This window comes from Mobula birostris, chromosome 21 (assembly GCF_030028105.1).
Source record: "Mobula birostris isolate sMobBir1 chromosome 21, sMobBir1.hap1, whole genome shotgun sequence".
In the NCBI taxonomy this organism is placed as follows: domain Eukaryota; kingdom Metazoa; phylum Chordata; class Chondrichthyes; order Myliobatiformes; family Myliobatidae; genus Mobula; species Mobula birostris.
In genome coordinates, this window is record NC_092390.1 from 20,637,255 (window position 1) to 20,760,932 (window position 123,678).

The 123,678-nt window shown below is 43.5% G+C and overlaps 1 protein-coding gene across 2 annotated transcripts; it reads right to left on the bottom strand.

Moving 5' to 3' along the window:
• Positions 1 to 1,839: 1,839 nt before the first annotated feature.
• LOC140185663 (hexokinase HKDC1-like) lies at positions 1,840 to 111,673 on the bottom strand. Of its 2 annotated transcripts, XM_072239132.1 has the most exons (18): positions 111,611 to 111,673; positions 104,040 to 104,196; positions 101,611 to 101,759; positions 101,394 to 101,513; positions 87,404 to 87,499; positions 83,526 to 83,625; positions 83,252 to 83,435; positions 75,378 to 75,533; positions 68,260 to 68,493; positions 61,092 to 61,396; positions 37,895 to 38,043; positions 37,003 to 37,122; positions 21,783 to 21,878; positions 16,587 to 16,686; positions 10,158 to 10,341; positions 8,732 to 8,887; positions 8,286 to 8,519; positions 1,840 to 1,992 (listed from the first exon to the last, which is right to left on the bottom strand). In XM_072239132.1, exons 1-18 carry the CDS (start codon positions 111,671 to 111,673, stop codon positions 1,863 to 1,865), a joined length of 2,733 nt encoding a protein of 910 aa, XP_072095233.1. In that variant the 3' UTR covers positions 1,840 to 1,862. The 2 variants fall into 2 exon arrangements, with proteins under 2 accessions (XP_072095233.1, XP_072095234.1); XM_072239133.1 differs by lacking the exon at positions 87,404 to 87,499.
• Between the last annotated feature and the right edge of the window lie 12,005 nt (positions 111,674 to 123,678).

A 123,678-nucleotide genomic window follows, 5' to 3' on the forward strand; every position in this document is an offset into this window, starting at 1 on the left:
TTGGACACCAAGAGGGAACTGATACTCCACTGTATAGATTTTCTTACAGAGGACGTTGGAGTTGAACTCTGAACTCTGACACCGCAAGCTGTAATAGCATCGCGCTAACTGCTATGCTGCTGTGGCGCCCCATCTACCTCCTACATTCATATTGTAATTGTTAATGTACAGGGCAAATAGCAAGGGTCTCAGTACAAATCCCTGTAATTAACCACTGGTCACAGGCCTCCAATCTCAAAAGGAGCCTCCCACCATTGCCAAGTCAATTTTGGTTCCAATTCTGATGCTTTGACTCCTACGTGCTGTGACACCACTTTGAGTGAACTATTTCCCAAGTATTCCAAGATCCCTCTGTTCCACAACACTCCTATTTGAAGGCTTCAAATTAATACATTACCCTTAGTGGGAGACCGATTCGTGGGTCCCAATCATCCGTGGGATATGGGGCAAATTGGCAGATTAGTCCTGAAACTGACTTGGTGGCAGGAGGTGGAGGGCTGCTTTGTGATTGGAAGCCCAGGACTGATGAGGTACCACAGCATTCGGTGCTGGGACCCTATAGTTTATTATGTATATTAGTCTTCTTCTTTTGCCCGTTATGCCGCTGGTGTTTAGGGGAGCAATGAAGTCCTCCATCTCTGGCAGCGTTCACAGCTTCCTTCATCATGTCAGTAGTTTCCTCTCAGTTTACCATCAGTCATGCAAATCCCGGCTGGAGACTCAGGAATACCGTCACACTCAGATGTAGAAGGATTCTTCATTGCTGCTTCTGTAACTGTTTTGTTTTACCAGTCAGGGTTGTTAGCCCTGAGCTGAACCCCTGAACCTGGAGGACCATTTGGCCTCTACCCTTTGACCTATTTGTCATGAGTGACCCTGCCAAGGGCCAAAGCATAAAGCCCTAATTCCAGCCCTCCGGGTCACTGAGGCACACAAGTCCCAAAGGGCATGACAAGGTATTGCATGTTAATGACTCCGATGTAAATGTTAAAAGAATAAGGTTGCTAAGTTGTCTGACAACACAAAAAAAATAACAGTGTTGTCTAAAGAATGATATTGGTGAGTTGGTAAGCGGTGCAATGTCAAATGAGATGGAAATTGATCCTAAAAAATGAGAAGTGATGCACTTTGGGCGATCTAATATGTCTGATATCCACCCACTGAATGGTAGGATCTTTGGAAGTACTGACAGACACTTGCCTGGTTAATGCTATTTAAACAATATTTAGGCTTGATATCATCCAGGACAAAATAATTCACGCGATTGACTCCCCAACCTCCATTGCAAACACTTGGCATGTTGTGGCAGAGCTGCATACCAGCCACAATATGCACTATAGTTACTTGCCCAGTCCCAAATCTAGAACCACTCGCACAGAGAAACTTCAATCTTTCTCACTCAGGATGTACAGCCTTACCCTGCTCCAGTGCGAGTCTGATGGAAGCATTTCACTGAATGTGAAAAGCAATTCTCATTTTAGTTTTCTCATAAAGCCACTCTGCTTTAGCTGGTGAGGCTTATTTCAACTAGAAATAATGAGTCATTACAGACCTACAGAAATATTTGTTTGTTCAGTTTTGTGCACAAGCAGTTTTTATTAATCAGAACTTCTGATAGCTAAATTTTAAACTAAAATTGATTATCATAACATAGTCTTTAATGGAATTTCCCCACAATGGTCACTTTGTAAGCAAGGACATTGAAGTGAGCTCTGAAATTATTACTTAAACAGTTTTGTACCTTAAAGATCAATTTTGAGGAATGAATTTATATTGAGAAAACTGGTAACCGATAACAATGTCACAACCAGCTGCACTGGCATTTGTAATGAGCCCTGTTTGCTGTTTTGTTGGTGACACTGTTAATTAGATCGTTTCACTGCTGCTGTAACGAGAGCTGCACCTTTTCCACTGCCATCTTCAGAAAGCATGAAAGTCACGTCGCAGTTGGGAGCCAGATCCTTTACTGTCTCCTGCATGATGGTGGAAAAACTGAAAGATAAGTAAATAATTGTGAGTAAAACTTAAACTTCCTCACAAACAAGTATCAACAGGGTAAAAGGTGGAGTGCATTGAAATTCTAGTGTGAGCTTTTTTAATGTGATCAGGTTTAAAAACTTTCAAAAACTAGAACGTACATCTATGGAGGTTATGTACCCAATCTTAAATACTTTACGTGACACAACAGATTTCCACAGCTGCATCTTTCTGTGCTGTACAAAACAAATATAAATGACTGGTAACAGTGAATCATTTCTCTAATTTATTCGCTCAGCAGAAAAAGCTCTGTTTAATATAAACCAATGTTTCATCTTTATAAATATAATAAATCAATAATTATATTTGCTCCAATCAAATTGGCTATTATATTTTAATGGATAAATTCACCCTCTTCTAAGGAGTTCTTCAAGACGACTGAGACTGAATGAAAATCAGTAGAACTCTAAATGGCTAAAAATGTGGAGAAAAAAAAACTTAATATGCTGGAAAAAACTCGTTAGACCAGACGGCATTTGTGGGTCAAATAAGATGGTTGTGGAGAGGATGTTTCCTCTGCTGGGGCTATCCATCTCTAAATGGCTCTTCGTGCCCCAAAGTTGAGCAGCGACCTTTTAGAACAGAAGTAAGGAGGATTTTTTTTTTCGTCAAAAAGTGGTGAATCTGTGGAATGCTCTGCCACAGGCTGCGGTGGAGACCAAGTCCATGGGTATATTCAAAGTGGAAGCTGATAGTTTCATGATTGGTTGGGGCTTCAAGGGATGTGGTGAGAGGGCAGGTGTATGGGGTTGAAAGGGATCCAGGATCAGCCATAATGAAATGGCAGAGCGGACTTGATGGGCTGAATGGCCTAATTGGAGGGGGGAGAGGAGGAAAAATTGAGTTTCTCCGATAATGTGAAATCCCGGGGAGGTTTAGAAATTACTGTAATAAACTTCTTTCTGTATTACATTGGTTTTATAGTTTGATGTTGTAAGGTTGGACTATATAAAAAAAACAAGCAAAAATAGTTAATTCTTATACAAAGAGCAAGTTATCTAAAGTTGGAGAATAGTCTCCTGTGGGCTGCAACATGCCCAGATGGAAGATCGGCTGTTGTTCCTCTAGCTCACACTGGGCTTCACTGCAGCTTTGCAGGAGGCCAAGTTAGAAAACCCAGAGGTGGGGAGTGAGACGGTGAATTACAGTGACAGGTGACTGCAAGCTCACTATGCAGGTGCTCCACAAAGTATCCATCACAACCTGCGTTTGGTTTCTCCAATGTAGAGGGGGCCACGTTATGGACAACTGAATACTAGATTGGATGGAGCGAAAGTGAATCACTGCTTGGGTCCCTGAGTAGTGGGAATGGAAAAAGTGAATGGACCAGTACTACGTCTACTACATGGCGCAATGCTATACACAGAGAGTAGTCGATAAGGATGGAAGAACAGACCAGAGGCTCTTGGCAGAGAATATGTGTCTGGTGATAGAGTCATGTTGGAGCTGGCAGAAATGGTCAGGGAAGGTCCATTGAATGCGGAGGCTTGCGGGCTGGAAGGTGAAAAGCACACAAGCTGCTTTTTCTACATACAGAAGGAGAAGGTGTGAGAGTAGAGGTGTAAGAAAGAGTCCACAATGGCAGAAAGGAAGCCACGGTTAAGGAGGGAGGAGACATCATAGGGACATCTGTGCAGAATATCTCATCATTGGAGCAAATACAGCAGGGCTGAAGGCCCAAGAATTCTCCATACCACTCTGAACACTTCTTTTGTATTTTGCACGATTATGGGTCAGAGAGTCCCACGAGTGAGTGCAGGTTTATTCAGGTGGCTTTCATTCACTACATCCTTGAATCTTTCCCGCTGTCTCCTCACGGTAATCTCTTCCGAGCTGAAGCAAAATCTATGAATTGTACGTTGGTTAGCTCGCCTGTTGTCAGGAAATGCTTCAATCAGCAATGCAGTGATTGAAGATGTTGAAAAGAAGCTGCTAAAAAAGCCCTTTTACCTCTTCCCTTCCCACCACCCAGGGATCTAAATAAACCTTTCAGGTGTAGCAGCAATTCACCTGCATTTCCTTGGTACCCATGATGTTTTTGACTCTTCATGCAGAAAGAAAAATCAAATTAGGCGGTGGTTTTCCAGAACACTTCGTCTCAGATCATGAGGGTAGCCCCCAGCTTTCCACTTCCCTGTCACTTTATCTTTCTTCCCTACTCCCACTGTGATCTCCCTTTCTTTGGCCCTCCGTTCCAAAGAATCTCAACGTTAGCTTGAGAAACTGCACCTCATCTCCTTTGGGAATCTATAATGAACTCATCATTTTCCAGATAACTAGTTCTGATACAGTACAAGGTTTTCCACCGGTAACAAGAGCAGAATTTTCCCTTCTCCACAGTTTCAGCCTGACCTGCTGCATCAGTCTAGCATTGTTTCTATTTACTGCTGTGCTCTGCTCCCCCTGCAACCCAGCTATCTTCCTCAGTTCATAATCCTGCAGAGAGAATTTCTGTGATAACAGGTGTTCAACATCTTCTCTCAGATGACAAACTAACAGGTAAGAAAAGTGTTAAAAGTGAAAAGTGCTGTCCTAAGAAAAGAAGAAAAAGGAGCAGGTGTAGGCCAATTGGCCCCTTAATGATCCACCATTAAATATGGCTGATGTAATCCTGGCTTCTACAGTACTTTCCCACACTCTCCCCACACTCAGGTGCTTCAGTGCTCTTGCGTGTTTTCCAAATGCTGACAGAATTGTCAAGCTAAGGTACCGGTGATCACTGTTTCCATCCAGGGGGTCACTGTGGACATGGTGGAGGATGACAAATACCTGGGGATACGAATTGACAATAAACTGGACTGGTCAAAGAACACTGAGGCTGTCTACAAGAAGGGTCAGAGCCGTCTCTATTTCCTGAGGAGACTGAGGTCCTTTAACATCTGCCAGACGATGCTGAGGATGTTCTACGAGTCTGTGGTGGCCAGTGCTATCATGTTTGCTGTTGTGTGCTGGGGCAGCAGGCTGAGGGTAGCAGACACCAACAGAATCAACAAACTCATTCGTAAGGCCAGTGATGTTGTGGGGATGGAACTGGACTCTCTGACTGTGGCGTCCGAAAAGAGGATGCTGTCCAAGTTGCATGCCATCTTGGATAATGTCTCCCATCCACCGCATAATGTACTGGTTAGGTACAGGAGTACGTTCAGCCAGAGACTCATTCCACCGAGATGCAACACAGAGCGTCACAGGAAGTCATTCCTGCCTGTGGCCATCAAATTTTACAACTCCTCCCTTGGAGGGTCAGACACCCTGAGCCAATAGGCTGGTCCTGGACTTATTTCCTGGCATAATTTACATATTATTATTTAACTATTTATGGTTTTATTGCTATTTATTATTTATGGTGCAACTGTAATGAAAACCAATTTCCCCCAGGGTCAATAAAGTATGACTATGACTATGACTATGACACAATCTGATATCGTTGTAGTTCAAATGTCTATCAATTTTCACCCTGAATTCAATAATTCCATCTCCATAACAGTCTTGGTACAGAATTCCAAAGTTTCATGTTCTCCTGAGAGAAAGAAAATCCTCTTTATTAAATGACAAACCCATTATTCTGAAAGAATGCACTCTAGTTCTAGATATTCCTACTAAGGGAAACGTCCACTCAGAATTCACCCTTTCATCCCTATCAGAAGTTGTCCATCTGGATAATATTCCAATAACAATTACTCCAGTGGCAATCCTAGAGGTATTCCGCTGGCTACGTTCTGCCTGTATATTTTCCAGCGAGTGAAGTCTCAGACTTCAGGTGCTTCAGTGCTCTTGCATGTTTTCCAAATGCTGACAAAATTGTCGAGCTAAGAATCCAAGACGAGGATGGTGTAGCTGAGCATCACTGCAGTTTCAAGCATCCTAAAAGCTGGCTGAAAGGACCCAATGGGATTGAAGTTTGAACTTACCTCCGCTTTCAGATATTATTGTCAATGAAATGATTTCCCAGTCTCGTTATAAAATTGGTTTCAGTTTGCAACCACTAGGAATTATACCGTTGCTGCCCTGCCTCTTTACACACAAGTCCTGACTTAGCAAGTGGTTAAATTTCTGCACCAACCATTCTGTTTCAGATACTTAAGTACCTGACAATGCTTAGAAGCATATCCATAGCAGCAATAAGCTTAGCCCAAATTGATCTATTGATAACTATCATATCAGTTTCTCTTCTTGTACACGAAGGATCTAAGTTACAATGAGGTGCAAGTGTCTGGTCTACTAGAAACATATGCAATATTGAACTTCTTAATTATATGAATAATAAATAATGGATAATCATCTGGAAATGGGAGAGGAATAAATAGGGAATTTGGAAATAGAGGGAAGTTCCCCTTCCATTACTTTGGAGTTTGGGAAACAGAACAAATGTTTGGAATGTCTATGATTTCACTCAGAGAAATCTAAATTAGAAGTAGCCATGCAAGGTATGGCTCATGTTTTCAAGAGCGGATGCAGAACGATTTGAAATAAATATTAATAATCAAGAATTGGAAAACAATGAAGACAATACCATTTCAGATATAGAAGTCATGAGCAGAATATTTAAGGTCAGTCAAAATGTATGTTAACATGGATGGGACAACAAGAAGGATGCGATTGCACTGGAGTGGATGAAGAGAAGATCATTGACCTTTTCATCGCCAGAGCAAAGAGCTGAAAAGTTTATTGCAGACTCCATCCATTCTGGCAGTCACTTATTCACCAAATTACCATCAGGGAGATGTACAAGTCCATCATTACCAGGATCACACGTCATCTCTGAAACTTCTTTCCTGTAGCTATCAAGGTTCTCAACAAAACTTGTTCGGATGTAATACCCTAATTATTCCTGCACATCATCCGTTAAATGGTCTTTCCTCCTTGTTCTGTTGATAATTATTTAATCTGTTCATATGTTCACATTTATTTAAGTTTGATTATTGACGTTTATGTACTGCTAATTGTTGACTGCTCATGGCTGTTTGCGCTATTATCCTGCAAATCGTTGGTTGCTATTGTGTGATCTGTTGTGGTATGTCCTGTGTTTTATGCTTGTCTTTGAACTGCAATCAATTCTGGCACATTGCACATTCTGGCAATGTAGTGATTCCGATTCTGATTTACCAGGATGTGGTGGAAGGAGAAAAGATTGAGTGAGGCTGAGGTGGGACTTGATTGCAGTATATAGAATTATTAGTGACATTTCCCCGTCGTGGAGACATCCAAGACCGGAGGACATGAGTTTATATTTTTTAGTTTTACTTATAGATGTAGCATGGTTGTAGCTCTTTCCAGTCCCACAGGACCACACTGCCAGTTACACCCTTGTGACCAATTAACCTACTAACCAGTACGTCTTTGGAATGTGGGAGGAAACCAGAGCACCCGGAAGAAACCCATGTAGTCACAGGGAGAACATACAAACCTTTTACACAACCCCGGAATTGAACTCTAGCTGTAGTAGTGTTACACTGACTGCTACACTACCGTGCTGCCCTATGGTGAAGAGCAAGCGGGTTAGAGGTAATCTGAGGAACATAATTTTCACCAAGAGGGTGGATGTAATCTAGAGTGCACTGTGGTGGAAGCAGCTACCCTCAGACTATTTGAAACGTATCTCGACAATCACTTGAACCATCGTGGCACCAAAGGCTGTGGACCAAGTGCTGGTAAATGCGATAAGGTACTTGACAATTGGCATTGACACGGTGGGCAGAACAGCTTGTTTCTGTGCCCTGTGCTTCTGTCACTCCATACATAAAGAAATGCTTCTCAATCTTGCTCGCTTTGTCACTCAGTTGCAGGCCGTGTGCATTCATTTAAGATGAGCTTGCGGACAACAAGGGCACCTCCCCATTCCAGCTGTCCAGGCACAATGCTCTAGGGAACACTCAGGGTCACAGCAGAGGCTCTTCTGAATCAACAGAAGGTGAAATGGAAGATGGGCAAATGGAAACCTATACCAGTTTGTCTTTCTTCCAGTAATAAATGGCGGTCAGCGGGCAAGCCATCACAAGGTCTGTCCCAGTACTGAAATAATGGTACCAAACTCTGGGGGAAGTGCAGAGAGGGCAGCTGGAGAACTTCATCGGGTTGTGCTCCACCCAGAGACACATTTCGGGCCCTCCATATTGTCCTATAATTTTAAACAAAATATTGTTCTACGTGTGTTCTTTGATGCAACATTACACTCTGCTGCACAAAGCTGTTGCTTGATTTTACCTGATCTGAATGACTTTTTGTAACAATGGGACCGGTCATTCACTTACTGTGGATGAAGCTTGTAGAGAGTTCCATCAATGCCGACGGTGATCTCCAGGTGGGCCAAGCCCCGGTTCTCCCTTATTTTGTCAACGACCGCAGCCGTCCCTGCGCCACAGAGCTGGGCAGCTCTCTTAGAAACAACACCACACACCTCCTTCACGATGATACTGTCGTCACAAGTGCTGTCGAGGCCGAGGTTCTGGAGGATTGCACGGACCTGCAGCAGAGCCAGGCGGTCACTGTGTTCAGATTATTTAAAAGAAAAATTGCCTGCTTAGTAACAGTAATCAGAGCCCAAGCGTAATCATTAAATGAATCATTTGGAGATGTCTGAGGACATAAAATGCTTTAATTACATGTAGTATCTAATTTACTTTATTGAATAAAAAGCAAGCACGCTGTGAAAATGTCAAAAGCTTAAGAGAAACTGCTTATTGGCTTCTTTTCATACCTCTCTATCTGGGACACATAGCTGGTTTCAAAAATGCCAGCGGTCTTCAGTACAGGTGAAACAAAGCCTCTGAATAAAAGTCCATGCTTTGTGAAGTTTATCAATATGTTGCGCACAATCTCCCCCAAATACATTCCACTGATCATTTTCTCGTATCTGGTGAAAGAGAGGGAGGTAATGCAGTAACTGTTTTGTTATAAAAGAAACCTTATTTCCAAATCTTCTGGCCTAGGAATCTCTTCAGGGGCTTGTGAGGCTGCAGAGGAGATTTACCAAGTTGGGGAAAATGCGTAGTGTTGAGAGCAAACAGGGAATTAAGAGAGGAGCCTGAAATCATGAAGTGCTTTGACTTAGACAGAGAGAAACAGTTTCCACTAACTGAAGAGCCAGTCACCATGAAGAAGGTCTTCGTATGAAGCAAGACGAGAAGAAACGTTGTAAGCAAGTAAATGTTACAAACATTATTAAACCAATACAAATGTTGGCGAGGCGAGGCCACTTATGGAACTTGTCACGTCAATGTAGAAAAGGACATGATTGGACTGGGGAGAATACAGGGGAGATTCACCACAGTGTCACCTGGATGGAGTGTGTCAGAGGCTTAGTTGATTGAGTAGCTGGGGTCTGCATTCCTTGGAGTGAAGAAAGCTAGCAGAGTTGTCCTAGTTTACGTTGGGCATAGACAGGGCAGACCTCCCCGTTGCAGAGGGCATAGATTTAAGGTGTAAGAGGTTTAGAGGGGCCTTCAGCAAGAACTTTCTCCCCTCAGCATGTGGTTAAAGCTTAGAATGCTGTGCCTGAAAGGCTGGGGTGGTGGAAGCAAAAATTCTCACAATTTTAAGGAGTATCTATACGAGCACTTGAATTATCAACGCACAGAGAAGACAGCAGTCGAAGTGCTAGTAAGTGGGATTAGTATAGGAAGGCCGACATGGACACGATGGGCTGAAAGGCATATTTCAGTGCTTGTAATGATTTGGGTTGTGCTGCCTTCATGGTTAGTGGTAACTGTGTCATTGTTAATCTTCAAAATAAATTTGATACATTATTGAAGGAGACATAAAGGCAGATGTATTGAGGGAAACTGGAGAGTGTTGGAAAGCTGAACTTGTTCGACAGCTCTTACAAAACAATCTCCACTTGCACTTAATGATTCTGAATTTCGATGCATTGTATTACTGTCGGGCAGACTGAGCTTCACTAAAAAGCAGCATGACGACATAGTCTCCAGCAAACAGAGCTCAAAGTGAACCTGCCATGATTAGGACAACAATTCAGAAAGCTTCTGGAAGAGGAGAGCAGAAAACAGACATGAAAACTCCTGTTACTTTGTCAACAGGAGATTAATGCAAGCATAATCATCACAATTCACACTGCCAAAAAGTATACAAAAATGTGGCATTTGTTATATTAAATATTAACTTACTTCTGTTTCCCGGGATTTAATGAGTTGATATCTACAAGCCTGTCAAAGGTTGTCCGGATATCATCTAAGCATCCATTGTCACCAAATGCTCCCCACTCTGTGTTGATGCACATCCTGCCTTCAACTCCGTCCACTATTTCGATGTTCTTCATTTCCTCCATGTAGCAGGCATTGGTGCCAGTTCCTGTGGTACGACAAGTAAACACAAGAGGTTGGAAACACAGATACAAAATTCTCCTCTCCTCTCTCTCTGTCACTCCTCCATCCAGCTTTCCCTGCAGGAGACGCGCCATCCACTGTAATATTAGGACAGCAGACTGGCATCTTCGGGGACTGTGCATCAGCAGAAAGAAAACTAGCAGTCATGAAATAGAACCAATCACCAAAATGTAAAAGAGTTTCCTATCTTCATGTCCAAAAGGCTTGGTTCTTGAGATATCCTAATCTGTGCAAATAGTTCCCCTCACACCACGGTGATTATGGGCCTAATTTTTACCCTCTTGCCTCATGATTTAACCATTAGAAAAATGGACTGTTTTGGTAAATATATAATGCAATCGTTCCAAGATCATAATACTCTTTATGTTATGATACACACCCAACCATGCCAGCTTCTGGAATTTTGACATTCTAACTCTCTGGAGTATGGATAGCTGCTGTGTCCCCTTTAAGGATTCAGCAACATCCCGCTAATTGGCTGCCGTGTTTTGGTGCCAGGATTTAAGTATTTAAAAAGCACCCAGACAGAGGTTCAGTGCTCAGTCATGAGCTCAACATAGGTTATTGTCTAGCGTTTTGTTCAGTGCTCAGTTCTCATTTGTCTCGTGCCGTGTCTCGATCCTGGCCTCGGACACTCCAGCACTTGGGTCCTTAACATCCTCGCCAAGGTCTCTCGTCACTCTTTGAGCTGCTGTGCCTTCAGCAGCCATTCAATTACTGCTGGGTTTTCTTCCAATGAACCAAGACAATATTGCATAATGCATGTTGGAGTTCCCTTTGACAGGACAGTTCCACTGGTACTGAACTCCTTTCTGTTGGGCATATATTCCATACCCTCTTTTAAACTTTCTTAATATCACTGATACAAAAGTCTTACAAGGGTTGATGAGCTAGATAACAGGCAGGATGTTTTCCCTGGCTAAGAATTCTGGAACCAGAAGTCACAATCACAGAGTAATGGGTAGGTTGTTTAAGGTCTCAATGATGATAGATTTCTTCATTTAGACACGATGATTCTTCGGATTTTTTAATCCTGATGGCCTTTGGGGGACTCAGTTCAGTTACTGAGTTTATTTAAAGCAGGATTAACGGATTTCTAAAAATTAAGGGAATCAAAACATGGGGATAGTTCAGATAATTAGCACTGATCAGCCATGGATATAACGAACTGTGAACCAAGCATATACCTGCTCCTGATTATCACTGATGTCAGGTCTCCCTCAGCTCAACCTGAGAAAGAGAAATAGGGTTAACGTATCAGGTTGAAGATTCTTTGTCGGAACTGCGCTAGAGAAGGTTTATGGGGATGTTGCCGGATCTGAATTGAGTTATAGAGGGAAGTTGAACAAGTTGGGACTTTAGTCATTGGAGCACCAGAGAATGACAGGTTCATAAAAGTATAAGGGCATAGACAGTAGATGCAACGAGCTGCCGGAGGAAGCCATTGAGGCAGGTACGTTAACAATATTTAAAAGGTAATTGGACAGGCACATGGACAGGAAAGATCTAGATTAGATTAGATTAGATTCAACTTTATTGTCATTGTGCCGAGAACAGACACAAAGCCAATGAAATGCAGTTAGCATCTGAGCAGAAATGCAAAGAATAGAGTCATTTACAAAATAACTGCGAATAAAATGTAAGTGCTACAGCACACAAATATACAAGTACTGAGACAGTACAACATGGGTACAATACTGCTTAGCGCTGTGATGTGAGGTTCAGCAGGGTCGCAGCCTCAGGGAAAAAGCTCGTCCTGTGCCTGGTGGTGCGGGAGCGGAGGCTCCTGTAAAACCTACCAGATGGGAGGACAGTAAAAAGTCCATGGTTAGGGTGAGATGCATCCTTGATAATGCTTTTCTGGCCAGAAGATCCATTTTATTGAACTGGAAGGAGACCAATCCTCCTACCACATTTCAATGGTTTTCCCAAACTATATCATGTTTAAATTTAGAAAAAATTAGAAGTGACATTTTTGATCCTTCGGTTAAATTTGAAGAGACTTGGAAACCATTTATTCAACATTTTCATATGATGTAATTTGACCTTTCCGAATCCTTCTTATTAACTTCAAATATATGAATAGAGGAGCGGAGTTGACAACATTATTGAATGTATTCGATTAAAGATATTGGTCTAGCCTTGTTTTGTTCTTTTTTGCTTTCTTTTCGGGTTTAGTATTCAGTTTTATTTTTGGGGGGTTTTTTGGGGGGTTTTTCTTTGCATTATTTTTTTTCTTTTTATTTCTTTTTTTCTCTATGATTAAATATATTAAGAGTTTGGGAGTCTATTACACCTGTATTATTTGAAGTCTTTTTTGTTCATGTTTATCAACAATAAGATTATTCTAATCTCTCTATGTCAATACTGTTATTCTGTTTATAATTTTGGAAAATTAATAAAAAGATTTTTAAAAAAAGAAAAAGATAATGCTTTTCACCCTGCCCAGGTAGTGTTTATGGTAGATGTTCTCAATGGTGGGCAATTGGGTGCTGATGATCCACTGGGCAGTTTTCAGCACACGCTGGAGTGCTTTGCAGTCCAATATGGGACAATTGCCATACCACACTGAGTTGCAGTTGGTGAATATGCTCTCAATGGTACAGCGGTAAAAGTCCATCAGTATCCTGGGACAGAGGTGAGCTTTCTTCATGCTCCACAGGAAATAAAGGCGCTGTTGCGCCTTTTTGATCAGGATGGAGGAGTTCAGGGACCAGGTGAGATCCTTGGAAATGTGAACACCAAGGAATTTGAAGCTTGATACACGCTCCACTACAGCTCCGTTGATGTAGATGGGGACGTGAGTGTGGCTCCTAGCATGCCAAAAGTCCACAATGATCTCCTTGGTCGTTTGGGTGTTAACGGCCAGGTTGTTGTTGGCACGCCACAGGGCCAGGTGCTGGACCTCGTCCCTGTAGGCCATCTCGTCATCCCCTCTGATCAGGGCAACCACCGTGGTGTCATCTGTGAACTTGATTATGGAATTAGAACCATGTACAGGAACGCAGTCATAGGTGAAAAGAGAGTACAGAAGAGGGCTCAGCACACTGCCTTGAGGCACACCGGTGTTCAGGGTGAGAGTGGAGGAGGAGAGGTTGTCTAACTTAACTGATTGGGGTCTGTTAGTCAGAAAGTCCAAGGTCCATTTGCAGAGGGATGAGCTGATACCAAGCTGGCGAAGTTTGGCGATCAGCTTGGAGAGGATCACAGTATTGAATGCTGAACTAAAGTCAATGAACAGCATTCTGATGTAAGGGATATGGGCCAAAGGATTCTGTGACACCAAAACTGAAGCTCCATCAATCCTGGGTCAAAGGCATTAATGTCCTCATGATCCATCATTTCCCCTAAGTCATGAGGCCTTGGTTCATCAGCTTAATTCCCCATACATATAGTCTCTGAGGGGCCAATCGCCAGTACATAGAATTTGAGGTTACACAAATGCCTCTCCCCATACTTCCATTTGCTCTCCTGATCTCCTAATCAGCATGAAGCCCTGTGAGGGCCACATCATGAAATATAATGTTTCAGTGTTTAGATGCAATGAACCATTATTCCTCAAATCCTTAAACCCCTCTCTCAAATTTCAAGGGACTTCCATTGTGGGCCAAAGGGCCTGTTCCTGGGCTGTGCTGAAACCTACACTGAACGGTTTCTGGTGCCTTTCTCCTCCAGGTGGGCAATGCTGTGGGTGTAGCCAATGGCACACTGCCGAAATCACACTGCTTCAGTGCGGAGAGAAATTCATGTCTGGACATTGCCTGAGTGGTGTCCTGCTTCCTCAGTGGTGCATTGTTGAAAATGCACACCAAACAACCTTCCATTTCTGGAAACGTCCATCACAGGAATTTGTTGACATTGGTGCGATTCCATCACATTGTAACGTGTGCTTTGCCATTGGCTGGGAGTCAGAGAATGAGCCTCTCACTGCAGGATAGCTGCTCCTGACCTGCTGCAGTCACTACAATATTTCTGTGCTGGTCCAGCCGAGATCTGGAATGTTAATAATGGGGATCTGGTCGTGCCAGTGCAAAGGGAAGTTGTTGGATGTTGTCATGTTAGAGATGGTTATTTCCTGGCACCTGCCACTCATGCCCGAATGTTGAGCAGGTTTTGCAACAGGCCTGGTTTCTGATGGGTTGCAGATTGAATCATTAGCAAAGATTTCCATTTCTGAATTTGTAATGAAAGAACACAATGAGAAAACCATAACACAACAACAGGGTAACAGGAAGAGATTACATTGTTAGATGTCTTGGTCAATGTCTCCCATCCACTACATAATGTACTGGTTGGGCACAGGAGTACATTCAGCCAGAGACTCATTCCACCGAGATGCAGCACAGAGCGTCATAGGAAGTCATTCCTGCCTGTGGCCATCAAACTTCACAACTCCTCCCTTGGAGGGTCAGACACCCTGAGCCAATAGGCTGGTCCTGGACTTATTTCATAATTTACTGGCATAATTTACGTATTACTATTTAACTATTTATGGTTCTATTACTATCTATTATTTATGGTGCAACTGTAACGAAAACCAATTTGCCCTGGGACCAATAAAGTATGACTATGACTATGGCTATGAGAAGTTCCAAACTGTAGCCACAGCAACAGTTGTGACCATTGTTTAATCATTGGTTTGGTGCTGGAATCTCCAAGTGTACATAACATTTGTTATGTATACAAGATCATAAGACATAGGAGCAGAATTAGGCATTCAAACCATCGAGTCTGCTCTGCCAATCAGTCACAACTGATTTACACTCAGTAGCCACTTTATTAGGTACCACCTGTACATAATAAAGAGGCCACTGAATGTATGTTTGTGGTATTCTGCTGTGGTAGCCCATCCACTTCAAAGTTCAACTGCACATCATGTTGTAACGTTGGTTATTTGAGCTATCATCTTCCTGTCAGCTTGAACCAGTCTGGCCATTCTCCTCTGACCTCTCTCAGTTTTCACCCACTGAATTACCACTCACTGTATGTTTCTTTTGTACCATTCTCTGTAAATGCTAGAGACTGTTGTGTGTGAAAAACACAGGAAATCAGCAGTTTCTGAGGTTCTCAAATCACTCCTTCTGGCACCAACAATCAGTTCATGGCAAAGTCACTTTCATCACATTTCTTCCCCATTCTGATGTTTGGTCTGAACAGCAACTGAACCTCTTGACCATGTCTGCTTGCTTTTATGTATTGAGTTGTTGCCACTGATTGGCTGATTAGATAGTTGCATTAATGAACAGGAGTACCGGTGTACCTCATAAAGTGGCCACTGAGTGTGTTTTTCCTTTCAATCCCATTCTCTCTCCAGAGGAGATGGAAAGCCCAGGAAACTCATTGCCTATGAGTCAAAAATCTTAAGAAGTGGTGCAGTGCATGTGGTGAATGCAATTTCAGCCAGGGTTTGGATCTGAATATATCATCGGGAAGTTTACATAAAAACCAATGCTGTTTTTGATATGAGATTTATAGTTTTAGCTGCAGGAGGATAAGAGGGGCAGAACAATGGCAAGTTGAAGGTCATGGTGATGTGCATTGGGAGGACTAATAAGGGTAGGATATATACAATGAATGGTGGGGCCCTGTGGATTATTGAGAAAAGAGCACCCTGATGAACAAGGCCAAAGACCTTGAAAGTGGCATCACAGGTAGATAAGGTGGTGAAGATGGGGTAGAAAATATAAAACCATGAAGATTATGGGATCGATTTATAAAACATCAGCAGAGTGACTGTGCGTACCTTAAGTTATCATATTATAGAATGCACTGGAGAGGGTGCAGAGGAGATTCACCAGGAGGTTCCAATTTTGAGACAAGGCTGGATAAGCCAGGTCTGTTTTCCTTAGACAGGAGAAGACAGAAGGGGGACTTGACAGATATCTACAAAATTATGAGGGGCATTGATAGTTAGATAAAATGAATCTTTTCCTCAAAGCAGAGGTATCTAAAGCCATTAGACACAGGATTGGGACAAGCAGCAAGAGATTCAGAGGGGCTTTGAGGGGGGATTTTCTCATCCAGAGTGTGGGTTCAATATGGAACATGCCCCCTGACTGGGTGGCAGAGGCAGGTACAGTCACAATAGTTCAACCACCAAGGTGTGGAAAGGTTTGGACTAAAAGCTGGTGGATGGGATTGTTTAGATATCTGAATGATGGCTGGCAGTGACATGGTGGTCTGAAAGAAACAAAGTCAAATAAATCATACCTGCAATCAGTCCAACTTCACAATTAGGGTTCTCAAAAGCACAGGTCATCATGGTCCCGACTGTGTCATTCAGAAGTGCCACGATATCCAGACTCAGCTCCTGGAAGCAGCATAACAACAATATAAAAAAGCACTAAAAGTTTTCCTATTTACAATGCAAGAGGAGGGAGAAAGGGAAACACAAAATATGGAAGTTCTCACTGAACTGGATAACATCAATTTGAATCATAGAATTATATGGCATAGAAACAGGGCTTCATCCATGCCAACAAAGTTGCCTACCTGAGCTAGTTCCATCCGCCCGTGTTTGGTCCATATTCCTCAAAACGTTTCTTACCTAATCCTATCTAAATGTCTTGTGAACATTGTAATTGTATCCACTTCTACCACTTCCTCCACTGGCTCATTCCATATATTCAACACCACCTGGGTGGAAAATGTCGCCCCTCAGGTCCCTCTCTCAATTTAAACCTCTGGGTTTAGACTCCCCTGCCCGAGGAAAAAATGGCCATTCACTTTATCCAGGCCCCTCATGATTTTATATACTTTTGTATACTTTTCAGTCTCTCCTTATAACTCAAACCCTCTAGTCCAGCTAGTAACAGCTCTGTGAATCTTTTCTGTACTCCTTCCAAGTAAATGACACCCTTCCTGGAGTTACACAACCAGGACTATACACAATACTCCAAGTAGGGTCTCACCAACATCTAGTCCAGTTGTAACTTAACATTTCAGCTCTTGTACTCAATGTCTGGACTGTTGAAGGGAAGCATGCCAAATGCCTTCTTTACCATCCTGTCTACCTGTCATGGTCCAGTCCATGAAGTCCGTATTCCGGTTCACGGTCCGGTCCATCGACCCTTGCTCCAGGTTTACCTGTCTACCCTGTTTCTGTTCTTGTTGAGCTCTAATTGAGGCAGCTGATGCTCGTTGGGGCTGGCTGCAGAAATACCTTCAGAGACCAGGGCGTGGCTGCTGGATTGTTCTTGTCCTTACTCCTCGTATTCCTTCCTCTGCCTTCTGTTTCCTTGCCTGAAGCCCTGCCTTGTCTTGCCGGTAACTCTCACCTCACCTGAAGTTCTGGTCTCACCTTGCTTTGCCAGAAGCCTTGCCTTGTCTTGCCGGTAACTCTCGCCTCACCTGAAGTTCTCGTCTCGCCTTGCATTGCCTGAAGCCTTGCCTTGTCTTGCTGATAACTTTCGCCTCCTCTCGCCTGCAGTCTTGTCCTGGAGCCACCCTGCACCTAGCTCCCTTCCTGTCCCTTGCCTCCGCCCAGGTAAGCCAGGCCGTCTTGCTGTTACCTGCGGTTGGTTCTGTCCCTTCCTGTCCCTTGCCTCAATCGGGTAAGCCAGGCCGTATTGTTGTTACCTACGGTTGGTTCTGTCCCTTCCTAACCCTTGCCTCCGGCGGGTTATCCAGGCTGTCTTGCCGTTACCTGAGGTTGGTTCTGTCCCTTCCTGTCCCTTGCCTCCGTCGGGTAAGCCAGGCCGTCTTGCCGTTACCTGCGGTTGGTTCTGTCCCTTCCTGTCCCATGCCTCCAATGGGTGGTGATCCGCGCCCTGCCCAGGAGGAGTAGCCTCAAGCCTGAAGACTCCAGCCTCCTGCCTCCTGCCAAGTCTCGCCTCAAGTCTGTAGCCTCTAGCCTCAAGCCTGGAGATCCCAGCCTCCTGCCTTCTGCCAAGCCTCGTCGCTAGCCTCTAGCCTCAAGCCTGAAGACTCCAGACTCCAGCCTCCTGCCAAGCCTCGTCTCTAGCCTCTAGCCTGAAGATTCCTGCCTCCTGCCGAGCCTCGCCTCACGTCTCTAGCCTTTAGCCTCCTGCCAAACCTCACCTCAAGCCTCTAGCCCTAGCCTCAAGCCTGAAGACCCCAGCCTCCTGCCTCCTGCCAAGCCTCGTCTCTAGCCTCTAGCCTCAAGCCTGAAGACTCCAGCCTCATCCTGCCTGCCTGCCAGGCCTCGTCCTTGCCTAGTTCTGGGGTCCAAGCCAGAAGCAAGACCCAGGTACTGGGCCCTTGTCCAGTCTCTGGCTCGGGGTCCAAGCTCGGGCTCCTAGCTCTCTTGTCCAGTCCTGTTCCGGGTTCCCGGTTTTCATGTCCATGTCCTTGCTCTCACCCTCTATCCTAGTCCTGTCCCTAGTACTTCAGTGTCTGTGTCTTGCACTTGGGTCCGTTCCCAGCCACCTCCTTATGACACTACCAGTGTTGCCACTTTTAAGGAACTATGTATCCATACCCCTCGGTCTCTCTGGTCTATAAAACTTTCCAGGACCCTGCCACTTACTGCACAAATCCTGCCCTGGAGAGTATTATAGGCACTCAACTCTCAAGCCCTAACTTGTTCAATCTATCCTCTTATAACTTCTTCCTGATGAAGGGTCTCAGCCCAAACTTCTCTATAGATGCTGACTGACCTTCTGAGTTATCAATGTCATGGGAAAGCAGCCAATATAATCAAGGACCCCTCCCTCCCTGGGCATCCTCTCTTCTTTCACCTTCCATTAAGCAGGCAATACAAAAGTTTCAGAACACTTACCACCAGGAGAACTTTGATCCCACTGTTACAAGACCTTGAATGGACGTAGATGATAAAGATGAACTCTTAATCTCTCAATCTACCTCATCATGGCCGTTGCATTTTATTTGTCTACCTACAATGTACTTTCTCTGTAACTATAACACTATATTCTGCATTTTGCTTCTTTTTTTTTAGATCTTGTTTATACCTTAATTAGGGTAGCAGAGTGGAGAAATGTCTCTACCAAAGGAGGTGTAAGGTGCTCCTTCTTTCCATTAGCCTACAGGTCCTCCTTGGGCAAGGTGTAGCACCAGATTGGAACCCACCTTCCCCCCCCCCAAAAAAAAAACAGGATCCAGTGAAGCCATGGGAGCAGGTGGTGGTTGGTCGTTCGAGCAGCCAATGCATAGCACAAGTCCTGGTTAAGCGACCACTGACGCCAGGCAGACAACCTCTGAAGAGTATTGATAATGGCTCATATCACCCCTCTTGTAAAGACACTGCCCAGAAGAAGACAATAGCAAACTACTTCTGTAGAAAAATTTGCCAAATACAGTCACGGTCATGGATAAACTATGATTGCCTATGTCATACGACACAGCACATAACAAACGTACTAAACGATAACTTAATTACCTCTGTACAGATTGATCTGTCTGGACATCATACAAACAAAAGTTTTTCTCTGCGTTTTGATACATGTGATAATAACAAACCAAGTACTAATTTGCACACAGGATAGAGCAGGAAGTCAGATTTGAACCTGGGCCATTGGAGCTTTGAGGCAGTGGTTCTACTCATTTTATCACTGTGCTGCCCCTCAGAACCTCAGGAAAACAAAAGTTGGGATAAAGAAATAGAGTTGCTTAATGTCTAGTATAATCCAAGCAATAGAAACAATGACAGCTATATGGTATTGTCAATTACAAACACGAGAACTTCCACAAGACCCTTCTTCAGACTGAAACGTCGACTGTACTCTTTTCCATAGACACTGCCAGTCTGCGGGGCTCCTCCAGCATTCTGTGTGTGTTGCTTTATGGTTAAAGAGAGTTGGATGACATTGAAGCCCAGCAGACTTCAGAACAATATAGACAGAAGGTAAAAATTGGAGAAACATGACAACATTGGTTAAGGAAACAATTAGAGCTATTAGCAGGGATGAAACATGAGAAAGTTTGACAAATGGGCTGAACTGAGGAACAGAAAAGCAACAACGCTGATGGTAGTGTAATGTGGCTGGAAGTCTCTGACAAGTGGTGTGCAAACAGACCGTACTGCGATGTCTGCTCTTTGTGATACATATAGATAACTGGAATGAAAATGAGGATGGGTGGGTTAGCAGCTTCAAAGGTGATACAAAGATTGCTGGCATTGTGGATAATGTAGGGGTTCACCAAAGGATGCAGAGTAGATCAGTTGTAGATACGAGCAGAGATATGGCAGATGGAGTTTCATTTGGCCGAACATGAGATGCTTCAAATTGGGAGATCAAATAGAAAAGGAAAGCACAGACTTAACCATAGGACCCTTAATAGCATTGATATACAGGGAGATCTTGGGTTCCAAGTCCATAACTCTAGAAAATGGCAGTACAAGTTGATAAGGTGGCAAAGATGGCGTATGGCAGGCTTGCCTTTATTAGTCCAGGCACGCAGTCAAGAGTCAGGAGGTTACGATGCAGCTTTAGAAAGCTCATTTTAGGCCACATCTGGAATACTGCATTCAAAACTGGATGCCTGTTTTAGGAAGGATGTGGAGGTTTTGGAGAGGGACCAGAAGATGTTCAATAGGAAGCTGCATGGATGTGGGCTGGGTGTGGGTTGTTTTCTGTGGAGCAGCAGAGGCTGAGAGGAGGTCTGATAGAAGTTAATAAAATTATGAGAAGCATAGGTAGATAGGCAACCAGTATCTTTTTCCTAGGGTTGAAATACCAGAGGCCATGAGAAGGGAAAGTTCAAAGGAGGTGTGCAGGGCAAATCTACAAAGAATAGTGGCTGCCTGGAATGTGCTGACCGGTGTGGTGGGGAGGCGAATACAATAGAAGTGTTTAAGAGGCACTTAGAGGGCACATGAATGGTTGGGGGTGGGGCGGGATATGCACTTTGTGCAGGCAAAAGGGATTAGTTTAATTTGGCTTTATGAGTTTAAATAGTTCAACATTACATCATGGATGAAAGGGCCTGTCCTTGTGCTGTATTGTTCTATGTTCTATAAATTCTCCAGACTAGGTGGATGAGTTTTTGATTAGGGCAAAAACAACAGGCTGTTAAGTGAAACAAGAACCTATGAGTTTGGATAAATTATAATCAATAGGAATAAACTCATTGTTTGGAAAAATGGGAGTAATCTTATTGACAAATGAAGGACTGAAGGAGAATGACCGTATCAATTCTTCTTGGTGGAAAACCCAGGTCCAGGGGCATACCTCAGGGAAGGGGATATTTCTTTCTACAGAAAACTGAGTCTTCTGGAATCCTCTACTTCAGGGGCAGTCCTTGAATACATTCAAAACAATGACCAGTGGTTTCTTGATTTGGTGATCAGGCAGGAAAATAAACAAGGTGAGGAACAGCCGTGAAAAAGTGAATGAAATACTGGCTCAATGGGGTCATACAACCTGCTCCTGCTTCCCTTGCTTATGTTGTTAAAATCGTAGCAAGGATTTTTTCATTCATACTCACTCCTTGTCTTTTAATGGCTTCTTTTAGTAGAGCAACAACATCATCTCCTTCGACATCAGTGGCCTTAAAGCCTTTGGTCCAGTTAACAAGAAAGCCCTAAAACCATAAAACATCCACTTATCACAAATCTGAGAATAATTGCGGTTAAAATACTTGGCAGGGTAAAGTAAAAATTATTTTGTACCACTTTGGACAAACAACCCAATTTGCAGACTGAGAGTTAAATCTCAGCATCGTATTTCCACAGTGAGTTGTGCTCAGTGCAGGGCAGTTGTCTGTAAAGTCTGGGTGGTGACATAACAGAGGAACGTCAGGATGGAGGATCCAGTCAGATTCTTCTAATTACTCTTAGACAGGAAACGATGTCAAAGGTCAGGATGATTATTTCAGCTTGTTAATATAAGGTGAGATGAATAAACCCAACAAATTTTTTTAAAAAGTCATCTCAACATCAACAGTTGCAAAAATGGCCCAAAATGCCCACCTGTCCATTTTCGCAGCTTATCTTCCACTGGCAACAGTGGATCTTCAGATGGGAATTTCCTTAGTCGAGTCAGTAGCAACCTCACCAGCAAGGCCCTGTATAGTGAAGGACCTTCCCGAGATACTGGTGGGCCACTGAGGAGGGAGGAGGGAGGCGGTGAGACAAATAATCCCCAACCACAGAATGTTGACCACTGATTGACAGCTTGTAAAGCCATGCATCCAGGATTATCTGACTGTCAATATCTTTAACATACATCAACATCTTTGATAGCCAGAAGCAGAAATAATGAAACAAGAAAAATAGGCAGAAAATGTAAGGTTCAAAATTAAGTGTTCTGTGCTTGAGGAGCGTAACTGTGTGCATATGGAACTGGTTAAGGGGTAGAAAGCAGAGAGCAGAGTATTTATTTCATGAAGCAGGAGTGGCCCCCAGGTCCATTGCATGGTAAGTAGTCTGGATTAATGTGTACAAGATCTCATTTCAATGTTCACAGACACACAAAACATTGAGAACAGACTTTCAAGAGGACCTGGAACAATGAAATTGGCAGACACATGGCAGAGGAAAGTCAACATAAAGTTTGCAGCAATTTAGTTTTGTGTGACCAGATAGTAGAAATCAGGAGATGCTGTATAAATGGGCTCTCATAATGAGGAGATCTTAATATAGGACATCTTTTTAGGAGATTTTATTCAGTAAACCTTGAAGGTTGCAGAATGACCTTACTAGGGAGCCTTAGCATTATAAATAAAGGCAGAGTACACAAAGGCAATTTTACTTGTCATAGATTAGGCCACAGTTGGATTATCAAAAATAACACAGTGGATTTTTACAGGATTTAAAAGAAGGCAGATAAAATTGACAACAATGGATCAGTCATGAGGATCTCCAGTTACGTTCAGAGATAGGAATTTGTTTGGGGACATTTCACAGAGATCTTGAAATCAGTTTGATAGAAGTGGACAGGAAAAATTATTGCAGATACTACCCACCCAGCAAATTGTCTTTTCTAAAAACTCTATAGGGCTATTAAAACAAAAATAATAACACCATATTAAAGTTTCTACCTCCAGGCAGTTAATGTGATCAACCATTCAAGTTAGCCCTTCCCCACCCCTTCTATCTATTACCCTATCACTGCACTGTAAACACTTTAAACCACTTTTTATACATTGTAAATACGTGCAGGTATTTATGCACATTTTACTTCATATCAGTACTTTAACTTCTAAATTTATCTTCTATTATAATTCCTTGAGGCCCTCCACTGGTCAGGGTTGACTATGAATGTTGCGTCCCAGCTGTCTGTGTGATACACAGGCCAGGCAGTCCAATATGGAGAGCGAGCTGTTTCCCATGTAGCTGCTCCTCTCCTCACAGCTGATCAATCCAAAGGAACAGCAGAAACCAATACAGTTCAGTACCAGTGGCATTGCAGGAGTTGCCAGTCAGCATTGAACTCAACTTGGACTGCCTCAGGGACTTTTCCTCAGGATTTTTCCTCAGGGTTTACTCCCAATGCCTTCCCCATGAGTGGGTATAGCAGCAAGGCGGTGGAGGTTGGAGATCAGAGTTTTCCTTCTCCTAGATGAACTACCAACCACGGCAGATGAGCCCCATCTGCCCGGTAACCCACCTTTGCCTCATGTCAGTAGAAACAATTTCGCTGGGCTTAGGAGCCAAGCCACATGTGAATGCCAGGAGGTGGACTTGGTTGTCAGAGGCTATTTGAGACATATACCATTGAGAGCATTTAATGGGTAGTGGGAGCTTATCGCCACTAACTTCCTCAGTTACAGCAAACTTAAAGAATCTATTCTTTATAAAATTCGTCATTCTTATATATTCAAATTCAAGATTGTTTAACGTAATTTCCAGTACACCAGTGTAAAGAAGAATGAAGTAATTGTTGCTCTAGCTCTGATGCAGCACAAAATAAAGGATAGAGAACACAATAATAAAAACAACACCGTCAATATAAATACATAAGCTTGCTTATATGCATAGATTGGTTGTATGTCCATAAAGTGACACTAGGCACTGCAGTGTCAGTACATAAGGTGGCTGAAAGGAAATGATGAAGTGTTGGTGGTGGGGGGCTGGGATGGAGGGGTAGGGTTTTGGCTGGAGGTGTTGACCAGCCTTACTGCTTGGGGAAAGTACTGTTTTTGAGTCTGGTGGTGCTGACAGTGGTGCTGACAGAGGTGCTACATAGTCTCCTCCCTGACTGGGAGTGGGGACAAACAGGCCATGAGCAGGATGGTGGAGTCCTTCGTGACGTTACTGGACCTTTTCTGTATATATGGCAGGTAGGCTGGTGCCATTGATACATTGAGCAGTTTTGACTACCCATTGTGAAGCCTTCTCACAACACGCTGGAGGAACTCAGCAGGTCGGGCAGCATCCGTGGAAAAGATCGGTCGATGTTTCGGGCTGGAACCCTTCATCAGGACTGTAGAGGGAAGGGGCAGAGGCCCTATAAAGAAGGTGGGGGGAGGGTGGGAAGGAGAAGGCTGGAAGGTTCCAGGTGAGAAACCAGTAAGGGGAAAGATAAAGGGGTGGGGGAGGGGAAGCAGGGAGGGGATAGGCAGGAAAGGTGAAGAAGGAATAGGGGAAAATACAATGGGTAGTAGAAGGAGGTGGAACCATCAGGGAGGTGATAGGCAGCTGGGGGAGGGGGCAGAGTGACATAGGGATAGAGGAAGGGAGGGGGAGGGAATGACCAGAAGTTGGAGAATTCTATGTTCATACCAAGGGGCTGGAGACTACCTAGACGGTATATGAAGTGTTCCTCCTCCAATCTGAGTTTAGCCTCATCATGGCAGCAGAGGAGGCCATGTATGGACATATCCGAATGGGAGAGGGAAGCAGAGTTGAAGTGGGTGGCTACTGGGAGATCCTGTCTGTTGTGGCGGATGGAGTGGAGGTGCTCGATGAAGCGGTCCCCCAATCTGCGTCAGGTTTCACCGATGTAGAGGAGGCCGCACCAGGAACACCGGATGCAATAGATGACCCCAACAGACTCACAAGTGGAGTGTTGCCTCACTTGGAAGGACTATTTGGGGCCCTGAATGGTGCTCCCGGTGCGACTTCCTCACCATTCAGGGCCCCAAACAGTCCTTCCAAGTAAGGTAACACTTCACTTCATCCGGTGCTCCCGGTGCGGCCTCCTCTACATCGGTGAGACCCGACGCAGATTGGGGGACCGCTTCATCAAGCACCTCCACTCCATCTGCCACAACAGACAGAATCTCCTGGTAGCCACCCACTTCAACTCTGCTTCCCTCTCCCATTCAGATATGTCCAAACATGGCCTCCTCTACTGCCATGATGAGGCTAAACTCAGATTGGAGGAGCAACACCTCATATACCGTCTAGGTAGTCTCCAGCCCCTTGGTATCAACATAGAATTCTCCAACTTCCGGTAATTCCCTTCCCCCTCCCTTCCCCTGTCCCTATGTCACTCTGCCCCCTCCCCCAGCTGCCTATCACCTCCCTCATGGTTCCACCTCCTTCTACTACCCATTGTGTTTTCCCCTATTCCTTCTTCACCTTTCCTGCCTATCACCTCCCTGCCTCCCCTCCCCCACCACTTTATCTTTCCCCTGACTGGTTTTTCACCTGGAACCTACCAGCCTTCTCCTTCCCACCCTCCCCCCACCTTCTTTATAGGGCCTCTGCCCCTTCCCTCTACAGTCCTGACGAAGGGTTCCAGCCCGAAACATCGACTCATCATTTCCACAGATGCTGCCTGACCTGCTGAGTTCCTCCAGCGTGTTGTGAGCGTTGCTTTGACCCCAGCATCTGCAGATTATCTTGCATTGTGAAGCCTTCCTGTCCGCCGCAGTGAATATAGATGTGTATACTCCAGCTCACTTCAGGCCTATCAGAAAGCAGAGGTGTTGGTGAGCTTTCCTGATTGTGCGGAATGTGTTCCTGAACCATGATGTAAAGAGGGGTGTGAGTGGTGTGAATTCTTCTGAAGTTGAAAACCATCTCCTTTGTCTTGTTGACATTGAGGACGAGGTTATTTGCCTGGCACCAAGCCTTAAGCTCTTCCACCTCCTCCCTGTAGGCTGTCTCATCATTGTTGGTGATGAGCCCCACCACTATTCTGTCACTGGAGAACTTAACAATGTGATTACTTGGGTGTTTGACCGTGCAATCTTGTGTGCGCAGTGTACAGCAATGGGCTCAGCACACAGTCCGTGTTGAGGATAATGGGGAGGGAGGAGTGGTTGTGCATTCTGTCTGAGGTCTATTGGTCGCAAAATCCTGAATGTTCTCTCTCCAGTTTAGGCAGTCATGGGGCAGCAATTTCCATAAGGCAATTGGATGACATCCATTGTCAGCGAGACTTTCAGAAGGATCTGTCTACCTGATAATATCTCAGAATCAGGTGTCTGATGTGCTGGTGATCTTTACTGTTAGTGATATCTCTCCAAGGTGCAGATGGTCCTTGTCTCGGAAGTAATAGGAAACATCATTCCTGCTCAGTGGGCCAAGAGCTCTGTACCAACTCTGAGCGCTTGAAGACCTTCCAGCAATTGGTATTCTCCAATAAATGTATTATTACATTCTGTGATGCTGAATTGTATTAATTGCTGCATCCTCTGACTCTCCAGTATATCTAATATTATATTCTATAACTGTCTAACGTGTCCGTTATTACACTCTCCATTACATGCCTGGCTACACTGCGTACCTCTTCAGTGTAGCCATTAACTGTAATTCTGCTTTCCATCGTTACATTTTGTAACTTCCAAATGTATCCGTTATACATTATGTATGTCTCCAATACACTATCTGTTATTACACTCTGTAACTTTCCTGTGTATCTATCCATTATTTAACCTGTATCACTCTTTCTGTACATCTCCACTATCACTTCTAATATTCTGTGACTGTAAATAATTCTGTCATTTAACAGATTATGGATTATTACATTCTATAACTCAGCTTCCCATTCATTATTACTCTCTGGAACTACATATTCATTTGTACATATATCAAAAGCAAGAAAATAATTAGGGAGAGGGTAGGACCACTCAAGGATAAAGGGGAAGAGGGCAGAATATGTGCTTGGAAGCACAGGATGTTGGCAAAGTCCTAAATGAGGATTTAGTGCCGGTATTCATCAAGAAGGAAATGGAGAATTAGAGAGATCAGTTTGGAGTGTGTTAGTATACTAGAGCATTTTTGAGATAAAAAAAAAAGTGGTGTTGGGTCATTTGAAGAACATTAAGATGGATAACTCTGCAGGGTCTCAGGGATATACCACAGATTATTGAGGGAGGCAAGAGATGAGATTACCAGGGCCTTGACCAATATCTTTGTATCTACTCTAACTACAGTTGAGGTCTGTGAGCACTGGTGATTATCTAATGCTCCTTTGTTCAGGAAGAAATATTTCTGGAAATTATAGAGCAGCGAGTATCAGGTCAGAGTTAATGAAGCTGCTGGAGAGGGTTCTCAGGGACAGAATTATGAGCATTTGGAAAACCATGGTATAATTAGGGATAGGTCACTTCTGATGTATTGCATTCATTTTTGGTCACCTATTGTAGGAAGGATGGAGAGGCTTTGCAGAGGGTGCAGAAGAAGATACTGCCTGGATTAGAGGGTATGTATTATAAGGAGAGATTTGTCGAAGTAAGGTTGAGCAACACACACAAAATGCTGGAGGAACTCGGATCGCATCTACAGAGAGGAATAAACAGTGTATGTTTTGGGCCATGACTTTTCATCAATGGGATTGTTTTCCTGGAGCAGCAGAGGTTAAGGGGTGACCTGATAGAAGTTTATAAAATAATGAGTGGCAAAAATAGACAGCCAGCATCTTTATCCCAGAGTCAAATCATCTAATACCGGAGAGCATACATTTAAGCTGAGAGCGGTATGAGAGACAGAGGACATTTTTGGGCAACACACATCAAAGTTGCTGGTGAACGCAGCAGGCCAGGCAGCATCTCTAGGAAGAGGTACAGTCGACGTTTCAGGCCGAGACCCTTCGTCAGGACTAACTGAAGGAAGAGTGAGTAAGGAATTTGAAAGTTGGAGGGGGAGGGGGAGATCCAAAATGATAGGAGAAGACAGGAAGGGGAGGGATGGAGCCAAGAGCTGGACAGGTGATAGGCAAAAGGGATACGAGAGGATCATGGGACAGGAGGCCCAGGGAGAAAGACGGTGGGGGGAACCCAGAGGATGGGCAAGGGGTATATTCAGAGGGACAGAGGAAGAAAAAGGAGAGTGAGAGAAAGAATGTGTGTATATAAATAAATAACGGATGGGGTACGAGGGGGAGGTGGGACATTAGTGGAAGTTAGAGAAGTCGATGTTCATGCCATCAGGTTGGAGGCTACCCAGACGGAATATAAGGTGTTGTTCCTCCAACCTGAGCGTGGCTTCATCTTTACAGTAGAGGAGGCCGTGGATAGACATGTCAGAATGGGAATGGGATGTGGAATTAAAATGTGTGGCCACTGGGAGATCCTGCTTTCTCTGGCGGACAGAGCGTAGGTGTTCAGCAAAGCGGTCTCCCAGTCTGTGTCGGGTCTCACCAATATATAAAAGGCCACATCGGGAGCACCGGACGCAGTATACCACCCCAGCCGACTCACAGGTGAAGTGTCGCCTCACCTGGAAGGACTGTTTGGGGCCCTGAATGGTGGACACTTTTGTGGTAAGTTTTCTTTTAAATAGAGATCTCATACTCCATCTGAGTAGCATGAACCTCAATTTCTCTAAATTATGGTAATTGCACTCCCTCCCCTTCTATCTTCATCCATTCCCCATTCTCACTCCCCTCTTACCCCTTTCTCTTCTCCTTACCTACCCATCACCTCCATCTAATACCTCTCCTTCCACTCTTTTCCACCATGGTCCAGTGTCCTCTCCTAACAGATTCCTTCTTCTTTGGCCCTTTAGTTTGTACACCTATCACTTCCCAGTTCTTATTTCACCTCCCCCCCCCACCACCACCCCCATCTTCCCCTCACTTGGTCTCACCTATCACCTGCCATCTTGTACTCTTTCCTATCCCCCCCCCCCACCTTCTTATTCTGGCTACTTACCCCTTCCTTTCCAATCGTGAAGAAGGTTTTCGGCCTAAAATATTGACTATTTATTTCTCTCCACAGATGCTGCCTGAGCTGCTGAGTTCCTCCAGCATTTTGCGTTGAAGGACATTTTGTTGGTTTCAGACTTTGTTTGGAATCAATCAAGGCTTTAGTGATCACATAACCCTTTTCCTGGTCCAAGGGAGCAGCAGTGGTGTAGAATAGCTGTTTATCCATTTTTTTTAAGAACAGAGATGTCAAGTGCAAAACATTGTTTGGGACCTGAGCTCAGTGTGGCTGAGATCAATGGTGAAGCCAAAGAATTATGATGCTCCAGAAAATATGTCAACAATTACTTGAAGATTATATGTGGATCATCAAGCTGTAATCTCCTCCAAAATATTAAAGATTAGCTTTATTTGCCACATATTCATCAAAATGTTGAAACATACAGAGAAATGTGCTGTTTGCTTCAATGACCAACACAGTCCGAGAACGTGCAGGGGGCAGCCACCAAGTGTCAACACATTTCTGGCGCCAACATAGCCTGTCAATGTGGAGGATAAATGGTCCCAATGCAGACAAATAGGGTTTGTGTAAATGGGCAAAGGGATCAGCATTTTGACATGGTTTCTGTGCTATACGGCTCCATAAACCTCTGTAAATATGAACACACTCTTGTCCCACCCAAAGCTGCCTCATCACTACTGAGCAGCAATTGGAGTCAACAGGTAACCCCCAGAGTGCTTTGCTGTAGATTGCAGGAATAAGGTCAAATGTCATGACCTTATAGAGATGTATAACGCCAAGTCTTTTCCCTAGCATAGGGGAACCAGAGAACATATTTAAGGTGAGAAATGAAAGTTGTAAAAGTTACATGAGGAGCAACTCCTTCAGGATGATACTGGTGTATATATGGAATGAGCTGCCTGAGATAGGAGTTGAGGCAGGTACAATAACAATATTCAAAAATACATTTGGATAAGTGCACAGATAGGAGTAGTTTAGAAGGATATTGACCAAATATGAAAAAATGGGATCAGCTTGGATGAGGCATCTTGGTTGGCATGGGTCAGTTGGGCCCATGCTCTATGACGAGCAGACCTTCAAATAGTACAGCTGCAGTTGTAACACTAAAACCCTTGCTCTGATTTTTCTAATGGACAGAAAGGTGACCTGATTTCTGCTGTTAATTGCTCCAAATAAAGGCTTCAAGACAGCTGACGTGACTCAGTCTGATTCCCATGCATAGCGTCTGCTTTGATCAGAAATCCAGGTCCCACTTTGCAAGCAGCACAGAATGGCGATGTTTTGACAATTTTCCCCCATGTGTGGTGGTGTTCATCAGCACTGCACTAAAAAACACAGAATTGTGGGATTCCATTTCCAACAGGTAGCAAGAGGGCTGCTCATGCTTGCTAAGTACAACTCAGAAGGTGGCTCTTTGATCCACTAGGCCCAGGCTTCTTCTGAGTGGACCAATCACATCAGGGTCTCCCCTCACCCCTATTTATTGGTGCATCAACTCTCATCTGATTCTGTTGTTTGTTACCTACACTCAGAGTAATTTATAGCAACCAATTAATTATTAGCACATCTTTGGGATGTGGAAGTAAACCAGAATACCTGAGGAACATGGACCATAATTGGAGCCAGGTAGCTGGAGCTGTACGACAGCTAAGTGAACTGTTTCTCTATCCTGCTGCCTTTGTGATACACGTAGAAGGGAGAGGTGAAATATATGTGAGGGGGGAGGGCAGATTGGCTCACTGTGTACCATCACCCACAATCAGCTCCGACTTTCCATGGATCATCGTGCCTATGGTGGTCACGCCAATGATCCCTCCTCTTCTAATCAGTAACTTACTATGTGGCTATTTCAAAGTTTCAAAACTACATTTATTATCAAAGAATGTATAAATTCTACAACCTTGGGATTTGTTTGCTTACAGGCAGCCACAAAACAATAACTTAAAGAACCCAATTAAAAGAAATAAAATAAGGACCAACACCTGAAGCGCAGATAAAGGGAAAAATAACTCAAATCATGCAAACGATAGAAGCGAGCAATGCCTTTCTGAAGAGTCCTTAGAACCAAACCCCAGGACAGCCTGGAGAAGGCCCAAAGCCTCAGTATCAATTCATCATATTAGCGGGTACAGAGCACAGCAGCCGGGACAGTCTTCGCAGCCTCAGCTGTCAAACCAGGGGACTGTTTCTTGACACTAGTGACTAGTGGGAACACCACCAGAGAAAGTACTTGAGACAGGTACAATAATAACAGTTGGACATGCTTGCATTAAAAGGTTTCAAGGATACAGGATAAATGCAGGCAAATGAGTTTAGTGTAGGTGGGCACCTTGGACAGCATGGAGAGGTTGGACTGTTTCCATGCAGTTTTACTCAATAACTCCATGACCAGTGAGCAGCCTGTGGATTCTACATTGGTTCCAGCAATTACCTTGCAGAACTGGAGTGGAAGCAAGTAAATCACCCCCAATACTGAGAGAATGGCTAAAAAGACAGCGCATTAATGGATGCAGCAGTTACAGAGTGCAATATGGAGGAAGTTAGTTATAGACGTGGAAGACAACTGCAGAATGTAATGATAGATGTGTTGGAAAGTTACAGAGTGCGGTGGTGGATGCTGAAGCAAGTTAAGGAATAGAAATCGTTACAAAGCATTATAATGAGCAACTCCACCATGGTCGGTCCCAAGCCCCGCTGTGAAAGGAGTGGGGCTGGGCATGGGGCTAGAAACCCCATCCCATAAAAAAATCCCAGAGCTACAAAAACACCATCAGAAGCTCTGGAAATCTCATCCCTGGGAAAGGAGGGTTCTTCGAGGATGGACTACACCTTGGGACAATTTGAAAGACTGGCCTAGGAGAGAGGCATCTGGCAAGCTGTTGTCGGCTTCCTATGCCCCAGCAGGGGTGATAGGCTAAGAAGAATTATAATGAGTGTCAGAAGGGTTACAAAGCAGAATAAAATATAGATTGGAGAGTTACAGGAAATAACAATGGATCTTTATGTAATCTTAAACATAAGATTACATTGCTGAATAAAGTAATGAACAGCAAGAAAGATACAGATTGAATTGATTACGGGCTACAATGTCTTACTAGGCCATTTAAATAATATTTCACACCTCAGTTACATCTACCTTTGGCTTTCTCTATCCCAAAGAAAACAATCCTTGTCTGTCCATTCATAGTCACCAATGTTTAGACTTGGCAACTTCCTCACAAATCTCTTCTGCACCTTCTCCTGTGCAGTCATGCCTTTCCCATAATATTGTGACTGGAAACATACTTTATTCAAGCTGTTATCTAACTAGTGTTGTGTGCACGTTGAATCTTCCTCCTCATACACATATTTTTTTGCCTTAACTCATAAAAGAAAGAATCCTATTCATTTTATTGATGTGTCCTACCTGAAAAAAAAATCAAAGGTTATTCCCCCATTCCTTGACTATATTAATATTCTCTCATTTATTGTACATTTCCCTGACTTGTTGGATCTCCCAGAATATATCACCTTACACTTCTAAGTTTCAGTTCCCTGACCAGACTACCCAAACCTTTCTGCAGTCTAAAGCTCTCCACCTCACTGATAACCACATGGCAAATCACTGCAACTCCTGTAAACTATCATCCCCACAAAACTAAATCTGATCAATTCAGATATAGGTGAACTTCTGTTTTGGGAGATACTGCGTTTTGAGAAAAGGTTTCGTGATTTTGCATAACATGAAGCAGAACCCCTGTGTATGTATCAAGAAATGTTGCAAAGTACCTGTCTCCCAAACTTCTCAGGCAATGCACTCCAGATCACAACCAACCTCTTGGTGAAAAGAACTGTTTTCTTAGCTCCCCTCTCTCTTACTTTTCACTATAAAATCCAACATGAAAACTGGTCCCAAAGGCCCACAGGATCCAAATCAGCTTAGTAAAAGGAGATAGATGGGTGCCCTCTGACTTTAGATGTCTTCTTTAAGAGCAAAGGTTTATTGTCATTCATCCTATCTTACACTTATCAGTTTCCCCTTTGACCTTCTTGCTCGACAGAAAACAAACAGAGTCTGTCGAAATTTTCCTCATAACTGAAACATTCCAGCCCAGGCAACTTTATGGTGAAACTCCTCTGTACCCTTTCCAATGCGTTGACATCCTCTGTAGGGTGGGGTAATCAGTACAGCACAGCTATGACCTAACCCAATGTTTTATCACAACCTCCATGCTCTTGTAATCTAAGTCCCAGCTAATGAAAACCAACATCCCATATACTTTCTTCATCATCTTCTTTCCCTGTTCTGCCAACATTAGAGCTCTGTAGACGTGTGTACAAGTTGTTCCTCAGTACTCTCAAGGCCTTACATTAAAGATGTTCATCCCAATGTTACCCAACTTCCAAAACGAAGCATCCTGCAGAAATGAGGATTAAATCTCATTTGCCACTTACTATCTGGTCAATGTCATTCTGCAGTCTCAAATGATTCTCCTCACCATCAGCACCACCACCAATTTTTAATGTGATTTGCAAACTTATCAATCATGCTCCCATATTCAAAACCAGCCAGGCTCCCTGCATCGATCACTGTGATGTACCATTGATTACTGGCTTCCAGTCATAAAATAAAACCTCCATCATCACCCTCTGTATCTTATTAAGAAGCTAACCTTATTAGGAAGATGGGCAGCATACAGTATGCAGAAGCAAAGTCGATAGTGGACATTTCGGTCTAGAGACTACGTCAGGACATTCTTTGTCTCTGTTGTATTTGTTCTTGAGATCCAGGACACTTAAATGTCCTCCTTTTTCAGGAAATGTATTGTGGTTGATTTTCTCCATTTCCCACACCTCTGCTCTCAGCCACCTCCACCCAGACAGACGAGTGGAGGAAGCTAGAGTTCCCTTGGTCCTTACTTGTCATTCTACCAGACTCACCATCCAGCTCATTTCTTTGCAACAACTTCCCAACCACCGATGTTAAGCTCACTGACCTGGCTTATCCCCACCATCCTTCCAGAAAGAAGATATCACGTATACTGTCTTCCTGTTACCAAGCATCTCATCTGTAGCCTGCAGAGATTTAAATTTCTCCGTTAGGGCCCCCACGATGTCCTCTCTTTCCTTCCATTCCACCTCAGATACCTCACCAAGCCTTAGGGATTTATTCAACATTATGCTCACTCAGGTATCCAATGCATCCTATTTTTAATGTTGGAATATCCCTTCCCCCTCCTTGAAATCTGCAACTAGAGCATTTTCTCATTAATGAATACAGATGATCCATATCCATTTAACACCTCACCCAAGCCTTCCAATTCCACAAACAGATAGTCATTTTAGTCACTAATGGACCTTAACTAGCTCCGCAGTTATTCTCTAGTTTATAACATGGTTACAAAATGTCTTGGGATTTTTCCTAATCTTATCTCCAATGTCTGTCATGCCCCTCTTTGCCTTCCTATTTTCTTTTTCAAGTACCTCCCTTACACATTTTCTATTCTCGAAGGGCCTCACCTTGCCTCTCAGTGTTCACCCCTACGTGCCCGTCGTGAGAGGTGGAAATGGGTAAGGCCGGCCAACAGACCTGAGATGAAGCTGTATAGGCTGATCCCGTGTAGAGTGGATGCAATGAACTCCAACGACTTTGGACGAAAGAGACAGAAGGTCATCAGTGGTCTATGCTCCACTGGGAGCTAAAGGCCCAAGAAGAAGGAGAAAGGGCCTCGCCTCTCTTCAGTACTCTACCAGAGGCTTCTTTTCCTTTATTAATACACAGGGGAATCTTGAAAGCTAAGTCCATAGCTCCATGGAAGTGGTGACACAGTCTGAAAGGGTGGTAAAGAAGTCATAGTGCTTTCTTGCCTTTATTTGTTGTGTTGAGCAGCTCTATAAAACTCTAGTCAGGCCACATCTGAAGTACCCCATTCATTTCTGGTCACCCCATTACAAGAAGGATGTGAAGGCTTTGGAGAGAGTGCAGAAAGGGTTTGTCAGGATACTGCCTGCGTTGGAAGACAGATGCAATAAACAGCCGTTTGGACAAACTAGGGTTTTCTCCGAAGCAGTACAGCAGAGGAGAGATTTGATAGGTTTATAAAATTATGAGGCCTAGATAGAGTAGACGGTGGGTGATTTTTGCTCAGGTCGAAATGTCTAAAACGAGGGTGCATGTATTTAACACGAGAGGGGGTAAGTGAGAAGAAAATGTGCAGGGCAAATATTCTACACAGAGAATGGTGGGTTCCTGGACTGCACAACCAGGGTGGTGGTGGAGCCCGATACTACAGAGGTGTTGAAGAGATTTTCAGATGGGCACATGAATATGCAGTGAATGGAGCGATATGGACCGCATGCAGGCTGAAGGAGTTAGGGTAATGAGACGTCATTAGCTTACTTAGTTCAGTAGAACATGGTGGGCCAAAGAGTCTGTTCTTGTGCTGTCCTGTCCTCTGTGTTCAAACACTCAATAAAACTTGACACCAGTAGTTCCATGGCTTGACTTTCTTACCTCTCACTTGTTCAGGAACACATTAGGCCTGATTTTCTTCCCCGCCTTTAAAGGACTCTCATTTATCTGCACGCACCTATCCTATGACACTCAGTCTCATTTTGAAATTTTGCCCCTCCTCCTCACCTGGTCTCACTTATCACCTGGCAGCTTCAACTCCTTCCCCTCCCCCTAAATTATTCTGGATTCTGCCCCCCTTTCTTTCTGGTCCTGGTGAAGGGTCTCAGCCCGAAGCGTTGATGCTTAGTTCCCTCCACAGATGCTGCCTGACCTGCTGGGATCATCCAGCCCTTTGTGTGTGGCGTTATGATACTGAAATCAGTCTTCCTTCAATTTCCAGATCACCTTCATCCCTTTCTGTAACAACCCCGTAATATATAGAGGCACAGTCAATGTGCTCAAGATTAGCTCCAGTCCTGCCCTTCTCTAAAGGGACTTCTTACATTCAGACTCTTTTGGAGTCTGCCCCATGTTGTGTAACACCAACATACAGAAACAATAGGCTTAGAGGAAGTCTATCTTAAGGACCCCCATCACCCAGGACTTGCCCTCCACCTTCAATGTTGTAAGAACAGCTTCTTCTGCTCCGCCATCAGATTTCTGAACAGACAATGAATTCATGTACAGTTCAGCACTATTTTGCTCTTTTTGTACTATTTAATGATATATATGTATTCTGTGTTGTAATTTACAGTATTTTACTATGTATTGCACTGTACTGCTGCTGCAAAACAACAAATTTCACAATATGCCGGAGATATTAAATCTGGTTCTGAGATCTGTCTCTGTGTAACTGAGCAGTACTTTATCAGATTTAATTTATCATTTTGTCAAACAGTTGCTAGTAATTAAACTGCACTGGAACAGCTTGGCTAGACATGTAGCTAGGTCTGGAGCACATTACCGGGACTGAGGTACAAGCTATTTAAGTTTGATCTCAGACAGACATGAGAATTGCAAAGGAAGGATGCCTGGGGAGTTTCACAGTAGAAGGCTGTAAATGCAGTGGGCAGTGATGGTCTAAGGTGCAGCGAAGGGCTTTTCTAGTGTTAATTTTGAGATGAGGAGTGTATTTTAACGCCGGACTGGTATAATTTCACACTATTCTTTTATAATAGGAGAAAAAAATTTGGTGAAAATGCACGGACTTGCCTGATCCAATTGATGCTGTATACAAGGAAAGGAGAATGTGAAGCCCAAGGATAGGTGAACACACTTCATACCCATATAATCCAGAAATTGAACGATGCACTCCACGATCCAGTCAAACAGCTGGAATCAAAGCACACCGGGCATTGCGTTACAATTTGAACTTTCTTTTAGAACATTAGAAATGGCAGAACAAGTGGAACTTTCAGCCTTGGATGCAGTTCTTGCCCCATCCTAGAATCTCTTCAATATCAGACATCTCTACAAACACAATGGCCTAAACCTCCACAGTCATTTGGAATTGAGATTTCCAAAGGTTCACCATCCGCTGTGCCAAGACATTTCTTCTCATCTCAGTACTAAATTGCCTTCCCTTATTGGGTATATTTAAAGCAGAGGTTGATAGGTTCTTGATCAGTCAGGGTTACGGGGAGATGGCAGGAGAATGGAATTGAGCGGGATATTAAATCAGCCGTAATGGAATAGTGGTGCAAACTCGAATACTTGAGTGGCCTAATTCTGGTCCTACATCTTATGGACTTATTCTGTTTTTTTCCCCCTTTTTTTTTGAGGTGGAAACCAAAGGGCAATTTTTTTTTTTAAAAGGCCTATCACTCAGAGCCTCTCAACAGGTAAACTTTTTGTATGGGAACCAGAACTGCTAATCTAAAACATCCAAATCCATCTACTATCTTGGAAAAATATCCATAAAATAAAGCTGTTGAGTTTCCTTCTGTAACACACTTAAAGGCCTATAGCCAGGAATGCCCAAGTCATGGAAAGCTTTAGGAATGATAAGACCAAAATCAACAGTTTCTCCAAGTAAGCTGCCACCACCATTTTGCATGTGCTAAATTGCCCAGAGAGTACATTCACTGTTGCGGCACACACTCACCTCTTCACCTATTCCTTGCATGACCTCCATGGGAACAGAATAGCTTTTCTGGTATATTTGAGAGGATTTCCTTTGCCGGCTCCGCAGCACGAGAAGCAGGACACGGAAGTTGGTTCCACCCAAATCAAGGGCAAGGAATTTGCCTCTTTCTGCAACAGAAATTTTCATCAGCTTGTTACTGAGAGACAAAATGCTTCCTTTTTCACTGCAGACTTGTGCTTGTCATAGAAACCATTCATTCTTTCATTGTTCACAGTGGGGGATAAAGTGGAGATCAATAATCTGTCTCTACTCAACAGCCACTCTCTCCTGACTCCACCCAATTCCATCTGCTCATCATCTCCCTCCTCAGCTGGTTTCATCTACTGTGCACCAGCCCCTGATGCACCCCTCCCTCTCACCTTTTTCACTGGCTATCTCCCCTTTACGCACTTCATTCTGATGCAGGGTCTCAATCTTGAATATCAGATATCTCTTTGCCTCCGCAGATGCTGCTTGGCACACTGAGATCCCCCAGCGGTCTGTTTCTCGTCTTCCCCTGCCCAGGTTCAATGGTGCAGGATAATGATGTCCCATGCTCAAAGGCTGGTTTTGATGGGCTTGAAATATCAATGGGCGTTACAGTGATTAATAGAGTGTTGTTACACAAGTGTCAGTAGAAGAGATTGCTATCGGTTTCCAAAGAGGCCTCCCATGGCAAAACTGGCTGATTGTGTTCTAAAGAGATTGATGTCTGAGTACTACGGGGCAGTTACATGTAAACAATTTTTCACCACGAAGACTGGCTCTTGGTTGAAATTAATAATATTCATAGGAGCTCACTCATATGTATGGGGTGTCCATAACTCGTGGAGGGTACCTATAGACTACTCTATGAGAATGAAACTGGTTTTTTGTTGTCACATGTAGCAAGATACAGTGAAAAGCTTATCTAGCATACTATTTGTACAGATCACTCACCCCAACACTGAACTGATTCCACAAACTGTGGTCTCACTTTCAAGGACTCTGCAACTCATGTTCTCGATAATTAATACACAAACAAATAAATAACTAAGATTATTTTGGTTTTTATTTTTGCACAATTTGTTGTCTTTTGCACACTGGTTTTCCCATCTTTGTGTTCAGTTTACCATTTACCATCTTTGCATTTACTGTGAATGCCCACAAGAAAATGAATCTCGGGATAGTACGTGGTGACATATATATACCTTTCTTTTTTCTTTTTCAATCTTTTTATTAATTTCATAGAATGAAAACATAAAGCAAAAATACAAGTAGGAGATACATTGTTACATTTAAAATGAGTAATTGTAAAACCAAATAGTAAAAATTAACAAAGCTCCCAATAGCGTAGAATAATAGTGAAAAATACAAAGCCAAAAAAAACTGAAGAAAAATCATGAAAAAGAAAAAAAAGAAAAAAAAAACAAACCCCATCCCAAAAAAAAACTAAACTAAACAGAATTAGTCAACTAAACTAAAAGACTTGGGCAATACTAACAACTTGAAAATGGGAAAGAAGAAAACCTTAGTGTCGACAACTCCATTCCTCTCAACCAACAGTACAGAGAAATAAAACAAGTTTGGAAATGGTCAAGTTACATCAAATGAAAATGCTGAATGAATGGCCTCCAAGTTTTTTCAAATCTAATGGAAGGATCATAAACCGCACTTCTAATTTTTTCCAAATTCAAACATACCATAGTTTGTGAAAACCAATGAAATACAGTAGGAGGGTTAATCTCTTTCCAATTCAGCAAAATGGATCTTCTAGCCATTAGAGTAAGAAATGCAATCATCCTACGTGCTGAAGAGGTTAAATAATTTGAATCTATCATTGGTAATCCAAAGATAGCAGTAATTGGATGAGGTTGTAAGTCTATATTCAAAACTGTTGAAATAATGTGAAGAATGTCTTTCCAATATTTTTCCAACAAAGGACATGACCAAAACATGTGAGTTAAAGAAGCTATCTCGCAATGACATCTATCACGTATTGGATTAATATAAGAATAATAACGAGATAGTTTATCTTTGGACATATGAGCCCTGTGCACTACTTTAAACTGTATCAACACACGTTTAGCACATATAGAGGATAAGTTAACCAATTGAAGAATTTTTTCCCATTTTTCAATCGGTATAATAATCTTAAGTTCACTTTCCCAGTCAGCTTTAATTTTATTGGAAACATCAGGATATAAATTCATAATTATATATAATTGCTACAACACTTGTCTGAGAGAGATTTAAACTAAAATTTTTTCCAAAGTGTCCATTGGATATGAATATACCTTAATAATAAATTTACTTTGAACTTTGAAATCATTACACAGTGCATTGAGGTAGAACAAGGTAAAACAACAACAAACGACACACATAAAATGCTGGAGGAACTCCTGCTGAAGGGTTTGAGCCTGAAATGCCGACTGTACTCTTTTCCATAGATGCTGCCTGGTCTGCTGAGTTCCTCCAGCATTGTGTGTGTGTTGCTTGGATTTCCAGTATCTGCAGGTTTTCTATTGTTTGAAAAACAATAGTAATGCAGAATGAGGTAAGGGGTACAGAGAAAGTGCAGTGCAGGTGAACAATAAGATGCAGATCATAACAAGGTAGACTCTGAGGTCAAGAATCTATCTTATCTTCTAGGAGACCATTTAATTATCTTGTAACAGCAGGGTAGAAGCTGTCCTTCAGGCTGGTGTACTTGTTTTTAGGCTTTTGTATCTTCTGCCCAATGGAGAAGAGGGAATGTCTGGGATGGGTGAGGCTTTTGATTATACTGGCTGCTTTACTAAAGAGGCAAGAAATGAGAGTCCATAGAGGGAAGGCTGATTACCCATGAAATGCTACGTCCTCAACTCTCTGCAGTTTCTTCTGGTTACGTGCAGACAGTTGCATACCAAGCCATTATGCATCCAGATGGTATGCTTTCTATGTATGGTGCATTGATGAAGATTGGGAAGGATCAACAGGGAAATGCCAAATTTCTTCAGCGTCCTGAGGAAATGGAGAAATTGGTAAGCCTTCTTGACCATATTGTTAATTTGGTTGGACCAGGATAGATTATTGGTGATGGTCACACCTACTAGGAACTTATAGCTCTCAACCCCCTCAACCTAAGCTCCATTGATGTAGACAGAAATATGTGCACAGTCCCCTTTCCTGAAGTTAATGACCAGCTATTTTGTTCTGCTGACAGAGAGAAAAATTGTTGTCGTAACATTGTGTCACTAAGCTCTCTATGTCCTTCCTGTACTCCGACGCAACATTATTTGACAGATTGCTCTCTACTGTGGTATTATCTACAAATATTTATGGAGCTAAAGCACAGTCTGGCCACACAGTCATGGGTGTACAGGGAGTAGAGCAGGGGCCTCAGGACACAACTTTCTGTTTAGGGTAACAGACCTGCTTCAGCAGTAGGCAGATTGCAGAGTGTTGAGTTTGATTGGGAGGCTGCAGTTAATGTACACCATGACCAGCTTCTCATGATGCTGGACGTCAGCGCTACTGGGCGCAAGTCGTTAAGACACATTACCTTGTTTTTCTTAGGTGCCAGGATGTTAATAGTCTTCTTAAAGTAGTTGGCACACTCACAATGAAGCATTAAAAGTGTCTGCTAGAAGCCCTGCTAGCTGAGCTGTGTCACATCTAAGGTCCTGGACAGGGACCCCATCTGGAGCAGATGTTTTCCACAGGTTTACCCTCCGGAAGACTGATCTTACATATTTACTGGTGCCTATGGATTCAGGTACACTTGAGGTCATTGGAGTGGGTTTCTACAAGACTATAAGACTGTAAGATATAGAGGCAGAATTGGGCCATTTGGCCCTTCAACTTGGTGGTGGGATATAGACTGCCATCAGTATAGCTGAAGTGAATGCCTGTGGCAGGTAGTATGGGCGACACTTCATTGTTAGATGTTCCAAGCTGGGTGAGCAGGTACTTGCCAGAACCGTCAAGTCAGGGCACCATGAGGCATTGATTAAGAAGCAGACCCCTCTGTATCTAACCTATGCTAAGTACACCATGCCATCCGTCCAGTGAATTGAGAAGCCCTCAGGTTGTATGGCACAGTCAGGTGAAGAAGGTGTAAGAAATAATTTGGTGAAACACAGCACACAGTAGTCCCTCAGTTCCCTTTACTTTGTTCTCTACTTTGTTCTCAGTGGCCTTGATATTAGCTATAGTATGATAGGAAAGGGAGAGGGCTGGGGATCTTTAACCCACGACCTCAGCTTCACTCACAGCCCAACCCTCTTACCATGCTTCTGAGGTAAGTGGCTGTGCCTGGCCAGTCCTGGAAGTCCTGGTGTGGAGCCCCCTGGACTGTAAGTGATCTGCTGAAAGATAAACCAGGAGTGGCTTCATCTGTATTGAAAAGTAAGTTGTCGTTCCCACACAAGTCTGAAGGCCCTAAAGAGGTGTGGGCTGCCCCTGCAAGTAAGTGGGGCAGCTAAGTGAGCCTCAGCATCTGGACTTATTCTTGGGTGCTTTGCAGGGTTTGGCTTTCCAGAGAGGTCCCAGTATCAGAACTTCCTCTAGTTGGGCCACGGCCCCTCATCTATGAATCAGGCCTTAGCTCCTGTTACCTTTGTGGGTCAGGCCTCAGGTCAGGTTGGGCATAATATTATGAATAAATTACTAAATTACAAAGTAGAAGCCCAGACCACTGTTTTAGAGACAATAATTCAAATCCTACTATAATGAGTAGAATAATTAAATACACTTCAAGTAATAAGACAGTGTTTAGGCATTCGAGATGCTGAATACAGTGGGACTCCAATGACCCAATGGTGGTGTGTACTTTTAATACTGAAATAGACAGTTTTTTTGGAATCAAAAACATACAAACATGATAAATATGAAGTCAGAACTTTCATTAGGCTTTTGGTGGTTGGCTAATGAGCACTTTGGAGGTGAGATGGCATCTGGAAATGTTTTGGGAAGCTTTGGGAGGTTCTGGAAAATGGTTGGGAGATGGGGGGGTGGAGGAGGAGATTTTAGGGCCATGGCTGTGGTGAATGGCTGGGATCACATTACACAATGTTAATGAATGTTGTAGGAAGAAGCTGAAAAAGAACATCTCAGTGAAATATTCAGGAAAATGGTAAAACAAAAAAAAAAATGTAGAGATAAGCTCAGAAATGGCCTTCCGGCCCAAAAGCTGCAACACCCAGCAACCCACCTACTTAATCCTAGACCCAATAAGACCATGGATATAGGATCAGAATCAGACCATTCAGCCCATTGAGTCTTCTCCACCTTCGATCGTGGCTGATTTACTATCCCTCTCAACACCATTCTCCTGCCTTCTCTCCATAACCTTTGGCACCCTGACAAATCAAGAACCTATCAAACTCCACTTTAAATATACTCAATGATTTGGCCTCTACGGATGCCCGTGGCAATAAATTCCACATATTCACTACCCACTGGCTAAACAAGTTCCTGCTCATCTCTGTTCTAAATAAACATCCCAGTGTTCTGAGGCTGCGCCCTCTGGTCCCAGACTTACCCAGTATAGGAAACATCCTCTCCACATCCCCTCCAATAGCTTCTCTACAATGATGTGAAGCTCACTGGCCTAAAACTTCCAGGATTATTCCTATTTTACTTCATGAACAAAGGAACACTACTGACTCCTCTCCAGTCCTCCTGGACCTTGTCTATTGTGAGCTAGAACTGAAAGATCTTCATCATGGTTTGAGACAACCTCATGCCTTCATTCAATAAACAGCAATGTATCCCATCAGATCATATGGACATATCCAACAAAGTTCTTCAAAAGACCCAATACCACCACCGTCTTGATCTCAAGATGCCCCAACACATTTATATGACCCACGCTAATCTCACAATACTCCATGTCCTTCTCTATCGAGAATACTGATGCAAAGCACTCATTTCGTCCCTCGCCCACATCCTCTGGCTCCAAGCATAAATTGTGAGGCTTTTCCTCTCACTAGCTGTGCTCTTCCTTTTAATGTAACTGTAAAATGCCTCGGGATTCTCTTTAATCCTACTTGCTAAGGACATTTCATGGCCCATTTTTACCTTTCTAATTCTTTACTTGAGCATTTTCCTGCACTCTTTGTATTTCTCAAAGGTCCTGCCTAATTTCTGCTTCCTAAATGTGCTTCCTTTCTCTTTTTGACTAAATTCTGAACTCCTTTTATCCAAGGTTCCCTTACCTCACCACCCTTGTTCTTCCTCCTTACTGGAACATGCCGGTCCTGAGCTTTGATCTACTCGTCTTTAAACAACCTCTGCATGTACCACAGCTGTGGGCTTACCCAATTAAAAAACTGCTCCCAATTAACCTTCATCCACGTTCTCTTCCGAATCCCGCTTCATTTCTTGTTCCTCTACTTCGCCCTCACACTCCTCCGATGAACTGCTATCGTCCTCATCCCCACTTACTTTTTTCTGCATGTCACTTTCAATTAAGACAGGCTCAGGCTGAGACACCACTGATTCCTCTGGATGAGGTCGTTTTCTGACTAAAAATCAATCCATTTTTCATTCTGGCCAAACTAATGCACGTGTCAGGCCGACGCTCACTTGTAAAAGCACAATGTGCACGTGTGGCATCCATTCGTCTCGCGAGACCACGGATCTGCACCTGGATGTACTCCCGTGTGAGTGAGAGTGAGTGACGTCACCACCTTAAGTGATCTTAGATCAGCTTCACTGATCTGAGGACAGCAACAGCAAGACTTTGACAATGAACGAAGTGTAGAGTGGATCTGACAGAGTTTATAACTGTTTTGCTGCGTGGGTGCTGTGGTAATTGGGAACACTGTTTCACTAGATCAACTGGAGAAACAAGCTGTATTCAAAACTATACAGAGAAAGCAAAGCAGATGCAGTTAATTTCTTGGTGGTGCTATGGTGGGGCTATTGCAATTTCTGCTGGAGCTATAGCCCCACCTAGCACCACCTTAGTGCTGTCCCTGAATTCAGATCCAACCAGCCAAGCAAAAATGGCTCCTTTATTCCCACACTTTGCCTCCTGCCAACCATACCAGTATATACCAGGTATTATACTAGTATAATACTACTGGTATTTATAGTATCTTTTCTATAATACCATGGGCTCTTAACTTGTTAGGCAGCCTCATGTGTGGCACATTGTCAAAGGCCTCCTAAAAATCCAAGTACACAACATCCACTGATTCTCCTTTGTCTATGTTGTTTGATTTTTTCTTCAACAAATTCCAACAGATCTATCAGGCAAGCTTTTCCCTTAAGAAAACTATGCACACTATGGCCTATTTTATCATGTGCTTCCAAGTACCCTGAAACCACAGCCTTAACAATCAACTCCAACATCTTCTCAACCACTGAGGTCAGACTAACGGGCCTATAATTTCATTTCTTCTGCCTCTCTCCCTTCTTGGAAGAGTAGAGTGACATGTGTAATTTTCTATCCCTCCTGAACCACGCCAGAATCAATTGATTCTTGAAAAATCATCACTACTGCCTTCACAATCCCTTCTGCCACCCATTTCAGAACCTTGGGGTGTCGACCATTTGGGCTAGGAGATTTATCTACCTTTAGATCTTTCAGTTTCCCCAGGATCTTCTCCCCATTAATGATACAATTCTGCCCACCGACACTCTTGAACTTCTGGAATATTGCTAGTTTCTTTTGAGATGTATATATCTTGCACCTTTTGAGTTGCTCCCAGAAATTCCAGCGATTGCTTCCTTGCCATCATCCCTGCTAGTGGTTCTTTTCAATCAATTTGGCCAGCTCCTCTCTCATGCCTCTGTAATTCCCATCACTCCACTAAAATACTGATACATCTGACTTTAGCTTCTCCTTCTCAGATTGCAGGGTGAGTTTTAGAATATTATGATCATTGTCTTCTAAGGGTTCCTCTACCTTAAGCTCTCTAATCATTTCTGAATCCTTGTACAACACCCAATTCAGAATAATGGATCCCCTAGTGGGTCCAACCATGGGCTGCTCTAAAAAGCCATCTCACAGGCATTCTAGCAATTCCCCTCCTGGGATCCAGCACCAATCTGATTTTCCCAATCTATCTGAATAAAGAAATTCCCCATGTCTATTGTAAAATTGGGCTTTTGACCTGCATTTTCTGTGTCCCACTGTAATTTGTAGACCACATCTTTATTACTGTTTGAGGGTCTGTATATAACTCCCATCAAGGTGTTTTTACCCTTGCAGTTCCTTAGCTCTACCCACAATGATTCAATACCTTCCAATCTTTTGTTCCCTTTTCCTAATAACTTGATCTTATTTTTTACTAACAGAAACATGCCACCCTCTCTGCCTGCCTGCCTGTTCTTTCAATACAATGTGTATCCTTGGACATAAAGCTTCCAGCTATAATCTTCTTTTAGCAATAATTCAGTGATGCCCACAATGTCATACATAGCAATGTGTAACTGTGCTACAAGTTCACCTACCGTATTCTGTAAATTGTGTGCATTCAAATATAACACCTCCAGTCTTGTATTCACCTGTTTCGATTCTATCCACCTTTTACATTGCAACTCATTCTATTGACAACAATTTTGACCTATCATCAGCCTCTCCTTGCTAGCAGTCTCACTACACAATGCCTCTGTTTGTAAACCAACTATCCCATCCTTAGCACTATCACCACCATCACTCCGGTTCCCTTCCCCCTGCCAAATGAGTTTAAACCCTCTCAAGCAGTTCCAGCAGACTCGCCTGCAAGGATATTAGTCCCCCTTGGGTTCAGGTGTAACCTGTCCCTTGTGTACAGGTCGTACCTTCCCCAGAACAGATCCCAAAGACCCATAAATTTGAAACCCTGTCCCCTGCATCAATTCCTCAGCCATGCATTCATCTGCCAAATAATCCTCAGTGATGTGTGGCACAAGAAGCAATCCAGAGACCTTAGAGGTCCTGTTTTTCAGCTTTCTACCTAGCTTCTTTAAATCTAAATTTGGGACCTCCTCACATTGTCTACCTATGTCATTAGTGCCAATATGTACCAAGACTTCTGGCTGCTCACCCTCTCCCTTTAGAATGCTGTGGACCTGATCCGGCACATCCTTGACCCAGGCACCTGGGAGGCAACATACCATCTGGGTGTCTCTATCGTACCCACAGAATCTCGTTTGTTCCTCTGGATATTGAATCTCCTATCACCACTGTAGACTCCATCACCTCTCTTCTCTTTTGAGTCACATCTCAGTGCCAGAGACCCAATCACTGCAGCTCCCCCTGGTGGACATTCCCCTCAAAAGTATCCAAAGTGGTGTGCTTATTATAAAGGGGAACAGTTGTAGGGGTACTCTGTGTTTTAATGAGGTAAGGAATGATGGGCCAGGTGGCATGGTAGGATCATGATTAGCACAACACTTTACAGCAGCCAGCCTCGAGATCAGGGTTCAAATCCAGCTGCTGTCTGTAAGGAGTTTGTCTGCTCTCTCCATGACCGTGTGGGTTTCCTCCGGGTGCCCCAGCTTCCTCCCACATTCCTAAAGTGTAGGTTTTCGGTTAGTCAGTTGTGCTGTTAGTTATGTTGTACACAGGCCAGAAGCATGGCGACACTTGCGGGCTGCCCAGCACAATCCTGGCTGATTTGATTTGATGGGAACTACGCATTTCATTGTATATTCAATGTACATGTGAGTGTGACAAATAAAATTAATCTTTATCTGTATTAAAAATAAGGATAACACGAAGGCACGAAGGTAGAGCATGCTAAAGTGAACAGTTAAATTTGGTTAAGGGGTCAGTCAATGGTGATGCAATGGCAAATGTTTAAGGGAAATGTTCAGTAAAACACAGAATAAACCAAGGAGAAAGAAAGTTTCTGACGACCCACTATCGTCAAGAAACTAGTTGCACAAACTGGTGGCAGGCCAGACGTTTGGATAGAGAGTAAAAAGCAGCATATAACAGGAAAGGCCTTCAGCCCGTGATGTTGTAACAACCCAATTCAACTAGTAATTCAATCCCTTCTGCCTATACAATGTCCATATAAGGACATAGGATCGGAGGAAGCAGAACCCCTGTGGATAGAGTTAGGAAACTGCAAGGGTAAAAGGACCCTGTTGGGAGTTACAGCCCGAATGTGGGATACAATTTACAACGGGAGATAGAAAAGGCATATAAAAATGACAATGTTGTGATAGTAGGTCTCCCCCGCCATCTGAAGGTAGAACGTTTCTATGAAACGGTTCGTAAGCCGAAATGTCGTAAAGCGAAGAAGCAATTACCATTTATTTATATGGGAAAATTTTGTGTGTTCGCAGACCCAAAAATAACCTACCAAATCACGACAAATAACACATAAAACCTAAAATAACAGTAACATATAGTAAAAGCAGGAATGATATGATAAATACACAGCCTATATAAAGTAGAAATACTTCTTTACAATGATTACCTGCACAGATCTCCGTAGCGAAAATCTCATGCAAGCGCTGTTGGCATAAATGCGCTCTCCAGTAACCTTTAAACTATGAAGCTGCCAAATCTACCAAATAACACGTAAAAATACACAGCCTATATAAAGTAGAAATAGTGTATGCACAGTGTAGTATCACTTACTGGAATCGGGAAGACAGCTTGCCGAGCAAACTGATGATGGTGTGTTAGACTGAGTCGTCGCAGGCTGGGTGGTGCAGTGGCCCCCACCCTCCGGGCCGCCAACCCGATACATTGCTGCGAAGAACGCAGCAGTAGCCGGGAGGCACACAGCACATCTTTAAGAAAAAAGCTGAAATAGACATGCTAATTAATTATGTGTCGGCCGCACCTAATTAATTAGCTTGTTTATTTCAGCTTTTTTCTTAAAAGTGTGCTGTGTGCCTCCCAGCTACCGCTGCATTCTCCGCGAATCGGTAAATTTCTGTCCGGCGCCCAGGTGTTCGGGTGGTGGGACACGGGGGTGTCATCTCATCGTCGATCAGGGCAGGCAGCTCATCTTCTCCTATGACTGCCCGCCTCAATGTCGAAGATCGAGGTTCGTCGTCTCTGTGGCTGATGTGGAAAGCTTGCTTGACTGCTGAGCCTCGCGCATTTTTCTATCATACAGTTGGACTCAAACCATCCTGCAAATATCCCCTAAACCTACATACCCTTTCAAAATTAAAGTCATACTTTATCATTGCAGCAAAAATCTCACGCAGTTGCTTCACGTTCAGTTCGCTACTGCATTCGGTTTCGATTGTTATCCTTTCCTCTTCCAATTGCATCAGCTCTTCATCTATCAGTTCTTGGTCATGGGATGCCAAAACCTCTTCAACATCATCTTCGTCAGCTTCCACAAGCCAAACTCACTTTGTCCTTGCTTCGTTCACCACGATCAAAAAGCTAAATTATGTCTAGTTTTACGCTAAGTGTAACACCCTTACGAGCTCTTTCAGGCTTTTCCAATACCTCAGAACTCATCTTGCTAACGGCTGCTCACAGGCACGTGTTAAAGCAATGCCGTTCCGAATCTGGGAAGAGCGGCTGCTCGGGACGCGCGCTGCCTTTTATCGTGTGCTGCCTTTCTTCGTAACAGTGAAAACACCTTCTGAAAGCGAAAACAGGGTACTAATGTAGGTCTTTCGTAACAGTGAGGTTTCGTAAAGCGAACGTTCAAAAAGCGGGGGACACCTGTATTGGGAAATTTCAATATGCAGATAGATTGGGAACATCAAGTTGATGCTAGATCCTAAGCAACACACACAAAATGTTGAAGGAACTCAGCAGGCCAGGCAGCATCTACGGAAAAGAGTAAACAATCAATGTTTTGGGCCAAGACCCTTCATCAGGTTTGGAAAGAAAGAGGAGCCAGAGTAAGAAGTTCAAGGTGGTAGATCATAGGCGAAACTGGGAGGGAGGGTGGGGGGTGAAGTAAAACGCTGGGAAATTGATTGGTGAAAGAGCTAAGGGGCTGGAGAAGGGAGAATCTGATAGGATAGGATAGAATACCATGGAAGAAAGAGAAGGAGAAGGGAGCACCAGAGGGAGGTGATGGGCAGGTAAGGAGATAAGGTGAGAGGGGAAACAGGAATGGGTAATGGTGAAGGACAGCAAGCGCAATTATCGGAAGTTCAAGAAGTTGATGTTCATGCCATTAAGTTGAAGGCTATCCAGACTGAATACAAGTTGTTGCTCCTCCAACCTGAGAGTGGCCTCATCACTGCAGCAGAGGAGAGCATGAACTGACATGTTGGAACGGGAATGGGAAGTAGAATTGAAATGGATGGCTACTGAGAGATCCTGCTTTCTCTGGCAGATGGAGTGTAGGTGCTCATCAAAGATATGCTTTGTGGTCATGTTGGAATGGAAATTGGAAGTAGAATTGAAACCGGTGGCTACTCATGTCGGAATGTAAATGGGAAGTAGTTTCTCCCTTCTCCAGCCCTTTATCTCTTTTACCAATCAAATTCCCAGCTCTTTGTTTTACCTCCTCTCCCTCTCTGGGATTCACCTATCAACTATTACCTTGTACTTCTTCCTCCCCGCCTCCCCCAGCCTTTTACTCTACCTCTTCCACTTTCTTTCAAGACCTGATGAAGGGTCTCAGCCTGAAACATTGACTGTTTACTCCTTTCCATAGAAGCTGCATAGGATATCATTTCCGATCTCCCCCTCCCCCTCTCAAATCTCTTACTAGCTCTTCTTTCAGTTAGTTCTGATGAAGGGTCTCGGCCTGAAACGTCGACTGTACCTCTTCCTAGAGATGCTGCCTGGCCTGCTGCGTTCACCAGCAACTTTTATGTGTGTTGCTTGAAATTCCAGCATCTGCAGAATTCCTTGTGTTTGTGGTTTTAAAATTAAATGTAGTAGTATTACATTGGAGTTAAGGAAACTACAGAGGCATGAGAGAGGAGCCAGCCTAAATTGAACAGAAGGGGACACTGGCAGGGATGAAGACAGAACAACAATGGCTGGAGTTTCTAGGAACAATTCTGAAGGTACAGGATAGATACATCCCAAAGATGAAGAAACATTCTAACGGGAAAATGAGGCTGACAAGGAAAGTCAAAGACAGCATAAAACCAAGAGATTGACATATAACATAGCAAAAAATAGTGGGAAGTTAGAGGATTGGGGTTGAGAAGCTTTTAAAAACCTACAGAAGACACCAAAAATCCACAAGGAGAGAAAAGGTGAAATATGAAGGTAATCACACCAATAATATAAAAGAAGATACCAAAGGTTTTTACAGATGTAAAGAGCAAAAGAGAGTTCAGAGTGGATATCAGACTGCTGAAAAATAACCTCAGAGAGGTATTAATGGGGGAGAAAGAAATGGTGAACAAACTTAGTAAGTATTTTTGTGTCATTCTTTACTGTGGAAGACACTAGCAGTATGCCAGAAATTCGAGAGTATTAGGGACAGAAGCGAGTGTAGTTGCTATTAAAATGGAGAAGGTGATTGGGAAACTGAAACGTCTGAAGGTATCCTGCCTGCAAGAATATTGGTCCCCTTAGGGTTCGGGTGTAACCCTTCTTTTTTATATAAGTCATGCCTTCCCCAGAAGAGATGCTAATAATCTGTAAATCTGAAACCCTGCTCCCTGCACCACTTCTACCTCCATCATTGGTGCCAATGTGCACCACAACCTCTGGCTGATCACCCTCCCTCTTCAGAATGTTCTGCAGCCGCTCTGGGACATTCTTGATGCTAGCACGTGGGAGACAACATACTATCCTGGAATTATTTTTGTAGCTACAGAATCTCCTTTCTATCCCTCTAGCTATCAGGTCTCTATCAGTATCACTGCACCCGACTTTAGCCTTCCCTGCGGAGCCTCAGAGCCGGCCACAGTGCCACTGGCCTGGCTACTGCTGCCTTGCCGTGATATGTCATGCCCCCAGCAGTGTCCAAATGGGTATACTTGTTGTTGAGGGGAATGGCCACAGGGAAACCCTGCACTAACTGCTGACTTCCCTTACTTCTCCCCGTGATCACCCATCTACCATCTAAAGCCTGCACTCTGGGTGCGATCACCTCGGTAAAACACTCATCCGTGATGTTTTCAGCTTCCTGGTTGTCCTGAGCATATCCAGCTCCAGTTCTTTGACCTTGTCAGTCAGGAACTGAAGTTAGGTACACTTTCTGCAGATGGGAGACCATTGGTACCCTGAAATCCTACATCTTACAGGGGAGCATTCCACTGTCTACTATCCTGCTGACACTTGTTTACCCTTGGCTCTAACTTCTTAAGCTTAAGTTTTATAATCAACTAAATTACTCCAAAAGACTCAGCACCTTTAGCCTTCACATGCTCTCACCGAAGCCTGTTGAGCTGAAGCCTGACCACTCTATCAATGCCCACTCCAACAATGGCCACTCCGCCATTCTAATCACAGGACAATTTACAAAGACCAATTAACCTACTAACCATTACATCTTTGGAATGTGGGAGGAAACCGGAGCACCAGAGGAAACCCACATGTTCATGGAGAGGACGTACAAAATCTTTAAAGATGGCACCAGAACTGAACTCCAAACTCCAGCACCCCGAGCTCTAATGGTGTCGTGCTAACCCTCTACTTTATCGTGGTGCCCTAAAATGCAATGTAGTAAGAGACACGTGATTGGAGCATTAAGCTTGTCAGTGTAATATGTAGGAGGAACAAGCATCAAGGATATCAGTAGGACTAACAGAATGATGTCAGTGTAGAAAGGAGGAGAATGGTGCAGAGGGGGCATAGAAACCGTGCCTGAGGAATACTCAGGAGGACCTATAATGGGTACTGTGTAAGTTTCTAGAGGTCGCTGCACAGACTGAAACTGTAGTATTCAGGGATATCAAGTAGAAACTGTGATGTTATAGGTGGGAAGCACTAAATGATGCAGTTGAAACACATAACACTTCTAGGTTATAGAATCACTGAACACTGAAACAGCCCCTTCAGTCTAACTCACCCATGCTACTGTACTGCCCTGTGAGCTAATCCCATTGTCCTTTAAACCTCCAGATGGTAATGTGCCAGCCTCACTGGTTATCAGTGCGATACTCAGGAAGAAGACGCACTGGCATGTCCATGTAACATCCACAGAGGTGGAGCACAAAGCAATGCAGTCAGTACACAGGGATGATGCATAGAAGACACCAGCTGATCACACAGAGGAATGAAGCACTCTATCTACTCTGCATCATCAGCAGGTTGAACAATATATCTTAGAAAATAGAACACTGCAACATTGTGTCCAGTCCATGATGTTTTGTCAACCTTTTAACCTATTATAAGATATGGACACCCAAGAGGCGGGAAACATGTTCCCGATGTTGGGGGAGTCCAGAACCAGAGATCACAGTTTAAGAATAAGGGGTAGATGATTTAGAACGGAGTTGAGGAAAAACTTTTTCCACACAGAGGGTTGTGGTTCTGTGGAATGCTCTGCCTTAAAGAGCTCTTAAAGGTAGCGGAGTGAAGGGATATGGGGAGAAGGCAGGAACAGGGTACTGATTGTGGATGATCAGCCATGATCACAGTGAATGGTGCTGGCTCGAAGGGCTGAATGGCCTACTCCTGCACCTAGTCTATTGTCAATCTAGCCTTTCCCACCTATGTAATCCTCAATTTTTCTGTCATCCTTGTGCCTATGTATGAGTTTCTTAATGAACCAAGTTTATCTTCTTCTACCACCCTTGCTGGAGCTTCTCATCGTGCACACCTCTTTCAAGCCCCTCTCTTCCTCCTTCACTCTCAAGAGGAAATTCTAGCTCGCTCAACCTATCCTCATAAGACATGCTCTCTAATCCAGGCAACACCCTTGCAAATCTCTCTGCATCCTCTCTAAAGCTTCCACATCCTTCCTATAATGTACATCAATATAATGAGCAAGAGGATGATAGACAATTGTTTATAACTTCCCAGATCCGGCCATAACTAGCAAGGCCAACGCCTTGAGCTGTCCTCGAGAAGGTCACTGTGAACCACCATCCTGAACTGCCACAATCCTTTTGGTTCAGGCGCTCCTACCGTACAATAGAAGACCCAGGAACAGTGAAGGGTCATCAATATATTTCCAAGCAATATGACGTAGAAATTGGAGGAAAGCCAGCAGGTGGCCAGCTCCTCGTCCTGCTCCTGCCCATGTGGCAGGATGAAGCTGTCATGATAATTTTCAGCAGGATGAGGTGTGTCAGGAAGATACAGAAGATAGCTTGGTTGTGTATCATTCCCCAAGGATCTGGGTACGCCAATGAAATATTTAGGAGGTGAGGCAAAGTATGTTGCAGTAACAGCCAGATGAATGGTACGCAATGTCAGTGCTTTACTAAAGAGGATGATTCCCAGACCCATCAATGTAATGTTTGTTAGGATCAACATGGACAGTTAATGTTCAAGAGCTTGAAGCACTGAGAATTTCATGTAACAATCAGCAGGGTGGAACACAGTATCTGCCAGTGTAACATTCAGTAGGATGCATCAGGTGTCTGTCAGCGGAATAAATCACAGTGTCTATCGGTGTAACATACAGCAGGATGGAACACAGGAACACCAAGCAAACAGAGGATAATCTGGTAAAGTATGAAATCACTATCTTCAAAACAAGATTTTGTGTGTGCAATAGCCTGGAGATATTCTGCAATACAGGTCAAGCAGAGAAGAGCTATCATCAGTGAGGACTATATTGTAGATAATATAGAAAACTGAAGACAGCAGGCAGTTCCAGAGGAAGAGCAGCAAGGAGACACAGAGACGAGAGAACAGCAGATACAAGAGGACTGGCAGAAGGAAAGCAGCCTCTGCCTCTTCTCCCACTGAGTGGAGAGGAAATGCTGTTAGCACAGGCTATCAGAGACATCATGATAGATGCTTTTGCAAATAGTCTGCAGTGCAAGCCATGGTATTGTAGTGGTTAGTGCGATCACTTTACAAGTACCCGCGACAACCAATAGGGATTCAATTCCCACTGCTGTCTATAAGGATTTAGTACATTCTCCCTATGACCATTTAGGTTTCCTCCAGTGTTCTGGTTTCCTCCCACATTTCAAAGACGTATGGTTAAACATTTTGCCAAATGTTTCAATATACACATTAACAAATAAAGTTGATCTTTAAGTGGCTCATTTGGGAGAATGGGGAGGTGATAGTTAAGAGCTACAAAGAAGTAGTCACACCTAACTTCCAGGAGGCAGGTAGCTGGGTAACTGTCAGGAGAGGGAAAGGGAATGGAAAGACAGTGCAGTGTACTCCTATGGCCGTTAACCTCAATAACAAGCACAGTGCTCTTGGTGGGGGAGGGGGTGACCTACCAGGGGAAAGCTGCGGCTACCAAGTCTCGGGCACTTGAGGGCGTTACACGGGATCTTGCAGAGGTCAGTTGGGTGAGACTATTTGCAGATGAAGTGATGACTGGGAGACGTTTAAAAGTGAAATATCAAAAGTCTAGGGGCAAGGTGAAGGGGGAGACTGGTAGGCTTGGAGAAATTTTGTTTATGAGAGATATTGAGATTCTGGTCAGGAGAAAGGAGGCATACATTAGGTTTAGACAATCAGGAACAAGTGAATCCCTCAGAGTGAACAACTGTGGTGTACCCTTAAGTGGGAAATCAGGAGGGCAAGGAGAGGGAATGAGGTCAATCTGACAGGGGTGGTTAAGAAATCCTAAAAGATTTTACAGGTATACTAAAACTAAAAGTGTGGCTAAGGAGAAAATTAGTGTGGCCATCTATGTGTGAAACCATGGGAGATAGGGAAGATAGGGAAGTGGCCAAGTGGTTAAGGCTTTGGACTAGCTACCTGAAGGTCATGAGTTCAAGCCCCAGCCAAGGGAACGTGTTGTGTCCTTGAGCAAGGCACTTAATCACACATTGCTCTGCGATGACACTGGTGCCAAGCTGTATGAGTCCTAATGCCCTTCCCTTGGACAACATTGGTGTCGTGGAGAGGGGAGACTTGCAGCACGGGCAACTGCCGGTCTTCCATACAACCTTGCCCAGGCCTGCGCCCTGGAGAGTGAAGACTTCCCAGGCACAGGTCCATGGTCTCGCAAGACTAATGGATGCCTTCAGGGAAGATATTTAGTTTTTTACTGTTGAAAAGATCATGTATGCAAGGAAATTGAGGCAAATGAGTTGTGATCATATTTGAATAAACAAAAAGGAAAGAGTGACAGCCCTAAAGGGCATTAAGTTGGATAAATCACTGGGGCCTGACCAAACACATCCTGGGACCTTGTGGGTTGCCAAGGAAGGCATTGTAGAGGCCCTTACTGAAAATGAGCTTGGATAGTCCTGACTTGTTTCCTCTAGAGTGGCAGAGGCTGAGGGAAGATCTGACAGAGATTTATAAAATGATGAGAGGCACAGATAGAGCCGACTGCCTGCATCTTTTTTCCCTTTATCGAGCATTCATTTAGGCTGAGAGGGGTTAAGTTCAAAGGAGATGTGTGGGGGAGGTTTTTTTTAACTGAAAGAACTACAGGTCTGCCATCAATACTATAATTCCAAGCAAACCCACCTCCAAACTCCTTGACCTGGAACTCAATACCTGCCTTTGCAACTGGATTTCCTGACCAACAGATTACAATCAGCAAAGATAGGCAACAACACCTCTGCCACAATTATTCCCAACACTGTGTCCTCAGACCCCTACTTTATGCTCACAATTGCGTGGCCAGATTCTGCTCTAACAAAAGTTTGCAGATAAGACCAATGTAGATGGCCTTACCTCAGATAATGGAGTGCAGGAAAGAGATAGGAAGCTTAATGGCATGGCATCATGACAACAACATCAGTGTCAGCAGAACGAAAGAGCTGGTCATTGACTTCAGAAAGTGGGTGGTGCACACATTTCTGTGTACACTAACAGTGCTGAATTCAAGAGTGTTGACAGCTTCAAATTCCTGGGGGTGAACATTGCCAGCAGCCTGTCCTAGTTCAATCGAGTACATAGTTTTATGGTCTTAGAAAGCTCACCAGCACCTTTGCTTCCTCAGGAGGGTAACATGTGATGGTATTGGGTTCCCTGTCTTCAGAGGCCTAAACTCAAAAGAATATTTTTAAGTCCTATTTGATATAAATATCTACAGATACTCTCACTACAGGGAGGTTATACCTATATCTACCTACTTTTCACGGACTGACTTAATTCCACGTCCAGTCCCTGTGGCAAGGTCTAATTGCCGATGCCCACTGCTTGAGTGGTGGGTGGCTTCTCCCTACAAAGGAGGAGATATTCCCCGCTAATGAAGTAGATTAAACACAGTTTATTTTATTCTTAATGATACATGTTTAAATTTGGTCAAATAATTTTAACACGTTTAACACTACAGAGAATTTTTGATTTATAATTGATTTTTGAATTACAAGATTTACAAATTGCAGAGGATTTCCAAACACACCTACATTCCTGCTTAGAACACCTGGAGAATAAAGACGTATATGCAAGGCTCCGTTTCATTGACTACAGCTCTGCCTTTCATACCATCATTCCAAATAAACTGATTCCTAAGCTCCGGAACCTGGGCCTTCGCACTCAGATCTGCAGCTGGATCTTCAACTTCCTCACAGACAGGACCCAGGCTGTCAAAATAGGGGACAAGCTCTCCTCTACAACCACTCTGAGCACCGGTGCCCCACAAGGCTGTGTACTCAGCCCCCTGCTGTACTCACTGTACACCCATGATTGTGTAGCCAAGTTTCCATCAAACTCAATATACAAGTTTGCTGATGACACAACAATTGTAGGCCGTATCTCGGTTTGAGTACAGAGAGGAAATTAAGAACCTGGTGACATGGTGCGAAGACAATAACCTATCCCTCAACATCAGCAAGACGAAGGAATTGGTTGTTGACTTCAGAAGGAGTAGCGGACCGCACGACCCAGTTTACATCGGTGGTGAGCAAGTGGAACAGGTCAAAAGCTTTAAGTTCCTCGGGGTCAATATCACAAATGACCTGATTTGGTCCAATCAAGCAGAGTCCACTGCCAAGAAGGCCCACCAGCGCCTTTACTTCCTGAGAAAGCTAAAGAAATTTGGCCTGTCCCCTAAAACCCTCACTAATTTTTATAGATGCACCGTAGAAAGCATTCTTCTAGGATGCATCCCAACCTGGTATGGAAGTTGTCCTGTCCAAGACCGAAAGAAGCTGCAGAAAATCCTCAACACAGCGCAGCACATCACACAAATCAATCTTCCGTCCTTGGACTCACTTTACACCGCACGCTGTCGGAGCAGTGCTGCCAGGATAATCAAGGACACGACCCACCCAGCCAACACACTTTTCGTCCTTCTTCCCTCCAGGAGAAGGCTCAGGAGCTTGAAGACTCATATGGCCAGATTTGGGAACAGCTTCTTTCCAACTGTGATAAGACTGCTGAACGGATCCTGACCCGGATCTGGGCCGTACCCTCCAAATATCCGGACCTGCCTCTCGGTTTTTTTGCACTACCTTACTTTCCATTTTTCTATTTTTTATTTATGGTTTATAATTTAAATTTTTAAAATTTGCTATCGATTTGTAATCCAGGGAGTGGGAAGGGCAGAATCAAATATCGCTGTATGATTGTATGTTCTAGTATCAATTGTTTGGCGACAATAAAGTAAGAAGTATAAAGACATAGTTCTTATGAATTAAAAGAACATGCCAATGAGTTGATGAACAAGTTGTCTGTCACAGAAACTGGAAGTTGAGGAATAAATTCTACTTGTTTCTTTCCCCTGTCTTTCTATCACTCTCATTGCCATTCCTAACAATCCACAACGTGTTCTATTATTTATACTATTTTCTAGTAGATGACATCATCTGCTTATGTTTTCCAGATACCTTTGCTGGGACAAAGTAATTCACACAGATGGTCTGAAAGCTTCTGGTGACTGAGATCCCAACACCCACAATTAATGCTATGACAGCTGACTCTGAGTACACAAATATTCTAATTTGTGATCATATTTGAAGTGCTAAGTGACATAACCCTATTGTCTTGCATTTGGCTAATGCAGACAAGAAATCTCATGGTTGTTTCACTTTGCAAGCCACTTCTCTCAGCAGCCAGTAGCCCCCCACCCCACCACCACCACCACCGGCTGTATATTAGCAGCAGGTACTCTGTAATACTGTTGTTTGCAAAGCTGTGCTTTTAACTTCAAACTGATTACTGCTTGCAATTTACATTAAGAACAGAAATCTGGTTCTTGTTTACAACAAAAAGCTGAGTAAAAAATGTTTATTAGAAGTTTAACTTTGTCACCAACAATTCTGACCCTTTGGAAAGGTCATGCCACTGAGCTAGAAAGCTGTGGTTAACAATGAACTCTCAGGCCCTGGAAAGTGACTGTCCATCATAAAAGAAATTCGGCGTGCTCTCTTTGACAGTCACAATTTTGTATTGATGCACCATAGGAAGCAGCCTATCTGGATGTATCATGGCTTGGAATGACAACCCACTCAGATATCTCTCTGCCCTCCCTTCCATTAGGCAGAAATTACAAAAGCCCAAAAACACATACCATCAGGCTCGATGACAGCTTTTATCCCACTGGCCAGACTCCTGAACTGGCCCCCCTGTGTGATAAGATGGACACTTTGTGGAAGTTGTGGCAGGGCAAGGCTTGACACAATGTCCAGGTAAGGATAGATAGCAGACAGCTCAAGCAAGAAAGGCCTTTGAAGAGCATGGCGTACCCTCTGCATGCCAAGTTATTGAAACCATTTCCCTTACTTCAGACAAGGTAGAATGTAACAGAAGGATGCGAAACTGAGGGGCACACACCAACTAAAGGACAATTGCTATTCTACTAACTCCAAATATCATCAGTTGTTACAATTCAGTATAATAATTCAATTCAGACTTCAGAACATTGTGGTGACAAAGGCCCATCTACCTCATTGTCTGCCTACACGGCATGTTTTCTGTAACTGTAACGCTCTCCTTTGCACTGTTATTGCTCCCCTTCATACTACCTCAATGCAATGATGTGATCAAATGATCTATGTGGGTGGCACAAAGTTTTTCACTGCACCAAAATCAAACCAACTTACCAATTTATACACAGGGTAGGCTGCAGGAACCTTTTCCTCTGATCAAAAGTGATTTAAACTAGAGAGCATAGACTTAAGGGAAGGGGTAAGAGATTGAAAGGGGATCTGAGGATAAGTTGTTGCCCAGATAATGAGAAACTGGAACCCACTGCTGGCGAGTGGTGGCTGAACTGTGATGTTTGTCAAGGTTAAGCCTCAGACTTGGCTGTTCTTAAAAGATGGTTTTGTGGACAGTGTGAGGAGTTCAGGATGGAGTTTGGGTTTAGGGACAGCGGCAGTAAATGAAGAGTCAGGGGCTGGACCTAGAGGTCAGAGCCAGGGTCAGAGTGCTCCGACATTGAAGTCCAGGGAACCCCATGAACCGGGCAGGCACTGAGGATGACCAGCGATCGCCATGGTCAATGACTGAGGTTAGCAGGCCTGTGGACGAGGACCTGTGACCCCAGGTTGGTGAGTACAGGGTTCGGATGTTTGCCAAGTCCAAAGTGTGAGGCTCAAGACTTCAAAGCCTTGTGATCGGCAAGTCCTCAAGTCTTGGAGACAATACTAGAGACTGAAGCCTGATGGCCAAAGCTCCTGGGTCAGGAAGACCAGAAGTCAGAGTTGCAATGCCTCTGAGTCTGTGAGTACGGGCCAGTGATTGGAGGTTGGACACCCGGAGGCAGCCAGTCCTGGGATTGGAGCCCTGTCACCACAATGTATGGCAACACTTGTGGGCTGCCCCAGCATTTCCTTTGATTGTAACGCAAGTGATGCATTTCACTGACTGTCTCAATGTATGTGATAAATAAATCTGAAACCAGAGTCACTGACAACGTGTAAGAAGTGTCTACACAAACACTTGAATCTCCTTGGCAAAGTGCTGGGAGGTGGGATTAATACAGATGGGTGTCCACTGGTCAACATGAACACGATGGGTGAATGGCCTGTTTCCATCTGCATGACTTTATGACTCAATCTGCTGGGTAAGGAGGGTTGAAAATGCTTTAATCTTGGCCTATGCATGCAATAGTGGTGGAGAACATCTAGAGATTTTTAAATACAAACCTTTACCACAACAGGTTAGAACAGGGCAACAGAGCTTTGACTAAACTTTTGGCAAGGAGTTTCTATGGCCTTTCTAAAGCATCAAGCTTCCAATGTTCAGCTATTGTAGCTAGAGCCTTTTTGAGATACTTCTGGTGGTCCTGGGTGTTAAAAAATGGAATGCGTTATAAAGGAAAAACCAGCAACTTACCTGTCCCATCAGGGAACTTCTGAATGAAGGTGGGCAGCATTTTCATTGTGGCAGTACTGTGGGTCTCTTTCCTCAGTCCTAGTTCCATTTCATCCTTCATCATTCGCATAATTTTCAGCAATTGTTCCCGGCTGAGCTGCAGCGGAGCCAGCATCTTGTCCTGGTACTTACGCTGATTCACCAGCCTGTAGGCTACTGCGGTCACCATTGCAGCTCCCTTCCCCGTGCCCGTATCAACCAGAAGGAAACGCACGTCACATCCAGGAGCCAACTGTCGAACCAGTCGGTGCAAGTTTTTTGGGTACCTATTGCAGAGCATCACAACGTTAGTTCCTAAAATGTGTCCAATAATTCAGTGAAACCAAGCCACAAATGACAGAATATCATCCATGTAATCCTAAATCCTGACTACTTGCTATACATTTAGGGGGGAGAAAAACATCAAATAGGCGAGGAGGAGACTATGACTGGTTGCATCACAGCATTTGTTTGAGCGGAAGTGTGGCAGTCCTAGGGAAACATTCCCCAAGGAAGCAAAGATATCCCAACAATGGAGCAATGCTCCAGTAAGGTAACTGGATCTCAAGAACAGAACAGTATTATTAGAGAGAACATGGTGCTCTAAGAAGGGAATTATAAGCCGAAGGAGGAATTGTAATCCAACACGGAGGATATAGTGCAAAAGGGAACTGATTCCCACTGGATGAAAATTTTCCAATGGCAAAAAGTCTGTTGGGACATTATATCCAACAGGAGTTGTGACATTATATTACAGCTGTATAGTCAGTGGTGAGGCTTCACCTGGAGTACCATATACAGATTTGGTCACCATGTCACAGGATGGGAAAAAGCTGCAGGAAGTTCTAACCTCAGCCAGCTCCATCATGGGCTCTAGCCTCCAAGCGTTCAGCACACCTTCAAAAGGCATGCCCCAAAAGGGATGCCCATCACCCAGGACATGCCCCCTTCTCATAGCTACCATCAAGTGGGAGATACAGGAGCCTGAAGTCACACACTCAATGCTTCAGGAACAGCTTCTTCCCCTCTGCCATCAGATTTCTGAATGGACAATGAACCCATGAATACTTCCTCAGTATTTTTCACTGTCTTTTTCTGCACTTATTTACTTTTTATATCCACTGATTGTAATTTATAGCTTTTATTATGTATGCTGCAGCAAAACAACAAATTTCACGACACATGCTGGTGATATTAAAACTTATTCTGATTCTGAAAGACATGGTTAAAGTTGAAAGAGAGCAGTCAATATTTACCTGGATATTGCCAGGATTAGAGGGCCCGAGTTATAGGGAGAGGATGGACAGGTTAGTTCTTTATTCCTTTGGGACTAGCAGGGCAAGCATGGACTCATTGAGCTGAAAGGCCTAATACTGCTCTAATACTCCAAGACTTAAACAGAGCAGGTTACAGTATCCCAGCCAGGAGACAATAGCCAGTTACAAAGCGATAAAGCTGTACCCAGAGGCGGGAAACACATTGGGTGGTAGGAGGGAGCTTGGGGAAGAGGAAGAAAGCTGCCCTGAAGCAGTAACTGGCCCAAGTCTTTGGACTGTCCTCTTCATTGCTAAGGGCAAGAACAATGCAGTTTGGAGAGAAGACCACATTCAGGTACAGAACAATACCCCAGAATTAGAGGAATGGGACCCGCTCTCAGGTCCTCATGACCAGCAGCTTTTTGATATCCCAAGGACGAGGCCTGGAAGATGAGAGCACCTTCATGGTTCCGGGTTTTTGTGACTCTGGAGACTTGCTGATTCTAGGTCGGCGCCTCTGACTGAAGCATCGCAGGAGAACACAGAACATCGGGAGCAGCAGGTTATCTGCCAGGGGTTGCGTCCGGAGAGGTGCGCCTTTTTGATGCCGACTCTCTGGGCACAGGGCTTGGACTTTTAATATTGTAAATCAGCCAGTTGGTTGTTATGTCTCCCCTCTTGCTGTGAAACAGGGAAACCTCTTTTCTCCTTATTAGGGAGAGAGAGCGAACCTGTGGGGTATGTCAAATTACTGGGCGAACAAGTAGTCTTTGGGGTACTGCAAGTCTGTGTCTTTATTGATGCTTTGCTGCACGCTCGAGTGCTCGGTGAGGGGCACCAATGCTTTTTTTGTTAGTGAGGGTGGGGATGGGGTCATTGCCTTGCTGCTGCTTGTGCGTGGGAGGGGGAGCTGGGGGGTGGCTTTGGGGTTCTAATGTTTTAAATGTCATTCATTCTTGGGGCACTTCTCTGTTTTCATAGACGTCTGGGAAGAAAAAAAATTTCGGGGTGTATATTGTATACATTTTTCTGACATTAAATGTATCCATTGAAACCTATTGAAAGGTACAGTAATAGCTGCATATGGACCTATGCTCTGGAGAGAGGACACCTAGACCTGTAGTGTATTTTATACTACAGTAGTATTTGAGTAACATTGTAAATATATTCCTTGATTAAACATTGTTTGTTTACATAATTCAATATGAGTTATTTGTAAAAAGTATGTAAATGGCATACATCATTATGTCACCATGTCATATGTGGGTGCCTCACTAAAGAAAAAGTAAAACTAAGTAGACACACATCTCGTGGCTCCCGTGTTTTTCTTTTGATTAGTTTCTGGAGTTACAAAATATAACAGTGATGATCAGGCAGTTTTAAAATTAATCCAAGATGACTACATACCTGTTCAAGCTCAGCACATTTTTTTCTTTTCAAGGGGAGGAAAATGGTTGAATTTAAAAAAAAAACAAGGCAGAGGAAAGACGAAATTCACTGGTTCATAAACAGTGAGTACTGATTGATAATAATAATTTAAAAAATAAATAAAGCAGAAATGGCTGGCTACATCAGAAAAATAGACACGTTCAATTGCACATCAGATAACTGGATGATGTATACTGAATGAACTGAGCATAATTTGAAGCAAATGAAATAGCCAATGCAAAACAAGAGCCAGTGGTCCTGAGTATAACAAGTGGGAAAGCATAGTTTGCTTAGAAGTTCGACTGCTCCAACAAAGACAGCTGAAATGAGCTTTGCTGATATCATGAAAGTAATGCAGGAAGATTTAGAACTGAAGCCATTGTTGATTGCATAATGCTTTAGGTTTCACATGTGTGGCACATGGCCAAGTGGTTAAGGTGTCGGTCTAGTGATCTGAAGGTCGCTAGTTCGAGCCTCAGCTGCGGCAGCGTGTTGTGTCCTTGAGCAAGACACTTAACCACACATTGCTCTGCGACAACACCGGTGCCAAGCTGTATGGGTCCTCATGCCCTTCCCTTGGACAACATCGGTGGTGTGGAGAGGGGAGACTTGCAGCATGGGCAACTGCCGGTCTTCCATACAACCTTACCCAGGCCTCAGTCAACATCGAAAATCGATGGAAGCCGAAGAAGAAGAAGGTGGTTTCACAAGCGGAATCAGAAGGAAGTGGAGTCCAGTTCAGCTTATGCAGCTGCATTGAAGAAATTGTCCAAGCATTTTCAGGTCAGTGATGGGCTTAATAATGCTCTGAGTGTTCATTTATTTTGTGGAATCTTTGAAGAAAGCATTCAAAAATGGCGCCTAACTGAAGCAAAACTTACATTTACAAGAGCAGTTGAAATTGCTGTATCAATGGAAACAAAAATCAGAGAAGCAATTGAATTGCAGTCAGGAATGAAAATGAGCATGAACAAAATTGCAATGTCTAAACAGAAACCTGCCTACCCAAAAAAAAAATTGTGTTACCATTGCGGCTGGGCTCACATACACCGGACCAATGCAGGTTTAAAGACCAAATTTGTGGAAAATGTAATTAAGTAGGACACATACAAACAGCATGTCAGACAGGGAAGACAAAAAGTCAAGTTGTAGTTTCAAAAAGAGCACTAATCTGCATGCTGTTGATTAAAAATCTGCTAATGATGAGAGTGACACAGGACTGAGTAGCCTTACGATTTACAATGTAAAAACTAACAAGAGACAAGCAATATGGCTTACACCAGAAGGGAAGAGCAAATTAATTAAAATTAAATGGACATCGGGTTGGCTGCTTCAATCATTCCAGAAAATGAGCTTGAACGGCACTTCAAAGATACTGAACTGAAGCCTGCTGATATCCAACTAAGAACTTATACTGGAGAAAGGGTAACTCCTGTGGGAATGGCACTCACAACAGTGAAATACAACAACCAACAAGTCATATTGGGCTTATACATGTTAAAAACAGGAGGGCCAGCGTTGTGGGGCTGTGATTGGCTGAGCCAACTACAACTTGATTGGAGCTCCATCCATCATTTGCATGTTTCATCCCTTGGAACAGAGTCAACTGAAAGTGAATTAAGAAAGTTACTGGATGCTGCCACAGCAGTGTTTAAGGATGGCATTGGAAAACTCAAACATATCAAGATTAAAATAGTGTTAAATAAAAATGCCACACCCAAGTTTTGCAAAGCCTGTCTGCTTTCTTATACCATCTGTGATAAAGTAGACAGTGAGCTAGATCACATGGAGACTGAAGGAATTCTTTCCAAGGTTGAGTAGAGCCTAAGGGTAGTGCGAGTGATCTGAGTAGTCAAGAAGGATGGGTTTGTCAGGATTTGTGGTGATTTTAAGGTCACCATCAACCCAGTACTGAAAGCAGATGAATGCCCTCTGCCCAGAATAGAGGATATCTTAGTAAACTTTTCTGGAGGGAAACACATCAGAAAAGTGGACTTAGGTGAGATCCATCTACAGATGGAAATGAAAGAAGACTCTAAAGTGGTTCTCACCATGAACACCCACAAAGGGTTTTACCTCCATAATAGGCTTATGTTTTTAGATTATGAGGACATGCAGTCCTCTTTTATTGTCATTTAGTGATGCATGCATTAAGAAATGATACAATGTTCCTCCAGAATGATATCACAGAAGCACAAGACAAACCAAGACTAAAACAACTTACAAAAACACATAATTATAACATATAGTTACAACAGTGCAAAGCAATAACGTAATTTGATTAAGAACAGACCATGGGCACGGTAAAAAAAAGTCTCAAAGTCTCTTGAAAGTCCCATCATCTCACGCAGATGGTAGAAGAAACTCTCTTCCTGCCATGAACCTCCAGCACCGCAAACTTGCCGATGCAGCACCCTGGAAGCACCCGACCACAGCTGACTCGAGTCCATCCGAAAACTTCGAGCCTCCGACACCGAGCACTGAGCACCATCTCTGCCAAGCGCTTCGACCCCGGCCCCGGCAACAGGCAATAGGCAAAGCCGAGGATTCAGGGCCTTCCCCTCCGGAGATTCTTGATCGCACAGTAGCAGCGGCAGCAAAGCGGGCATTTCAGAAGTTCGTCCAGATGTTCCTCAGTGCTTCTCACGGATGTCTCCATCAAATCAGGACTGTGCACGGCACCTACTTAACAAATATGATATCATTTCGGAGCGGCCGCGCGCACTGCGTCGCGCCGCCATCTTCTCCTCCCCTGTCTTTTGGAGTGTTTGGAGTGGCATCTGCACCTGCACTCTGGCAGAAAGTTATGGAAAGGTGCTGCAAGGCTGCCCAGGCACTCAGTGTTATCTGGATGTTCCCGCTGCTGCCTGTAAGGGGTTTGTACGTTCTCCCCGTGACCTTATGGTTTCCTCAGAGTGCTTCCATTTCCTCCCACAGTCCTAAGATGTACCGGTTGGTAGGATAATTGATCATTGTAAATTGCCCTATGATGAGGCTAGAATTAAATAGGGGGATTGTTGGGCAGCATGGCTCGAAGGGGCAGATGGGCCTAGTCCATGCTGAATCTTAATAAATAAAAATAACTAAATAAACATCAATGTTACTGGTGAGAATGATGAGAAATAACTCCAAAATCTCAAGATTAGAAGATTATGACCTCTGAGCACAGTGCAACAAGTGTGAAGTTTTAAGCCAAGCATCACTTACTGTGGTCACACCATTAACACACAAGAATTACACAAGTGTGCTGAGAAAAAATGGTGGATGCCCCAAAGCTAAAGGACGTGTCACAGTTGCAGTCATTTTTAGGATTCGTCAATTACTATAACAGATTGACAAAGAGACCCTGAGTCTGATTTGGTGTGTAAAACATTTCAACCAGTACTTGTATGGGGTAGAGTTTACCTTCATTACTGATCATCAACCAGTAATGGACACCCATCAGTGTCCATTTTCAATTCACAGAAGAGTGTTCCACTAACAGCTGCAGCACAAATGCAGAGATAGACTTTTTCTCTTGAAGTACACAATTAAAGATCGAATTCAAGAGGGCGACTAATCATGGACATGCTAAGACCCCACACTGTCTCAGATATACATGGCCACCCAAAACAGCTGGAATGTTCAGGAGATATTCCAGATCCCCCCACTTTTACCAGTGCCTAGATGAGAGTTATTGTACCATCTAAACTAAGAGCTAAATTGCTGGATGGGCTACATGTTGGTCAAAATGAAAGCATTGGCTCACAGCTTTGTCCGGTGGCCTGGGATAGATCAGCCAATTGAGCAGCTTGTCGTGCGCTGTTCAGGGTGCCAACACACCCAGAAGGTGCCAAGAGCAGCGCCTCTCCATCCCTGGGAGTAGCCTGCAATGCCCTGCCAAAGTGACCCCTCCCCAGGAACGATGTTATGCCAAAAGAGTAAGAAATCCTCCATGGCGTTTAAAACTGAATTGGACAATTTAAAATTGACTATGCAATACTTTACATATTTGAGTTGACATGCATTCTATATTGAGATGAAGTTTATATCTAAACAGGAAGGAGTGTAGTGTATTTAATATTTAAGTAATACATTGAATATATTGTTTGATTAAGCATTTTTTATTTACATAATTCATTATGGGTTATATGTTAGAAGTATGTGAATGGCATACATTATTATGCCACCACGTCATATCTGAGCTCCTTACTAAAGAAAAAGGAAAGTAAAACTAAGTAGACACGCATTCCCCTCCTCCCTTCCACCCCCAGCTCCAGTGTTTTTCTTTTGATTAATTAGTTCCTAGAGTTATAAATCATAATGGTACCCAGGACAAGGAACAATGCACTAGCAATAGTAGCTATTCCCGAAGGAGAGGTACCACATGCCATAGAATCACCACCTGCAAAAGGCTCATTGATTTAGAAAAATAACTTACTTGGAAGATATATGGAAATGATACACAGAATCTGAAGTTAACTTACTGGGGAACAGTTCTGTACACTGTCCCATCAATTCCAACGGTCGTTCTGAGTCGTTTCATCTTCCTAGTGCTTTTCAAATGTATCAAAATGGTAGCCAGTGCGGCTGCACAAAGACTGATTGAACGAGACATTACAATGGAACAGACATGTTGCAAAGCCTTGCAGTTTAATTCAGAAGGCTGAAGATCCAGGTCTGTCAGTATTTGCATAGAGCTCTCCATCCCAGAATTGGGGCTAAAGGACGACACAAAAATAAGAAGGGTCACATCCTCTGGTGCTGTTTGTTGTGTAACAGTATGAACTACATTTAAGCATGGAACAAACTCCAGGATAGTCAGTTTTGTCTACTTGCCCAGTTAGTCCACATCAATACATAGAAACCATAGAAACTACAGCACAGAAACAGGCCTTTTGGCCCTTCTTGGCAGTGCCGATCCATTTTCTGCCTAGTCCCACTGACCTGCACATGGACAATATCCCTCCATACACCTCCCATCCATGTATCTGTCCAATTTATTCTTAAATGTTAAAAAAGAACCCGCATTTACCACCTCATTTACCAATACAGTTGAAGTTTGTACTTCCCCATCCATGTTGTATGGGTGCAGTCAAATTAGATAACACAGATTATGTGGGTGTACACTCCATGCACAAATATGGCTCGTTAATTTTTTTCCACATTGCACAGCAATGACACTCAAAATCTTTTCCTTCTAAATGCTCCAAAAGATGAGAGTACAGATATTCCATGAGTGTGCATCTCATCTACTGTACATAGCAGAGCCAGACCCATCACAAATCTTCGGTTACTGTAAATAAACTATAGCCTTCAGCACCTCTTCGCAGGCTTGGCGTGGACAGTGACAACTTTCTGCTCTATGCTCCATAACACCTGTTCAGTCCTATTTCTCTTCCTTCAGGCTGTACAATATGAAAATTCTTAGTCAGGAGTCTGAGTTCTAGTGACCACTATGAGAAGGCTGGAATGCTTTTCCATCTCTCTTGCCCCAAGGTTATAGACATTCAAAGGTTGCTTACACAACTGAGTGGCTTACTAGGGCATTTCAAAACCAATCCCTTTCTTTATTTATGCATTCACAGGTTATGGACTTCACTAAAAATGTCAGCAACTTTTATTCATCCCTAAGTGACTATAAGACCCTCCTCATATTGAACAACCATGGCACTTCCCATTACTGCTGATTTCCAGGATTCAGTGATGAAGAAGGAATGGTGATGGATTTCCAAGTCAAGAAGATGTCGGGGCTCAGGAGAGCCTGTAGGTGAGGATACCCCAGCTGCTATACATTTTACAGCTCCTGCTTCAGGGTTGGGCATGACTTGTTTCCACTCCTATTCTATGGGTTGTGAAGTGGCAGAGGAGACCAATGAGGCAACCCCAAACTGTGCTACAGATGAGGGAGGGGGTTCTTGACAAATTGGATGTATAGGCCGTATTAGAGAAAGCACATATTTTCTGCCTTTCACTTTGCATTTTTCAGTGGTATAGGAAGGATGTGATTAAGCCAGAGAGAGCACAGAAAGGATTTACAAGGATATTGCCAGGACAGGATAACTTGAGTTATAAAGAGAGGCTAGATAGGCTGGGACTATTTTCCTTCAAGTGAAGGAGGCCGTACAGGAACAGGCCATTCGGCCCACAATGTTGTGCTGAACCAGCTAAAAAGTAAATCAAAAACACCCAAACACTAATCCCTCCTACCTACACCATGTCCATATCCCTCCATCTTCCTTACATCCATGTGCCCATCCAAACATCTCTTAAAAGCCTCTAATGCCTCTACCACCATACCAGGTAGTGCATTCCAGATATCCAGAACTCTGAGCAAAAAAACTTACTCCTCATATCCCCCTTGAACCTACTCCCTCTATGCTTCAATGCCTGGGAAACAGACACTCTCTGTCCACTCTATCTATGACTCTCAGAATCTTGTAAACCTCTGTCAGATCTCCCCTCAACATCCGATGCTCTTGAGAAAACAACCAAGTTTATCTCGCCTCTTGTGATAGCACATGCCCTCGAAACCAGGCAGCATCCTGGTAAACCTCTCTGAACCCTCTCTAAAGCCTGAACATCCTTCCTATAGTGGGGTGACCAGAACTGTACACAATATTCCAGAAGTGGCCTAACCAGAATGTTTAATGAAGTTGTATCGTAACCTCCAGACTTTTGACTCAACGTCTCCACTAATAAAAGCAAGCATTTCATAAGCTTTCTTAACCACCTTATGACCTGTGCAGCCACTTTCAAGGGGCTATAAACTCGGTTCCCAAGATCTCTCTGCTCAGCAACACTGTTAAGGACCTTGACCTTAACAGCACACTGTCTCCTTGCATTTGCCCTACTGCAGTGCAACACCTCACATTTATCCGGGTTAAACTCCATCTGCCATTTCTCAGACCATACCTGCAACTGGTCTATATCATGCTGTATCCCTTGCCAGTCTTCTACACTGTCCACAACTCCACCAGTCTTCGTATCATCTACAAATTTACTAACCCCACCCATCTGCATTTTCTTCCAGGTCATTTACATAGCAGAGGTCCCAGCACAGATCCCTGCAGAACTCCGCTGATTACAGACCTCCAGCTCAAATAAGCCCCCTCAGCCAGTAACCTCTGTCTTTTATGCACAAACCAGCTCTAAATCCAAACAGGCAATTGACCGTGGGTCCCATGCATCTTAACCTTCTGGATTAGCCTCCCATGAAGGACTTTGTCAAATGCCTTACAATGTAGACAACATCTACTGCACTACCCTTATCAATCTCTCTTTTCACCTTGTCAAAAAACTCAATCAAGTTGGCAAGACATGCACAAAGCCATGCTGTCCCTCCCTAATTATGCCAAATGCTCAATTAATCCTATCCTGAACAATCTTCTACAGGAATTTCCCTACAATTGACATGAGACTCACCAATCTATAGTTCCCAGCATTTTCCCTTGTTCCTTTCTTGAATAGAGATATAACATTAGCCACTGGCTAGTCCTCCAGGATCTCATCTGTGGCTAGAGAAGACACAAAGATACTGGTCAAGCGACCAGCAATCTTGTCTCTTGTCTCCTTCAATAACCTGGGGTAAATCCCATCAGGCCCTGGGGACTTACTCACGTTAATACTAGGAGGCCCAACTCTTCCTCTTCCTTGACCTCTAAACTCTCTTACGTATTCATACATTTGGCACTGATCTCCTGGTCCTCCATATTCTTTTCCTTGGTAAACACAGAAGCAAAATATATATTATGTACCTCACTCACATTCTCTGCATCAATGCAAATGTTCCCCCCCCCCCCTTTATCCTTGAGTGGTCACACCCTCTCCCTAGTTATCCTTTTACTCCTGAAGTATGTATAAAATGCCTTGGGATTCACCTTAATTCTACTTGCTAAGGACTTTTCATGGTCCGTCCTAGCTTTCCTAATTCTCTTCTTTAGTTCCTTTCTGGCTTCCTTATACTCTTCATGTGCTCCGTTTGATCCTGACTTCTGAAGCTTTATATACTTTTCCTTTTTCTTCTTGACCAAATTCATCACCTCTCTGGACATCCAAGGTTCCCTTACCTTTCCATTCCCATCCTTCCTTCTAACAGGAATGTAAGTTACCTGTACTCCGTGCAATTGATCTTTAAACAGCTACCACATGTCTGATGTGGACTTGCTAGAGAAAAGGTGCTCCCAACTTCTTAGTTCCTGCCGAATGCCCTCGAAATTTGCCCTACTCCAATTTAAAACTCTCCCACAAGGACATACCTATCTTTATCTATAGCTATTCTGAAAGTTAAAGAGTTGTTGTCATTGTTCCCTAACTGTTCACCCACTGAAAGGTCAGTCACCTGGCCAGGCTTCCTACCCAACACCAGGTCCTCTCATTAGACCAGCCACATATTGATTTAAGAAACCTTCCTGGATATACTTAACAAATTCTGCCCCACCTGAACCTCTTACACAAAGAAGATCCAAGTTTATATTAGGGAAGTTGAAATTCCCCAAGACAACATTTCCTTAACCTGATTACATATCTGTTCTTCAATGTCCCGGTGACTATTAGGGGGTCTGTGGTACAATCCTTTCAGCGAGATTGCACCCTTCCTATTCTTGAGTTCTACCCAAATGGACTCAGTGTTTGATCCCTCCATTATGTCTCCCCTGAGTGCATCTATGATATTGTTCCTGAATAGTAGTGCCACTCCATCCCCTCATTTACCTCCTTCTCTCTTTTCTAAAACTTCAAAAACCTGGTGCATTAATCACTGATTCCTGCCCCCTCTCTCAAACAAGCTTCAGTAATGGCTCCAACATTGTAGTTCCTTACTCTAAGTTCATTACCCTTACCCATAATACTCCCAGCATTAAACTATACGCACTTCAAACTATTCAACCCATCATACCTGTCCTTTCAATTTTGCTTTTCAACACTTTCCCTGACATCAACCTTCTGGTCTGATCCTCCCCTTACTGACCTGGGGCTCTGCCTGCAAAACTAGTTTAAACTCTTCCAAGTTGCATCAGTAAACCTCCTGAACGGGATATTGGCTCCCCTCCAGTTCAGGTGCAACCTGTCCTTCTTGTACAGGTCAACCTTTCCCCAGAAAAGGTTCCAATGATCCAAGAACTTGAAACCCTGTCCCCTGCACCATCTCCCCAGCCACTCATTCATTCGTGCTATCACCCCATTCCTACCTGCACTAGCCCTTGGCACCAGGAGTAATCCAGAGATTATAACCTTGGAGGTCCTTCTCTTCAGCCTCTTTCCTAACTCTATATTCTCCCTGCGTGAGACCGCTTCCCCTTTTCTGCCTATGTTTTTGGAGCCAATATGTACCTTGACCTCTGGATGTTTCCCCTTCCCCTTGAGAATATCCTGCAACCACTCTGATACATCATCGACCCCAGCACCTGGGAGGCAACACACCATCCTGGTGTCTCTTTTGCAGCTACAGAATCTCCTTTCCGTCCCCCTAACAACTGAGTCCCCTATAATACCACACTGCCTGATTTTATCCTTCCCTGTCGAGGCCCAGAGCTGGCTACACTGCCACCAATGTGGCTGCTGCTGCTGTGATCTGATGGGTCATCCTCCCCAGCAGTATCCAAAGGGGAATGCACTTGTTGCAGAGGGGAATGTCCATAGGGGAACCCTGCACTGACTACTTAATCCCCTTACCTCTCTTGGTGGTCACCCATCTTGTTTATAAAATCATGAGGAGCATGGTGTAGGGGAGCCCAAAACTAGTGCACATAGATTTAAGGAGGGAGGAGAAACAGTTAAAGATATATGGAATGAGTTGCCAGGAGAAGCAGATACAATCATGACACTTAAAAGGCTTTTGGACAGTACTATGGATAGGAAAGGTTCAGAGAGATTTGGGCAGAACACAGACAAATTGGAACAGCTCAGTTAGTCAGCTTGAAGGGCATAGATATTTGGACTTGATGACTCCAGAGGGACCTCAGAGCACAAGTCTGTAGATCGTTGACAGTTGATGCAAGTGTAGGTCAAGTAGATGGGGAGTCATGCGGGATATTGAATTAGAATCAGAATCAGGTTTAATGTCATTGGCATATGTTGTAAGATTTATTGTTTTGTAGTGGGGGTAATCATCATCATCATCATCAGGTGCCATGCCCAGAATGCGCTTCGACTGCCATGGCCCACACATTCTTGTTTCGGGTCAAGTGGATCAATTCACTGGTATTCATTTCCCGTTCTCTGGAAATATGGTAATTACAACATATAACAATAAAACCATAAATCACCTAGCACCCAACCAGCCTCCGTGTCCAGCACATAATTCTCCGTAACTTCCACCACCTCCAAAGGGAACCCACCACCAAGCATTCCACCCCCGCTCAACTTTCTGCTTTCTACGGGGATCGCTCTTTGCACGACTTCCTTGTCCACTTGTTCCGTCCCCCCTCCCCCCCCCCCACTGATCTACCTCCTGGCACTTACCCTTACAAGTGGAACTAGTGCTACACCTGCCCACACCTCCTCCCTCACTACCATTCAGGGCCCCAAACAGTCCTTCCAGGTGAGGCGACACTTCACCTGTGTCATATACTGTGTTTGGTGCTCCTGATGTGGCTTCCTGTACAGGAAGCACAGCCAGGTGATTGGACTTTCCAAAGTGTGGTTGTTAGTTGGCACAGTAGGCATTCTTGATGATGGTATAACAGTGGTCAAGTGTGTTGGCTCCTCTGGTTCCACGGGTGATATGTTGGTAGTAGTTGTTCAGAGACTTCTTCAAGCTGGGCTGGTTGAAATTTCCCACGATGATAGGGAAGGTGTCAGAAAGCACAGTTTCATGCCCACTCATTGCGTTGCTTAGCTTGTCCAGTGCCTGCCTGATGTTGGCCTGAGGTGGACTGTACCCTGCTACCAAGATAATGACGGAAAACTCTCGGCAGATAAAATGGACATCATTTGACTATATGAGATGTTCCGGATGGCTGCGCAGGACTGAGACAGAATGGACACATTTGTGCACCACATGAGTTAGTCATAAAGCATACTCCATTTCCTCTGCCTTTAAAAGACTGAGCTGCCCTGCCTTTGTGGAAAATGGTGAAGCCATTGCACTGTGTGTGAAATGACAGGGAATAGCCATGTTTCCATGAAAAAAGTACGCAGCAGTCCCTGATGTCCCTCTGGTGCAGCAATTTTGCTCTAAAGCTTTCAATTTTATTTTCCAGAGACTGTAAATTTGCCAGCGGGATAGTCGGAAGTGGAAGTCTAAGGCTTCTGTGTTTCAATTGTATATATAGATTGTATTGTCCTTCACTAGTAAGGCACTGGATACATTTTAGAGATTTATAAAACCTTGGTCCTGGTAAACATACTGTTGGAAGGATGTGAATGCTAGACAGGGTGCAGGGGAGATTTCTAAGTGTGTTCACTGCTATGTTAAGATTTGAATTCATGGCCTGAGACAGTTAGTTCAGCCCTCTAGATTTCTGGTCCAGTAACTTCACAACTCTGACCTTTGTACATCTTCAAAGCTACAACTAACCCCCTCCCACCCCACCTCAACACCCAAACCAACACACCCACTCCCCCCACCTCTCCCATCAGCTGTCTACGAGTGTCAGATTCTTACTTCACAGCTGCAGCCAGATGTTGGATGCCAAACGATCCTCTGGTAAGGAGCTTTGCTGAAGCCTTCCCTTTGAACAGCATACGACTCTTAGTTAGTCTGACCAGGATGAGCCTCACCAGTTCTCCCAGGTACATAGCAGAAATCATTTTCTCAAACCTGAAAGACCACAAGAAAGCAAAAAGTTTTAAGAAGGGTTCATACCAAATTAATTTCATTGAACAGTTTTTTCCTCCTCTCATTAGTTTATAAGATATAATCCAAGGTGGCAATGATAAAAGTAAGTTATTTTTCATGCATAAAACGGGGATCTGAGAACTGAATGCTTTCAGGGAGGTGAATCAAACACTCAGTATGCTCACACATACGGACTGAGGACCCAGGCAGTCAGCTGCAGTGCTGAGACGTGCACAACGACCCACAGCAACAGCCCATGAGGTTCAGGCTAGCTAACCATATTGCAAATGGCTGAGTGCATATCCATGGATCTGGTTTTATGAGTGATGGGCGCGTAGGGTTGCCAACTTTCTCACTCCTAAACAAGGGACAAAAGTAGCAGTCAAATACAGGACACTTGTGTTTACCCCGAGATAGACTAGCATGACCGTGAAGCCTTGCGCGGGCACCTGTGTGCGCGTGCATGTACGTGCTGATTTTTTTCTACAAATCGGTTTTGGCTTAATCTTCCCAATTCTGGTAAGTGAAACTACACTGTATACATTATTTCTACTTTATGTAGGCTCTGTATTTATCATATCATTCCTGCTTTTACTATATGTTAGTGTTATTTTTGACTTTATGTGTTATTGGTATGATTTGGTAGGTTATTTTTTGGGTCTGGAAACGCTCAAAAAATTTTCCCATATAAATTAATGGTAATTGCTTCTTCACTTTACGCCATTTCAGCTTACGAACTGTTTCATAGGAACGCTCTACCTTAGTGGGGGAAATATAGGACAAGGGCGGTCCCATATGGGACAAACCAATTTAGCCCAATATACGGGATGTCCCAGCTAATACGGGACAGTTGGCAACCCGACTGGCACGTGATGACACTAGCAAAGCCCGGATGAGGCCACACAGACACCTTGTAGTAGGGAGGTTTTCATTTGGCTGCTATTTTCCACCCCCGGTGACAGTTATCGTAAAGGTTTCAGAAGCCACAGCACAGTAGTGGCTGAGAAGGCTTGCCTCGTTTTCAGCTACAACTTTGAATACCTTGGAGGATATGACTAAAGGAAAAGGAAAGGTTTGGGTTTATGCTGCAGGAGCATTGGGAGGTGGCACAGTGGCCAGAGCAATGCTTTACAGCACTAGCGATCACCGATCTGGGTCCAATATCTGCCGCCGTCTGTAAGCAGTTGGTACGTTCTCCCCGTGAATGTGTGGGTTTCCTCCGAGTGCTCGGGTATCCTCCCACCTTCCAAAGCGTGTGCGGTTAGGGTGAGAGTCAGCGAGTTGTGGGCATGATAAGATTAGATCAGCTTCACTTGTCACGTGCACATCGAAACCTACGGTGAACTGCATCGTTTGCGTCAGATCAAACCAGTGAGCAATGTGCTGGGGGGTGGGGGCAGCCCGAGAGTGTCGCCACGCATCAACGTAATGACTTTCTAACCCCAACCCGCACATCATTGGAATGTGGGAGGAAACGGAAGCACCCGCAGGAAACACAAATGGGTCACGGGAACAACATACAAACTCCTTACAGCCAGCGGCAGGAATTGATCCCCAAACGCCGGTCGCTGGCACTGCAAAGTGACTGCATTAACCGCTTCACTACGGTGCTACCCACACTGTGCCGGAGCATGGTAACTCTTCGGGCTGCCCGCAACACAATCCTCGCACTGTGCTGTTTGGTGACATAACAGACACATTTCACTGCATGCTTCGATGTGCGTGTGGCAAATAAAGTTATCCTTTAATCTTTAGTATGTATTCAATGTGAAGAAGGTGAAGAACCTTTGACCGGTATATGGAAAGGCACTCATGCGTCAACTGTCTTTGCTCTTGTGATAGAAAATGTCACAACAGCAGCAGCCCAGCAACCTAGTATCAATGGGCTTAGAAACCTCGAGTTACGAGACCTGCACAGTATTTGCATCTGTTACTTAAGTTGGGAATTTGCTGTGGAACATATAGTGCCTTGTAAAAGTATTCAGCACACAATCCTTTGGTCACATCACATAAATGAGTATTACAACTAGGAACTCTGATCAATTTAACTGAGGATTTTTATTTGTGAATCACATGCTCCTTTTTGCACAATAGAATGCACCCCCCCCCCCAGAAAAACAGAGAAAATTGTAAAGCATGAAAACCTGAAAATTCAAAAACCGAGATGTCGGCACTTAATAGGTTGTCATCCCCCTTTGCTCAGTATGTGTTGAGCCACCTCTCACAGCTACTACAGACAGCAGTCTTTCTGGATAAGTCTCTATTAGCTTTAACACAACGTGATAGGGCAAGATTTGTCTGTTCTTCCTTGCACAATTGCTCAAGTTGTGCCAGGTTAGTTGGGGAGTCCTAGTGGACAATAATCTTGAAGTCCTTTCAGAGATGTTCAATCGGGTTAAGGTCAGAGGTCAGGACTCTAACTGGACCATTCAAGGACATCAACTTTCTTCATTTGAATCCACTCCATGGTTGTTTTGGCAGTATGCTTTGGGCCATTACCCTGCTGAAAGAGGAACCTCCTCCCTAGTTTAAGCTTTCTGGCAGAAACTAGCTGGTTTTTATCCAGAATTGCTCTGTATTAGCAGCACTCATCTTCCCATTAATACTGAACAGATTTCCAGTCCCTGCTGCTGAAAAGCATCCCCATAGCTACACCATACTCTACAGTAGGGATGGTGTTACCTGGCTGATGCACAGTATTAGATTTACATTAAACGTATTGCTAGTGTTGAGGCCCAAAAGTTCCACTTCAGTCTCACCCGACAACTGGCTCTTTTTCCACATCTTCAAAGTGATTCTTTGCAAAGTATTTATGGGGAGGATATGTTTTTGTTTTTTTAGCCATGGCTTCTCCCTTGCCACTTTGCCATAAACACTTTTTGTGCAGGGTCTTAGAGATTGTGGAACTGTGAACTCCATCTCCAGTTGCAGCCACTGACTTCAGCAGCTCACTCAGAGTGACTGTTGGTCTCACGGTAGCCTCTCTTACAGGTGCCATTCTTCTCCGGGGACTAAGTTTAGAGGGGTAGCCTGACGTAGGCAGTATGGCTGTGGTTTCACATTTTTTTTTCGCTTTTTCTTGATAGACTGCACTGAGCTCTAAGGGATGTTCAGTGCCTTCGAGATGGTCTTCTACTCCTCCCCAGATCTGTGCTTCTCTGTTATCATTTCCATGAATTGCCTTGAATGTTCTTTTGTCTTTACTTTGGTTTGGTCTTTTGAAAATCTACCATCCTGTTGGACCTTCCAGAGAGAAGGTGTATTTATTCAGGTATTGTCCAGTTTTCTACATTAACAAATTGGTTGAGTTGGTAAGGTAATATACAGTATTGCAAGCTTGGAAAGTTAGTGTGTTAATATCAAAGAAGAGGAATACTCTTTCAGCCTCACAATTTTGTTTTATAATTTTTAGTAAATTGTTGACAGGCTTTGGAATTTTTCTTTAGATTTGACATGATGCACAATGTTTTGTGGATTAGCTCAAGTAATCCTGCTTCAATATATCTTAAAGGTAGAAAATGAGGCAGTAAAATGTGGAAGTAGTTGTGGAGGCTGAATACTTTTCCAAGGTACTGCATGTGTTTGCATCTCACTCCTCGCTCTGGCTCTGGACCGGCCGGTGAGTGAGGGGCAAAGGTCACATCAAAAATTCATATTTTATAATTCATTCACCAAATTGCATGCAGATTGTCAATTCTGATGCCAAGAAGACAAAGGCAACATAACCCATGGCCTTATTGCCCTCAAGAGATTAACAAATAAATTGTGATCCATCAGACCAGTTTTGGAGCTGCAGAAAACTATCCAGCCATAAAAAAGGACAGCACAGAAACAGGCCCTTCATCCCATCTAATCTGTCCCAAACCATTTAAATTGCCCACTTCCATCGGCCTCCACCCGGACCATAGCCCTCCATGCCTCTATCATCCATGTACCAATCCAAACTTCTCTTCAACATTGAAATTGAGCGTGCATGCACTACTTGCACTGGCCGCTTGTTCCACACTCTCACGACCCTTAGAGTGAAGAAGGTTCCCCTCATGTTACCTTTAAACTTTTCACCTTTCACCCTTAACCCATGACCTCTAGATGTAGTCCATCCCAATCTCAGTGGGAAAAGCCTGCTTGCATTTACTCTACATATACGCCTCATAAATTTGTATCACATCTCCCCTCAATCTGCTGCATTCCAAGGAATAAAGTCCTAGTCTATTCAATCTTTCCTTATAGCTCAGATCCTCCAGACCCAGCAACCTCCTTGTAAATTTTCTCTGTACTCTTTCAACCTTATTTACATCTTTCCTGTGAGATAAGGTGAGAGAGGGAAAAAGGGATGGGAAACGGAAAACCGAACACAATAAATGACCCCAACAGTTTCACAGGTGAAGTGTCGCCTCACCTGGAAGGACTGTTTAGGGGATGGTAGTGAGGGAGGAGGTGTAGGGAAGGTGGAACAAGTGCTATACCTACCCTACACCTCCTCCCTCACTACCATCCAGGGCCCTCTCTCACCTCATCTCACCAAACAACTTCCCAGCCCTTTACTTCATCCCTCCCCCTCCAGGTTTGACCTATCACCTGGTGTTTCTCTCTCTCCTCCCCCCCAGCTTTTAAATCTACTCCTCAGCTTTTTTTCTCCAGTCCTGTTGAAGGGTTTCAGCCCAAAACATCGACTGTACTCTTTTCCATAGATGCCGCCTGGTCTGCTGAGTTCCTCCAGCATTTTGTGTGTGTTAACAACGGACACAGCACCAGTCCCTGCAGCAATCCACGAGTCTCAGGCCTCTAGTCAGAGAGGCAGCCATCTGTTACTACTCTCTGGCTTCTCCCACAAAGCCAATTCTAATCCAATTTACTACTTCATCTTGAATGCTCAGTGAGTGAACTTTCTTGGACAATCTCCATGCAGAGCCTTGTCAAATGTCTTGCTAAGGTCCATATACACAACATCCACTGCCTTGCTTTCATCAACTTTCCTGGTAACATCCTCAAAAACTATAAGATTGGTTAGACACTACCTACCACACAAAAAGCCATGCTGACTATCCCTAATCAGTCCATGTTTATCCAAGTACTCATATACCTGATCTCTCAGAATACCTTCCAATAAGTTTCCCACTACTGATGTCAGGCTCATTGGCCTAGAATTTCCTGGTTTATTCTTAGAGCCTCTCTTAAACAGCAGAACATTAGCTATCCTCTAATCCACTGGTACCGCTTCTGTCACTAAGAATAATTTAAATATCTCTGCAGTTCCTGCAGTTTCCAACCACTCTCCCACAGGGTCCAAAGGAACATCTTGTCAGGCTTGCGGGATTTATCATCACCAATTTGCCTCAAGACAGCAAACATCTCCTCCTCTGTAATCTGTACAGGGTCCATGGCCTCAGTTCTATAGACTCTGTGTCTGTCTCCTGAGTAAAAACAGATGCAAAAATCCATTTAAGATCTCCCCTATCTCTTTTGGCTCCACACATAGATTACCATTCTGATCATCCAGAGGACCAATTTTGTCCCTTGCAATCCTTTTGCTCCTCACATACCAGTAGAATCCCTTAGGATTCTCCTTCACCTTGTCTGCTAGAGCAACCTCATGCCTTCTTTTAGCCCTCCTGATTTCTTTCTTAAGTGTTTTCTTGTATTTCTTTTACTCTATAAGCACCTCATTTGTTCCTACCTATCCATACTTGCTATGCACCTCCTTTTTTTTCCTCAACTAGGACCTCAATATCTCATGAAAACTAAGGTTCCCTAAACCTGTTATCTTTACCTGTTATTCTGGCAGGCACATACAAGCTTTGTACTCTCAAAATTTCACTTTTGAAGGTCTCCCACTTACCAAGTACACCTTTGCCAGAACACAGACTGATCCTTTCAGTTACCAAAAAAATGTATCTTTTTTCAATTTTCGGGCTGCACAGTAGCATAGTGGATAGCACAGCGCTTTACAGTACAGGAGGCCCTGGTTCAATACCAGCTGCAGCCTGTCGGGAGTTTGCACGTCCTTCCTGTGGCTGCATGGGTTTCCTCTGGGTGCTCTGGTTTCCTCCCACAGTCCAAAGATGTACCAGTTAGTAGGTTAACTGGTCATTGCAAATTTTCCTGTGATTAGGCTAGGATTAAATTCGTGGGATTGCTATGTGGTGTAGTTTGAAGTGCCGGAAAGGCTTATCCTGCGCTGTAGCTCAATAAAATAGAATAAAGAATCTTAATCCACAGACCAGACCTATCTTTTTCCATATTTACTGTGAAACTAACAGCGTCATGATCAGTAGATGCAAGGTGCCCCGTACACAAGCTTCTGTCACTTGTCCTGTCTCATTCCCTAATAGCAGATCAAGTATCACACACTCTCTCACTGGGACTTCTACGTACTGATTAAGGAAACTTTCCTGAAAGCACTTGACAAACTCTATCCCGTCTAGTCCTTTTACAGTATGGGAGTCCCAGTCAATATGTGGGAAGTTAAAATCACCTACTATCACAACTTTGTTTCTGTATGCAACAGTCTGTGATCTCTCTACAAAAGTGTTCTTCGAAATCCCTTGGATTGTTGAGTGGTCTATAACATACTCCCATTAATGTGGTCATACCTTTTTTATTCCTCAGTTCCAGCCATAACACGTCACTAGACATTCACCAACCTTTCTAACTAGCACCACTGTGACATTTTCCCTGACAAGTAACACCACCCCTCCCCCTCTAATCCCTCCCACTCTGTAGGTTAATAAATATTGAGCTGCCAGGCTTGCCCCTCCTGCGACCAGGTCTCACTAATGCCTAAAATATCATAATTCCATGTGTTGATCCATGTCCTGAGCCTGTACCCCTTTTCTACAATACTTCCTGCATTGAAATATACGTATGCAGCTCAGGACATTAGTCGCAGCACGCTCAAATTTTTGATTCCCGGCTTGTCTGTCTTAACAACACCTGTCTCCACTATCTGCTCTTGCGCTCTAGGTCCCATTCCCCTGGATCTCTAGTTTAAGCCTACCCACCCTACCCCCAGCCCCTGCAGCTCGAGCAAACCTTCCCACTAGATTATTAGGCCCCTCCAGTTCAAGTGCAAACTGTCTCTTCTGTGGAGATCCCACCTTTTCTGGAAGAGAACCCAATGATCCAAAACTCTGATGCCCTTCCTCCTACTGCATACCAACTCCTTATCCATGCACTAAACTGTATAGTCTTCCTATTTCTAGCCTCACAAGCACGTGGCACGGGTACCAGTCCTTTGATCACAACCTTGGAGGTCCTGCTCTATAACTCAGCATCTAAATCCCTGAACTCACTTTGCAGAACCTCATCACTCGTCCTACCCATATTATTGGCACCTACATAGACCATGACTTCTGGCTGTTCACCCTCCCTCTTAAGAATTCTGAAGACTCAATCTGAGGCGTTCTAGACCCAGGCACCCAGGAGGCAACATATTATCTGAGAATCTCATTCTCATCCACAGAACTTCCTTTCTGTTCCAGTAACAAACTCCGTATCATCACAGCTCGCCTCTTCTCCTTCCCCCTTCCCTTCTGAGTCACAGAGCCTGACTCAGTGCCAGAGACCTGCCCACTGTGACTTCCCTCTGCTAGGTCCTCCCCAGCCCGCTAACAGTATCCAAATCAAACCTGTTGTTGAGGGGGATGGCTGCAATATTTCTAATGAGATAGTTATCAGAACAAAGCACAAAGAAACCTTACAATTGTTTCCCAGGATTGAGAGAGTTAGCATCCAGCTCCCAATCAAATTCAGTCCTGATGTCGTTCAATGAGCCATCATCGCCAAACGCTCCCCACTCTGTGTTAATACACATGCGTCCGATGTCGCCATCAAGCGATTCTATGTTGCTCATTTCCTCCATGTAACAAGCATTAGTTCCAGTGCCTGGACATAACAGATAAACAATTCAGAATTTCTCTTTGGCAAAGGAATGGAATGTTGCGAAGCAGAAAAGGATTGCACTCTGATTATTACCAATGACTACACCAACTTCACAGTATGGGTCATCAAATCCTCCGGACATCAGAGTTCCCACAGTGTCATTCACCAAAGCCAGCACATCCACGTCAAAGTCCTAATAAATCATAGAATTAAATACACAATGAAGCAACAGAATTGCAATTAATTCCCCTTTTTAGTAAATTATTCCATTGCAATTGTAAGCTCATCAGGCATATTGGTGTTAAAAATGTTACAAATAGTATCTTGTCCTATCAACTGTCCCAGAATGGCTACAGAGCAGTTTAAATATAAAATAACATTATGTATAATGGCCCCAGTAGACAATTGTAAGGCTTAGTCTACACTCCAGGCCAGAGATCTGATGCTGACTCATACTGGATTGTGGCACTCAGCCCATCAGATCTGTTCCATCATTCAATGTCATGGTTTATCTATTGTACACACAACTCCATTTTCCTCCCTACCATTGGCAACAGCACACGGATCCGCCTATTTCAACCTTAAAAATATTCAAAGACCTTGCTTACCATGACCTGAGGAAGAGATTTCAAAGGAGATGTATTGAGCAACGTATTTTTTATAGAGGGAGGTGAGTGTCAGGAATGTTCTGCCAGGAGTGGTGTGGGAGCAAATTCAATAGAGATGTCTAAGAGGCTCTGACCTGGGAACATCAACATACAGAGGATTGGCGGATAGAAGACACAAGACTGGAGAGCAGAAATTGGCCATTTGACTGACTTAGACCTACTTTATCATCTGCCACCAAGTATGCCAAAACCTCATCCTTAATAATAGATTCTAAGATCTTCCCAACCATGGAAGTCAGGCTACAAATTCCTTCCTTCCAAAAGTGGAGTGACATTTGCAATTTTCTAGTCCTCCAGAACTATTGTAAAATCTTGTGATCCCTGAAAGATCATTACTGATGCCTCCACAATCTCTTCAGCCACCTCTTTCAGAACCCTGGGTTGTAATCCATCTGGTCCGGGTGACTTATCTACCTTCAGATATTTTAGCTTCCCAAGCACCTTCTCCTTGGTAATAGCAACTACACTCACTTCTTCCCCTGGCACTCTTAATTTCTGGCATACTGTTAGTGTCTTCCACAGTGAAGACTGATGCAAAATACTTATTAAGTTTGTCCACCATTCCTAGTCCCCAGTTACTACCTCACCAGCTGTCTGATATCCACTCTCATCCCCTTTTATTTTTTACATATCTGAAAAAACTTTTAGCATCCGCTTTTATATTAATGGTGAGCTTACCCTCATATTTCATCTTTTCACTCCTTATGGCTTTTTTGTGCCTTCTGTTGGTTTATAAAAGCTTCCCAATCCTCTTTCTTTCCACTATTTTTTCTACATTATACGCCCTCTCATTTGCTTTTATGCTCTCTTTGACTTCCCTTGTCAGCTACAGTTGCCTCATAGTCCCTTCAGAATGCTTCTTCATTTTTTGGATGTATCTATCCTGGGTCTTCAGAATCACTCCTGAAACTCCAACCATTGTTCTTCTGCCTTCATCCCCGCTAGTGTTCCCTTCCAATCAACTTTGGCCATCTCTTCTCTCATGCCTCTGCAATTTCCTGAACTGCACTGTAATACTGGTAGCTTTTTCCTTTCAGACTGCATGGTGAGTTCTATCATATTATGATCACTGCCTCCCAAGAGTTCCTTTACCTTAAGCTTCCTAATCAAATCTGGTTGATCACACAACAGTCAATCCAGAATTGCCTTTCCCCTTGTGGGCTCAACCAAAAGTTGCTCTAAAACACCATCCCTTTATATTCTACAAATTCTCTGTCTTGGGAGCTGCTAAGGAGTATTCTGGAGTGACGTGAATATAGCAGATATTAACTCAGGCAAGAACCAGTCTTCAGTTCTGAATGTGGATTGTAGATTGAAAGCAGTAAATTGAAGTTAAACTGGCCTACTGACTAAGAGATAATGGTTTGCAAAATGGTGACTCTGAGACGTTTGCACATGCGTCAGCCAAGCGTTAAGAGCATGAGACATTGGAGCAGAATTATGCCTTTCAGTCCATCAAGTCTGCTCCACCATTCGGTCATGGCTGATCCATTTCCCTCTCAACTCCATTCTCCTCCTTTCACACTTTGACTTATCAAAAATCTATCAATCTCTGCTTTAAATATACCCAATGACATGGCCTCTATTGCCACCTGTGGCTACAAATTCCACAGATTCACCACCACCTGGCAAAATAAATTTCTCCTCATCTCCATTCTAAGTGGTTGTCCCTCTACTCTGAGGTTGTGCCATCTTGTCATAGACTTCCCCACAATCAGAAACATCCTCTCCATGTCAGCTCTATCTAGTGGTGTTCCACAGGGGTCTGTGTGAGGACCAATTCATTTTATGTTATATATCAATGATTTAGATGATGTATTTGATGGCTTTGTTGCAAAGTTTGCAGATGATATGAAGATAGCTGGAGAGTCAGGTGGTTTTGAGGAAGTAGAGAGGCTACAGGAGGACTTAGACAGATTAGGAGAATTGAAAGAGGAATGACAGATGGATGGAATACAGTGTCAGGAAATGTATGGTCATGCTGTTTGGTAGAAGATATGAAAGGGTTGACTATTTTCCAAATGGAGAGAAAATATAAAAATCTGAGGCACAAAGGGACTTGGGTGTCCTTGTGCAGGATTCCCTAAAGGTTAATTTGCTAGTTGACTTGCAATATTAGCATTCATTTCAAGAGCACTAGAATATAAAAGCAAGGATGTAATGTTGAAACTTCATAAAGCACTAGTGAGGCCTCACTTGGAGCTTTGGGCCCTTTATCTTAGAAAGAATATGTTGAAAGTGTTCAAAGGAGGTTCACGAAAATGATTCTAAGTTTGAATGGCTTGTCATATAAAGAGTGTTTGATGGCTCTGGGCCTGTATTCACTAGAATTCAGAAGAATGAGGGGTGAGCTCATTCAAACCTATCAGATGGTGAGGTGTCTTGATAGGCTGAATGTGGAGAGCATGCTTCCTATGGTGGGAGAGTCTAGACCAGAGGACACGGCCTCAGAATAGAGGGGCGTCCTATTAGAACAGAGATGAGGAGGAATTTCTTTTGCCAGAGAGTGGTGAATCTGTGGAATTCTTTGCCACAGACAGCTGTGGAGGCCAAGTCTTAAGGCAGAAATTGATAGATTCTTGATTGGTCTGGGCATGAAGGGATATGGGGAGAAGGCAGGAGACTGGTGCTGGGAGGAAAATTGGATCAGCCATGATGAAATGTCAGAGCAGATTCGATGGACAGAATGAACTAATTCTGCTCCTATATCTTATGGTCTTAATGGTGGACATCAGGTAAACCTTCAGACAGAATGAATTATGCTTAAACAGCCGGTTGATTTTCATTCCAACTGTCTGAACTCGGTAGAATGTCCAAATTCAAAGCACAAATTCCACAGGTTTAATGTTCTACAGAAGGTCGTTTGGCTGTGATTGAAGAGACTATCTGATGCCCACTGACTGAAAGCTTTACCTGATGATGAAGGGTCTCAGCCTGAAATGTTGACTATTCATTCATTTCCATAAGTGCTGCCTGACCTGTTGGGTTCCTTCAGCATTTTGTGTATATTGCTCTGGATTTCCAGCATTTACAGACTCTCCTGTGTTCAGACTTTACCTGGGACTGTTTTCATTACCCAAAATTTCTCAATATAAGATTTGACACTCTTTTGTTATCACACAGACTGATTTTAATGACCCCCCCCCCCACTTAACACAGATAAACTAATCCTTTAAGAAGGTCAAAACCCTACTTTCAGGAACCTAGTCCCAACACCAAAGGTCTCATAATCAGGCACACCAACCCTCCCCACTGATGGTCATAGAATTCAAGAGAATACAGACAATGCAAAACTGAATTCACCCCTTGCTGTTCAATTCCTTTGCGTAACAGAGAGATCACATTTGCTCCTTCGGTTCCGCTGATCTTGAATCCCTTACCCCACGAAATGAGAAAACCCTGCAACAAAAATTTAGCAACATGTGAATTATTCACACAGAATATAAAACCTTTCCTCAGCCCCTCATTCAGCCTCTTCATTTAAGAATGAAGATGAACCAGCTTCTTATTCCTCACGGACAGGACACCTTTGAGTGCTCTATAAATCAGCAACCCTGCTTGCCCTGACTCCCAGAGGAAGAAGCACATCATGCAGAAAACACGCCTGGAGAGATCCTTGGCAAGAAAAATAAAATCACAGTCTTCCAAATACATTCAGGGGCTTACGATTTCTTTTCTCAGGGATCTTTCACTCACTGTCATGCCTTACTGAAACAGTCAGTCTCTGGGGTTTGGATTGTTATTGCACAATGGAGCTGCTTGTCAATCTTCCAGTGAATTAACAGAACTGTACAAATGCAAGAGGTGAGATCCTCTCTGTAGCTAGGCCGTAACGGTGTCCACTTTTCAGAGACAAAATCTCATGAAATCTCAATTACGATGTGCTTCTATTTCCACCCGTGAACAAACACAGGAAGTGAATGGTTCTGAAACATACTCCATTCACAACTAACGTTTTCTCTCTGTTGGATGACAAATTAGTTTGGGGTCTTCAGTCCAGTGAGGCATACGACACCGAAACAGGCCCCTTCATTCCTCATCATGTACTAATCCTATCACTCTGTCCTACAACATCTGGAATTATGATATTGTCACCACTAGTGAGACTTGGTTGAAGGAGGGGCAGGAATGATCCTCAGTATTCCGGGGTTCTGTTGTTTTAGATGCGACAGAGCTGCAAGGATTAAAGGGGTAAGGATGGCATCAGGGAAAATGTCACGGCAATGTACAGTCAGGACAGACTGGAGAACTCGTCTAGTGAGGCGTTAATGTGGAACAGAGAAATAAAAAAAGTATGACCAAATTAATGGGACTATATTACAGACCACCCAGCAGTCCAAGGGATTTAGAGGAACAAATTTGTGGAGAGATCGTAGACTGTTAAAAGATACATATGGATGTTATAATAGATGATTTTAACTTTCCACATATTGACTGGCTCTTCCATACTGTTAAAGGATAGAGTTTGTCAAACGTGTCCCAACAAGAGAGTCAGCAATACTGGATCTACTAATAGGGAATGAGACAGGGCAGGCGACTTAAGTTTGTGTAGGGGAACACTTTGCATTTTGCGATCACAACGTCATTAGTTTCAAAGTAAATATGCAAAAGGATAGGTCTGGTTGAGACTCTAAATTGGAGAAAGGCCAATTTTGATGGTATCAGAAATGATTTGGCAAGAGCGGATTGGAACAGACTGTATTCAGGCAAAAGTGTATTTGGTAAGTAGGAGGCCTTCAAACGTGAAATTTTGAGAGTACAAACCTTGTATATGCCAGTAAAAATAAAAGGTAAAGAAAACAGGTGTAGGAAGCCCAGATTTTCAAGAGATATTGAGGCCCTGGTTAAGGAAAAAAAAGGAGGTGCATAGCAGGTATAGGCAAGTAGTAGCAAATGAGGTGCCTATGGGGGGCAAGAAATGCATGAGAACACTTAAAAAGAAATCAAGAGGGCTAAAAGGTGGCATAAGGGATTCTACAGATGTGTTAAGAGCAAAAGGATTGCAAAGGATAAAATGGGTCCTCTGAAAGATCAGAATGGTTATCCATGTCTGAAGTAAAAAGAGTTGGGGTAGATCTTAAATGAATTTTTTGCATCTATATTTACTCAGAAGACAGACACAGGGTCTGTAAAAGTGAGGCAAAGTGGCATCAACTTCATGGACCCTGTACAGATTACAGTGGATGAGGTATTTGCTGTCCTGAGGCAAATTAGGGCAGATAAATCCCCAGGGCCTGACAAGGTGTTCCCTTGGACCCTGCGGGAGGCAAGTACAGAAATTGCTGGGATGCTAGCAGAGATATTTAAATCACCCTTAACGGCAGGAGAGGTATCTGAGGAGTAGAGGAGAGCCAATGTTGTTCCACTGTTTAAGAAAGGCTTGAAAAATAAATCAGGAAATAAGGAAATCATAGCCCAGCAAATACGCATATATCCTGTTCCTTAGAATACCTTCCAATAACTTGCCCATTATTGAAACTTTCCAATTTTCCAATAATGGGAAAGTTATTGGAAGGTATTCTAAGGGACAGGATATATGCATATTTGGATAGACACAGACTGATTAAGGATAGTCAGTATGGTTTTGTGTGTGGTAGGTCATGTCTAACCAATCTTCTAGAGTTTTTCAAAGAAGTTACCAGGAAAGTTGATGAAGGCAAGGCAGAGGATGTTATCTACATGAACTTTAGCAAGGCATTTGACAAGGTCCCACCTGAGAGGTTGATAAAGAAGGTTCAGTCGCTGAGCATTCAAGATGAGGTAGTAAGTTGGATTAGACATTGGCTTTATGGGAGAAGCCAGAGAGTGGTAGCAAATGGTTGCCTCTCTAACTGGGGGCCTGTGACTAATGGAATGTTTCAGGGATCGGTGCCGGGTCCATTGTTGTTTGTCATCTATATCAATGATCGGGGTGATAATATAGTTAACTGGATCAGCAGATTTGCGGATGACACCGAGACTGGGGCTGCAGTGGACAATGAGGAAGGCCATCATGGCTTGCAGCTGGATCTGGACCAGCTGGAAAAATGGGCTGAAGAGTGGCAGATGGAATTTAATGCAGACAAGAGCAAGGTGCTGCACCTCAGAAGGACCAGCCAGGGTAGGTCTTACACAGTGAACAGCAGGACACTGAGGAGTGCTGTAGAATAAAGCGATCTGGGAATACAGGTCCATAATTCATATGAAAGTGGCATCACAGGTGGATAGTGTCGTAAAGAAAGTACTGAAAGCAGAAGGTGGGATGTTATGTTGAAGTTATACACAACATTAGTGAGGCATAATTTGAAGTACTGTGTGCAACTTTGGTCACATACCTACAGGAAAGATATAAATAAGGTTGGAAGAGTACAGAGAAAATGTACAAGGTTGGATGGGACTACAAACAGAGGTCACAGGTTAAGGGTGAAAGGTGAAGAGTTTAAGAAGAACACGAGGGAAAATGTCTTCACTTAGAGGGTCGTGAGTGTGCGGAATGAGCTGCCAGCACAAGTGGTGCATACAAGCTTGATTTCAACATTTAATAGAAGTTTGGATAGGTGCATGGATGGGAGGGATACAGAGGGCTGTGGTCCAGGTGCAGGTCAATGGGAGTGGGTAGTATAAATGGTTTGGCACAGACTAGATGGGCTGAAGGGCCTGTTTCTCTGCTGTCCTTTTCTATGACTCTATACTCTGCAATTCAAATGCTTGTCCAGAGGCTTCTTAAATGTTGTGCCTGCCTCCACCACCACCCACTCATGCAACGTTGGCGCCATAATAGCACAGCAGTTAGTGCAACACTCTGAGAGATCGGGGCATCAGAATTCAGTCTTCGATTCTGACTCCACACACAGGAAGTTTGTACATCCTTCCCATAAGCATGTGGACTTCCTCTGGGTGGCCTGGTCTCCTCGCACACACCGATTAGTAGGTTAGTTGATCATTGTAAGTTATCCTGTGATTAGGCTAGGGTTAAATAGGTGAGTTGCTGGGCAGTAAAAGGTTAATGGGGCCAGATGGGCCTGTTCTACACTGTACCTAAATAAATAACGCAGCTTGGCCTGTGTTATTTGTAGTAAATGTTATAAAGCCTGGGTAGTGTGGCTCATTGGGCTAGAAGGGCTTGTTCCACCCTCTGTCTCTAAATAATAAAAAAAATGTTTCAGATTCCAATCACCTCCGGGGGAGAAAATTCTTTCTTCTTTCCCCTCTACATCTCCTAGCTCTTACTCCAGTTACCTTCTAATTTTAGTCATCTCACCCATGGAAAAAAAAGTTTCTTGCTGTGCCTTATCTATGACCGCCATAATCTTACATACCTCTGTCAGGGTCCCCTCAGCCTGCTCTGCTCCAAGGAAAACAAACCCAGCCTACTGAAGTCACTCCTTGCACCCACAATATGTCATACCAAGCAACATCCTGGTGACTCTCCTCTGAACCCTTCCCATTGCAATCATAACCTTTCTACAGAGGAGGCAACTGTCTCCTGCTGGGCTAGGGTTAAACAGCTGGGTTACTCGAAGGGCATATTCTGCAGTAATTCAATAAATAAGTATATATGTAAAACTAGAACGGCACACTGTATTCTAGCTGTGACCTAACGTTCTATAAAGTTGTATTGTAATCACCTTGCTTTAAATTCTGTGCCCAGATTAATGATGCTCAGTATTGTGTATGCTTTCCTTGACACTTTATTACCTGTACTAAAATCCTTACAGATCCTAGGACTTGTACATGCTTACAAATATCCCTAAAGGACTGACCACTCGTGTGTGTTTCCTACTTTACTAGTCCTCCTAAAGTGCATCACTGCTACTCGCAGTATTCCTCTGGGATCATTGCTGAGACCCTCGGTGATGGTGGTAAACATGAATGGTTTGGATCTGGATGGTCATTAAGTTCAGTGAAAACTGGCAGATCATATAGAAAGTATGGAGGGTAGTCTTAGGCTACGTCATGATATCAGCGTTCTGGTGAAATGGCTGATAACTGGCAGGTGAATTCAATCCAGATTTATGTGAGCTGATGCATTTCTAGGACACACTCTGCAACTGGTATGGCCTTAAGGAGAATAGATGAACAGAGGGACGTTGGAATAGAGATGAACAGAGGGACGATGGAGTAGAGATGAACAGAGGGACGTTGGAGTAGAGATGAACAGAGGGACGTTGGAGTAGAGATGAACAGAGGGACATTGGAGTAGAGATGACCGGAGGGACATTGGAGTAGAGATGAACAGAGGGATATTGGAGTAGAGATGAACAGAGGGACATTGGAGTAGAGATGAATGGAGGGACGTTGGAGTAGAGATGACCGGAGGGACATTGGAGTAGAGATGAACAGAGGGACATTGGAGTAGAGATGAACAGAGGGACATTGGAGTAGAGATGAATGGAGGGACGTTGGAGTAGAGATGGCCGGAGGGACATTGGAGTAGAGATGAACAGAGGGACGTTGGAGTAGAGGTCCAGAGGTCCTTGAAGGTGGCAGCACCAGTAAATAAAGTGGTTAGGAAGGCAAATGGGGTGCTGAAATTCACTGGTCAGTGCACGGAATGCAAAAACAAGAAAGTTCTGCTCCAATTTTATGGAACTTTGGTTAGAACTCAACTGGAGTACAATGTTCAGCTCTAGGCTCCTCAGTGATAAGGTTACAGATGGAGCAAAGGAGATTCACCAGGGTGTTGCCGGGGATGAACTTTCTGAGTTCTGAGGAGAGTCTGGAGAAACTTCCCAAACCAGCAGGATGAGCAGAGCCGCTGTGGGAAATTTGAAAGAGTGTCATTGATGCAGCTGAATAGTGTCATAGAGTCACAGACACAACAGCACAGAAACAGGCCCTTCAGCCCATTTAGTACATGCCAAACTATTATTTTCCTAATCCCATCGACCTACATCTGAACCACAGCCCTCTTTACCCCTCGCATATATGTACTTCTCCAAACTTCTCTTGAATACTCACTGCCAATTAGATGGTGGCATGCCCGGATGCAATGGCCTCTCGGGGGCCAACCAAAGGTGTGTTTGCCTTTTTTAAATATCTTTTTTATGATTGCAAGACAATGCTGGACTTTTAAGAACCTTGGATACTGCAAGTCTATCCCAGTGAGCTGCTCATTGGTGGAGGAGCTGGAGGAACAGATTTGGTTGCTGCCTGCTACGGGAAGGCATCGAAGGCATCAGAGAAGGTGCACAAAGGTAGAGTGCAGTATCATGGCAGGTAACTGTCTTGGATGTTTCTCTTTTGAGGACAAGACCCTGCTGGACATTGATAATGTAAGATGTTGCAGGCCTGTTTCCCTTGTTTGTTGATGCAACAGGTGGCAGGGAAGCTGCATGGCCTTGGTTGTAGTGAGAACTAGGCCTCAAGCCGCGGGCTGCATTACAGGACAGGAGTCGCCCGAGTGGCATAGCATGGCATCCTTGCTCCATTGGGGCTGGCATCTCCCATCAATGCTGCCCTCCAGTGTTTGATTGGTAGAATGACAAGCTGGATAGCTCGCATGTGTTTCCGGAATGCCAGGAACTGCACCATCAATTTATAGGAAAGAACTGCACACGGTACTCCAAATTAGGCCTCACGAACTTCTTATACAACTTACAACTTCAACATAACATCTCAACTCTGGTACTCAATGCAATGATTTATGAAGTCCAACATGCCAAAGGCTCTCTTTATGATCCTATCTACCTGTGACACCACTTTCAAGGAACTATGAATCTGAATTCCCAGATCCCTCTGTTGTACAGCACTCCTCAGGTCCCTACGGTTCACTGTGCAAGTCCTACCCTGGCCCTCGTTTGTCTTACCAACGTACAACACTTCATCCTTGTCATAACACCCATCTTCTCCTCAACCCTTCCACTTGACGCCCTGCTGCTTCTTTTCTCATCCACTGCCACTATAGTTTAAACCTTCCTGAGCAGCACTTGTGAACCTCCCAACAAGGATATTAGTTCCTCTCCAGTTCAGGCACCGCCTACCCCCTTAAACAGGTCCCAGCTGCCATGGAAGAGAGCCCAATGATCCATAAATCTGAAGCCCTCTGCTGTGTACCAGTTCCTTAGCACATTTTGAACTGCACTATCTTCCTATTTCTCACCACACTAGCACGCTTCATGGGTAGTAATCCTGATATTACAGACCTGGAGATCCAGCTTTTTAAGTTATTGTCAAATTTAATTTGAAGGAATTCGTTTCACTTCATGCCTGTTTCATTGGTACTAATGACCATGACATCTGGCTGATCACCCTCTGCACTCAGAATGGTGGAAGGGAGGCTCCTCACCATTCTGAGGCAAACTTGGGGCCACAGACATGCCCATCTGTACCCCTGCTGTTGAGTTTCCAGTCACTGTCACTTTGCCTGACTCCACACTTCCCTGGTGAACCTCACAGTCTGTCATGGTGCTGCTGACCTGCCTGCTGCTGCTACCCTCTGCAAGGACATCCACCATCGGTGTCCAAAGGAATATACCTGTCAGCAAGGGGAATAGCCTCGGGGAACCCTAGTCATCTGCCTACCTCTCCTGGTGGTCGTCACTTTGTCATGGTGGAGAGGCTTGTGAATTCCCCAGATCCCAAGAGCAATGCTGTCTGGAGTTTAGCCATCGGGCACTTCAGGGTCATCCATGGCGGTAAGGTCAAGGGGAGGTGCTAGACAAAGAGGGATCCAACCAAGACTTCAATGGTGGAGCTGTCGGAAATTGACACATCACAGCAGCAGTGAAGGTGGAGGAAAGCTGCAGCAATGAAGGGTCTCGAGTCACCTCACATTCCATGTCACTGGACCCTAACCCTGATCTGTCAGGGGTCACATGGTGGCCATCTGTGCATCAGCCTCTCCACCTTAAACAAAGTCACGGACAGCCGTTCTTCATTAAGGGAATCCACTCTAACACCCCAGTTACTCAAATACCTGCAGCCTGCACCTTAGGTGTGAAGACCTAACTGAAACTCCTATCTCGATGCTGTCAGGAACCTGGATAATCATGCATCCAGCTCCAGCTTCAGTTCATTGACATGGTGAGTCAGCAGCAGGACAATTGTCCAAACTACACCAAGTCCAAAGACCTTACCCTACCTGAACCACCATCTGCTCTTGTCTTCTTGCTAAAGCCTCATCACTTACCCTCAATCATAGCACCGGGACCTTGACAACAGCTGCTCCCAACAAACAGCCGCTCTGCTAGTGTTTGGCTGTTTTTACTTGGCTGGTGTGCCTTACAATTAGCCAATCAAAAGTGTTTGGCCTTCCTTCTCCTAGCTTGAAACACACTACATATCAATAAGATTGAAAAGAATACAGCGAAAATTTATAAGGATGTTACCAGGACTTGAGGATCTGATTGAAAGGGAAAGATTGAATGGGTTAGGATTTTAATCCCTAGAGGATAGGAGAATGAGGGGAGATTTGATAGAGGTGTACAAAATTATGAGGGGTATCGAGAGGGCGAGAGGTGAAATATTTAAGAGGAACCTGAGGGGAACTTTTCACTCAGAAGGTGGAGAGTGTGTGGAATGACCTGTGGAAGTGGTGGGATACAGGTTCAATTTCAACATTTATGAGAAATGTGGATAAGTACCTGGATGGGAGGGGTATGGAGGGTTATGGTCCAGGTGCAGGTGGATGGGGACGAGGCAGAATAACGGTACACATGGACTAAATAAGCTGAAGGGCCTGGTTCTGTACTGTAGCCCTCTCTGAGAAACAAGTCAGAGAAGGACAGACAGCCCATCATGTGAATGAACACAGTAGCTGAGGTGTGTCTATTTTAATGAAAGGAATATTATAGGGAAGGCAAATGAACTCGAGAGTTGGATCAGAATGTGAAACCATGATGCTAAGGCTATTCCAGTATTGGCAGCTCAACATTCCCAGATTTCAATGTTTTCAGTCAGACAGAAAAGAGGGAGGCAAAAGAGGCAGAGGAGCTGTATTGCTAATCAGAGAGACTGTCACAGCTGCACTCAGAAAGGACAGACACTGAAGCAATGTGGATAGAGCTCAAAAATAAGAAGGACACAGTCTGATGGGGTTATACTATTGGCTTCCCAACAACCCAGAAGGAGATAGAGAAACAAATATGTAGACAGATCATGGAAAGATGTAAAAGCAAAACGGTTATTCTGGTGGGTGACTTTAACTTCCCCAAAGTTAACTATGATTAGTGGAATAGATACAGATGGGACAGAGTTTCTCCTGTGTAATTAAGAGGGTTTATTAAAACAGTATATGAATAGTCCAGCCAGAAGAGGGTCCATATTTGGGTCTTGTTTTGAGAAATAAACCTAGTCAGGTGACTAAATTTTTAGTGGAAAAACATTTTAGGAACAGTGATCATAAGTTTTTAAATGATTATGTTGAAGGATAAGTCTGGACCTTCAACATTGAGGGAGGCAAATTATGACATGGTTAGACAGGATTCAGTGGAGCATTAATCAGGAGCAGTTTTTAATCAGGTAAGTCCTCGCTGTGGTACATGCAGAGGTTGTTTAAAGACGAGCAGATCAAAGCTCAGGATCGGCATGTTCCAGTAAGGAGGAAGAACAAGGGTGGTGAGGTAAGGGAACCTTGGATAAAAGGAGTTCAGAATTTAGTCAAAAAGAGAAAGGAAGCACGTGTAAGAAGCTGAAATTAGACAGACAGGACCTTTGAGAAATACAAAGATAGCAGGAAAATGCTCAAGCAAAGAATTAGGAAGGTAAAAATGGGCCATGAAATGTCCTTAGCAAGTAGGATTAAAGAGAATCCCGAGGCATGTTACAGTTACGTTAAAAGCAAGAGCACAGCTAGTGAGAGGAAAAGCCTCACAATTTATGCTTGGAGCCAGAGGTTGTGGGTGAGGGACGAAATGAGTGCTTTGCATCAGTATTCTCGATGGAGAAGGACATGGAGTATTGTGAGATTAGCGTGGGTCATATAAATGTGCGGGGGCATCTTGAGATCAAGACGGTGGTGAAGAACGCTGTTGGATATGTTCACATGATCTGATGGGATACATTGCAGTTTATTGAATGAAAGCATGAAGTTGCTCAAGTCATGATGAAGATCTTTCTATCCTGACTCGCAACAGGCAAGGTCCAGGACTGGAGAGTGGTCAATGCTGTTCCTTTGTTCAATAAATCCCAGAAATTATAGGCTAGCGAGCCTCACGTCATCGTAGAGAAACTATTAGAGAGAATTCTTATGGGTAGTATTTATGTGCCTTTGGAAATACCTGGCTTGATCAAGGGACAGTCAATGTAGTTTTGTGCAGGGCAGGTCATGTCTTACTAATTTGACTGAGGTTTTTAAAGAGGTGATGATAGGTGATTGACAAAAGTAGAGAGGTAGATGTATCAATAATGAATTTTCATAAGGCACTTGACAAGGTCTATCATGGTAAGCTGATCCTGAAAATTAAGAAGCATGTGATCCACAGTGACCTTGCAGTTTGGATTCAAAATCGGCTTGCTCGTAGTAGACAGACTGTAGTGGTGGAAAGGTGTTACTTTGGAGATCCGTGACCAGTGGTGCTCTGCGGGGACTGGGACTGGAGCCTCTGTTATTAGTAATCTGGATAAATGCCCTGGATGAAAATGTGGATGGGTGGGTTAGTAAGTCTGCAGATGACACAAAGATTGATGAAGTTGTGGGCAGTGTAGAGGGCTGTCAAGGGACACCACGGAACATAGATCAGTTACAGATATGGGTGAAGAAATAGCAGATGGAGTTTAATCTGAGCAAATGTGATGTTTTGCATTTTGGAAGGTAGAATGCAAGTTCAAAGTAAATTTATTCTCAAAGTACATAAATCACCATATACAACTTTGAGATTCATTTTCTCATAGGCAATCACAGTAAATACAAGAGACATAATAGAACCAATGACAGACTGCACCCAGCAAGACGGACAAAATAAATAACAAACTGTGCAAATACAAAAAAACCAATAATAATATTAAGTAAATAAGCAGTAAATATTGAGAACACAAGATGAAGAGTCCTTAAAAGTAAGTCCATAGTTTATGGGAACAGCTCAGTGATGGGACAGTGAAGTTGACTGACGTTATCCCCTCTGGTTCAAGAGCCTGATGGTTGAGGGATAATAACTGGCCCTGAACCTGATGGTGCAGGTCCCAAGGCTCCTGTACCTTCTTTCTAATGGCAACAGTGAGAAGAGAGCATGGCCTGGATGGTGCTGATGCTCATTGGTGAGAGATTGAGTGGAATGTACACAGTTAGAAAGGAGATTGGGGCTGAGAGGGAAAATGGATCAGCCATGATGAAATGGTAGAGCAGACTTGATGGGCCAAATGGCCTAATTTTGCTCCCATATCTTATGGTCTTAAGGGCAAGTCATTTATCAGCATTAATGTTCAGAGGGAGCATGGGGTCCAAGTTCATGGCTCACTGAAAGTGACCACATGAGCAAATAGTGTGGTAAAGAAGGAGTATGGTGTTGGTAGGGGCATTGAGTAGAAGAATCAGGTAGTCATGTTGTAGTTATATAAAACTTTGGATAGACCACACTGTGTATGATTTGGTTTGCCCCAATATACAAGGATGTGGAAGCTATGGAGAAGGTACAAAAGTTGTTTGCCAGGATGCTGCCTGGATTAAAAGGCATGAGCTGTAAGGAAACGTTGGGCAAACTGCGTTTTTCTCCACAGAGTGTCAGAGGCTGAAGGGAGACTGATATAAGTTTATAGAATTGTGAGAGGCATAGACATGATAAACAGTCAGAATCTTTTCCCTATGGTAGAAAAGTTAAGTATTAGCGGATATGCATTTATGGTGAGATGGGGAAAGTTTGTAGACGATGTGATGGGGAAGTTTTTTTTACATAGAGAGTGACAGCTATCCGGAATGGCCAGTCAGGGAAGTGATGGAAATGAGTATAACAGTGGCATAAAAGAGGCTGCTTGACGGACACATGAAAACGCAGGGAATGGAGTGTCATGGGTCACGTACAAGTAGAAGAAATTTAGTCTAATTCAGCATCATGTTGGGCGCAGACATTATGGGCCAAAGTGTTTTGTGTAGCTGCCGTCGTGTTCCGTGTTGTCGATGTCCATGTAAGCTGTGTCTCTTCTCCCTGGAGCAGTGGCGGTTGAGAGGGGACATGATTGAGGTAGGTAAAATTATGAAGGGTGTAGATAGGGCCAGACTGCAAAAAAAAAACTGTTCCCTTATCAGTAGTAAACAAAACAATAGAACATCAGGAAAAGATTCGGAGGGGATATGAGCAGGAAACTTTTCACCCAGAGAGGCGAGTACAGGGGATATAGTGCCTCTTGAGATTGGCTGAAAATGCTTGCATTGTTTAGGTGTAGAAAGGCCAGGTGCTGGGATGGGGGATTTGTGTAGATGGATGCCTACTGGTCAGCATGGCTGTGGTGTGTTTCCATTCTGTATGTCTCTGTGACTCAGTCACACACCGCTTTTGTCCAGAGTAGTTTCTAATGGGAATAATTCTGCAGCATAGAGCTAACCAAACTTGGCAATAATTCCAACTATTACTCAAGTCTAAAATTGGTGAGTGTCGAAATTAGCTCAGTGATAAAGAGAAAGCTCAAGAATTTGAATCATATATTATTACGAGAGCAAGGGACATGCAAAACAAAGCCAGATATTTGGTAAAGAACCTGATAAGACCTCATTCAAATAATTATGACTAAATTATAGCTGACATTTCATCAGCCTGAGGGCTTGGCAGCAATTTAGAAACAGGAAGGGCAAAGGGGGTGCCTGCATAACCCGCAGGAAAATCACCGAACCGTAGAGCACTGAAATATCAGCTCACCTCGCACATTCTGTCCATGATCCCCAAGTAGTTGTGCCATTAATCCAGCCAATTCTACATTGTCAAATCAATGCCATGATGCCACTGAAGTGCAATGTTAGACTATGACTGAGAACAACTCTTTGCACCCCTTCTACTGATCAAAGGACCCAAATTTTTAAACAGGGAGTGACAGCTTACATTTAGAAGTTTTTGAAACCATCCTGTCAACCCACACCTGATTTCTAATCAGACGACAAAAAAGAATGAAAGATCACATTTATCAGAAAGATTATCATCACGTTGGATAAGTTAACCTCAGCTCTTCTCCCCTTTCGGAGATGTTTGCAGTGTGACTCTGGAAGGTGTGGCTATTGCTTGGTCAACTACAGTCTCACCACTGACATTTGTTAATAGAATTTTCCTTAGCCTTTGTTAATAGAATTTTCCTTAGCCTTTGTTAATAGAATTTTCCTTAGCCTAACAGTATGAGCATCGGGAGCTGACAGGAACACATCTTTCCACAGCTAGGAAACTTCCATATATATGCATAGATGCTCTGAATATTTCATTACCTGAATTTCTTCACACAATCGATGATCAGAAGACACAGATATTCTACAAGATACTGACCAATGTGGATAGAGAAAGTTTCAGTCCTTATCAGCTGAAATCTAAATATCAAAACCAAAGTCAATTTCACAAGCACTTTCCCAAAACTGCCTGTAATTTTTTGGGTTGAATCAATCAGAATACAGAGGATGCAGCTGGGACAAGGAATATATTGAAGTATTGCACATTGCCCTCTCACTCATTTGATCCAGAGCAGCACCTTAAAAAATGGGAAGGTTATTGCCATTGGTATGTTATGGGTGAATGGCAGAATAATGATAGTTAGGTTTATCAGTGGGACATTTATGTGAGAAAAAGAAAAAAACGATGTCCATTAGTCCAAGAGACACACAATTGTGACAGACACCATGAGAGAATGGAAACAGCAAACCAGAGTGAGCTGTGGACAATGCACAACTGTCAAAACTGGAGGAAAAGAATTGTAGGATAGTACATAAGACAGGAGTGTGAGCTGTGTGGGATGTGTTCAGGGTGTCCTAAATACATACTTAATGTCTATGGGCACAGGGATTGTGGGCTAATAGAAAATTGCAAGATAGCATACAACACAGGGGAGCTGGAATTGTGGGTAAGGATTGTTGAATTGTGAGAAGGATCTGTGGTAATTATGGGTTAGTATTGAAGATGCAACATTGGGAATTTAATTACGAAGTGTGCGAATATTCAAAGCAGGCATGCTGGCCAATTTTAATGTTATCTACTCAACCCACTGAAATTTAATTGATTTACTGGTTATCAGGATTAGAAACCCAAACTAATTTTCCTGTGCTTTAGCCCAGGTTCCTGAACACTCTATTGCCATCAGTCCACGATGGAGCAGGACTGGACAAATCTCAAAAATCAAATTGCACGGCCAACTGGCTCAGTGAATAGCAAATGGTACAGTTACTTGTTTCATTGCAGCTCACACTCACCTCATCCAGTCTGGTTTGTCTGCAGGGAAAGGAAAATGTGAAACCCAGTGGAAACTTTTTGTTTTTTATTTCCTGCTTCTCCATGAAGTCTCCCAAGCATTCAGCGACATAGTTGAAAAACTGTGGACCAGATAGAGGACAGACACAGTGAAGCTCAGCAGAATAGAGTTATTGGGGTGTTCCCTGTCAGATAGAAGCTGTGAATAAATAGCATTACCTCAGAAGCATTGCTCTGTTTCATTTCATCTGACATGGGATACAACTGTCTCTCTGTTTGTACCATTTGCCGTCCATCTTCAGACACCTTGACCCTTAACACCTCAAATCTGGAGCCTCCTATATCCAATGCCAAAAAATCTCCCTTTTCTGAGACAGAATTTAAAGATTACAGACATTCAGGGATGAATACAAGTAAGTAGATGAACATCAACATAAACTAGCTGAGGGCCATACTGAGCAGGCCCTGGAACGGAGAGGTGGAGTAATGGCCAACAGGTAGCCTGCACTTCAAGCTGCAGGAATACCCAGCAGCAAAGTGTGGCCACAGCCAGACCTTTGAACACACATTGGCCTTTTCAATCTCTTGGCTTGTGCAGACGGGGTGAACCACGGTGAGCAAGCACAGCCACTCTGTGTACTGACATCATTTACAATGCTGATACAGTGATGGAAATACTCCTGACAGCAGCTATTGTGTGGTGTAATCAATTAACGGCTTTGGCTGAGGAAAGAAACTCCAGGTCAGACATTTGTAGAGTTTGAAAAAGCTTGTAAGATCTGCTGAGAAATAATGGAAGGTAACTTGCGACTGTAGAAAACAAAGGGGGAAAGAACTGGAGATTCTAGAAATCAGAAAATGCTAGAAATACTTAGTAGGTCAGGTAACATTTGCGGAGAGTGGAAACAATTAATATTTCACATATTTGACCTTCCATCAGAACTATAGAAATGTAGGTAGGACCTTAACAGATGACTCAGCATTAATTCTGATGCAAGGTCAGTAACATGAAATATTAAGGCTCTATTCACTTTCCTCAGAGGCTAAAGAAAGGTGGAGTCACTCTGATGGGACTATACTACAGATGCCTCAATGAGGAGTAGATATGTAGACAGATTAGGGAAAGATATAAAAACAACAGGCTTGTTGTTGTGGGTGGATTCAACTTCCCTAATATGTGCAAGTCAGAATTTATGTTGATGTTAGGAAAGAGAATGTGTTGGAAATTTTCAAAATCATTAGGACAAAAAAGTCCCCGGGGTCAGATGGGATATATCCCAGGTTACTACAGTAAGCGAGGGAAGATGTTGCTGCCCCTTTCGTGATGAGCTGGCTTCAGGAGTAGCACCAAATGATTGGAAGGTGGCAAATGTTATTTCTTTGTTCAAGAATCTGTTATGGAATTAAAATGGCTAGTAACCATGAGCTCCTTAAGGCCCGGATAGATGGAGCATGTGCTCGATGAAATGGTTGTATAGTCTGCAATGATGTAGAGGAGGCCACATCAAGAGCACCAAATCCAAGAAATAAAGTTGAAGAAGTTGCTTGTGAATCACCACAAAGGGCAATTTACAGAGAAGAGGTAGGGGTAGGTGCCAGGAGAGGAGAGGATTGAGTTAGATTTTTTGGGGAGACCAGGGAATCATGTAGTGATCCCTGTGGAAAGCAGAAAGGGGTGGGATGGAAAGTGGTGGGATCATTTTACAGCTAGCAGAAGTTTCAAAGAATGAGGTGCTGGATGGATGGGCTGGTAGGGTGAAAGGCGAGAACCAGGTCAACTCTATCCCTTCGGCGAGGGAGGGAGATATGGGAGATCAGGGTGAGGGCTTCATCAATGAATGTTGCAGGGGGAGGGGAACAATGTTTTCAATAAAGAGGATACCTCAGATGTTCTGGACCAGATCCTCAACTGGAGAACAAGTACCAGAGGTACTGAGAGATAAGAATGGCATTCTTACAAGAGACAGAGTGGGAGGAGGTTTTGTCATCTAGTAGCTGAGAGTCAGTGGGACTGTAATAAATATTGGTGGGTAGCCTAGCTCCTGAGGTAGAGATAGAGAGATCAAGAAAGGAGAGAGAGGTGTCAAAAATGGACTGAGTGAATTTGAGGGTAGGATAGAAATTGGTACCAAATTTAATGAAATTGACAAGTTCTGCACAAGTGCAAGAGACAGTACCGATACAGTCATTGATGCAGTGGAGAAAGATTTGGGGAGTGGTGCCAGAGGAGTTTTGGAACATGAAATGCCCAAGTAGCTGATGAAAAGGCAGGTGCAGCCATGGCCCATGTGAGTGTCCATGGAATCTAGAATTAATGTGTTCAGGCTAAGTCATATGACTTTGATTAGGTACTATAGAGAAACTTCAGTATAAACAACTTGCACATGATTTTTGACATTAAAATCAGACAGATATATCTGACTCTAAGCAGTCTCTATCACTAATGGTCCAATTGGCAGTGCTCAGGTGGGGTTATGGTACCTCAGAGTTTCCCTCACTCAGCACAGACCAGAGGTGGTGAAGGAAAGTGTAACCCTTCAGGTCCACATCAAACCTCAGGGGATTCTACCACATGCAGGTTAGGTGGTATGGTGTAATTTTGTGCTTCAAACCCATGTGACTTGGGCAACAATTCCATTCTGTAATACCTGTCCTGTCAGGAGTTGACTGTACAAAGGTGGGCAGCATTTTAACAGTAGAAGTCTCGCTGATGGATAGTCCCTTTCTCATCTCATTGCCAAATCGAGTCATGATGTCTTGTAGCTGTTCAGAGCCGAGTTGCATGTTGTAGAGGAAGCGATCGATCTGCAAGACCAGAACAGTTTAAATCCAATAAAACATCACTCTTGTCCAGTGGTTGAGCATCACCATGGGCTTCATCCCCACTCTAACTCCCCATTCTCTGCCCCAGTGATCAGCTATGTTCAGGCGTACCTTCTGTGCCCAAATCAGGACAATTTGTATCCGAGGGGAGCAGGCCTACATGCTGTATATTGAGAGTACAGACTCATGGCTGAAAAGTTTCCCACCTTTTAACGGGAAACCCTGCCACTGAGTCAGGGCATGATCAGATCAGTGAAGTATCTCAGCACAGTGACACACAGCAACTTGCAAATGTGCTGGTGTGAAAAATCTTTACAAATATCCCCAGTGCTGGCACAGCACACACCAGCAGAGCCTAGTGAGGTCGATGGCCTATTCTCTGCTGTATGTTCTGAGTAATGTGATGCATTCAAATTCATTGAATACATCAACTCTTAATGTAAACCCAATATCAAATCATCAGGAGGCTATTTTATATTGTTCTATTAAATCCTGGTGTGTGAACCAAGTTTAAATAAATTCAGCATGGATTTAAGTGTGGGAAGTCAACAAATCATCAATGGTGACATCATTATCATCAAGACACAAATGGAAGATTAAAACCAGAGCACATACAAAAAGCTCATGGTGGGGAAGGATGGGGAAAAGGCACGGTGTTTCCCTTCAAAGGAAAGCATTCCACTCCATTATCATTCTCTGTTTATCCTTTCATGCTAAGTTTAGTCCCTTGGTACTTCATTTCTTCTGCCCCCTCTTCCATAATCTCTCAGGACCTGCCATACAATAACATCTCTCCTGCCCATTCCGATGATCTCCCTCTTCCCTACTCCTTTGCCAGGGCTTTCTCCTGTTTTTTTTTAAATTTTCAATCTGTTGACTTGCCAAGCTGAAAAATAAATCCCTTTAAGTCCTGTCATTAAATTTGACGGGAACTTCACAATCTTAGTGTTTCTAAATTTTTCACTGAGGAACTTACTGAGGGAAAATGTGTCAGACAAATTTGATTGAGAAATATGCCCTTAGTTGGTGAAATTACACCTCCACCACAATAAATTAATAGGATACTAGGAATCTTAGCAAAAGAAGCTGCTTGGCCCATCCATTCTTTGCCAAGACTTTTGAAGAACACTCACATTCCTCATATCCACGTAGCTTTTTCTCCATCAAGTATTTAATATGCTTTTGAAGGCTTCTCCAATATATATACAGAAAATTTCAAGTTCTATTCACTCACTACATATGTCTGTTCTCATGCGTGCTCTTGTTGTAGAGTCTTTGAGTTATAAAGCATGGAAAATAGACCCTTTGGCCCAAATCATCCATGCTGACCAACTACACTAATTAACCAATCCCATTTGCCTGCATTTGGCCCATATCCCCCAATCTTTTGTATTCAAGTACCTGTCCTAATGTCTTTTAAATATCATAATTTTAACCCCCTCTACCACTTCTTCTGGCAGTTCATTCTATACGTGTAGCACCCTCTGTATGAAAACGTTGCCCCTAGGTCCCCTATAAATCTTTCCCCTATCACCTTAAACCTATGCCCATTAGTTTTGAACTCCATTACCCTGGGGAAAAGTGTGGCTATCACTGTGAATCTATGCCCCTCGTGATTTTATAAACCTCTGTAAGTCATCCCTCAACCTCCTACATTCCAGGCGGGAAAAGTCCTAACCTATCTAGCCTCTCCTAATAACCCAGACACTTAATTCTTGGTAACATCCTTTATACAAAATTCCAAATGTGGACTTAACAATGTCTCATGCAGGTGCACTCCTGTACTCAATATACTGGCCGATCAAGGAAAGCATGCCAAACACTTTCCACACCACCCTGCCCACCTCTATCTCCACTTCCAAGGAACTCTGTACCTGCACCCCAAAGTCTCCCTGTGCTACAACATTCCCCAGAACCCTAATGCTTACTGTACAAGTCTCACCCTGGTTTGTCTTACCAAAATACAACACATCACGTTTCTCTGAAGTAAACTCTACCTGCTATTCCTTGGCCCACTGACCCAGTTGAAAACGATCAAATTATAATCATAGATAACCTCCTTCAGTGTCCACTATACCACCAATGTTAGTGTCATCCACAAACTAACCAACGATTCTCATCCATTTTGTTAATGTAAGTGATAAACAACAGTTGACCCACAACTGAGCCCAATTGCACACATATAGCCACGTGCGTCTGGTCTGAAAATCAACTCTATACCACCGTCCTCTGATTCCTACCACAGCATAAAGCTAGTTTTCTATTCAGTTGTCCAGCTCACCTTGGAATCCATGTGATCTAACCTTCTGAAAAGCCTATCATGTGGTACCTTGTCAAAGGCTTTGCTAAATTCTATGCAGACAACTACTGTGCCATCCTTACCCGTCTATCTTGGTTACCCCTTCAGATAAACTCAGTCAAATTCATGAAACACAATTTCTCATGTACAAAGCCATGCTGTCTACTCCTTTTTTTCCCAAATGTATGTAGATCCTGTCTTTCAGAATCGCCTCCACAAATAACTCTGCCATTAGGCTCATCAATCTGTAGTTTTGGCGTGTCAACAAATACACTCAAAAACGTCTATAGATGTACTGTGGGCAGCATTCTGACAGGCTGCATCACTGTCTGGAATGGAGTCAGGGGGTGGGGGTGGTGCTACTGTACAGGACCGAAAGAAGCTGCAGAGGGTTGTAAACCTAGTTGGCTCCATCTTGGGTACTAGCCTACAAAATACCCAGGACATCTTCAGGGAGCGGTGTCTCGGGAAGGCAGCGTCCATTATTAAGGACCTCCAGCACCCAGGGTGTGCACTTTTCTCACTGTTACCATCAGGTAGGAGGTACAAAGCCTGAAGGCACACACTCAGCGATTCAGGAACAGCTTTTTCCTCTCTGCCATCCGATTCCTAAATGGACATTGAACCCTTGGACACTACCTCACTTTTTTAATATACAGTATTTCTGTTTTTTTGCACATTTTTAAATCTATTCAATATATGTATACTGCAGTTGATTTATTTATTTATTATTATTATTTTTTTATTTTATTATTTTTTCTCTTCTATATTATGTATTGCATTGAACTGCTGCTGCTAAGTTAACAAATTTCATGTCATGTGCCGGTGATAATAAACCTGATTCTGATTCCCAGGCTTTTTCTTGTAGCATTTCTTAAATAAAGAAACATCAGCCACACTCCAGTATTATCTTTTATTTATTTTAATTTAGAGCTACAGCACAGAAAGGTGCCTCTGGCCCAGTGAGCCACCTGTTTAACCCTAGCCTAATCCATTTACAATGACCAATTAACCTAGTATCTGGTACACGTGGGAGGAAACTGGAGCACCCAAAGAACACCAGAATTAAACTCCGAACTCCGATGCTCCGAGCTGTAATAGTGTCACATTAATCGCTATGCTACTGTGATACCCTGACCATCTCACTCATGACTATCGATTATATAAGTATCTCTGTTAAGGGCCCTATAATTATTATATGAACAGTTATTGTGTGTATCAATTTAATTATTTAAGACCCTCTTCAAAGCTTCCACATTTTTCCTAAACTGGGTTTTTAAAAAAATGATACTTGTGGAAAATACAAGAAAATTATTATTTCAATAACTTAAAAAAACACAGCTCACACTGTCTGTAATGTGAATTGGATTGGAATGTAGGTTGGTCATGCAGTAATTTTGCAAACACTATAATTGATGGAGTCATAGATGGTGACAAAGATTGCCCAAGGATAGATTAGCAGAAAAGTTGGGCAGAGTATTAGCAGATGGAATTTAATCCAAACGAGTGTCAAATTCTGGTAGGAACTATGGAGTAAATGACAGGGACTTTAGGAGCACTGTCGTGCAGAAACCATGGGGTGCCAGTCCATAGCTCCCTGAAAATGACAATACATGTGAATAGCCCGGTGAGGAAGATATTGGGTTTGGTTGCTTCATGGGGCTGAGGAATTGAGTACAAGAATTGGGATATCGTGTTGCAACTGCATTAAGGATTAGTTAGATTGCAGTTGGAGCATTATGTACATCTCTGGTTGCCACACTACAGGAAGGATGCGGCAACAACAAAGAGAGTCATCAGTATGTTACCTAGAATAAAGGTCCATAATCATAGGAGTGTTTGTATCGGCTGGGTTTATTCACACTGGAATATGGGAGACTGGGGACTGAGTCCTGATGAAGGGTCTCGGCCCAAAACTTCAACTGTTTACTCTTTTCCATAGATGCTGCCTGGCCTGCTGAATTCCTCCAGCATTTTGTGCGCGTTGCTTGGGTTTCCAGAATCTGCAGATTTTCTCTTGTTTGTGAGGACTGACCTTAGAGGTAAATCATGAGGGGCATGGAGAGGATAAACAGAGTTTTCTTCCCAGGACACAGGGTCTAGAACTGGAGGCACAAATTTCAAATGAGAGTGGAGAAATTTAACGGCGATCTTAGGAGTAGTTTTTTTCATGCAGAAGCTGGGGCTTTTCTGGAATAACAGGCAAAAAGCTGGAGGAAATCAGTGTGTCTACAGAGGAAATTGGACAATTGACATTCAGATTTGATCCCAACGTCTGCAGTCTCCTCATACCTAGAACCGGCTGCCAGAGGACGTGGTGTAAGCAGATGAAATTACAACATTTAAAAGGCATTTGGATGGGAAATTGGATATGAAAGACATGGCAGGATAAGGGCCTGTTGCAGGCAAATGGGATCAGAGTAGATGGGCATCAAGGTTGGCATCGATAGGGTGGGCCAAAAGGCCCAAATTTTGAGCTCTACAATGCTATCATTTAACTAAGGTTCCTTCGAGTGGGTGCTACATGGGAGTCTGGTTCCATGCTGAAATGGTCTCAAATGTGCCCCAAACATTCTTGTGGGAAATTCTGTTATAAACACACACGTGATATAGGATCAGAAGAGGCAGAATCCTTGTGGATAGAGTTAAGAAACCGCAAGGGTAAAAAGACCCTGATGGGTATTATATAAACAGTAGCCAGGATGTGGGGTACAAATTACAATGGGAGATAGAAAATGCATGTCAAAAAAAGGAGATGGACATGGGCGATTTCAATATTCAGGTAGAGCCCACTATAGGAAAGGCAGTCCTGGATTGGTTGCTGTGTAATGAACCAGATTTGGTTAGGCAGCTGAAGGTAAAGGAACCCTTAGGAGGCAGTCATCATAATATGATAGAATTCACCCTGCAATTTGAGAGGGAGAAGCTAAAATCAGATGTACCAATATTACAATGGAGTATAAGGAACTACAGTGCAGGAGTGAGGAGCTGGCCAAAGATGGAAGGGAACACAGCAAAGGCTTGAGTTTCTGAGCATATTTTAAAGGTGCAGGATCAGTTCATCCCAAAGAAGAGGCATTTTAATGGGAGGTTGTGGCAACAGTGCTGATAAGTCAAAGACAGCATTAAAGCAAAATTGAAGGCATACAATATAGCAAATATTAGTGAGGCAGTCAGAAGAATGGGAACCAACAGAAGGCAACTAAAAAGCACGAAGGAGAGAAAAGATGAAATATGAAGGGAAGCCAAGCAATAAATAAAAGAGGATATCAAAAGAATTTTTTCAGACACGTATAAATAGTAAAAGAGAGGCAAGAGTGGATATCAGACTGCTGGAAAGGTAGTAATGGAGGAAAAACATGTGGGACAAACTCAATAAGTACTTAGCATCAGTCTTTGCTGTGGAAAACACTGCTAGAATTTCAAGAGTGTCAGGGGAGGGAGTGAGCGTAGTTGCTATTACTAAGGAGAAGGTGCTTGGGAAGCTGAAAAGTCTGAAGGTAGATAAGTCATCTAGACCAGGTGGATTACTGCCCAGGGTTCTGAAAGATGTAGCTGAAGAAATTGTGGGGCATTAGTAGTGTTCATTCAAGAATAAGTAGGTTCTGGAATGGTTCCAGAGGACTGGAAAATTGCAAATGTCTTGCCATTCTTTAAGAAGGCAGGTTTGCAAAAGGCAAGAAATTACAGGCCGGTTAGCCTGACCTCAGTGGATGGGAAGATGCTGGAGTTGACTATTATGGATGTGGTTTTGGGTTACTTGGTTGGAAAGATGTTGGAGACCATTATTAAGGATGAGGTTTCCAGGTGGTTGAAGGGACATAATAAAATAGGCCAAAGTCAGCATAGTTTCCTTAAATCTTTCCTGACAAATCTGTTGGAATTCTTTAAGGAAATTACAGGCAGGATTGTCAAAAGAAAGTGGATGTTGTTTACTTGGATATTCAGAACATGAGGCTACTAAACAAGATAAGAGCCTATGATATATAGGATAAATACTAGCACGGATAGAAGTCTGGCTGACCGGCAGGAGGCAAAGAGTGGGAATAAACAGAGCCTTTTCTAGTTAGCTGCCAGTGACTAGTGGGTTCTGTAGCGGTCAGTTCCAGGACTGCTTCTTTCCACGTTATATATCAAATGTGTCAATGATGGAAATGATGGATTTGAGGCCAAGTGTGTGGATAATACAAAGATAGATGGAGGGTCAGGAAGTGTTGAGGAAGCAGAGAACCTGCAGGAGGACTTCGACAGATCAGAAGAATAGGCGAAGTAGCAGCAGATGGAATACAATGTAGGGAAGTGTCAGGCCGTGCCCATTGTTAGAAGGAATATGGGAGCAGACTATTTTCTTAATGTGGAGCAAATTCAGAAATGGACTTGGGAATACTATTGCTGGATTACTGAAAAGTTAACTTGCAGGTTGAGTTGGTAGTAAGGAAATCAAATGCAATTTTAGCATTTATTTAAAAAAAATACTAGAATATAAAAGCAAGGATGTAATGCTGAGGCTTTATAAGGCATTAGTAAGACTGCATTTGGTGTATTGTGAGCAAAGATGTGAGAAAAGATGTGCTGGCATGGGAGGGGTCCAGAGGATGGTTCAGGAGAATGATCCCAGGAATGAAAGAGTTAACAAATGAGCAGTGTTTGATGGTTGGGGGCGGCGGGGGGGGGTGGAATCTCAATGAATATTGAAAGGCCAAGATAGAATGGACACAGAGAGGAGGTTTCCTATACTGGGAGAGTCTAGGACCAGAGGGCACAGTCTCAGAATACAAGGATGTCCTTTTAGAACAAAGATGAGAGGACTTTCTTTTGATAGAGGGTGGCGAATCTGTGGAACTTATTGCCACAGGTGGCTGTGGAAGCCAAATCATTAGGTATATTTAAAGTAGAGATTTATAGGTTTCGATTAGTAAGGGTATCAAAGGTTATGGGAAGAAGGCAGGAGAACGGGGTAGAAAGGGAAAATAAATAATCCATGATCAGATGGCAGAGCAGACTCAATGGGCCGAATGGTCTAATTATGTCTTATGTTCTTACCCTTATCCCCAGAACAAACAGAACATGATAGAGCTGTTCACTCTGCTCACTTACCTCTCTGACTTGATCTTCCTGAAGTTTTGCAAGATAAAAGGCCAACAAATGCACAGAAAACATTTTTATTGATGTTTCAGAGTGTTAGGTTCTGAGAAAGCAAAGAAAAAAAAGTTGTTGAAAATATCCATTTTTACCCAATATTATGGAAGTCTATGATGAGATTCACAGCCCCACAAACATGCTGGATTCAAAAATAATCCTTGTTGCTTCACCTCTTTATTCACTCTCGGATCAACTAACAGTCATTCTTGTGCAAATGGACAAAAGAGATATTTGGAAGATAGCTCAGATGACCTGGAAGGGTAAGGCAGGGCAGGGAGACACAAGGAGCACTGTGTGGAGATGAGATATGGAGGACAAGGAAGGAGAATGAGGAAGAACAGGGCATCGAGAAAGAAAATGAGAAGGCTGAGCAAAGGAGAGGAGAGAATGGGAGGACAGGGCAAGGGAGAAATGTGGAGGACAGAGGAAAACGGGACAAGGTAGGGGAGAAATGGCGATGTGGCCAGGGCATGGTAGAAATGCGGAATATCAACATCAGTGGAGTTGGGAATGGCTGCGGTTGCTGGAGAGGTGGGAGTGGGAGCAGGTGACAAAGGATCACAGAATTGTTCTGGCACATAAAGCACGATGTCAGGTGCAGGATGGTAGAAGCCGGGCGAGGTGGGGATGAGTTAAGTTGTGAAGGGTCATTGGGAAGAGGTAGCAGTCAAGAATAGTGGTCAAGCTGGTAGCAGAGTTCAAGGCAGGGTGGATCTTAATCAGATGTTTGTGCAACCCCACTTGTCCCTTTGGTAAATTAGACCACCAAGCCATGTTCCTTCTCCCTGTGTTCAGAAGCTGAAATGGGTGGATCCAATTCAGAGTCATATAGTGCTGTTCTGAGAAAATAGATGAACTTCCATGCTTTGAGTGGTAGACTATTCCATATTCAAGGGCTCAGTAGCCAACCTCAATGTGTATGTTACCACTGTCACAGATTTCATTGGCAAGAGGACTGTGCACTAAAGAGGTTGATCTGGATGTTCTCAACCCTAGTGAAGTCCAGGTCTGAGGTGTTCACATCAGGTGGCACTGACCTTTACAGGAAGATGAGGTACAACATCGGTAAATCTATCAGTGATATCAAGAGACTGTACCAGTCCAAAAGAGAGTCCCAGTCTAGCTGTGATTTGTGGCAGGGCTTGCCCGCTGTAAAAGGCTACAAATCAAAATCAGGCAACATCATTGACAACAAGGTGTCCCTTCATGTTGAGCTCAATACATTCTGTGCATATTTTGAACAGAAGGTTAAGAAAATTATACCCCTCAAATTTATACACCTTCCCCCTCCAATACACAGTCTCGACAACCTTCAATACACTTGCGCCCTCAGTCACCATTGCAGATGTCAGATCAGGTTTCCGGAGAGTGAACTTGTGGGAAAGCATCTGGTCCAACTCAGCACACAACCATGGTCGTAGATCAGCCGGTGAGAGAATTTGCTGTCATCTTTAACCTCTCCCTACTCCAAACTGAGGTTCCCACCTGTTTTAAGACCACTGTCATGACAGTACCAAAGAAAAATAAGGTAATGTGCCTTCACAACTACTGCCCAGTGGCTCTGTAATGTTTCGAGAGGTTGCCAGCTTCAAGTTCCTAGGTATAAACATCACCCATAGCTTGTCCTTGTCTGATCATGTAGATGCTATGGTCAGATAAGCACACCAGTGCTTCTGTGTATTTCACCAGAAAGCTAAGGAAATTTGGCATGTCTGCATTGACCCCAGCAGGAAAGAAGCTGGCCCTCAGCCTGGTGGTGCATGTTTACAAACCTCTACGTCTTCTGCCCAACAGAGGGAGGAACCCAGACATTAGGAGCAGTGTTTAAAGTTCTGTGAAGAGGTTGCGATGAGGAAAAGTTGGTCAAGAATCTAAAAATCATTTTAAAATTTTCTAAAACTAGAGATAATTACTTCAGAGCTGATGAGCTGCACCCAGGTGGATTTGGGCAATATTATGGAAATACATGGCTTCAATGATAAAGCAGGTATGCAATCCAAAGTTTATTTGGACTCAAATATGACAAAGGATTCAAACAATGGGTTCATATTCAATTTGATGTCTTTCTGCTCCTATCCAACATATCCTTCATTCCCCAATTTCCCCTATTCCTCTGAATCTTGCCTCTGTGCAATTCCTTTCTTACATTGCTGAGTTACTGCTCACGATCTCTATTCCCCTCACTGAAGGCTAGACCTACACTTAGATCTTCTTGATGCTCCTCAATCAACTTAAGAGAATATTATTCCATTTCAGATTGGTAGGTTAATCGGACAGCACAAATTGCCCCTAGCGTGTAAGAGAGCAGTAGAATCTGGGGGAAGGTGATCACAGAATGTGGAACATAGCACAGTACAGGCCCTTCAGCCCACAATGTTGTGCCAACCCTTTACCCTACATATTTCAAGGTTAATTGAACCCTTCCCTCCCATATAGCCCTCCATTTTTCTTTCATCAAAGTGCCTATCTAAGAGTTCCTTAAATGTCCCTAGTGTATCTGCCTCTATCACCACTTCCAGTATGGTTTCTCCTGAGGTAATCTTGTCCAAATATTATGTCAGGAATCTTCTCCTGGTCACACTCTGTCTCACAGATGCAGCAATCAGGGATACTGGAGGTCGCCCAAATCTTGCAATAAGGGGGAATTCATTCTCACTACCTTAACTAGGCAATAACAGAGGAAGAAAGAGAAATCTGACAGAATCCCCAGTGTAGCCTCTGCTTCTCCTCGCCGACGTCTTCAAATTTCAAAGTAAATTTATTACCAAAGCATGCATATGTCATCCTGAGATTCATTTTCTCGCACACATTCACAATAAAACAAAGAGATACAAGCGAATCAATGAAAAGTACACACAGACTGACCACAATCAATGTGCAAAAGAAGACAAACTGTGCAAATAGGAAAAAACAAATAATAAATAAATAAAACTGACAGCAGTGGGGCAGCTGCTTGGACTCGATCATAGGAAGGACTAAGCCTCGTGCCATGCAGCCACCAGGGGAAAGACGTTGGAGTCAATGCCGAAAGCTGTGTGGTGCAGTAGGTGCTGCTCTCCAGTGTTCGTTCAGCGGAAGCTGAGCTGTATTGTTTGGCTGCAGACTGCCGCAACATTCATGGACTCCAGGACATGAACTATATATTCTTTTGTGTGACTGTACTTTACTGCTACCTTGTATGTGCCTTGTGCTGTATATTTGACTGTTGGTAACAACCGAAGCTTGAATGTGGAGAAGGCAAAGGAAATCATTGTGGACTTCAGGAAAGTGCAGACAAACCACCCTCCTCTGCAAATATATGGCTCCTCTGTAGAGAGAGTTAAGTGCACCAAGTTCCTGGGAGTTCACATCACAGATGACCTTACCTTGTCTTTTAATATCACCTCCCTGAACAAGAAGGCACAGCAGCACCTCCATTTCCTAAGAACATTGAGGCAATCAAGGCTCCCACCCACCATACAGAAGCACCATTGACAGCATCCTGACAAGTTGCATCTCTACCTAGTACAGGAACATCGAGCATCAGATCTGAAATCCCTACAAAGGACTGTGAGAACAGCTGAGAGATCCATAGGGGTCTCCCTACCATCCACTGGGGATATTTATCAGGAGCGCTGCATACCCAGGGCCCTTAGTATTTTTAAGGATCCCACCCATCCATCCAGCAGCCTCTTTGACTTTCTACCATCAGGCAGGAGACTAATCTGGATAAAAATAAGAACTGTCAGGAAGAGAAACAGGTTCTTCCCCAGGCCGTAAGGCTTCTGAACTCCCTGCCGCATTGTACTCAAAGTGTCATTGGCTAATCTGTTCCGTACCTTACAAAATTTAATATTAATGCATTTTAGTTTGTTATTTATGTGTGATTCATCTGTAGATTTTATCCTTACCTTCATAAATTATCATGTGTTATGTGTGTTATACGTACTACTGTGCTTTTACCCTGGTTCGAAGAAACGTTGACTCATTTCTATATACATTATATGGGTACATAGGTTATATACATGTATATAGTTAAATGGCAATAAACTTCACTTGACTTGTATTTTGCACCTTGGCACCGGAGTCACACTGTTCTGTTCAGTTGTATTCTTGGGTATTCGTGTATGGTTGAATGACAGTCAAGCTTGGACTTTGTTATTAATCCGTACTGACAGGGGTCTGCAAGTGAGGAAATCAAGAATCTTGTTGCACATAGGTATCGAGCCGAGATCTTAGAGCTTATTGTTCAGTTCTGAGGGGAAGACAGTATTGAATACTGTGCTGTAGTCAATGAAGAGCATCCTGATGTATGCATTTTCACTGTCCGGTTCTTCTAGAGCTGAATGATGAACCAAAGCCCTGAGCTCCCCACTCTAACCCTGTCCCACTCCAACAATCATATAGAAATAGAACTGGCCCTTCAGGATTAAACTAATCCCATCTACCTGCAAGTGGTCCATATCCCTCTCCTTCCTGTCTGTTTTTGAGTCTGTCTAAATGCCTCTTAGACAGCTCCTAAAGAATGTGGGAAGAATAAAAAGGGATGAATGTAGGGTTAGAGTGAGGCAGCGGTCTCATCGGGTCAATGAGCCTAGCTTTCCATCCTGTATCTCTATACTTTAAGATGGCTTTATTGTTCATCTCTCCTTTCTGTCTTCATTCCTTGTTATTGATTCATATTCTTTCCATCATCGTCTTCATTCTGCATTTCCTCTACTCTCAATCTACCCCTCAAGCTACTACAAACCCCATTTCCAGAAAAGTTGGGATATTTTCCAAAATGCAATAAAAACAAAAATCTGTGATATGTTAATTCATGTGAACCTTTATTTAACTGACAAAAGTACAAAGAAAAGATTTTCAATAGTTTACTGACCAACTTAATTGTATTTTGTAAACATACACAAATTTAGAATTTGATGGCTGCAACACACTCAACAAAAGTTGGGACAGAGGCATGTTTACCATTGTGTTACATCACCTTTCCTTTTAATAACACTTTTTAATTGTTTTGGAACTGAGGATACTAATTGTAGTAGATTTGCAATTGAAAATTTTGTCCATTCTTGCTTGATATAAGACTTCAGCTGCTCAACAGTCCGTGGTCTCCATTGTCTGATTCTCCTCTTCATGATGCGCCATGCATTTACAATAGGAGATAGATCTGGACTGGCAGCAGGCCAGTCAAGCACACGCACTCTGTGTCTACAAAGCCACGCTGTTGTAGCCCGTGCAGAATGTGGTCTGGCATTGTCCTGCTGAAATAAGCATGGACGTCCCGGAAAGAGACGTCGCCTTGGTGGCAACATATGTCTCTCTAAAATCCTAATATACACCTCAGAGTCAATGATACCTTCACATACATGCAACTCACCCATGCCGTGGGCACTGATGCACCCCCATACCATCACAGATGCTGGCTTTTGCACCTTTCACTGATAACAATCTGGATGGTTGTTTTCATCTTCGGCATGGAGAACTCGACGTCCGTTTTTTCTGAAAACTAGCTGAAATGTGGACTCACCTGACCACAGCACACGGTTCCACAGTCTTTCGGTCCATCTGAGATGAGCTCGGGCCCAGAGAACTCGCCGGCGTTTCTGCATAGAGTTGATGTATGGCTTCCTCCTTGCGTAATACAGTTTCAAGTTGCATTTCTGGATGCAGCGACGGACTGTGTTGAGTGACAATGGTTTTCCGAAATACTCTCGAGCCCAGGGGGCTATAATTGTCACAGTAGCATGACAGTTTCTTAGGCAGTGCCGCCTGAGGGCTCGAAGATCACGCGCATTCAACAGTGGTTTCTGACCTTGCCCTTTACACACTGAGATGTCTCTGAATTCTCTGAATCTTTTCACAGTATTACGTACTGTAGATGTTGAAAGACCTAAATTCTCTGCAATCTTGCGTTGAGAAATGTTCCTTTTGAACTGACTGACAATTCTCTCACGAATTTTGGCACAAAGGGGTGAGCCACGACCCATCCTTGCTTGCAAGGACTGAGCCTTTGATGGACGCTACTTTTATACCCAGTCATGATACCTCACCTGCTACCAATTAGCCTGCTTAATGTGGAGTCTTCCAAACCGGTGTTACTTGAATATTCTGTGCATTTTTCAATCTTATTTTAACTCTGTCCCAACTTTTGTTAAGTGTGTTGCAGCCATCAAGTTCTAAATTTGTGTATATTTACAAAATACAATTAAGTTGGTCAGTAAAACTATTGAAAATCTTTTCTTTGTACTTTTGTCAGTTCAATAAAGGTTCACGTGAATTAACATATCACAGATTTTTGTTTTTATTGCATTTTGGAAAACATCCCAACTTTTCTGGAAATGGGGTTTGTATTTAAACAATCATTCAATTAGAATTATAAAAAGACATTTTGCAATTTAATTGTGGACCTTTCTTGGTGTCATGGATTTCAGTAAAGTTGGAAACAGTGTGATAGCAGAAGCAGCTTTTTTGCCTCCTTTGTCACATTGCGTGTTATTTACCTTTATTGGAATGATACCCACATTGGAAGCTTAGTCGAGGAACTCTGACCTACCAGGTTAGTGTGCACTGATTTAGACTGGAATACCAAACACGGGCCGATGCGATCAGTAGCACTCCCAACAGAAACAAGAAGCGGGAGAATCACGGCCATGATCAGACAGGGCATTGCTCTCACTATCACAGCCAGCAGCAATAGTAGCTCCTTCACCAGCTGCATTACCATCTAAACAACCACAGCCCACAGTGACAGGACTTCAGAATCAGAATCGAATCAGGTTTGTCACGGACATTTAGGACCACACGATATAGAAGCAAAATTAGGCCCATTGAGGCCGCTCTGCCATTTCACCATGGCTGATCCAATTATCTTCTCAGCCCCAGCCTCCTGCCTTCTTCCCCTGTCCCTCATGCCCTGCCTAATCAAAAATCTATCAAACTCTGTTTTAAATATACATAAAGACTTGGCCCCCCACAGCTGCCCGTGGCAAAGAATTCCACTGATTCACTGCTCTCTAGCTAAAGAAATTCCTCCTCACCTCCAATCTAAAAGGATATGCCTTTATTCTGAGGCTGTGTCCTCTGGTCTTAGACTCTCCCACCATAGGAAACATTCTCTCCACATCCACTCTATCAAAGTCTTTTATCATTCAAAAGCTTTCAATGAGGTCACTCCTCATCCTTCTGAATTCTACTGAATACAAGCCCAGAGCCATCAAATGAGATCATGATCCATTCAATCTTGGCATCATTTTCATGAACTTCCTCTCTAGTTTTGACACGTCCTTTCTAAGATAGGGGAACATTGACTCAGACCATGAGAGGCCTGCATCAGGCATTTTCATGCCTTACAAGGCGCATATTGGAAGTCTATGTGGGGCACCACTCCTCGCACAGACTACAGCAATGTGTGATTAAGTGCCTTGCTCAAGGGCACAAACATGCTGCCACAGCTGAGGCTCGAACTAGCGACCTTGAGATAACTAGATGAATGCCTTAACCACTTGGCCACGTGCCCAAAGATAAGGGACCCAAAACTGCTCACAATACTCCAAGTGAGGCCTCATCTGTGCTTTATAAAGTCTCAACATTACAACCTTGCTTTTATATTCTAGTTCTCTTGAAATTAATGTTAACATTGTGTTTACCTTCGTCACCACAGACTCAACCTGCAAATGAACCTTTATGGTATCCTGCTCAAGCACTCCCAAGTCCCTTTGCGCCTCAGTTTTTTTGCATTTTCTTTCTATTTAGAAAATAGTCAACAGTTTCACTTCTTCTACCAAAATGCATGACCATACACCTCCCGACACTGTATTCCATCTGCCTTTTCTTTGCCCATTCTTCTAATCCAAGTCCTTCTGTAGCCTTTCTATTTCCTCAAAACTACCTGCCCCTCCACCTACCTTCATAGCGTCTGCAAACTTTGTAACAAAGTCATCAATTCCATCATCTGAATCACTGAAATATAACGTAAAAAGAATCGGTCCCAACACAGACCCTGTGGATCACTACTAGTCACAGACAGCCAACCAGAAAAGGGATCTCTTTATTCCCACTGTTTGCCTCTGGCAATTCGGCCACTGCTTTATCCATGCTAGAATCGTTCCTGTCATACCATGGGCTCCTAGTTTGTTAAGTAGACTCATGTGTAGCACCTTGTCAAAGGGCCTTCTGAAAACCCAAGTACACAACATCAACCAATTCTCCTTTGTCTATCCTGCTTGTTATTTCTTCAAAGAATTCCAACAGATTTGTCAGGCAAGATTTTCCTTAAGGTAACCATGCTGACTACCACATATTTTATCATGTGCCTCCAAGTACCCTGAGACTTCAACTTTAATAATCAACTCCATCTTCCCAACAACTGAGATCAGACTAACTAGCCTATAGTTTCCTTTCCTCTGCCTCTCTCTTCTAGAAGAGTGGTGTGGAGGGCAATTTTCCAGTCTTCCACAACTATTCCAGAACTTAGTGATTCTTGAAAGATCATTGCTAATGCCTCCATGATCTCTTCAGCCATCTCTTTCAGAACTCTGGGGTGTACACCATCTGGTCCAGGTGACTTATCTACCTTCAGACCTTTCAGTTTCCCAAGAACTTTCTCCCTAGTTATCGTAACTTCCCACACGTCATGACCCCTGACACCTGGAACTTCTACCATACAGCTAGTGTCTTCCATAGTGAAGACTGATGCAAAGTACCTATTCAGTTCATCTGTCATTTTATTATTCCCTGCTACTCCACTCTCACCTTCCATTTACACTTTATGTATCTGAAAAAAACTTTTGGTATCCTCTTTACTATTATTGGTTAGCTTATTTTCATATTCCATCTTTACCTCCTTAATGACTTCTGCTGCTCTGCAGTCATCCCTGCCAGTGTTCTTTTCCAATTAATTCTGGCCAGCTCCTCTCTCACACCTCTGTATTTCCCTTTACTGTACTGATATATTTGACTTCAGTTTCTCCTTTCTCCTTCTCAAATTTCAGGGCGAATTCAATCACATTATGATCACTTTCCCCTAAGATTTCTTTTATCTTAAGTCCTCTAATCAATTTTGGTTCATGGCACAACACCCATTCCAGAATAGCTGATCTCCTAGTGGACTCAACCATGAGCTACTTATAAAAGCCATCTTGTAGGCACTCTAGAAACTCCCCCTCCTGGAATCTAGCACCAACACGATTTTCCCAATCTACAGTACCTGCATATTGAAATCCCCCATGACTGTTGTAACATTGCCCTTTTGGCATGCATTTTCTATCTCCCGTCCCTTCTGCCTACCTGTCTGTCCTTTTGATACAATATGTATCCTTGGACATTATAGCTGGGAGCTTAATCTTCTTTCAGTCATGGTTCAGTGAGGCCTACGTCATCATAACTGCCAATCAGCAACTGTACTACAGGTTCACCTACCTTATTCTGTATACTGTGTGCATTCAACGACAAAACACCTCAGTCCTGTATTCACGCTTTTTGATTTTGTCTGCCTTTTACTTTGCAACTCATCCTGTTGACTGCAATTTTATCCTATCAACAGCCTCTCCTCACCACACATTGCCTTTGTTTGTTAACAGAGCTACCTCATCTTCACGATACTTCTTACATTGAAATATATGCAGCTCAGGACACTAATCACACCAAACTTTTGATTCCTAACTTTGTCTGAAGTCTTACCAACATCTGCCTCCACAACCTCCCCACTTACTGTTCTGGCACTCTGGTTCCCAACCCCCCGCAAATCTAATTTAAATCCCACCGTGCAGCATTAACAAACCTTCCTGCTAGGATAGTAGTCCCCCTCCAGCTCAGGTGCAAACAGTCCCTTCTCTCTAGGTCCCATTCTCCCTCGAAGAGAGCCCAATGATCCAAAAATCTTATGCCCTCCCTCCTACACCAACTCCTTAGCCATGTATAAAATTGTATAATCTTCCTAATTCTGGCCTCTCTAGCACATGGCATGGGTATAAATCCTGAGATCACAGCCCTGGAGGTCCTGCCCTTTAATTTAGCACCGAACTCCCTATGCAGAACCTCACCAATCGTCGTACCCATGTCATTGGTACCTACATGCACCATGACTTTTGGCTGTTCACCCTCCCGTTTAAGAATGCTGAGGACACAATCTGAGATATTCTGGACCCTGGACCCTGGGAGGCAACAGATCATCCGGGAATCTTGTTCTCGCCCACAGAACCTCCTGTCCATTCCCTTAACTAATGAATCCCCTATCATCACAGCGTGCCTCTTCTCCCCACTTCCATTCTGAGTCACAGAGGTAGAGTCAGGGCAAGAGAACTGACCACTGTGACTTTCCTCTGTTAGGTCAACCCCTACACCCACCCCCCCCACCCCCCCAACAGTATCTAAAGTGATATACTCTTCACTGGCTCCTTATCCCCTTTCCCCTTCCTGCCTGTCACCCAGTTTCCTGTATCCTGTACCTGGGGTGTAACTACCTGGAGAAAAGGGACAGTGGTGTTCTACCTGCCACCCCCTCAGCCTCCCGAATGATCTGGAGTTCATCCAGTTCCAGCTCCAACTCCTTAATGCGGATTGTTAGAAGCTGCAGCTGGATGCACTTCTCACAGTTGTAGAAGTCAAGGCCACTGGAGGTCTCCCTGCCTTCCCACATCCTGCAAGAGGAGCATTCGACTATCCTGTTTGGCATCTCTACTGTCCTGTTTGAACAGATCGAAAGAAAGGAAGGAAGAAACACTTTGTTCTTGAGCTTTTCTTTCCTTTGTTTTCCCTGACTGAGGCCTTTCTTCACTGAAGCCTCGAGGAGCTAAAGCCTCAAGATCACCACTCTGACTCTGTCCACTCCAGCAATGACCACTACACCTGCCCCTGCCTTCCTTTAACATGCTCTTGCTAATCAATCCCAAACGCCGATTGGTCACTGGGCAAAGCTCTATCAGAGGAACAGAGTCAGCACCCAAGGTCGGGATTGAAATCAGGTCTTTGGTGCTCTGAGGCAGAGGCTTTACTAACTGTGCCACTGGGCTGTCCAAAACTAAGGCTATAGCAACCAAGTATTAACTAAGATGGAGTCAATATAGCTGAGTTAGAATTCCTCACAAGCCCTTTAATTGGTGGATAATTCTGTTCTTAGCTTTTATGAAGGAAAGCCCATTACCACAGGGTTCCTCAAGCTTCAATGCCCAGTCCCTTTCTTTTTTGATTACATATTGGAGTTTTTCGAGGAGGTTACCAGGAAAGTGGATGAAGGGAAGGCAGCGGATATTGTCTACATGGACTTCAGTAAGACCTTTGACAAGGTCCCGCATGGGAGGTTAGTTTGGAAAATTCATTCGCTAGGTATACATGGAGAGGTGGTAAATTGGATCAGACATTGGCTCAATGGAAGAAGCCAAAGAGTGGTAGTAGAGGATTGCTTCTCTGAGTGGAGGCCTGTAACTAGTGGTGTGCCACAGGGATCAGTGCTGAGTCCATTGTTATTTGTCGTCTATATCAATGATCTGGATGATAATCTGCTAAACTGGATCAGCAAATTTGCTGATGATACAAAGATTGGAGGTGTAGTGGACAGTGAGGAAGGTTTTCAAAGCTTGCAGAGGGATTGGGACCAGCTGGAAAAATGGGCTGAAAAATGGTAGATGGAGTTTAATACAGACAAGTGTGAGGTATTGCACTTTGGAAGGACAAACCAAGGTAGAACATACAGGGTAAATGGTAAGGCACTGAGGAGTGCAGTAGAACAGAGGGATCTGGGAATACAGATACAAAATTCCCTAAAAGTGGCGTCACAGGTAGATAGGGTCGTAAGGAGAGCTCTTGGTACATTGGCCTTTATTAACCAAAGTATTGAGTATAAGAGCTGGAATGTTATGATGAGGTTGTATAAGGCATTGGTGAGGCCGAATCTGGAGTATTGTGTTCAGTTTTGGTCACCAAATTACAGGAAGGATATTAATAACGTTGAAAGAGTGCAGAGAAGGTTTACAAGGATGTTGCCGGGACTTGAAATACTCAGTTACAGAGAAAGATTGAATAGGTTAGGACCTTATTCCCTGGAGCGT

What these genes read in the sequence shown, in the direction of transcription:
- LOC140185663 (XM_072239132.1), bottom strand. Translation starts at nt 111,673, where the DNA reads ATGTTTTCTGTGCATTTGTTGGCCTTTTATCTTGCAAAACTTCAGGAA. An exon ending in GAAGTTCCCTGATGGGACAG is followed by an intron (nt 38,044 to 61,091) that starts GTAAGTTGCTGG and finishes TTTCTGTTGCAG; the next exon opens with AAAGAGGCAAATTCCTTGCC. An exon ending in TATGTGTCCCAGATAGAGAG is followed by an intron (nt 8,520 to 8,731) that starts GTATGAAAAGAA and finishes ATCTGAACACAG; the next exon opens with TGACCGCCTGGCTCTGCTGC.